General features: G+C 41.1%; 1 protein-coding gene across 1 annotated transcript; it reads left to right on the top strand.

Annotated features, from left to right (window-relative positions):
• The first annotated feature begins 51,148 nt into the window (after nucleotides 1–51,148).
• Nucleotides 51,149–143,914, top strand: itga1 (integrin, alpha 1). The gene is made up of 31 exons (XM_007892203.2): nucleotides 51,149–51,220; nucleotides 63,633–63,753; nucleotides 68,892–69,004; nucleotides 70,523–70,611; nucleotides 73,824–73,938; nucleotides 75,268–75,395; nucleotides 82,152–82,300; nucleotides 90,468–90,618; nucleotides 94,996–95,161; nucleotides 101,526–101,599; nucleotides 102,874–103,018; nucleotides 105,637–105,779; nucleotides 107,041–107,184; nucleotides 111,207–111,299; nucleotides 112,070–112,273; nucleotides 113,961–114,091; nucleotides 114,823–114,989; nucleotides 121,271–121,407; nucleotides 122,670–122,780; nucleotides 123,487–123,572; nucleotides 123,673–123,808; nucleotides 125,060–125,140; nucleotides 126,224–126,300; nucleotides 127,946–128,035; nucleotides 130,231–130,333; nucleotides 131,852–131,962; nucleotides 132,563–132,670; nucleotides 134,041–134,148; nucleotides 135,098–135,193; nucleotides 142,312–142,425; nucleotides 143,453–143,914. The coding sequence occupies exons 1-31, from the start codon at nucleotides 51,178–51,180 to the stop codon at nucleotides 143,489–143,491; spliced, it is 3,573 nt and encodes a 1,190-aa protein (XP_007890394.1). The 5' UTR covers nucleotides 51,149–51,177; the 3' UTR covers nucleotides 143,492–143,914.
• The last annotated feature ends 265 nt before the right edge of the window (nucleotides 143,915–144,179 follow it).

Genomic DNA, 144,179 nt, shown 5'->3' with positions numbered 1-144,179 from the left:
CAAAATTGTGTGCTTACAATTTAACTTTAATAAAAGTAAAAGCATTTCTGTCCTATTTAATCTATCTAACTCCACTGATATGCAACACATAAAAAGCTAAAAGTATTTAATACACTCAGAGTGCAAAGACCTCCCAAAAACATCAGAAAATGTAAATTTTTCGTTTCATACAGTGACGGTGCTGAATGTAGAATGAGGATGTATGAGGTTGTTACCAGCAACAAAGGCAAATAACTTCCTAAAAGGAAGAGGCTGTCACATATTGTACAGAATTGCACTCTTAAGGGACCAATGAACACACATCATTAGGCTAACAACGGCTGTGCTGTCCGTTAAGTGTAGTGTAAGAAATCCTCTTCAAAATGTGCAGTGACATAATTAGGTGACGCAAATGGTAGCCCTGTTAAATAACGTAATCAATCCACCATCAGCTCATTTAGACAGTTGTCAGGTTTCAGTGTATTTCGAAGTTGGTGAGATTCTCAACAACAACAACTTGCACTTATATAGTCCCTCTGAGGCAGGATAGAGTCCCGGAGCGCTTGGTGTGACAGAGCATGATGCCGAGCCAGGGGGAGAGGGGACATGACGGTAGGCACATTCTCCCTGTTTTGGAGTCATGGCTGTACAGGTCTCTGTGTCTTTGAGGCCAGAGATAGACTAGCACAATGTCGACACATTATGGAGTGGCATATGATCATTCAAAATGAGGACAACAACCCAAGAAAGGTCAGATCTCAGTTTCAAATCACACCTCTGAAGAAGTTCGCCTATAAAAATACAATGATTACACTTTACAGTGAATTCTCTGAAGTGATAGAGTCCAGCTGATTGGAAGCACTTTTACATTTTCCTTCGACAACCAATTTGCTTTGAAATTGAAGAATGGTAAAGTATATCTACTCTAACCTTATAAAATATCAAACCACATATTAATCTACCATTGCTAAACAATTGTAATTGACTGTAATAAGTAATGGCGCATGCAAAAATGATCAGATTACACCATCCACATCTCTTAACAAAAGTAAATGATGCTGTTCATGTCTTACAATCCTACATGTAATGCTGTCACAAATTGCCAACTGACAGCTAAGCATTTGTCATTATTAACTGAGAATTGACTTCTTTCTTACGTAGAAGCATGTGAATGTAATAAGACCCCCGGGATTCTACCCCACGTGAATGGGGCTATATAAATGCAAGTTGTCGTTTTTCCTGCTGTTGTTGAATGTGCCTTTACCCACATTGGCCCACAAAATATACAGTCACATTACTTTACAGTATATCATGTGAAGCATTTTGAGACATCTTGACAATATGATCAAGTGTTACATCAAATGCAAGAATTATTATTATGATTATATAACAACCTCATTTATATTTAGTTTCAGCACATTTTTAGTAAAACAAAACAGGATACCACCCAGCATGTCTACCGTGGGCGATATTCTGTGAGGTGAGGGGTGACATCTTGTTATAGTCCCTGAATGCAGTGTTAATGCGCATCAGATTTATGGGGACACTTATAATAAGAGGTCCATTTCGCTTTTCATACAAAGAGAAAGTTACTTTGTAGGAACAGATGCCCTGTAAAAAATAATTATGTTTCAGTTCTGCTTTCATAAGACATCTGTTCTAACTTCTAAATTCTAAACTTTAGTTTGGCATCTATTGTTCCTGCACCATAATTGTTAATCTCCGACATATTGTCCGCTTTTGTCCGTACCTCACAACCAAAGCAGCCCAAACCCTCGTCCACGACTTCGTCACTACCCAGCTGGACTATTCCGATGCCCCCCTCTCTGGTCAATACAGGCTAGAAGGTTGCAATTTTGAATCTTCCATAATGAGTAAACTAATCTTAACTGGGTAAGCAGTTGGGACACCATATTTGAGTGCAGCACATCTGGGCCAGGGAAGGAAAAATCAACAACCACTTTGTGTTTGGCAATGTCCCACAAACAGCCATGAAGTGAACAATTGATTTTATTTGGGAGATTGTTGACCAAGACAACAATTCCCCAAATATAATACAATTTACATGTGTGTAACACCTTTCATGTCGGGAGTATGTCTCAAAGTGTTTGAAGTGGATTAGGAGAAAGAAAGTAGCCCAACACATCTTCAGAGAAGGGAGAAAGGAGGAAGGAAAAACAAATATAAGTATCATTCACTCACAAAATATGGTGATTCACTCACAAAATATATATTCACTTCACCATACAGTATATCGTATAGTGAATGGCGCTAAATCATATGTAAGTTTATTATTGTTATTACTATTAGAAACTCTATCACTGTTCATTGAGTGAGATTAGTCAGTCCTGCTACAAACCGTTGTTTTCAAATCACAGCAAGGCTGGAATACTTTCCATCTGTACAATTTCAGAGCTTTTTCTTTTAACACAGTGCAGGCCCCACAGTCAGCCTCCTCAGAGGGTGACGTACTCTGATAACAGTAACAAGAGAAAAATGTGAATACAATGTGGAGCACTATTAATTTAAGAGATGAATAAGGCAAGCAATTCAAGAGGCTGCAGATGTAAACACTGCAATTCTCCCAGTTTCTGACCCCAGGATCCATGTATTGATTGATTAATCATTCTGCCAATGAACTAACAAATATTGACCTTACACAGTTGAGCAGCATTTATCTAAAAGTCAGTAATCCACATTGATTACTTAATGGAACATCAGACCTCTACAAATTTGACAGTTTTATGTTGCTCAGCAAAGTCGGAGTGGAATAGATACACTGACCTCATTCACTGTACACTGCTGGGGATAAAAAAAAGGTGGATCTAAATGCTGGATACCAATGCCTTGCTATTTCAAGTGCTTTTTCAAATCTTAGGATCCTAGGAAACATTTCAAATCTTTTGAGGTGCTTTGAGACATTCCTCTAATGTGAAAAGTGCCATATCAAATGTAATCATTATTATTAGATTATTTATTATAAAAATTTTAATACTTGATACATGATTTGTTGGAGACATTATAAGTAATGTACATCTCTTGTTGTGTTTGATACAAAATAAAACTATTTTTAAAAGCAATACTATCCAGCATCTTCAAGACAACTCGTATGAAGAGTTTAGATCTGTTGTAGCCCTCGGCAGTTTTAAAGAAAAACATTAAGCGATTTTTCTAGCTAGATTTAAAAGATTCACAAGATCACAAGATTGTTTGGATGAAGAAGCCCATTCAGCCACTCCTATCTCATCCCTCCAGAATCCCACCCTACCATCCTCCCATTGCAGCATCAAGCTACATTTAATGGCTTCAGCCACTTTTCCTGGCAACTTGTTCCAGTTGTTCCTTACCCTCGGAGTAAAGAAAAATTTCCTGGTGTCTGTTCTGAAATTGCCTTTGCAACTCTAAACCTGTGTCCTCCCTCAATCTCACACACTCACTCTCTCTTTCTCTCTGTTTGTCACATATACTCTATCTCAGTCTCTCTCATTTTTTTCCTCTCTTTCACTTTCTGACTCTCTTACTTTTCATTCTGACATTCAAATCCAGTTCATGTCTATTAATAGGGATGCTGGAGAGGGATGTCGCTCCATTTACCAGATCATCCCCCACTCAAAGCAAAACCCATCAGTATCCATTTGAATTTCTTAGCAATCAATAGATGGCCAAGAATGTGTCATGTGTAAAGTAATGGTCCCATTAATTATTGCAGTGGAAACCAAAATTCCTCTCGGCAGTCAGGTTAAATGTTTCAGCTGAAGGGAGGAGCTTGATGCTGCTGTACAGAGGCAAGTTGCCACTCACCACAAGAGTTTAAACTTGTCAGGTGAGCAGGGTCAGGAGTGAGCGAGCATGCATATATACCTGTTAACTTCATAAAAACAGCACCAGTTAATTCAAAGGATTGCAGGGGCTATGAATTAAGGGCAAAGTAACGTTGTGACAACCAAAAGTAGGAAGGATGACTGGTCACAATACTCACACACTTGAAACACACGTTCTTCCAGACTTCTGGTGTGTCTATTTACATTGTATTTTGCATCATTCAGTGGGGGCGATACCATTAACATCAATAGAAAATATCACATCACAGAGCAAGACAGATAACCGAAATTGATAAGTGTTTGGTGAGATTCAAGCAAACATATAGTTCAATAACCTTAAGAAAAATCACAAAATAAGCCTCGTTGTGGTGCAGTGTTTCATTCATCAATGAGAACAACAATTTGCCTACATATCTGCCTATCTACATATCTGCCTATCTACCTAATACCTAAACTTGGTCATTCAATTCATGGCTGTTTGTGGGACATTGCTGTAGGTACATTGACTGTTTTGTTCATCTATAAAATATTCTACCACTACACTTTTCAAAAATCCTGTGAAGTGCTTTGGGATGTCTCCCCAACATGAATGATTAATCTTATCTAGGCTAGTGTTGGCCAGGATACTTGGAGAATCACCCTTCTCTTTTCAAATAGTATCATGCAGTCTTTAACGTTCACCTGAACATGTAGACAGGACCTCAGTTTAACTTTTCATCTGTAAGACGGGATCTCTGACAATACAGCTCTCCCCAAGCACTATTTTGGAGTGTCAACCTAGACTCTGAATTCAAAGTCCCAACATTGGGCTTGAACTCCCAACTTTCTGACTCTTCAAGAGGCAAGACTGTTACCAATTAGATGTGGTCCTGTCCCACTTCCTCGGTGTTGAAACTATGTTGGATTCCTAGCATTGGTGTAGATGGGTAGCAAAACTATTGTCATAAAGCACAAGCCTTCAACTTGCACCATTGTAAATTACAAAAGAACGATATTCAGTCAAAACATTCATGGATATTGCGCAGTATGTTTACAAATGCTATCTTGATTTACAACTCTGAAATATAACTACAAAACAATTTATTCTCAACCCATTTTCTCTTTCAGTGTACACCGTCTCACTGCTGGAAAAGTCACTTTTCATTGCTTATCCAGGGAATTTCTTTCTGTTGCATGTTAGAAAAAAAGTCCTGCTATGACCTCCAGTAATTCAAGCTTTCAAAGGTTGCTCTCTCATTCCTTCAAACAACAAGGGCTGCCCTCAGTGCCCAGAATCACCCTGCCTCGTGCAAAAATCCCAGCTGGAGATCTCTAAAGCTCTTTCTTTAACTTAGCTTGGCTGCAGGCATCAAATATAATGGAAAAATAAAACAATGCAGGACTCCTATATTGGTTCCCTTCCCGCTACAAAGGCCGATCTTCTGTTTTTCTCAATAGACGTCATATAGATCTCAGTAAATTGAAGGAGACATATAGCATAATGCACCAACTAGATCCTGGGCAGAAAACAGTAAATGGTTCATGAATCGAAACCCCCCAGCTAAAGCTGTCAAAACTAAGAGCAGCACGAACAACTAATGTTTTCATTTATTTTCCTTCCAGCAACGGGGCAAAACTGCACAGGGAGAATATCTGCCGCCCACGTCTGACCACCCTATCGTGAAAGGCAGCCAGCCGTGCTAAAAAACGTTTGCTTTTAAATGAATCATGGCAATACAATAACGATGCAGACGCATAGATTGAGTTCAAACCAATGACACAAGCCATGGCTCACGTCAATATGTTCCAAAGTGCAAAAATTGCTCACAGTCAAGAAAGGTTCATTCAATAATGTGCAATGCGAGGGGTGACTACCAGGCACCATGCTGAGCTAGTGTGATGGCCCGGTTCAGCCATTGTTCTTGCTAGTTCAGTGGACTTCAGAATTTAGCAATACTGTCAACATTCATAACATTCTCAAAGTTAAAATGTAACTGCAGTGTCTGAATTGCAGGCTGGAGATTGCCGTCACATTATTTTTAAAGGTCCCATCTTAAAAGGTACACCCACTACCTTAAATTCAACACACCAAAAATGTGAGACTTCACAGGAATGTATTTTTCCCCCTGGTGTTAGAAAACAATTAAGGTTATTCTAACATGAACATTTAGCCTTTTATCCAAAGGACAGAAAAATTTAAACTGCAACAAATATTTTGAAACTCACAAATATTTGATACTGTGACAATATCTTGATCCAGATTCCATTTCTTCTTCCTAAGAGTGTTGCTTGTTCCTCCCTCTATCCCATCACTGACTTCCATATTTCACGCACAAAATATATCCCTTTACTGTGGAAAACAGTCCTGGTCATTTTCAATCTACGACTGTTTGTGGGACATTGCTGTGCGCAATTGGCTGCCGCGTTCGCCCACAAATATACAGTCAATTCACTTTACAGTGTGTTCTGTGAAGCGCTTTGGGACGTCCTTCGACGTGAAAAGCGCTATATCAAATGCAAGGATAAAAAAAAAACACTCTGAGATGTCTCAAAGACGTGATGAGGCGCTATATTAAATGCAAGGATTATTATTAATATTATTGGTGAATGATCATACAGCCATTCTGTTACTGCCCTCCAGAACGTTTGTTCAACAACAACAACAACTTGCATTTATAGAGCGCCTCTCACGCAAGTCCAATGTCTCTTGAACTTGCTTCCTCCCTCCCTGCCCTCAAGCTTCTCTTAAGAAGTATTTATTTGACCAGTCTTTAGGTCAGCATCCTTAATTCTCCCTTTTATTTTTCTTCTTCAGAGTTCACTACTATAATCTCTCAGATATTTTAAGATAGCTATACTACACGATTCCTTGGCAACAAATGTCGAAATTGAGTCAAACCTCTGTAATTGTCTTGGAAGTCAGGTTCATGATTCAGCTTCCAAAATCTATGCATCTTCTGACAAACTACATAGATCTGCCAAAGGATATGATGTCAGTCTTCAATACCTTTGTGTCTACATCCCATTGGGGTCTTCAGTGTAGGCTGCAACCCTCCCTCCCTGCAGTTATGGTGAAGGACCAGATGAAAGGCTTAACTGAGAAACAAGTGTCGAACAAAACACCGAGATTCCAAACTCTCTATGTAAGACTTAAAGCCCCTACTTGGGACACAAACCCACAACCTTCTGACGCAGAGGTGAGAGTGCCACTGATTGAGCCAATCTGAAGCATGCTGAACGTGCGTCAGATACACTAGAGTGAAGAAATAGCCACAGATCTGGTGATATCATAACAGGAACACTATAGACTGAAGGGAATCAGGTCCATTCATGATTTCCTTTGGCTGCCTCTTGTCACAAGGATCAACTGCTGTTTAACTGAGGGAAGCAGAGATATGATGTTAATGTGTTTGTACGCACTTAATGTGGCCTGCAATAAGTTGCAAAGCATTGTGAGTCCATGGCTGGCGTGTGTGGGAGGACATTAGAGAGATAATGCCTTTAACTGCCAGCCCCCATTAGTCCTTTTAATTACTGAGTGACTTTTGCAGCTTCCAAAATCTATGCAGCTTCAGTCAAATTACATAGATCTGCCAAAGAATATGATGTTGGATTATTTATAAAGAAACAGCAGGAAAGTGAATGGAATTGAGTGCTTGGAAATGTAAACAGTGCTCAGCAATTATTCTGTATTAGGTGCTAAACTTATTCCCAGCCCATACGTTAAAGAGGAAGCGGATACAGAGGCTGATCTGGAGGATAAGTGCACTTGCAACTTGCTCTTTGTGCTCTTGCAACTTGCTCTTTGTAGCCCAATGTGATGAAAGCCACATACGTAGGTCTTCTGACACTGTGCAGTCAGTAATCTAGACTCAGAATTCAGCTTTATTTTAATGATTTATTTTTGACTTGATTAGAATCCACCTAGCTCAGTTGATAGCACTCTTGTGACTGAGTCAGAAAGTTGTGGGTCAGGACCTCAAACTCAAACAGTCTAGACTGATACTCCAATATAGTGCTGAGGGTGTGCTGCATTGCCAAAGCTGCCATCCTTTGGATATGACTTTAAATTGAGGTCGACAAGAAATTATTATATTTCTTAAATATATTCACGGTGTTTATTAGCACATTCAATCTCTTCAGAACCTTTACGAATTTCATCCTGGGGCATGCACACTCCACCTTACCGAGGCAGTCCAGAACATTGGTTTCTTGTTTGATCCTCATAATCCTTTCTACCCCACATCCATGCCATGACCCTCTCTGCCTTCCCCCACCTCCACAACATTGCCCGGCCCCTCCACTGTCTCAACCCTTAGGCCTCCGAAACCATCATCCACGCATTCATCACATCTAGGCTCGTCTACGCCAATTCCCTGCTTTTTGACCTTCCCAACTCTTCCCTCCACAAGCTGCAGATCATCCAGAACTCTGCAGCTCATGTCCTCTTCTGCACCAGGCTCCGTGACCCCATCACCCTCGACGGCTCCACTGCCTCTCCATCACCCAGAGGATAAAGTTCAAAATCCTCGTCCTCGCCTTCAAAGCCCTCGATGGCCTTGCTGCTTCCTACCTCTGTGACCTGCTGACCCAATATCAACCTGTCTGCTTCCTCCGCTCACTAGGCTATGGCTTGATCCACGTCCCCTGCCTGGCATGCCCCACTATCGTCAGTCGGGCATTCAGCCTTTCTGCTCCCACCTCTTGGAACTCCATCTCACAATCCCTTCACCTTGGTCCCTCCCTTGGCTTCTTCAAGGCACATCTTTTACTGTGCCTTCGGCCAACCTCCCAACCTCCCTGCCCTCTACCCTCCCCGATCCCAAACCCCAACTCGAGTCCAAATCCCTGACTGCCGAGCCCCTTGGGATGTCCTCCCATGTGGAAGGTGCTATGCAAATGTAATATCGTATTTTATTTTTATTTGCCTTAGTCACTCCATTTTACAGTATATCCTGTGAAATTCTTTGAGACGGCTCAATGGCACGTTACCAAATGTAAGGATTGTTATTATACATATGTCCTGTAATTATGTACGATTGAACTGAAAACTAGGCTCATGTTTTGGTTTCCTCTGCTTTCGACTATAATTTTGGAAATGTGACAGAACAACGCAATCTACATTGATACGCATCTGATAAAGTCTTTCAGAACCTGATCTTTCTGATTCAGTACCTTATAAAACTGTCTGTGTCTGGTTGAGATTCGGACTGTTTCTCAGATTCACTGAGCAGACCGTTCATAAGTTGATGTTGAAAGCACCATGGTACATATTTATCGACCCGCTTCAGCTGGGCAGCAGCAAAACATTGATTTGGATTGCCTCTTCACTATGTTATTCGATCCTTCTGCTGCGGCCCAGGGGTCGCCTTGCACACTAATCAATGCTTTCTGTTCTTCTACAGGTGCCCTGGTAATTCAATGGACTTCCAGAGATTCAGGCCTCTGGGAGCCAGCTCAAAGGACAGCTCTAATGATCTGGAAAGCAAAGATGTTAAATATTGTTGATCAGAAAATGAGCCCAAGTACAAGAGGCACAGGTAGTGAAAGCTGTGCTACAGCTGTTTTATCAAACAAAACAGGATGATAAAACAGAAGTCAGTCATCCAAGAATTATTTAATTTATACGCTGATTTCTTTGAAAATAGTTTTGATTTTTCTTTAAGGCACTATGCCAAATGTAAGGATTATTATTCTTTAATTGTTTGAACACACAAACAATTAAAGAATAATAATCCTTACATTTGGGATAGTGCCTTAAAGAAAAAAGGGTGACATAACAATAGGTTTGAAATTAAGAGTAATATAATAACAATAATAATCCTTTGATCAATATAGCGCCTTTCACAATGAGAAAAGTTGCAAAGCGCTTCATAGTATCTATTATAAAGTGTGTTGACTATATATTTTGTAGGTGAATGTGACAGCCCATTTGTGCATAGCAATATCTCCAAACAGCAATGGAATCAATTTTATCCGGGGGTTTGTGGGCCATTACTCCACGAGAACCTCCCTTCTGTTATCAAATATTTTTAAAAATTGTTTATTATTCAAGGATTATGATTATTATTATAATAAATAGTGGGATCTTCAATGTCCACGTGAACAGGCAAACAACACTTTTGTTTAACATCCCATCTGAAGGACAGTGTCTCTACCAATGTACCTTGAGCAAATTTCTCTCTAGTCTTGGCAGGTAGGACCATTTTATCTTACAATTTAAGCTTGCACAGAATTGTCAAAAAATCTTAAATTCTTTTGTGATTTTTCAGAACTGCAGAAAATCAACTTTCAAATGAAGACTGAATTTAAGAAAGCATTATGACTTTCTGCAGTCTTAAATTTTAAAAGAAAATCATTTTACAGGGCTCGTCCAGGTGACATTTCAGGCCTTTAGCCTCCACCTGTTTGCTTCAGAAGAACTGTTTGAATATAAGCCAAGTACACCATTTTTCAATAACTGACATTGATTTCTATAAGGTATAGAAGAATGGATTGAAATTGATGATGTAAGGCTTAGGTAATGAAAGTAATCAATCCCAGAACATTTCTAAGCACTGGTTTTACATTGGCTGATCAACAACCTTTTATGTTACCTGCTTTGTTTATTAACGATGACTTAGTTCCTTACCAGATAGAAATTTAATGAACAAATAGGGAATGCAAATATCTTAAATAAATACTGGAGTTAATCTTATGTTACTTCTTATGAAAGAAATTTCAAAATACACACAAATACACACTTTCCAATATACCATGTGAAGCATCCTGACATGAAAGGCACTATATCAGTTGCAATAATAATAACAATAATAATCCTTGCATTTAATATAGGGCCTTATCACATCTTCAAGATGTCCCAAAACGTTTCACAGAATATACTCAAAATTGAATTAACTGTACATTTTGTGGGCAGTCAATTGTGCACAGCAGTGTTCCACAAACAGTCGTGTATTGAAGTGATTAATTTATTATTTTTTTAAAAAAAGGGATTATTAACCACCGGAAAGCGATCTGCCAATCGACTAACAACCAAGTTCTCATTTACTACTAGGTAAACAGAGACTTGTGGAGGAAGTAAGGATTATTCTGATTATTTGTGACTAGCTGTACCTGTTGCAGCTTCGCTTGCAAGCAAAGGATTCAATATGGAATATAGATTGACACACAGACAGACGCACAGACAAACATTTCATCTTTATCTATCTTCAGCTGGGAGGATTCTTGTGGGAGGACTCCTTATGGGAGGACTCAGTGGGAGGACTCGACGCTTTAAAATTTTGTTGTTGCCATGGCTTAGCTTCGTCTGTGTTCTTTATTTATTCCCGAAACTTGGCTACGTGCGTGTTCTGTGACACAAGGTGCCACAGCAGCATGATCAGCCGCAGTGGCCACCAGGTGTAACTGCAGTGCGTACATACATACGTAGGTGCTCTGTGACTCACGATGCCATAGTGCCACTTTGACTCGGCGGCCAACAGGTGTAACTGCAGTGAAAAACGCAAAAATGAAAGTAACTCATGAACGATAGGAGTTACCCAAAAACAAATATGCCCATGTCACTCCAAGTTGCAAGACCTTTCTGATGAGGTATAAATCATGTCTCTATGTCAATCGGTTATTGAGATCCTTCTTGAAGCGCAGACAGGCATTGTTGTTTTATTAGTATATAAAGAAGATAGAAGGGCTGATGTTTACTTTGACCAAACAAAGTTAAAGCAATTACAAATGTTCCTCCAGTGACCTAGTGTGTAAAAGACACTGAGGACACTGGGACCTAACTTGGTTTTATTTATGTTTTACTGAATTATTTGTAAGGTAATTTGATTATATTTCATGATTTCATACTGTAGATTGACTGTGGACCCACAACCCACAAGCACAAGAGAAAAAGGAGTCGAACCCTTTTAGGAGAGGAGAAAGAGCAAGAAGAGACCAAGACACAGAGAATATTGGTAGAAAATGAAACAAAACACAAGAAATTCAATGTGTTTGAATGTGGGCGGGTAGATGGCAGATGAAAATTTATACATGGAAATGTGAAATGATTCACTTTGGTAGGAAGAATAACAAAGCTGGCTATGGCCTGGATAATAGGAATCTGAGAGGAGTAGAGGAACAAAGCGATTCAGTTCATAACACTAACAGTAGCAGCATAGGTTTACAAGGCCACAAAGAATGCAAATAGAGTCATTGTCTTTATGTCTGAAGGAATAGAGTATAAAAGTAGGAAATTGATGTTAAATTTATCTAAAACTTTGTTCAGACCACATTAGAGAACTGTGTGCAGTTTTGTCATTATACTGCAGGAAGTATAATGTAACATTGGAGAGAGTGCAGTGTAAATTTACTGTGATGCTACCAAGAATGAGTGGATATAGATATCAAGAAAGATTGGACCTGCTGGAGCATTCCTCTCTGGCAATGAGATGATTTAAAGTGGACGTAATCAAAGTTTATTTAAAAATTTGCACAAAGGAGGAATATTGGGCAATGTGGCTTAATGTTGAATATTGGCTTAATGTAATTTCAATTCAAATCCATAGAAGAGGACTGTGGCCCAGCTGAAGGCTGTAGAAAATAGAATGTTGGAGACAGATCAATAGGTAAAAGCCTGCATGTGGAAGAGTTTCTTTTCTTGTTTTTAAGAGGTAAAAATAAATGTCCATTCCTTTCATACTGAAGACATGAGTCTATGAACTCCATGAAAAGAGAGAATACTTGCAGCTGCTGCATTGGTCTAACACCAGCTTTCAGCTGGGATCGGAATAACAGACCTTTTGATCTTATGCATTAGGAGAAAATCAAAGGAAGGCAGCACAGATCTGGCTGATCCATTATTCTCCTGTCCACTTCCCCTCTCCTTGCTAAATGGAGGAGAAAATACTATCTCAGTCCACATATATAATATATATATATATATATCAAGCCTGCTTGTTCTTCAGTGCTGAAGGTGAAAGAAAATAGCCAAAGAATGGCACAAAAAGCAGTTGTGCAAATGTTGAAAGCCACTTGTGAGTGAATTTTAGGAGAATAAACCATATTGTAAAAAGCAATGAGGTATTTTAAAATCCGTACAGAAAAAAATGCATTTGTGCAATTGTCGGAATCATGCTCCGAACCTAAAAGGAAAATAAATATAATAGCAAGGGTGTAAAATGTACAAAATCTGCAAAATAGCTGAGGCCCATAATTCCTCATCATCTCAGCCTTTTTGAGAACCATGTATTAAGACTGAATTTAAGAATTTTCCACAATTTTCCACATTGTATTATATATTATCATATCATTATATTATTATTTTAATTTTAAGACAACCGTGGAAATTTCAGTACTTCCCCAAATCCTATACCTTGACTCTGAAATAGGATAGGAGATAGATGTATAAAATGGACCTCTGTAACATTTTAACTTTGAGTGGAGCAAAATAACTGCTGCCACTTGAATTGGCATGAATTTATTTTTCTCCAATAAATAGTTTTTCCTTCTTGACTAACTTCCTTCATTTCTGTCAGTCATGGTAAGTCTACTGTGGTGCACTAAATGATGCAGTTAGAATTCATAAAAGTATTTCATTGTTGAGCTCCTACCACAGAATTAATGACAGACATCCTTAAATCTACCATATGCTCTGTGAAATATTGAACTGACTTACTCAGTAAGTACTCCTTACTACCATAGAGTTGCTCAGTAAGTATTCAATCCTACTACTGAATTACTTAATGAAGTACTTTATCAAACTGTAAAATGATGTTGTCGATCCTAGTATAATGTTACTTAGTAAAGTACCTTGTACAATAATTCTATGAGATTACTCAAAGTATTCAGTTCTCCCATGTAATTACTTAATAAATCCTCCATTCTATTCAATTCATTGTTGACTCCTATCATTCACCAACAAACAACTCATATTAATCTTTATTCACCTTTTGCAGAGATTGTTTTACAGTTTTCTTGCAGTTTCATTAAATATTTCATATAATTATTTTTAAAGCTATTAATAATTCTGTATTAGCATTTCCACATATTATTCTTTAATATCTTGTAGGTATGGATTTGCACAAGTCAGATACCTGACTGACCAAAAAAAAAGTTACTATTCAAAAAAGGGCATTTATCCCAGAGTCCTGGCCATTCACTTCATGGCTGTTAGGGGGACACTGCTGTTTGCAGATTGTGTGCATTGCTATGTGTACAGACATCTTGTGAAGCTTGTTATAGGCAATGTATCAAATGCAAGGATTATTATAATCCTTGCATTTGATATAGTGCTTTCATGTCGGGAGGATATCTCAAAACGCTTCATAGGATTTATTGTAAAACGTAGTGACTGTGTATTCTGCAGGCAAACGTGTGCAAAATTAGGTGCTTTAAAATTCATATTCCTTGTGTATAAAGAATATCATTGTAACTTTTGTCCTCATTCTGGATTGAAATGTAAAGAAAATAACTGGATGGGCCACTGCATAGATTTGCCAATTGGCAATTTCTGTCTTCAGTTCATAAAAAATCCTGCTTCAGGCATAATCCAGATAGGAGTGTGACATTTCTTGGCCAAGTAGTTACACATTTATTAGGATTTAACTGTATTCAATTTGGTTCAACCTCAAACAATTGAACTCAGAGCCAGAACTGAAACACTAAAACTGTTGTCAATCAACAGCGCAATGAAAACATGGCTCAGCTCCAAGCCTTTCATCAGTCTCGGCTTGAATTCCTTGTACTGTAGAGAACCCATTTTCTACCCTGTGTAACTCAGAATGGAATACAATTGAACAGGCCAGATTCAGATCATCTTGAACTTGATCACTAGTTGGACTTGTCACTAGGACTGGCCAGACTGGCTTTTTGTGAAACATAGAGATGTAGACCAGTCATTAGGGGATCAGGCTGGCTCATTTGGTAGCACGATTGCCTCTGAGTCAGAAGATTGTGGGTTCAAGTTAACAGTCCAATGCAGTGCTGGGTGTGTTCTGCAATAATAATAATAATCCTTTCATTTGATATAACCTTAGGCAAGTTTCCTTACTTCACACACCTCTGTTTACCAAGCAGTAAGCAGAAACCTGGCTGTTATACAAATGTCATTTTGTTGTTGTTGTTAGTTGATTGACAGATTACTTTCCAGGGTAATAATCCCTCCAAAAAACAATGTGGTCACTCAATCCACGGCTGTTTATGGGATATTTCTGTGCGCAATTGGCTGCTGCGTTTCACCTACAAAATATACAATCATTCCACTTTACAATATATTCTGTGTAGCACTTTAATTTATCTCAATGACGTGATAAGGCGCTATATCAAATGCAGAGCATTATTAGTATAATAATTTTCCACAATCTTTCATTTTAAAATAAAATGATCTTACAGGTTAAGACCAGGTAGAAATTCAGATTATTGAACATACATCACACATGAAGTGACAGCTCAGTGGATTAGTGACTCTTCTACCTCAAGCCCTTGCATTTGACACTACTGGCCTTGCCCACTCCTACCTCTCTGACCTGCTGACTCCCTACCAACCTGCCCGCTCCCTCTGTTCGTCAGACTCCGGCCTGGTCCATGTCTCTCGCCCGACCCGCCCTACCATCGGTGGCCGGGCTTTCGCCTCTCTGCATCCACACTCTGGAACTCCATCCCACGGTCCCTTCGCCTCTCTTCCTCCCTCGCCTCCTTCAAGGCCGGTCTCAAGACCCTTCCCTTCGACCGTGCCTTTGGTCTCCCTCCCACCTCTCTGCCTTCCCTCACTCCTGCACCACCCCCTCCCCCATGCTCGGGCCCCGACACCTGACTGTTCAGCGCTTTGGGACGTCCTCCCAACGTGAAAGGCGCTCTATAAATGTAATTTTGTTGTTGTTGTTGTCCTGTTCAAACCTGATTGGGTGAAGACACTGGGCATACAGCTGATACCCAGTGGAGATTGAGCTGTGCTTTCAGCATGGAGATTAGTGGGTACAACAACAACAACAACAACAAGATTCCATTTATAAAGCGCCTTTCACGTCAGGAGGACGTCCCAAGGCGCTGCACAGTTGGGTCATGACCCGAGCAGGGGGGGAAATGGTCAGGGTGAGGGGGGGGGAGGGTGAGGGGAGGGAAGGGAGGGAGCGAGGAGGGGGGAAAATGGTCAGGGTGAGGGGAGGGAAGGGAGGGAGCGAGGAGGGGGAAGAGTGTCGAGAGGGAAGCTGAAGGCTCGGTCAAAGAGAAAGGTTTTGAGACCGGCCTTGAAGGAGGAGAGGGAGGAAGCAAGGCGAAGGCACTGGGGGATGGAGTTCCAGAGCCTGGGGGCTGAGAGGCTGAAGGCCCGGCCACCGATGGTAGGGCGATTGGGGCGGGGGACGTGGAGCAGACCGGAGCCGGAGGAACGGGCAGGTAGGTAGGGGGATAGTAGGTCAGAGAGGTAGGAGGGTGCAAGGCCGTGAATGGCCTTGTAGGTGAGGATGAGGATCTTGAATTCGATCCTCTGGGGGATGGGGAGCCAGTGGAGGCGAGCGAGGGTGGGAGTGATGTGGTCCCGAAGCCTGGTGCGGGACAGTACACGAGCTGCAGAGTTCTGGATGACCTGCAGCTTGTGGAGGGAGGTGGCGGGAAGGCCGGCGAGGAGAGAGTTCCCATAGTCCAGCCTTGAGGTGACAAAGGCGTGGACCAGGGTTTCAGCAGCGTGAGGGGTGAGGTAGTGCCATAGTCTGGCGATGTTCCGGAGGTGATGGAAGGCGGTGCCAGTTGTGGTGCGGATGTGAGGGAGAAAGGACAGCTCAGGGTCGAACAAAACGCTGAGGTTCCTGACTGGCTTTGAGAGGTGGAGAGTGCAGCCTTGGATGCGGTATGAGTCCAAATGAGTCCAGATTAGACTGCGCTGCACCCCTGCCCCGCCCTGCCCCACCCCTCCGCACACACACTCCTTACTGTTAGTACGATATAGCAGATTTTCAAACCGTGTGTGATGAATGCTCTCAACATGGTTGTTAAATTGTAAATTTCACACCAGTATAATTAAGGATGTGAGCTTTGAAAATGTCATCTGTTGAAGGTGAATGATCACACTGTGTTTTGTTTATGCACAGTGAGTAAAATAAGTCCACTGTTGTTTTGGGTTAATCAGATATACTCGCCTCAATGGTTTTGTACTGCTAAAATAAACCTCTAATACAGCCTAACACTGCCATCTTGTGACAGGAAGATATAGTGCATCAGTAGCGACCAGCAGTTCAGCAAACAATGCCCAAGGCAGTCTGTTTGACAATTAACCAAATCCTCCAACAAACGATAAAAACAGGGAGGGAAGAAGGAAACACTGCAATGTTGTGGTGGCGGAGCACTGCATTGTCGGATATACTGTCCCTTGGATGAGATGTTAAACTGAGGTACCGTCTTCTGTCTGCTCAGGTGTTGGGAAAGATTCCATAGCACTATTCAAATAGTTAAGTGTTTTGTGGTGTCCTGGCCAACATCCCTCAAGTGAAAAATTAGTTATCCACTTCATGGCTGTTTGTGGGACATTACTATATGCAAATTTGTTTCTGCATTCACCTACAAATATAATAATAATAATCCTTGCATTTGATATCGCGCTTTTCATGTCTTCTCGACTTCTCAAAATAGACTGTAAAGTGAATTGACCGTATATTTGTGGGCGAATCAGCCCTCTTTGCAGTAAATTCTGTAAAGTGATGTGATACTTTTCAACTTGATGCAATTATTATTATTATATGGTGAAAGGGCCAAGAACATATCTTTAAGAAAAGGATGCTTCAAAATAAACAGAGGCACAAACCATTTTGTGCCACCAATGTTCTCACATGCATCCACAAGCTGAACATTCAATTGATCTGAAGGATTGCTGAAAAACGCCAGTAGGAAGGATGTTTTATTACTTTAATGACAAATCTTCAGTGTAGCTTTTATGCCTTCATTCTCTGAGTTGTGCTGCTCCCTTTCTCATGGGGATTGCCTCCATTGAATCTTTGGTGGAAAAAATTCCTCTTGCGGTTCTCCACAGTGTAACAGTTGCACACTGAATCATGATACAGAATATAAAATGGGTGGCTGATAATTCTCATTTTCACATGAATACAATGAGTTCTATTACATTTATATCCCCACCCACCCAAACAAAGAAAGATGAGAGACGGGGAACTTTGAGTGGCCTAATTGAAGTTTTGACATTTGTGAAAGAGATTGACAACGTCAATCCAGACTAATTGATCCTGATATTAATTTAAGATAGCTAGCAAATGGTGAGAATTTTTTTCACACACGGAATTGTGAAGATGTGGAATGCTCTGCTGGATTGGTGGTTGAGGCGCAATCCATATTAGCTTTCAAAAGAAACTAGATAACTATCTTAAAACAGAGTAAACTCCTTTTAGGGAAAGGGCAAGTAAATGGGACTGAAAAATTGCTCTTTAAAAGAACCATCACAGAGGCACGGGCTGAATGGCCTTCTTCTGTCCTGTAAATCTCTGTGGTTCTAATTGTTCACTATTGCCAAGGATTCACAGCACTGAAGCTAAAAGTAACAACAACATCAACAACAACAAGATTACATTTGTATAGCGCCTTTCACGTCGGGAGGACGTCCCAAGGCACTGGACAGTGTACAGCATTTCAGACCCGAGCTGGGGTCAGGGGGGAGAAGGGAGGAAGGGGAAGGGGGGTGGCCGATGGCATGGTCGAAGAGGAGGGTTTTGAGGCGGGACTTGAAGGAGGATAAGGAGAGGGCGAGGCGGAGTGACTGGGGATGGAATTCCAGAGGTTGGGGGCAGAGTGGCTGAAGGCTCTCCCGCCAATGGTTGGGACAACAAAGTTATGCTGAGGCGCAAAATTAGACAGAATTTTTTTAAATCCAAAAGTCTTGTGTAATAAATTACCAGGAAGGCCCATGGAAGCTGATTAGTAGATTCTAAAGACAATTGGATGTATTTCTGGAGAGAGGAGTTTACACAATACAGTGAAATTCTCTTAACTGTTCACTCAAATTGACAGTGAAAATTATTCAATAAATTGGACTATTCATATAACAAAACTAAACATAAGAGGAGACTCATGTTATGGAGCTCGAGCAGCATGGCCTCCAGAATAGCAAACTCTCTCCTCCACATTCAGTCACATCCTGTAGCTCAGTGGTTAGAGCACTCACCTCGCAAGCGAGAGACCTGGCTTTGATCCCCGGCAGGGCGAAATATTGGGCAAGTTTCCTTACTCCACACGTCTCTGTTTACCTAGCAGTAAGTAGGAACCCTTAAATTAGTTCATTGGTGGATCGCTTTTCCGAGGGTAATAATTCCTTAAAAAAAAATTGGTCACTCAATCCACGGTTGTTTGTGGGACAATGCTGTATAAAATTGACTGCCGCGTTTCATCCACAAAATATACAGTCAATTCACTTTACAGAATAGTCTGTGAAGTGCTTTGAGATGTCTCGAAGACGTGATATCAAATTCAAGGATTATTATCTTATTTTCCTCAAGTGCACCTGGCCAACCAATCAATTAGCGGTAATCTCTCTGGGGAGTGAGGCAAGGGGAGGGGGAAGGAGCAGAGGACACTGATGACATTCACGCTGCACTGTAGAAGGTAGTGGTTTTGGATCATAGGTTTATCCAGACTCAGATTAATTGGTTTTTCTACAAATGGTCGCGGGGGAAAATTATTCAATAAACTAAATTTGTAGTATATCCGGTGTTCGATTAAACAATTTATAGTCTTAGATTGGATCAAACGTTTGGGATTTCTGAATTTTATTCAATAAACCGAACTATTCAGTTATCTGATATTCAATTAATCGAATTTTACTGTATTCATAACAGACAATGCAAAATAACTATCAGCTTACAGGAGCTCCATTACATACGTAGATCATGTCAGAGCACAATTCCTGCAGGTCAAAATAATGCACATCTGGTTACCATCAAGAGTCATTATTTAATAAAGAAACAGAAATTTTCTGTACAGAAATCAACGTTTCAGGCCATTGTATCTGAGCCAGTACTACTTTTTTTTCTAAATCGTCCGTTTTATTATTAATCCCACTGGGTAGCTCTTCCTCCCTTATTCCTTAATGTTTTTAGTGCACCAGTGCTTACACAGTTGCTTTTTGAATGATTATAAGATTGAAATGCATCAAAGCGCTTCACAGGTAATTCCTGTCAAGTGTAGTGACTACAACAACAGGAACACAAGATTACATTTGTATAGCACCTTTCATATCGGGAGGACGTCCCAAGGAGCTGGACAGTGTATATCATTTCAGACTTTTTATCTGTAGGCAATCATGGTAACCAATTTGCACACAACAAGGTCCCATAACTTCCTGCACTGTCTCCTACTCTCCGCTCCTCCCCCTGGTACACCACCCACCTCCGCTCACTGAAGAGCCAGGTGCGGGCTGCTGAACGCACCTGTGTCAAATCTGGCCTAACGGTCCACCGACAAATCTGGCTGGACCTCCTCAAAATCTACTGCTCCACTCTAGCCTCGGCCAAGTCATCCTTCTACTCCAGGATAATCCTGGAGGCGAAGAACAACCCCAGGCTACTGTTTTCCACCACAACCCGACTCCTCCGTCCCCCCCGCCACCCCGCGCAGGTCATCTCCTCCAACCTTCACTGCGAGGAGATGCTGGATTTCCTTGAATCCAAGATCAAGGGAATTCGCTCCGCGGTCACTTCCCCTCCAACATCCACCAACCCCCCACCCCCTCACTCCCACACTCCGACTGCTACCCATCCTCCCCTACTCACTTTTGTACCCGTTTCCCCACCCTCTGTCACCAAACTCATCCTATCCCTGAAACCAACCACCTGCTCCCTTGACCCCATCCCCACTCCACTCCTTATCTCCCAGCTCCACTTTCTTGCCCCACATATCACCGACATTGTCAACCTGTCCCTCTCCTCTGGCTCTGTCCCCATTCCCTTAAAAACTGCCACCATCACGCCCACCCTGAAAAAACCCTCCCTTGATGCGTCGCAGCTATCAAGCTACCGGCCCATCTCCAACCTCCCCTTTCTCTCCAAGGTCCTGGAAAGAGTTGTCGCCTCCCAACTGCGCTCTTTCCTTTCCACCCATTCACTTTTCGAACCCCTTCAGTCAGGTTTCCGTGCTGCCCATAGCACAGAAACTGCCCTGGTCAAGGTCACCAATGATATCCTGACCATCTGTGACCAGGGCTCCCTCTGCCTCCTCGTCCTCCTCGACCTATCGGCAGCATTCGATACGGTCGACCACGCTATCCTACTCCACCGCTTGTCCTCCCACCTCAACCTTCAAGGCACTGTCCTTGAGTGGTTTAGGTCGTACCTTTCTCACCGTCTTCACTTTGTCTCGACAAATGGCTTCTCCTCCACCCCCCGCACTGTCTCATGTGGTGTCCCTCAGGGCTCTGTCCTCGGTCCCCTCCTCTTCACCCTCTATATGCTCCCCCTTGGTGACATCATCCGCAGACATGGAGTTAACTTCCACATGTATGCGGATGACACCCAACTCTACCTTTCCTCCTCTACTCTCAACTCCACGACCACCGATGTCCTGACAGCCTGCCTGTCCGACATCGAGTCCTGGACGAGAGACAACTTTCTTCAGCTCAACGTGCGAAAAACCGAGGCCCTCCTGATTGGCTCACGTCAGCGCCTCCGCACCTCAGGCGCCGACACCATCAGCATCCAAGGCTGCACTCTCCACCTCTCAAAGCCAGTCAGGAACCTCGGCGTTTTGTTCGACCCTGAGCTGTCCTTTCTCCCTCACATCCGCACCACAACTGGCACCGCCTTCCATCACCTCCGGAACATCGCCAGACTACGGCACTACCTCACCCCTCACGCTGCTGAAACCCTGGTCCACGCCTTTGTCACCTCAAGGCTGGACTATGGGAACTCTCTCCTCGCCGGCCTTCCCGCCACCTCCCTCCACAAGCTGCAGGTCATTCAGAACTCTGCAGCTCGTGTACTGTCCCGCACCAGGCTTCGCGACCACATCACTCCCACCCTCGCTCGCCTCCACTGGCTCCCCATCCCCCAGAGGATTGATTTCAAGATCCTCATCCTCACCTACAAGGCCATTCACGGCCTTGCTCCCTCCTACCTCTCTGACCTACTATCCCCCTACCTACCTGCCCGTACCCTCCGTTCCTCCGGCTCCGGTCTGCTCCACGTCCCCCGCCCCAATCGCCCTACCATCGGTGGTCGGGCCTTCAGCCTCTCAGCCCCAGGCTCTGGAACTCCATCCCCCAGTGCCTTCGCCTTGCTTCCTCCCTCTCCTCCTTCAAGGCCGGTCTCAAAACCTTTCTCTTTGACCGAGCCTTCAGCTTCCCTCTCGACTCTCTTCCCCCTCCTCGCTCCCTCCCTTCCCTCCCCTCACCCTGACCATTTCCCCCCTCCTCGCTCCCTCCCTTCCCTCCCCTCACCCTGACCATTTCCCCCCCTGCTCGGGTCCTGACCCAACTGTGCAGCGCCTTGGGACGTCCTCCTGACGTGAAAGGCGCTTTATAAATGGAATCTTGTTGTTGTTGTTGTTGTTGATAAGCAGCTATGAAGTGAAAAATTAATTTATCTGGAGGATTTTTGGCTCAGACGCAAAAAAAAACTACTTTCGCTTTTTGAATTGTAAAGCCATCTTAAATAGGCGGACGGGACCTTGTTTTAACAACTCATCCAAAGGACAGACCTTCAACACTGTTGTGCTGCACTGTTCTGGATTGCAAGCCGAGACTGTGAGCTCAAAGATCCAATGAGGATGTTAGAATTTACACTTTTTGTATAATGTTGGAATCAAATTGATGTTGCGAACGGGTTAACTTTTAAGTTAAGTGTGTTGTAGGCAGCTGGACTGAAACTCCCTGCACGTACACGAGATAACGGACTGTCTCAAGGACAGTGTGTTTGTGTGTGCTGAGACACGTACACCCCATGAGATGTTCACGTGAACTCAGCATGATTTCGACCAGGTGATCTAATGTCCGCACCATGATTGGATGAACATTGGTATAAGAGTTCCAATAACTTTGTGTACGGAGCCGTCCCGGGTCGCGGAGACAAGGATACGGGAGATGGAGCCATCCCGGGTCGCAGAGACAAGGATACGGGAGATGGGGCCATCCCGAGCTGCGGAGACAAGGATACGGAGATGGAAGACTGAGAGCTAGAAACACTAAGACTGAGGATATCAGATGGAAGATTGAAAGCTGTAAGCAAGAAGACTGAAAGCATGAAGAATCAAGCTTGTGTGCTGTAAAGACACAGTGTTGAACTCTTGAACTCGAGATATCTATAGTGGTGTTATTCTGTTATAAGATCTGTTGATTGTACCGGCTTTTGGTCTGACCCATCGGAATATTGGGGAATAACGAACGAATAATAATAAAACAGTCTGATATCTGGTTAGAGGAATTAGCGTTATTTCCTTACAGATTTGGCTGATTTTATTTTCTAACAAGGGGTTTCAGCCCACAGTCCTCTGAGCCAGAGGTGAGAGTACTACCGACTGGGCCAAACCGATACATCTGATCTGAGAGCCAGAAGTCCAATATATGGCATGGCCTGTTCCTTAGCCCAAACAGTGGGATAAATTTCAGGTTTGGAGGTGGGGTGGTTGGGGCTGTCTCCAGAACATCGCAGAACCAGTTGGCGTGTGACTTATTATATGGTCACTTGCTCAATGTTTGGATTATATCCTATTGGTGTTATTATGAATAACAATAATAATCCTTGCATTTGGTAAAGCACTTTATCATGTCGTCAAGACGTCTCAAAGCACTTCACAGGATTTACTGCAAAGTCCATTATTACACTAGGCGAATTAAGGCATTCCACAACTCAAATCTCAACCCAATGTTCTAGTTATGATCTTATCAGTGAGTTCCACAATTTTAAAATCACTTGTGACATCCTTCGTAACCCTGAAATAGTGATCTCTTGTTCTGCTGTATGGGCATATCTGAAAGTATTGTTCGGGTATACTTTATGGCCCATTTATCACTGGACATGACATTTGTTTGCTTATCAATACATAGTCACTGAACTTTGCAGAAAAACTCTTTGACGTGCTTTGAGAAATTTCAACTTGATAAGGACTACATCCAATCCAAGTAATTATTATGCCTCTATGCTATCCCTTGCTGAGATGTCTCTTTTTGAGGTCTTACATTATCTACTTATTCAATCAATAATCGTTGGATACATTATTTACTTGTTGATAAATTCTGGGATCTGGATATATCCCAGTCAATGGTTGATAATCACAGACAAATCCATTCTCTTGTCCATCTTGGTTGATGGTCATCAATTCATTGCTTCTGAAAGCCCATTAACGCTACTTGCTATGTTAATTTAGTGCTGAGCTGTTGGGCAGAGGATCAGTATCGTCACACCTCTAGCAATTCCCAAAGGGAAAAGATGTCTATTTGTTTGCTAGGTCTGATTCTGAAGAAGTAGCAGCAATGAGTGTGAAAAATACATCCAGCAGCTATCGACTTGCACTTTGGAGATCATAAGCACTGTTAAAACATTCAATACAAGTTAATACCATATATTCAATACAGGTTCACCCACAAAACATAAGGTCATTCCACTTCACAGTAATATCCTATGAAGCACGTTGCGATGTCCTCCTAACATGAAAGGAGCTATTCCAAATGCAATGATAATGATTATTATTGATTCTTAATGAAGTCCTGCAGAATTAGATTTAAACCTTGCAGCTTTAGACTTGTTTTATTTATTTTGCCTTGTATTGTCTTTATGGGATTGTTTTGGCTGAAGTTCTAAACTGGTAACAGTAGTAATAATTATTACACTTGATATAGCGTCTACACTTCTCAAAATGCTTCACAAAGATTCTGTCAAGTGTATTGACAATGCAGCCAATTTATTCCCAACCTGAAAGGCACTATATGAATGCAATTTGTAGTTGTTTTGTTCACAGCAATGTCCTTGAAACAGCCATGATGTGAATGACAAATTTTATTTGGGGGATCGTTGATCAGGGCATCGGGAGAAACTTCCTTATCTTCCCAAATAGTGCCATAACATTCACCTAAACATCTTAACATCTCATCTGAAGGATAGGACTTTTGACAATGCAGCACTCATCAAGCAGTGCATTAGAGTGTTAGATTAGACTGGAATAATCCAACATTATTTCACTTGGGAGTTATTTGCATTGTTTGCAAAAAAAATTCACCATGTGTACTGGTCTATTCTGTTCTGTTCCTTAAGGTTGACAAATTTCTCACTGTGCATTCATAAATATGTGTAATAAAATTCAATTAATCACATACATTCTTATATTGAAAATTTATTGACAAAGCTGGAATATCAAGAGCATTTATTTGCGATGTGAAATTGACCCTTCCATCATAAGGATGCGACTCTCCACAAGAGTCTGGAGAAGGCTTGTTGATGAATTTGTTTGTAATTGGTCTCAGTTGCACTCTGCGATGAACGGGCAGATATCATACAATGCAATGCATCAGCTTCAGCTCCCACTCAGATGGATCATTGAGGAATCTGGCTGTGAAGAGTTCACGGAGCCCACCCAAGTGTAGTAAATACTTGGTTTTAGAGTCAACTACACTTAGTGCTTGACCTACCAATCTACCCTCGTAAAATACTGAGTTATTCTAACAGTTTTTGCAGAGAATTGCAATTCTACTTGCTGTTCTACCTTATGTCCTGTGAGAGGCTCTGCAACAACACTCATCTGCCCAAGACTATTGCAGTAGGTGTGAATATGAAAAGCACTTAAATATAACATTGAATTTCACTTAACTTCTTTCATTTTCATTTAATATTATAGCAGTCTAGGTTGATACTCCAATGCTGTGCTGCATTGTTGTAGGTGCTATCCTTCAGATGAGACATCAAACTAAGGTCTCATCTGCTTGTTCAGGTGGATATTGAAGATCCCACGGCACTATTCGAAAAGAGAAGGGAGTTTCTCCAGTATCCTGGCCAACAATTCCCCCAAATAAAATTGGTCACTCACTTCATGGCTATTTGTGGGACAGACACTAATGTGTGCAAATTGACTGTCACTTATGGCCACACTACAGTACACTTTGCATTATATCCTGAAAAGCACATTGAGACATCCTCCTTATGTGAAAGGCACTCTATCAAATGTGAGGATTATTATTATTATTATTATTTTACAGGTATAAAGCATTATGTGGAGCAATGGAAGAAACATCGCCCATTCTAGGGAAGAGATCGCAGCCCTTATTTCAATTGCAAAGACGCGATCTTAATAAATCAAAAGAAAACATAGAAAACTGTTACACTGTACATTTTCCTGACAAATCTCATTTAATGGATCTATTGATTCACCTGGATTTTTAATTAAATTGCCATGTGTGTCTACAAATAATAATAATCCTTACATTTGGTGTAACACTTTTCCTGACGGGAGGATCATTTAAAGCGTTTAGGCGGATATACTCTGTATATTTGGTAGAGGAATTCACTATACTTTACAGTAAATCTTTTAAAGTGCCTTGAAACATTGTGATGACGTGATGAGACATTATATCAGATTCAAAGATTATTGATATCATATTTGAAATTGATAATATTATTATTTTAAGAAAGATGATTAGGCAATTCAAAGCCATCACAATGTAAAAACCCCATAATGCCAGAATCTTCAATACACATTGGAAATCAATGACAGGCAACAAAACTCTATGAAACATGTGTAAATTGTAGAATTGCTTTAACGGATGTACAATTTCCCTCCCTCCAATAGAGTTTTAATTCAAATAACAGTCCAGGAAAATTCATAGAGTTTCTGTCCAAATTTATATAGTTCCAAATCTGGATCTTGTTAAAAGGATATCACTTTCTTGAAGTGTTGCTTGGCAAACCTATCTGTTCGGGGAAAGAGATCAGCAGGAGAACAGCAAAGGTTTTGGACGGGATTTACATAAATTCTGTACTGCGGATGAGACTAGTCGATACCCATTCTGCCTGTTCAGGTGTTAAAAGATCTCACAGCATTATTTGAAAAGAGAAGGAAGTTTCTCTTAGTGTCCTAGCCAACAAGCCTACAGATAAAGTGAGTATTCACCTCATGGCTGGACCCTACTGTGTGCCAAATGTCTGCCACGTTCACCCTACAATTAAGTATGCTTTGAGACATTCTGATGTTATAGGTACTGTATCAAAAACGCAGATTGTTATTAAAATGATTGTGTTTGCCACAAAAGACACAGTCACTGCATCTTACAGTATATCCTGTGAAGCTTTTTGGGATGTCCTCCAGACATGAAAGGTGCTATACCAAATGTAAGGATTATTATTTTTATTATTATAAACATGTAAATTATTTTATTATTATTTTCACATAATTAAGGAACTCTTCTGTCATCATTCGTTTACTGTCCCAGCAATAGAGCAGTCAGGAGGGAAGCTACTATAAAGTACAAAGTAGTTAGGGTGGAAGTGAAAACCCTAAGGGACCCAAAGAGATTTGAAAATAAGTATGATCAGAAGACAGCAAACATATTAAGCAACTCCCTGTCTGAGGTTTTCAAAAATAACAACATGTTGTCTAATATCCAACAGCCACCATGCAGCACTAGAAAGGCTAAGGTCCTAGACAGACTCAAGCCAATACATCCACTGAGATGAATAAGTTGTATCTCACGTTACTCAATGGAGGAGATTTGTGAAGCACTGACAATCATTTGGAGGTTAGGGAAGTATAAAGGGGGGAGGAGGGGGTGAAAGGGGAGGTAAGCAAGGACTCTTTGGAGCCTATTGGCTCCACTCCAGATGAAGAAAGATCGGAATCGAGTCTATCCTTTATGGTAGTCTCTGTCACGGTATGTGAGCCAGACAAGGCCTCAATATCCCAGGGCACTGATGATCAGCCAGCCTTGCTCATTGGGAGGACTTGGAGCAGCAGACAATTCTCCCCGCTCAATTCCAGATAACACTGCAAGCCTAACCCGAATAGGTGGTGTGGTCCAAGCTGGGCTCACTTTCAGCTGGTTAAACTCCAGCAAAACTCCAATGAACACACTTGGGTCACCAAGCCTTGCCTCTGGCCTACTTTCACCCAAATTCTCTGGGATTTGGTAAGCAGGGCACATCTCTCTGTGGGGAGAGAGTGTACACTCCACATCAGACAAACATAAAACATGCATGTGTGGAGCTCTCAGCTAATGTGGTATGGATGCTCTTAAGCAGGGTGTTGAATTTACGTGTGTATCAGACACCCGACCAAATAAAATAAAATCAATCACAAACATTTCATAATAATAATCCTTGCGTTTGATATAGCGCCTTATCTTGTCTTCAAGAATATTTTGTACAAGATAATACTAACATGGCAGAAAATCCTTGATGAACTTATGATGTTTTGCAAAACTATAGTCAAGCTTAAGAAGCTGTACATTATGGTCTTGTTATACTTTAAAATATAGCTGATATGTGTTAAGACAGCAATTAGGAAACTGGTGTAAATGACTAATCCCACAAGATCTATGTGTGGGCAAAGATAAGGGAATTGTTCATCTCTTTTCGGTTCTTGAATACAATAGAAACCCGGTTTGCCACCTCACAATTGCGAGCACTTTTTCAGTCTCTTTCATTGTCTGTGTTAAAAAACAGGCTCTCTGTTTGAGTAAACCAGGCACCTCACTATTCAGGACATCGGTCATTGATTGCAGTTTTTTTAAAGGAATTATTACCCCCGGAAAAGTGATCCACCAATCGACTAACGATCGGGTTCCTACTTACTGCAAGATAAACAGAAGTGTGTGGAGTAAAGAAACTTGCCCAAGGTTTTGCCCTTCTCATGAATCAAACCCGGGTAGGACCTGAACCAGTCAGGTTCTGTCCTTGACTGGTTCAGGCCCTACCTTTAACACTGCCTCCACTTTGTCACAGCAAATGGCTTCTTCTCCAGCCCCCACACCGTCTCGTGAGGCGTTCCTCAGGGCTCTGTCCTCGATCCCCTCCTCTTCACCCTCTATATGCTCCCCCTTGGTGACATCATCCGCAGATATGGGGTAAATTTCCACATGTATGCGGATGACACCCAACTCTACCTCTCTGCCTCCAACCTCAACTCCAGGACTACTGGCGTCCTGACTGACTGCCTGTCCGACATCAAGTCCTGGATGAGGACCAACTTTCTCCAACTCAACGTCAGCAAGACCGAGGCTATCCTGATTGGCTTGTGCCAGCACCTCTGCAACTCAGGCGTTGGCAGCATCAGCCTCCACGGCTGCACACTCAACCTCACTAAGTCAGTCAGGAACCTGGGTGTCATGTTTGACCCTGAACTGTACTTTCTCCCCCACATCCGTGCCATGACCGCACTGCCTACCACCAGCTCTGCAACATTGCCAGACTCCGCCACTGCCTCACACCTCAGGCTGCCGAAACCCTCACCCACGCATTCATCACATCAAGGCTCGATTACAGGAACTCCCTCCTCATCGGCCTTCCCAACTCTTCCTTTCACAAGCTGCAGATCAACCAAAACTCTGAAGCTTGTGTACTCTCACGCACCAGGCTCTGTGACCCCATCACTCCCATCCTCGCCCAACTCGACTGGCTCTCCATACCCCAGAGGATCGAGTTCAAGATCCTCGTCCTCACTTTCAAGGCCATCCATGGCCTTGCCCCCTCCTACCTCTCTGACCTGCTGACTCTCTACCAACCTGCTCGCTCCCTCCGTTCATCAGGCTCCGGCCTGCTCCATGTCTCCCGCCCAACCCGCCCTACCATTGGTGGCCGGGCTTTCAGCATCTCTGCCCCCACACTCTGGAACTCCATCCCACGGTCCCTTCACCTCGCTTCCTCCCTTGCCTCCTTCAAGTTCGGTCTCAAGACCCTTCTCGACCGTGCCTTTGGTCTCCCTCCCACCTCTCTGCCTTCCCTCACCCCTACACCACCCCTCCCCCACGCTCGGACCCTGACACCTGACTGTTCAGCGCTTTGGGATGTCCTCCCGATGTGAAAGGCACTCTATAAATGTAATTTTTTGTTGTTGTTGTCCTTTCACTTGTGAAGCGTGTGTTCTAACCAATACATTACAGGATTTCACACCTGGTTTATGAATACTGACATTTTCATCTCCAATGCTGCATTTTCAAAACATACCTCGCTGACCATTATTTTGGTCATCTTTCCAACACTCCTCCTTCTCCCCCACCTCCTACTCTTCAGCTCCCACCCCTTGGCTCAGGTGCACAGACAGCTTTGTAAAGCCTTTTGAGACTTCCTCGAAAATAGAAGGAGCTATATAAATGTGAATTGTATTGCACTGTATTGTGTTCAAATTGATCATTTAACCTTTTATCAATCTTACATTGTAACACAAATTGAACATTTACCCTTGTATGTTTGTACGCAGCAAGAGCAGAAAATCCTAGTTACGCTTAAAACGCACTTTTAGGAATTAGTTTGTCCACTTGTGCTCTATTTTATGTTTCTAAATAATTATTCTAGTTTCCCAGGTCGATTCCTGGACAGCGACAGCTTTTTGTTTGATTCTTGTCAATTTTGAATTCCATTTAAATCTGTAAAACTCAGGCTGGAAATACATTTTCCACAGTGCTATGAGCTGCAGTAAACCATCGAATAGAAACAGGCTGCGGCAGCGGAGAAAGTAATGGCAGGTGGCCAGATCCATCAACTCCAAGTATCTTTATCCTTACAATCCCCTGTTTATACTAAGCAATGGTTTGTCTCGCCTACCATATTTGGTGAGTCACTGATGTGAATATCACAGTAAACCTGTGATACAAAAAGTTAGCTTTTCCACAGACTTTCATTTGATTCAGCCCAGAAGAAAAATCACACCTTAACCTGTTAAGTTTCTTTAAATGTGTTTTGTTTCAGCGAATAGTTAAGGTTTACTTTAATATATAAAAAGACGATTATGACCTGGTTTAATATTATAACACAAGCTTTTGGGACTTTACCTCACAGAATTGATCTTAACTAGGTTGTACTATGATCTGATCTTGAATGTGTCCAAGTGGGCCCCATTTTACAGTGGAATTCTGGAGTATACAATAAGTCAGACCATGAAAAAGCAGTGCTTATATAACCACAGTATTGTAATAAACATAAGTAATAAACTAATACAGGAATAAACTGGGACTTGATAAACATTTGGTTTAAGTCAGGAATTTGCTTGCAATTTGTCTAGAAGTAAGACCAGAGCATTTGAAAAGAATGGTACAGTTCTGCCTTTCCCAATGAATACAACAAAATAATACCAACATGTAGAATGCCTTCACAAATAGCGGCAGAACAACTGGGATGTCTAAAAGAGAGATAGATGGATACTTGGTAAGTAAGACTGTCCAGCGCCTTGGGATAATAGTAATAATAATAATCCTTACATTTGATATAGCACTTTATCACATCTTCGAGACATCTCAAAGCGCTTCACAGAATATATTGTAAATTGATTCGACTGTATATTTTGTGGACGAAACGCAGCAGCCAATTGCGCACAGCAGTGTCCCACAAACAGTTGTTGATTGAGTGACCAAATTATTTTAAAAATGTATTTTGAAGGAATTATTACCACCCGGAAAGCTATCCGCCAATCGACTAACAACCGGGTTCCTACTTACTGCTAGGTAAACAAAGGAATGTGGAGTAAGGAAACTTGCCCAATATTTCATCTTTTTTTGGATGTCCTCCCAAAGTGAAAGACGCTATACAAATATCATTTGTTGTTTTTGTTGTTGTTGTTGTAAGGGCTTTAATAAAAGTGGGAAAGTAGGATCAAAAGATTTGGCATAATCTAATAAATGGCAGTGGCCAACCTGTGATCCACAGGCCACTTCTGGCCCATGGGGCCATCAAGGAGCACCCCCCCAATCCACCCCCCCACTTGAATATTTCCTTGAGTCTAAGTAAGTGCATGTTCAAACAGTAATGTGTTTTCATTTCTTTCTTGATTGAATATTTTTTGATTTATGGTATCAATCAGGAAATATTCAATCAAGAAAATGTGTTTTGTTTGTAATAAACGAATGGAACAATCTCAAAGGGCTGAATAACCTCCTTCTACTCTTTACATTCCAATTTAAATCACGTCATCAATTGAGAGATAGCCATAGCATTTCACACAAAGAGTTACGTTAAGTGCAATGAGTGTTCTTATGTATGCAAACATCTTATGTATGCAAGCATCTATTTTGTACTAACATCTCTTGCGTTTATCTTTACTGAATTTGTTTGCCCATGTGTTTAACACGTCAGGCTCCTTATGAAAGATCTCGACTGCCTTCTCCACTCATTACATGCTGCTCCCAAACTTGATGTTATGTGTAAATTCCTTTAACGTTGAGTCAGATCTTCAGACTGCCACTTAAAACATTGGAAAAAATGATTACGCTCAATGTTTAGAATGTTTTCTTGGTGGCTTTCGGCATAACAATAACAGTGGTTAAGATTAGCACAACAACACCACATGCCTTATGTTTGAGCAGTAAAATAATAAATTCATATGTTAAAGCCTTGTATTGTAGCACTCTGGGTCGCAATTATTGTAGGTGTTAAGAGCAGTGACATTGACTTCCAAATTGATTTCCCCATAAAAATAGCACATTTTCACAATCGCTACCTATAACCCTGACAGAAATTTCAGCATTGAGGAGTTCACTGCAGAAATGCCAACCCCACAGATGTAACCACTGTGCTATTTTTATTTCCTGTGTCAGCCTGGATCACGGTCTCACTCTGAGTAGCAAGGCTTTGGGTACCAGCACAGCACTGGGGCTTTGAAGTCACAGTCTACATTGACACTCTAGTGAGTTTTACAGAATGGTACAAAGCTAGAGGTGTCATCCTTCAGATGAAATGTTAAACTGAGGTCCCATCTACCCGATCAAGGACATTAAAGATCCCATGGCACTGTTTGAAAAGAGAATGGAGTTTCTCCTGTTGTCCTGGTCAATAATTCCCCACATAATATTCATCATTCACTTCATGTTTGTATGTGGGATATTGCTATCCACATGTTGGCTGCGTTATTTACCCACAAATTAGACCCATTACACTTTACAGTAAATCACATGCAGCTACCCCCTGAGACCCTCACAAAGGCCCTCGCATCATCAAACATTCTATCCCTCTGGCCTTTCACCCATGGAGATCCTGAAGCAGCCATCCAGCTGCTCCATGATCGCCTCTCCTCCACCTTCAACTGCCTCGGCCCCCTGAAATCCAGGACCATTTCCAAATACACCCAATCTCCCTGGTACAACAACCATCTCCGCCGCCTAAAAACCCAAACCCGGCTGCTCGAGCGCAGATGGTGGATAACTGGCCTGACAGTCCACTGCCAACTGTGACTCAAGCATCTCCACAGCTACCGCGCAAAAACGGCCTTCTACTCCAATATCATCTTGGAGGCTAAACACAACCCTAAAATCCTTCTTTCCACCACCCACTACCTCCTCCATGGCCCCCCTCGGGCCTCCTCAATCTTCATATCAAATGCCAAGTGCGTGGAGGTCATGGACTTCTTTTCATCTAAAATTCACAAAATCCGCCAGGCAGCCTCATCCACCTGCCTCTTGTCACCCACCACTACCCCCTCTTGTCCCCCTTACCCTCCCCATCATCCGCTCCTACCACCACCCCCATTCTACATTCCTTCCTCCCCATTTCTCCCTCCTCCCTCTCACCCACCATCACTTCCATGAAACCCAGCACCTGCTGCCTCTACCCCCTTCCCACCAACTTGCTGGTCACCCAGCTCCCCCTCCTCTGCCCACTACTGGCTGATGTCATCAACCAGTCCCTCTCCTCTGGATCAGTCTCTACCCCCCTCAAAACTGCTGTCATAACCCCCCTCCTCAAAAAACCTTCCCTAGAGATCCCTCAAACTCCAGCCACTTCCATCTCGTGAAAGGCGCTCTATAAATGGAATCTTGTTGTTGTTGTCTCATTTCTAACCTGCTCTTCCTCGCAAAAGTCTTAGAACGCGTTGTTGCCAATCAACTTCACGCACACCTCTCCTCCTACTCCCTCTTCGAACTCCTCCAGTCCGGTTTCCGCCCTGCCCACAATACAGAGACTGCGCTTGTGAAAATCACAAACAACATCCTCTCTATCTGTGACCAGGGCTCCCTCTGCCTCCTTGTCCTCCTGAATCTCTCCACGGCGTTCGACAGTCGATCAAGGCATCCTCCTCCACCGCCTTTCCTCCGTCATCCACCTCAGTGGGACCGCACTCGCCTGGTTCGAGTCCTACCTCACAAACCACCAGCAGTACATCTGCACGAACGGTTTCTCCTCTCACTCTCACCCAGTCACCTGCGGGGTACCCCAAGGATCCATCCTTGGCCCCCTCCTCTTTCTGATCTACATGCTGCCTCTTGGGGATGTCATCTGCAGACATGGGGTACATTTCCACATGTATGCGGACGATACCCAACTCTATTTTTCCACCTATCTTTGCGACCACCAGTCCTCTGATGTTCTGTCAGCCTGCCTGTCAGACCTCAGGGGTTGGATGAGCGCAAATTTCCTTCAGCTGAAAGTTGACAAGATGGAAGCCATACTCTTTGGCTCTCGTCAACGTCTAAAATCTCACAGTTCTCACCATCTCCACCTACCCGACCTCCGCCTAAAACTCTCCGAACCCATACGCAACTTAGGCGTCAGGTTCGACCCCCAATTATCCTTCCTCCCCCACATCCGGTCCCTCACCAGCACCGCCTTCTTCCACCTCCAACACATTGCCCGCCTCTATCAATACCTTTCTCCGAAAGTCACTGAAACCCTGGTCCATGCCTTTGTCACCTCTCGGCTGGACTACTCTAATACCCTCCTCGCCGGTCTCCCATCTACTACCATCCATAAAATCTAGATCATTCAAAACTCTACCGCCCACATTCTCACCCGTATCAAACTCCGCTCCCTGATCACCAGTCCTTGTCAGACTGCACTGGCTGCCTGTCCCAGAGAGGGTCGACTTCAAGATCCTCACCCTTGTATTCAAATCCCTTCACTCCTCTGCACCCCCCTACCTCTCTGACCTCCTCTCTCCTCAAAACAGTGCCCGTTGCTTTCACTCCTCCGGGTCTGACCTCCTCCTTATCCCCCGAGTCCTCCGCTCCACCCTCGGTGGAATTCCCTTCCTCACTCCCTTTGCCTCGCTCTCTTTCTTCCTATTTTCAAGTCTCTGCTGAAGGGCTTTCTCTTCGACCGCGCCTTTGGTCACCTTCCTCCCCCTCCCGCTGGCTCAGCGCTGGGATCCTTTACTGTAAAGCGCTCTGAGACGCCGTCCGGCGTGGAGGGCGCTATATAAATCCAAGTTGTTGTTGTTGTATCATTTGCAAGGATTATCATTATAATATAACATAATAATAATCCTTGCATTTGATATAGTGTTTTTTCATGTCTTCTCCATGTCTGAAAGCGCTTCACAGAATATACTGTAAAGTGAATTGACCGTATATTTGTGGGCAAAACGCGGCAGCCAATTGCGCACAGCAGTGTCCCACAAACAGTCGTGGATTGAAAATGACCAATTTATTATTGTTTTGTTTTTTGGAGGGATTATTATCATTATTATTATGATGAACATGAGATGACATTTAAATGACTATGATTGTGCATTGAGACTTCAGAGAGTTTATATAACTGTTGGAAATTCAATAACCTGACAATCCTAAATGGGTGCAACAAGTTTATTCGATATAAACAGAATCAATTTCAAACAATAATTACAGAGTCAAAGAAAACAGAATCATATTACCCAGTTGTCCAACCCTGGACAGTAGAGGACATAGCTAGGCAAGTCGCGCCATTTGACTCTTAATCCCATAATACTACTGCCTCGTTTTCAGCATAAGCAATCCTAATTATAGCATGTTGGTTTCCTAATTATGCATTACAGCTCACTTGAGAACATCCTTAATCATGAACCATATTCTGCACTCCCTTTGTCTGCCCAAGGTTTTGAACAGACTGTTTTTCATCCTTGACCCAAACCAGACAGCCAGTACAGGATGGCCTGTCAGCATATTTCATACAGTAAACCCTCCAAATATAAACTCTCAAGAAAAAAAACAATAATAAATTGGTCGCTTCAATCCACGTCTGTTTGTGGGACACCGCTGTGCGCAATTGGCTGCCTTGTTTCGCTGACAAATATACAGTCAATTCACTTTACAGTATATTCTGTGAAGCACTTTGAGATGTCTAGAAGACGTGAAAAGTGCTATATCAAATGTAAGGATTATTATTATTTATTATTATTATAAATACGGTCATCCCTCATGGTCAACTTAAACAAAGGCTGTAAACAAAATCTACCATTATTTTACCTAAATGATGCAGTTAAAATTCTTAAAAGTTCCTCTAAATACTTAATTGATTATATGTAAAAACCTATAATTTATAACATAACTGATTGCACCTCTCCTTGAAGTAAAACTGTACCAAAATCATAGAATCATAGAGTCATAGAATATTACAGCATAGAAGGTGACCATAGTAAATAGTAAAACTATTTACAACTCTAGGAATCCATCTTTAGTGCAATATGATTGGGCTTTTAGTAATATTGACTTGCGTAGACCTTCTGATATTGAGTTTTCTCCTTCTAAATCTGGAGCATTTATCATACCGGGTTAATTGACTCTGGTTAAAGAAGAATGCAGTTGAAGCCTCTCCAACTGAAAGCTAAAATTAATGCTGGAGGTCAGAGCAAACCATCTCTTGTCTTAACTCAGGGAGAAGGGATTTTTTGTTCGTGTAAATAAAATAGGTCACGGCACCTGGGTTGGTACTTCTAATTGGCCAAAGACAAATGCATTTATATAGCACCCTTCAGGCGGGGCAGTGTCTCGGAACACTTAACATTCACAAAGCACACCATGGGATTGTGTACACAGCCTTCAATTGGACTTTGACAATATTCGGAAAAACGTTAAAGACAACTATACTGAAAGCCACAACAGGGTGTGGCAGTGAATTCTCCCGTTTCTGCGTGGTGGATCTTGAAAACCAGAGTCTGTGATTCTGCGGCTTCTACATCCCAGAATGGAATGTGGTACTCATTTGGGCACAAGTAACAAGAACCTTATGTGGTTAAAGCTTTTCCTGTATTGTATTTTATTTATTGTACGGGAATGGGTGGTACGTTCAATGAGCGCATTGACATTTCTCATCTAGCCTCTGGGTTTGAATCCAGTCCAGACCGATGAAACAAATATCTTTTCCGTTAACTCAGTCCAGTTCTTAGCATTCACAAGTGCATGGGATAAACCTGACCATAATTTTGGTGGTAGAGGGATGAACTATAAGAATAAATGTCTTTATATAATTGAATGAATCATAGAATGTTATAACACAGAAACATGTTGTTTATTCCCATCATGTCTGGGTTGATCAGGAAACTATGTGATAAGCTGAAGATCTTCAGAGTTTTTGAGAGGGAACATTAAAGAGATATATAAGATATTTAATGGGATAAAGAACATAAATCCAGAATATTTTCAGGTCCTAAAAAACAGTCATGAAATTAATGACCGTTTTTGGTCAGAACACCAGGAGAAACTCCCTTCTCTTTTCGAATTGTGTCATGGGATCTCTAACATCTACCTGAACAGATAAAGAGGCCTTGTTTAACCTCTCATCCAAAACATGGCACTTCTGACAACACAACACACTCCCAGCTCTGCAATGGGGTATCACAGATTGTGTGAACACAAATTCCTGATGTAGGGTAGGCACTCATAGACATCTGATACCAAGGTTTGAGTGCTACCAACTGACCCAAGCTGACATCTTTCTTTCACATCTGAAGGAAATCTCAAAGAACATTCCAGGACTTATTTTGAAGTGACTATGTATTTTGTAGGTTACCAGGAATGGTGAATAAAAGAAGGAAACAAAACTCATTTAAGAAATGGGTCTATGCTAACCCTCCCTTCCCTCCCTTCACCCTGACCATTTCCCCCGTGCTCGGGTCCTGACCCAACTGTCCAGCACCTTGGGACGTCCTCCTGACGTGAAAGGCGCTCTATAAATGAAATCTTGTTGTAAGGTGGATATTGTGGAAGGATTAGATAAAAGGCCTTTCTTCATCGGAAGCTCTCTTGTGATCTGTCGAAAGCTTATGAAATTAACTAGCTGGATTCAAAACTGGCTGAACAATATTACGTAGCAGAAGGTAATGATAAATGGAAAACAATCTGGAACAGGTTATCAAGAAGGGTGGTTAAGTAATAGTTAGCTGTTGTCGTAAAAAGATGGTAACGTGGGTGTTTTGGAAGGATGAGATCAACAGTCCAAAGCAACTTCTTCCAAACCTCTCATGATTGTGTGATCTTTGTAATCTCTCTCAGAGAGGCTATAAGGAAACAAAAGTTCACCCTATTTAGGCAACACAGGGGGAACATTATCCTGGACCATTTTATAAAGAACAGCATGACATTGTCCAATGTGCCAAACAAAGGAGAATTCTGACATTCCACTGCACTTAATAATTCTCCACAAAATAATACAAAATAAAAAAAAGTGGTTTTGTTTTGAACTCAAATAAACTCAATGTAGAAATAATTGCATAATGAACTGAAATATTTATTTGATTGTCCAGTCCTCTCTTTAAAGAGGAAACCAACAAGAACAACAACAAATTACATTTGTATAGGAGGACATCCGAAGACACTGGTCAGTCAAGGATTTGGACCCGAGCTGGTGGTTGGGATAATAATAATAATAATAATAATAATAATAGTAATAATAATAATAATAACAATAATAATAGTATTAATAATAATAATAATCCTTGCATTTGATGTAGCATTTTTCACATCTTCTAGACATCTCAAAGCGCTTCACAGAATATACTGTAAAGTGAATTGATCGTATATTTATGGGTGAAACGCGGCAGTCAATCCATGATTGTTTGTGGAACACACAGCAGTGTTCCACAAACAATCATGGATTGAAAATTACCAATTTATTTTTGTTTTGTTTTGGAGGGATTATTATTAGGCACTGTGTGGAGTAAGGAAACTTGCCCAAGCTTTCACCCTGCCTGGAATTGAACCCAGGTGTCTCGCTTGCAAGACGAGTGCTCTAATCACTGAGCTACGGGACTCCACAAGGGAGGGTAGGAGTAGAAGAGTGGCATAAGGCACGGTCAAAGAGCAGGTTCTTGAGACATGCCTTGAAGGAGGCAAGGGAGGGAGCCTTGGTTTATTGATGTTCAACTGTAGAAAGTTTGCTCTTATTCAGGACTTGATGTCTGACAGACATTCTGTTAGGACAGCAGTAGTCCTGGAGTCGAGGGTGGAGGCAGAGAGATAGAATTAGGTGTCATGCGTATACATGTGGAAGTTGACCCCATGTCTGCGGATGATGTCACCAAGAGGGAGCATGTAGATGTTGTAGAGGAGAGGAACAAAGACGGAGCCCTGAGGAACACCGTACAAGATGGTGCAGGGGTTGGAGGAGAAGCCGTTTGTGGAGACAAAGTGGAGATGGTGTGAAAGGTAGGATCTGAACCAGTCAAAGACAGGACCATGAAGGTTGAGGTGAGACAATAGGCGGTGGAGGAGAATAGAGTGGTCGACAGTGTCGAAGGCAGCAGAGAGGTAAAGGAGGACGAGTCGACAGAGGGAGCCCTGGTCATAGATGGATAAAATGTCATTTGTCAACCTGGAAAATAATAGAGAAGTTTACAGGGAGGAGAGGAAGGGAAGGGGATACAATAGAAACTGTACTAGACCTGATTCCAGTAATAATAATACTTGCATTGATATGCTGTATATTTTGTGGGTGAAATGCAGCAGCCAATTGCGCACAGCAATGTCCCACAAACAGTAGTGGATTGAATGATCAAATTATTATTATTTTTAAATTTATTTTTGTTTTGTTTACCTACGGGAAAGAGATCCGCCAATCGACTAACAAGCAGGTTCCTACTTACTGCTAGGTAAGCATAGGTGTGTGGAGTAAGGATACTTGCCCAATGTTTCGCCCTTACCGTGAATCGAGCCCAGGTCTCTCACTTGCGAGACAAGTGTTTTAACCATTGAGCTACAGGACTCCAGTAATTAAAAAGCTGGAGCATGGAAATGAAGTCACGCAGGGAGTTACTGTTTACTGAAGGATGGGAAACAAATTATTCCTAAACGTTGACTGATGTTGTTTTCCAACCTGATTGCATTTCTGAGAGACTTTCAAAATTGCAAAAATTTCAAGGAAGTGTTTTCCCGGATTTGTTTCACAGAAATGAACAAGAAATTTCCCAACTTCTGCTAAACAATTAATTTCATCTGACATGAGTAAAGTGTAGTCAAGGGTTATAAGAATAATAATCTGTGCATTTGTTATAGAGTCTTATCACATCTTCGAGACGTCCCAAAGCATCTTGCAGGATATCCTGTAAAATGTGATTGTTCTGGGCTGTCACAACAGCTGATTTGCACATAGCAATATCCGTGTCCCACAAAGAGCCGTGAAGTAAATGATTGTTGGCGAGGACACTGGGAGAAACTCTCTTTTCAGTTCAAAAAGTGCCATAAACAGGCAGATGGGATCTGCCAAAGGAAGGTAGTCATCCAAAGGAAGGCACCCCTGACAAAGCATGCTCCCCCCAGCACTTCAATGGACTGTCAGCTTGTGAGCTACGACCCAACTCGGAGATGAGAGTAACTACCAATTGAGCCAAGCAGACACACAATGGTTAACACATTACAAGTTCGCAATCCCCCTCCCACCTATTATTTCTAACTAATATTGTACATTTATTTTGCTCTATCAACTACACAAGAACATAACAATTGCTAGACAAAAGAAGACCAAGGTCCATCTAATTCGCCTTCCACCATCCTGGCAGTCGCATGCACATGTCATGTCCCAAACTATATAATCAATCCCAAGATATTATTTCTGAAAAAAAATTAATAATCAGGTATGCTTTCTGCAATTATCTTAATTTCCATTCCTCTCTTTAGATTCTCAGTAAAACAATTACTGTTTACAAAAGGAATGGGTGAAGTGAATGACCATTTTTTTCTGGGGGATTGTTTGCTAGGGCACCAGGGAAAGTTCCCTTTCTTTTTTTCAGTGGATCTTTAACATTCAACTGAACAGACAGGCATGACCTCGGTTTAATGTCTCATCCAAAGAATGGCCCAGCATTGCACTGGAATGGAGTGTCAGCCTAGTCTGTGAGTTTAAAGTCCTAATTTGGGACATGAACCCACAGCCTTCTAACTCAGAGGCATAAATGCTCTCAACTGAACCAGGCTGACAAGATTTGAAAGGTTATAGGAATCTTTTGATCCTTTAAATGAGCCAAATAGCTCAGGGGCCCGAACTGTCTCTGGAGAATTACTTTGTTTCCCCTAAGCACAGAACTCAGATCCCAAAGGACAATGGTTATTTGATCCAAATGCTGGGAATTATTTCTATGATTTTTTCAGGGGATGTCAGAGCTTTGCCTCCAGCTGGAAATGGGAAATTCTACTCCCCCACTAAAAGCCAACAGGACCTTATTGTCGTGGGGATCAGTCTTCACTACTGTTGTTATTTTGTAACTGAAACACAAAGTAGACTTCAGCTAAAACAAAAACAGAAGTCGCTGGGAACACTCAGCAAGTCAGGCAGCATCTATGGAGAAAGGAAACATCAGGCAGCATCAACGATTTGGTTCCACGACACTTTGTCAGAAGGATCATGGAAGGGTCGTGGACCCGAAAAGTTGAATCGCTTTCCTTTCTCTATAGATGCTGCTGGACCTGCTGTTTGCCTTTCAGATTTCCAGCATCTGCAGTATATTGCATTTTTTGTAGACTTCACCTAACTTGCTAAAACCAACCAAAAAAAAATAATACACATTTTTTTATCTGTCTGTGCAGATTGGTCCACACTTCCTAATTACAGCATAGCACCATTAAGTTCTGAAAGCATTTAGTATTGGGATAGATAGCATATGACATGCCTGATGGTTTATATTGGTATTTGGTTGCAGCAGCTTCAGAGTCTCATAACAATCCTCCTCGTGGGAAGAGTTATGTGAAATCTCCTTGGGGTTGAGCTGGCTTCAGGGTGATGTGCTCAGCTATGGAATTTTAGGATCAAGTCAAACCTTTGGGTGCTGTCAGTAGTCTGCTTTCTGAACCAGGTGGCTCCGTAGTATTCCATAGTCCTAGCCTTTTGGCAGGGCTTGTCAGGCCAGACCAGGCACTGGGGCAGGGACTCTTTCCATCAGTCTTGTTAACCATGCAAGCCAAAGCCCCAATGTTCCTCACTGGGCAAGCGATGTGAAGTTTGCCAGACAGTGTTATCAATGTCAATCTATAAAGCTGTATGTTTTTAGCTACTGAAACTTCACAGTACCTCAAGGCACACTGTGGGATCTCCAAGTTTTGGATCTCACCAACCTATATTTTATGCTCTCCAGAATTACAACAACAATAACTTGCATTTATGCAGCACTCTTCAAGGGGCTAACATCTCGGAGCGCTTGTTTAGCAGGGAGAGAGTGTGCATTCCATTCCAGACACAGGGACATTGCCATGCTTAAGTGACCTACATATGCAGAACTCTTGGTGTGGTTTGGATACTCTTACGCATGGTGATGGGTTCTTGCTTATGTCAGAGCTCAGCTAACCAAAAGGAAACAGTCTAGGGTGTAACATCTGTGGTCCAAATATTTCTGTGGTCAGTTCTTTTACTGACAATTTTGCAATGTCTTCAATAATTATTTCATCAAATATACCAAGACAAGCTGTATGTGGACCTCCTCACTTGATGTCATTTTCAATGGAGATTTCTGAAGCCAGACCCTGTTATTGGACTTCCAGCTTTCAATTGCCAATCGGTGCAATTATCAATCAAGACCCTGCTAACCAGCAGGTGAAATCTAGAAGTGAAATGACAGTACCTGGCTTCATGAAATTTCCATCACCAAATTAAGCCCATTGTGGATGCATGTAGGAAGATAGGAAGTTCAATTCAATGAACTTCTTTCACGTTTTAGCAGTATTCCGGGCATTCAGATGCAGAAACTTATCACCATGCTTAAGAGTGTCCAACTCCATTCTGAAATGGGAATGTATACTCTTGCTCTGGAGGAAACCATCCTGCTTACTTAATTCTGGAGCATATTAGGTGCAAGTTAGCAAGAGGCAAGGCTTGGGGACCTCAGAATGTACTTTGGGTTACTGCTGGAGTTTCTAAAACTGCATAGTTTGCCATTGAACTTCCCACAGAATGTCCTACTAGGACCACCCTACCCATTAGGTTTTAACTTGTAGGGTTAAGGGTTGATAGAAGATGAGTGGGAAGAATCCCTGCGCCAGTGATCAATCTGCCCTCCAAGCCAGGTTAGCTGGGATGCTATCAACAGTACCTTGGAGTACTGTGGACCTGCCTGGATCAGGAACTGAGACTGCCACAGAGGATTGACTCAACTCAGACATATGAATGTTAAGCATGTCACTTTGGAGCCAAACTCCAAGGAGACCTGCTTATCTCCCCTAAAGGAAGATAGTACAGCAATTTAACCTATTTGATTAGGTCACATGGTTTAATATACACTGAGCCATTTTATGGCTTTGGCAGCCTGCCAGTTCTGTCTGATAAAGGCCAGCATGTTCATTTGTCAGAAAAGTTCACAGTCACAATTAAGTCTTGAACCAGTGTAGAAATGTGATAATTGGCGAGGTGAGGTCTTTGGGACTTCAATTACATGAACTAAAATCTTTGCATAAAAGATGAAAGTGATAATCCCTACAAACTCATGATCAATTGCAAGCAGTCCTCACAAGTCCAAATAGTTGTATTCCCGGAAGAGTATATTAGCTTTTCTATCTTTTCTAGACCCATAATTTGACTGAACTGGAATGATTTTTCTGCAATTATCAACTTGTCTCATCCATGAATTGTTGGAATTCAGTTATTGCTGTAATCTAGTTTGTTAATGCTTTAGCTCTGACTGCTAGTAAGTATTATCTGCCAACAATTCTTTATACAGTACGACAATGTCAATCAAATGACAACAACCTCAGTTGTCTCACCCTGAAGCCACACAGCTTAATCTAACCCGAGTGCAAATTCCCCAGAAATACAGCTATTTTTTTCCTAGTGCTTACATTCCAACTGAAGCATGTAATGAAGCCCCTTCCTTTTCTACAAATTTGATGTACAAAAACTGGGGATCAACTTTCTTTGTCCCCATAACCCCAGTTGTGATGTCATAGCAGTGCACTTGCTAAGATCGTACTTTACAAATCACTCATCAAAGTTCAGTTTCCAAACTGCCCGCAGATTCAAATGGAACTGGAAGTGTCTCAACTCATTTTCAGAATGCTGCCTAAGGTATTTTATTATTTCCAAAGATCGCAGACTGATTTGCATTCAAAGATCACAGACTGCTTCGGACCATAGTGGCTGAAAGCACGGCTGCTGAAGGTGGAGCTGTATAATCAGTATAATGTGAAGAAAGGAGAAAATAGTGTATTATATTCAAAATCTGTATCCACAAAGAATTACTTGTGAATTAATCCTCCTTGTATTTAACATGGACAAAGTACATGCTTCAAATTCATTATTAATAAGGTGTGTAGCTGGCTCAGCTCATAGCACTCTCATCTCCGAGTCACTGAGTTCAAGGTTGTAATTTCAAGCCTCATAAGGACTTCATAATCTAAAGAGGCACTCTAATCCGCTGATCTAATCTCATTGCTGGGGAAGTGCTGCATTGTCAAAAATGCTGTCTTTCGAATAAGACATTAAAAACAACAGCAGCAACAACAAATTACACTTGTATAGCACCCTTCACGTCGGAAAGATGTCCCAGGGTGCTGGACAGTCAGGGGTTTTTGGACCCGAGCTGGGAGTTGGAGTCAGGAGAGTTGGAGGGCAGCGGGGATGCGGTTGGGAGGGAGGCCAAAGGCACTGTTGAAGAGGAAGGGCTTGAGGGGGACCTGCAACAGGCCAGAGTCCGATGAGGGGAGGGAGCGGATAGGCTCGTATGGGGTTAGGAGGTCGGAGAGGTAGTGGGGAGCAAGACTGTGGAGGGCTTTGAAGGTGAAAACAAGGGTTTTGTACTCGATTCTCTGAGGGATGGGGAGCCAGTGAAGCTGGACAAGAACGGGGATGATTAGTTCCTGGAGCCTGGTGTGGGAGAGGACACGAGCTGCAGAGTTCTGAATAATCTGCATCTTGTGGAGAGAACAGTTGGTAAGTACAGGGAGCAGGCAGTTGGCGTAGTCAAGCTGGGACATGATGAAAATATGGATCAGGGTCTCAGTGGCCTGAGGTGAAAGGCAGTGGTGGAGGCGGGCAATGTTGCTGAGATTGAAAAAGGTGGAATGGCTCATGGCATAAATGTGGGATCTAAAGCATAGCTGAGGGTCGAAAAGTACACCGAGGTTTCATATTGGCTCATGAGGTGAAAAGTGCAGCCATGAATAGTGATAGTGTCAGCGGCTGAGGTGAGGAAACACTGCCGGGAGCCAAGCAGGAGGGCCTCTGTCTTGCCAATATTGAGTTGGAAGAAGTTGGCCCGAGGTGAGCCGAGACTATGAACTCCTGATGAACCTATAACCTTGTGAGTTGTTTCCTACAAATAATAGCCCACCTGCCTATTTCTGATGGACTCTTGACTTAAACATATGATCTGTTGACAACTGGCAATGCTGTATCTGCCCGAACCCTGATAGTTAATAGTAAGAATGTAATCCTGGATCGTCCCTCAACAAGCGATCGGGATCCTAAACAATGTGAGGGTAGAAATACGGTAGCACAACTGTGAATAATTTATGACTTTATGATACTTAATGCACTGACTGGTTCCAAATGTATTAGAGGAAAAAAAATCTTGACACCTTCTTAATGGTCATATCCAAGAGGTTGGCAACACCATGTGACTTCTGGTTCACAGATGATGGTATTGCCAGTTACTGGGATAGCAACTTCATTCTAATTTTACACTGACTTAAGCCACTATCCCATTAAATCTAATGTGAGCCAGATACCCAATGCATAATTGATTTCTTGGATGCAACCATTGAACAGGGTATAGAGAGGATGGGGAGAGGGGGTTCACCTCTAGCACACCTGGGGATGAGTCAATGTGTTAAACATCACAGCACAGAGTTGCTAAAGTGATCACAAGTGTTGACTAGACTATAATCTATAATTAACGCATCGTAACATGGCAATATCATAAAATGTAGTCCATTAACTTCTTCCTTAAGCTTTTCCTCAAGGATATTAATAAAACTGACTGTGACCCTGGTGGACTGTGAAGCAATTGCTGGTAAGTTCTTTGGCTCTTGACATTTCTGTTCCTTTAACAGATTCAGATACAGAAAAAACATTACATCTCTGACCTGAAATAATCTTATAAAATAAGGACCACCAATCCTTACAATGTTTACTCCAAGTAATAATCCTTACTTTTGATACACCAGCTATGACATGGAAAACGTCTCAGAGTGACTGTGTATTTGCAGGCAAATGCGGCAGCACACCAATGTCCCACAAATGGCCATGAAGTGATTGATCAATTTATCTGGAGAATTGCTGGAAGATTTCAATATAAATCCAATGCAATTTTATTTGAAAATCTCAGAAAGCAATCTGCTTCAGTTAAGTGCTCATTCCCTTTCCAGGTACTGAGTCCCAGAAAACTCTGATATCAGCTCAAGAGGATTTTTCAACAGGAAATGATGCATATAAAAAAATTGTCAATGAAGCAGAGATAAACATAATGAAATCACTAAAATGTTTTGATATTTTTTTCCAGAGAAAGTACAAAGGATGAAAAGCAACCTTCATCTAAGCTGTAACTCTAGACAGTTTTGTTTTCTTTGTAGTGACTTATTGCCTACAGTAAATCCTGAAAATCACTTTAAATGATTTTCAGGGCTTATTTCAGTGTTAAGACCACTGGTACTTAGGCTCTGGACATTTCTGATAATCTTTGCATTTGACATAGCACCTCTAACATTGAAATGTCTCAAAAAATGTTTCAAGAGCTTTTGTAAAGTGCAAGAACTCCAATGCATTCCTGTGACTCAAAATATACTTCATTGTGAAACATTCAGTGTACAATATAAAGAGTTTTGTTACATACATAACATACTTCAATATCTACTCATTCCATTTGTAAAGTGAATCTGAATTGTTGTGGCATGAAAGACTTCGGAACAATTGAACCAAACTTATGTATTAGCCTGACCACTCTCTTGAAAGCAATGGAGAGCTTCTGCCACCTTTATGGTTTTCATAATAATCTTGATCTTATGACCTCTTGTTGCAGAATCACTTACACTATAGGTGATTAATGACAGGAAGAGCATTTGGCATTTGTAGAGTGTAGCTGCACATAGCACCACTTTTGCTTGAATCCACCTGCACATTTGGCAGAAAATTCATAGTGCCAAACAGCATAAGAGGCAGCAACAGGGAATAATCTGAACATTGTGCCTGAGCAATGTGCCAGATCTAACAACTTTATTTAGGGGCTTTGGAGACTCCATTGTTTTGCTGTTTTTGAAACAGGAAAACATACAATAAAGAAAAAGCAAGTGGAGAATCCAGAAGGAACAGTTATGATCTCAAGGAAAAGTATGATCATAACATGGGATTTGGAAGCAATTTCTGAATTCTGTTAGGGCACCCCACACAGAAATGTTAATTTTTCCCATGGAAATAGCAAAAGCAAAGAACTAAAATTGTAAACCAATGCTAAAACAGAGGAAATAATCCACTCATATTCTGACTTGAATACATGAAGCCACAACATATATTTAGCTCTACCACAAAATTTGCAGTATTGTGCTCTTTGTTTCCAAATACAGCTCACTATTCATGAATCCTGAATTAGTTAGCTTGTTCTATATCCAGCGCTATGACCAATGACACATAAATAAAACAAATCCAGAATTTACATTGTACATAGCAATGTATAGGGTTGGAAAAGACCATCACAGTCCATCTGGTCCACCCCAAAGGTTTAAGAGCTTGAAATTTAAGATCCTCTGGACTAAAGGATTGTTCAGTGAGTTTTTCTGAGAGCTCATTATTCTCTTTCAGCACTTGCAAAGGATTGCAAGATCTGGACACCAATTCTGTGGCAAAGACATGTTATATTCATATGCATGCAGCATATGTGGCATGTAGGCTGGTGGTTTTTGCTGGCTCCACCACAGCAGCAGCAGAAAGCTTTTTATAGATTCATGGAATCATAGAATCATACAGTGCAGAAGGAGGCCATTCAGCCAATCATTCCTGTGCTAGCTCTTTGAAAGAGCTAACAGCTGGTCCCACTCCCCCTCTCTTACTCAATTGACTGGCAAATTTTTTCATAGAATTTTTGTTCCAAAAAATAGAATATTTTAATACTTTAAGAATACTGAATCAAGATATACTTCCCTTTTTTTCCCCAATATGTATACAACAAAATTAGACTTTAAATAATTGTGTGTAACTGAATTGAGTTATACATAAAAGAAAGGTTCCAGATCTGAACCTTGGTTTGTGCTGAGTCAGCTGTTCTTGGCCAGGGATAAAGTAGTGATCCTATCGACAAAGTATACAGTCAATTCACTTTACAGTATATTCTGTGAAGCGCCTTGAGACGTCTTGAAGCTATGATAAGTCGCTAAATCAAATGCAACGATTATTATTATTGGTTTTAACACCCTGGATTAGGACATAATTAGCAGGGTTCCTGTTTATGATAATAATCCTTGTTATAATAATCCTTGCATTTGATATAGTGCCTTATCACATTGTTGAGACATCTCAAAGCACTTCACAGAATAAATTGTAAAGTGTAGTGACTGTGTACTTTGTGGGCAAAACACGGCAGCCAATTGCCCAGTGTCCCACAAACAGTCATGGATTAAGTGTCCAAATTATTATTTTGTTGGAGGGATTATTACCCCCAGAAAGCAATCTGCCAGTCGACTAACAATCAGGTTACCTAGCAGTCTACTTATTGCTAGATAAACCGAGGTGTGTGAGTAAGGAAACTTGCCTAACCAATCAAATATAAAAATAGAGAGTTTATTCAGATCACCATTTCTCCATATCAACTCTTGTAGCAGTTTTGTAGACAGTGGCCTTTACACTAAGGTGACCACATTTTGTAAAAAATGGGGACACAAATAAAAAAAATTTAAATCACCACAGTTTCTGATACTGGCAGTCCTGGAGGAGCTTGTAGGATGAATGGCTGTGTTTCTCTGATGAATGTATCTGTTTTAAAATATTATTGTTCTTGCTGAGTCTGTTACTGAACTCAAGACACAGCAAATTTGGCCAGGGATATAATACTTCATTTGGGGACTGTCTCCTACTTTTCATGTCTCAAACAGCACTGTACCACCTCTCCTGGCACTTGTTCCAGTCATTGAATAATCTCTGCCTAAAAAAAAACTTCCTAGTATCTGTCCTGAAACCGCCATTTACAGCTCTAATCTCATGTCCTCTTGTTCAACTGTCTTGATACATCCTAAAGTATTGTGATTTCAATTTTTCAATCCCATTCGAAAGTTTATACATCTCTGTAAGATCCCATCTGAGTCATCTTCCTCAAGAATAAAGAGCCCTAGCTTGTTTAATCATTGCTCATTTTGTGGCTACTCAAGTTGCTGAGCTGAATTTCGGCCCGCTGATGTCTCCTCACCATTAAGTTGGTGGTCCTCCTTCCCACATTGATGTTCTCATGTCACTCAAAGACAGCTTTCACTCTTGTCATGTTTGTTTGGTAAAACGTGTTTTTCTACTGAGGTGCTCTTTTGCTACAGTGTAAATTTAACATCAGCAACTGGATTGCCACCATTGGTCAATAGGCTTGTTAATAGGCTTGTACTTGTTGGTGGGAGTAAACTTCAGCCAGTGTGAAGTTTACCAATCTTGGCAACTGGCCCAAACAGCAGAAGAATAATTCTTGGCCCTAATACGAGATCCTAAGTGTTCTAACACCTAGTTGTGTAAAATGTGAGGTAGTTATTTTGATGCCGAGCACAGATTAACCCTTGGAATCCTGCTTGACTTCTGATTTTAAAATAATATAATAATCCTTGCACTTGATACTATTCCTCCCACCGTCCCCCAGCCCCCCAACTCAGGTCTCAGAAAGAAAAATAATGTATTGCTTTATTACATAGTTATATAATAATAATAATCCTTCCATTTTGATATAGTACCTTATCACGTCATTGAGACACCTCAAAGCATTTCACAGAATACAGTGTAAAGTAGATTGACTGTATGTTTTTGTGGCAAAATGCAGCAGCCAATTGTCCATAGCAGTGTCCCAGTTGTGTATTGAGTGACCAAATTATTATTATCTGGGGGTATTATTCACTCCGGAAAGTGATTTGCCAATTGACTGACAACCAGGTTTCCACTTACTGCTAAGCAAACAGAGGCGTGTGGAGTAAGGAAACTTGCCTAAGATTTCTTCCCTTAGGCACCCTGGTCCTTTCCCTTGCAAGGTGAACGCACTAACCGCTATAATACAGGACTCCACAATCAGTCTTGTTTCTGAGAATTTCACATTGGAGAAAAAATTCATTCCTTTTATTTCCTCTGAAAGAAGCAATTTCTCATTAATATATAGATGTAAATCAAGTCTAAAAGGCAGAACTGGCATAGTTTCTGGTCCTTCTTCAAAAGCTTTTTCTATTAATCTCTGTCATCTGGAATGATTCTTTTGAGGGGGAAAAAAATCTTGTTTCTGGAAACCTGAAAAAACGAAGAAACTAGACTGGATTTTTCTCCAAATAAGGTTAGCAACATTCATTGCTCCAGCGTTGTCTAAATAAATCCAGTTTGTTTTCCAAGATACACTATTAAAATAGAAAAGAGCTTTGGATCGAAACAGAGCATCCATATATGCAGAGAGAGAGAAACTTTGAGAAATATTGACTTGATTTATTTATGCAGCTTTCCCCACGTTCTCTGCTCTTCTTGTTGCTTTCACGATGAACAGCTCTTTCATAATGACCCCTTATGATCCTCATATGATGTTTCTTTCACTGGCAAGTTAAAGTAAACATTAATATCCTCCTGTTCTGACCTCGACCGAGCTCTCGCCTGCAGTGCGTTTGGATGTTTAAATGTTGCTTTCAGTGCAGCCATGTGGCATCTGAAATAGATGTAAGCATCTGGCCATCAATCTTAATACAGAATGTGTGTACAGTAGTAAACTTTTTTATCCTCTGTCATCTCGGGCAAACAGGAAATGCCTTGAAATTTCCTCATACTTCCTGCACTCTCGGAGCACTGCGAAACTTCAGGAGTTGTCACTTGTTCAAGTTCAGTTCACACACACACAGACAGGAGCAGAATAGCCTTTCTCTCTCTCTACTGAGCAAAATCTGTTCGCATTTGTTGTGGGGGGGGGGGGGGAAGAGGAAAATACAAGACCTATCATGTTCTGGAAGCTGGAATGCATAGCTCTGATCCTGATGAAAGGTAAGAAGCTTTTTTTTGGATTGATCAGCAGTGATAAATTATTCATCTTGCATTCGGTTGCCCATGTAAATGTTACAGCCCAGTCTGCTGGCATGTTGACAGTCTAGGCTTTACTTACTAAACAGTGCTGACTAACTGCATCTGCAGTTTCATGGGCTATCAATGATCGGTGGCTCCTCTGTATGTTTGATTCTACTTCAGTGCTGAAAGAAAACAGATTTTGTCAGTTAATTTGCTTCCTTTGTGTCTCAGTGAGCTCGATGTTCATGTAAACATTGCGAACCTAATGCAAAGAAAACGTGCTGAGAAATGAATGAGGTGCTTGCAGTGTTATCGAGTGCCTTTGGTTCATCCAAAATCGGGAGCTCAGCTCAAAGCAGATTATTTGAATGTTTGCTTTCACTTGCAATTGATAAAGCGAAAACCACATACAGGTAAATTTTCTCACTCTTTTTTAATAAATGAGCTTTTCAAAGTGGACCTTACAAGGGTAGCAAAATTCCTGGGGGAATATATACAAATAAATCAAACCTTCACTTGTTTTGCATATTATAGATAGCTTAAGCCCACAAAATGTACAGTAAATTCACTTTACGGTATATTCTGTGAAGCGCTTTGAGACGTCTCAATGACATGATAAGGCGCTATATCAAATGCAAGACTTATAATTATTATTGTTAGCTTTGCTTTACATCTGTGATTTTGCTAGTTGTCCAGCATTGTGGTTCAGCGTCTTTGAACTGAGTTTTAATGGTAATGTAATGAGCCTTGGTATTACGGTTGATTCATAATAGTACACAGTGTCTTAGAAGAAACACTACTAATGTTTCCATGGAAAAGGTTTGGTCACTCACACAGAGTTCAACTGAAATCTTGGTCTTTTTTTGTTTTACACTTTGGGAAAAAAAACACAGGAATTAGCTCAAATGCTTCACTATAGTTATTTTCCTTTGTTTCTATCTAGAGATATAAATAGTCTTTGGCGCCTCTCCTTTCCTTGTGCAAAGCAATGCATGTTTTGTTTAAAAGTTCCCTGTTCAGAAAAAAAATGCTGAATGTTCTCCAAACCAGCTTCCAGTGGTCAGGGTGTTCCCATATAAACAGTGATCAAAGCAGACCAACAATATTGCTAAGTATGAATAGGCATTTAAACGGAATATACAGGACTTGATAAAGAAGGAAGCTCCCTCAAAGGTTCAATGAGTTGATTTCTGAGTAGCGGAACCATGTAGATCAAACGGTTTCTTGAGTCCATGTTGAGTTAGCTGATGTCAGCAAGGGAGGTATCAGGAATGACACAAAGATCTCATGTTTCCAGAATGCCCTCTCTAGCATCCTCCATCACAGCACCAAGATGCTTTTTAACTGAAACCAGCGTCCAGGCCTCAATGATGATTCCTGGATTCCTGTTCCAGTCGTTAATTACCCTCAGGGGAAAATTTCCTGGAATCTGCCCCAAAATTGCCCTTTGCAACCCTAAACCTCTTATATTGCTATTTTAAAATAGTGCAGTACTGGTGTCCCTTCACCAGTGAATGTCCCATATGCTGAAGCCCCTGACCCTGTTAGTGCCTGTGGTAAAGAATGAAAGGAATTCCAAGTGGACATTAAAGATTTCATAGCAGCATTCGAAAGAGAAGGAAGTTTCTCCTGGTGTCCTGGCCAACAATTCTGGCCAACAAACCTCATGCAGGGTAAAGTCCCAGAACATTTTAAGCTATTCATCACGCCATTTGATATCGCATGATAAGGTGCTGAATTAAATGCAAGGATTATTATTTTTATTATAAAGTGCCTCACAGGATTTACTACAGTGCGATAACTGTATTTCTAGGCAGATGTGGCAGCTAATTTTGGTAGGCCAATGTCCCATAAAAAAATTAAGAAATGACCAATTTTATCTTTAGAATTGTTGTTCAGGATACCTCTTCTCTTTATAAATAGGGTCGTGGAATCTTTAACATCCCCTGAACAGGTAGATATAACATTTCATCGAAAGAAGGCACGTCTTTTTGATAATTTAGCCCAACCCAAGCATTTCAATGGAATGTCAGCCCAGAATATGAGCTCAAAGAAGTTAGTACAGTCAAAATTATCAGTTATAAGTGACTAGAGAGCAAGTCAGTGATTAGAGAGCATTAATTTAAAATAGCAAGGATGCAAATGGGGAAATTAGGAGGATTTTTTATTCAGAATTTTATTCAGTAATAATAATCCTTGATATAGTGCCTTATCATGTCTTCAATATGCTTCCAAGGCCGCAATGCAAAGCTTGATTCCAGGGCCCCGACCAGTGTTGCCAGTGGGTCCCTGAGCAGCCGAACTTCGTGAGTGGATGTCCCACCCCAACAGTGTGACTAATGGCTGGAAAGCGGCCATTGTGGGCCCGGAGCAACTTCGGATTTGCTGCGGTGAGGTGTCCATCACACCGTGCACCCCACTTCGGTTGGTGGGAGGCGATTTCAGTGGGTTTTCAGAGCGGAGTGGGGCCTGGCCCAGAGCTTGTGAGTTCACAAGTAAATAAGTCACGATGACCAGGGTCCTCCTCGCTGCCCTATGCAATTGCTTGGGTTGCATTGCCTAGCACCGCCAGTGTGTGTTGGTCAGAATAGGATTCATATCGGCTTTCAAGAGGGGATATTTTAATAGGATTAATTTGCAGGGATATATAGAAAAAGCAGGTATATGGGACTGAATCCTTGGATTTGATATAGCACCTTATTATGTCTTTGAGACGTCTCAAAGCACTTCACAGAATATATTGTAAAGTGAGTTGAATGGATTGCTCTTTCCACAATCATTGTTGTCAATGAGTGACTTGCACGGTTTTTGCCAGTGCCAGCAAAGACAAAATGAGCTGAATTTATTATTTATCTTCTAACCTGTGAAGCCTCGATGATGTGATTGACTATATCACATGCAGGGATTATCATTATTGTTATATGATGACAAAATGTGAACATTTTTTCAAATTGAAATGCTTGAAAACGTCCACTCTTGTTTATTCAGGTGTTTCTGTAGTTAGAAAAGTGACCTTCAAAGCAGGTGAACTCACTACTGCTTGTCTTTTCAGCAACCATGACTCCCTGAATGTGTTAAATTTTCTTCTTTCCAAATAAAGCAGCATTGGAGTCCCATCACCAGTGAACGTCCTATTGTCAAAGTCCCTAACCCTGTTATTATACTCTGTGACAAAGGCTGAAAGGTATTTTGCCAGGGCATGAAGAATTAACAAATTGGAGTATATGTCTCTTGATGTCCCCTACCCCGGTGTCATTTATTTACATCTTGCCCTCTGGTATTTCACTTAATTTGTCATAGCTCTATGCTGTAAGATGACAAAGGTTCAATGCTAAGTTGGAGGAGGAAGAAATCCAATAGGATTCTGAGACTGCGCACACCTCCCCCTCTCCCCGGCTCAGGGTCATGCTCCACCACTGTCAAACACTCTGGGATTCTGCCATGCAATAGGGTCGCTATTATAAATGGAAGTTGTTGTTGTTAATACATCAATGATGTGTTTTCAAAGATCTTCACAAGATTTTTACTGTGAAGTGCAATGACTGTATTTTGTAGGTGAATGCCAGAACCTATTTGTACACAGCAATGTTCCAGAAACAGTCATCAAATCATGACTTTTTTTTATTATGTGGAGGGGATTGTTGACAAGACACTGGGAGAAACACCCTTCTCTTTTCAAATAGAGTAAATTGACATTCACCTCATCTCATTCAAAGGATGCCATATCTGGCAATGAGGCACTTTCCCCAGCATTGTTTTGTAATATCAGCCTAGAGCAGAGTGGTCCTCACTTTACACCTCACAGAGCCAATACGGAACCTCATCGTCCTGTTCGACCTTCAACTGTCCTTCATCCCCTACATCCGTGCCATGATCTGCTCCGCTTTTCCCCACTGGCAACATTGGCCAGCTCCCCCACTGCCTCTCATCCATGCATTCATCACATCCAGGCTGAATTGCTTGTTGACTTCCCCAACTCCTCCCTCCACAGGCAGCAGATCATCCAGAAGTCAGCAGCCAATGACTTCTCCCTCACCAGGCTCTGCAACCCTATCACCCCATCCTCACCCAGCTCCACTGGCTCCCCATCACTCAGAGGATACAGTTCAAGATCCTGGTTCTCAGCTTCAAAGCCCTCCATGATCTTGCTCCCCCCTACCACTGTGACCTCCTAACCCCCTACAACAACAATAACAACAGCAACAAAATTACATTTATAGAGTGCCTTTCACATCGGGAGAAAGTCCCAAAGTGCTGAACAACAGGTGTCGGGGCCCTAGCATGGGGGAGGGGTGGTGTAGGGGAGAGGGAAGGCAGAGAGGTGGAAGGGTGACCAAAGGCACGATCGAAGAGGGTCTTGAGACCGGCCTTCAAAGACATAAGGGAGGAAACGAGACAAAGGGACCATGGGATGGAGTTCCACAGTGTGGGAGCAGAGAGGCTGAAAGCCCAGCCACCGATGGTAGGGCAAGTTGGGCGGGAGACATGGAGCAGGCTGGAGCCCGATGAACGGAGGGAGCGGGCAGGTTGGTAGGGAGTCAGCAGGTCAGAGAGGTACGAGGGGGCAAGTCCATGGATGGCCTTAAAGGTGAGGATGAAGATCTTGAATTCGATCCTCTGGGGGATGGGAAGCCAGTGGAGTCGGGCGAGGGTGAGAGTGATGGAGTCACGGAGCCTGGTGCGCGAGAATACATGAGCTGCAGAGTTTTGGATTATCTTCAGCTTGTGAAGGGAAGAGTTGGTAAGGCCGATGAGGAGGAAGTTCCCGTAATCGAGCCTTGATGTGATGAATGCGTGGGTGAGGGTTTCGGCAGCCTGAGGTGTGAAGCAGTGGCGGAGTCTGGCAATGTTGCAGAGGTGGTGGTAGGCAGTGCAGGTCATGGTGCGGATGTGGGGGAGAAAGAACAGTTCAGGGTCAAACAAGGTACCCAGGTTTCCCTACCGGACTGTCCGCTCCCTCTGTTCAGCAGCTCTGGCCTGCTTCACGTTCCCCGCCTTGCCCGCCCCACCATTGGCAGGCAAGCCTTCAGCCCCTCTGTCCCCACCCTCTGGAATTTCATCCTACAGTCCCTCCACCTCGCCCTCTTCATTGCCTCCTTCAAGACCCATCTCAAGACCCTCCTGCAATTTGTTGTTTTTGTTGGTCCAACCTTTTGGTTGCTGAAGGCCGTGTACCCTATTTGAGAAACCTCCGCGGGCGGCATAAGCAATATATTTGCGTTTTGCGTCCAGAAACATAACATTTACGGGTTATGGAGGGAGCGGGTGGCCCAGGTGAAATTGAGGGAGTGGGGGCCAGATGAAGTCAGACCGGGGGATGCCAGTCGGACTACTCTGGCCTGGAGTGTTAGCTCAAAGACCCACCATGAGTTTCTTCAATGGGAGCAGATCAGATGTGTTAATATCGTATATTCGATGAGGAGAGAATGGAAATAAGATTGGTGTCTAATTTGCCGTATTTCTTAAAGCAATTCCTTAATGAGCAGTATTCTCACAAGAGGTGTGATATACTTTGTCCATTTGAATGACTGTGATTCCTTAATAAAGAATCCATTAAGAAATACTAGAACTCCCTTCATCATAGGAACTAGCTCATACCAGAACAGAGTTCCGATGGGAAACATGTACTTTGGAGACCTGTAGCTCAGTGGTTAGAGCACTCGCCTTGCAAGCGAGACACCTGGGTTCAATTCTAGGCAGAGCGAAACCTTGAGCAAGTTTCCTTACTCCACACGACTAGTAATAATCACTCCAAAACAAAAAACAATAATAAATCAGTCATTTTCAATCCACGACTGTTTGTGGGACACTGCTGTGCTTTACAGAATATTCTGTGAAACGCTTTGAGACGTCTAGAAGACGTGAAAAGCGCTATATCAAATGCAAGAATTATTATTATTATACTTCTGTTACTGAAAGGAGTTCCAATTTCCATGTCTTAGATTCATTATCAAAAAATCCCATCAAGAAATTTAGACCTAAAAACTGAGAGCTGTGGTTCTTCCTACTTGGATCCTAATAATCCTGCAAACTAAAGCCCTAACAGGTAGGATGATCCTTACTGGACAAGCAGCAAGAGGCTCTGTAATACAGTAGTAAAATGCAGCTTTAACTGGTTAAACTCCAGCAGATCATCCACTCACGCTCTGGGGACCCCAAGCTTTGAACCTTACCACCCTACACCTAAATTCTCAGAGATTAGGTGAGCAGGGTGCATCTCTCTGGGGAAAGAGAGTGCATTCCATTCCAGATGATCAGACACCGTACATACATACAATATGCAGATCTCTCAGTAGTTTGGTCTGGAGGCTCTTAAGAATAGTAAAGGGTTTCCATGAGTATCAGACACCCGAATTACCAAAAAAGGCCGTAAAGGTTGTATGTTGTGCTTTATGACTTCACTGATTTTTTTAACTGCAGTGCATAGACTGTGGTTCAGAACCACAATGCAATCTTAGTAATACACTTCTTTGATGTTTGTTTGAACACTGCTGATCAAGTTAAAATCTCAACACATGACTTCTTCGGGTGACCCTGGAAAGAATCAATGTAAATGGTGTCACTGTCTGTCTGAGTGATTGTTTATGACTGACTGCTGAAGTGTCAAGAATAATCACATGAGCTGGAAGAAATAATATATTTAGTCTAGGGCTTCAAATTCATTCAGCTTTTGAGGTTAACTTGTTCATGATGTGGCCTCTCCCCTTACTGTAGCCTGTACAGCATTAAATATTGACGGAAGCAGGGTATTACTTCTTTTTAGTATTGGAAAAATCACTAGAGGATAGATGTACCTAGGTTCAGATCTACCATTCCTTCTTCCTAACTTTTCAGTTTCATTAAAGTTAGGCATTAAGCAGAATCAAAGCACTTTGCAGTCCTGGCAAGAAATTGCTTAGTTTGTAAAGTGTATGTTCAACTACCTCAGAATTATCAATTACAGAGTGGTACTGCCTGATAAAGTTAGATAAAAAAGAGTGATAAGATAACACAAAATAATTACCCAGTCTTATTTAGATTGTGCCCCTAATATACACTAGTACATTATGGTATTTACAATGGGATATTTGCAAACTGGAAGTGTTTTGCTGCTTGTGGCTTTAGATTAGTGAAGTCTGGTTTGAGAATATTGGATTGGCTGAAGAATCACAATTCCAAGACTGTGAAAAGTTGTGCCAGCAAAACACCCAGCAAAAACAACCAGCCTTGTGTCAAACACTGCCAACTTGGAATCTCAATTCATCCATTCTCAATTTCGCACTCCATATATATCTCTTTGACCGCCTTTGGTGTCTTTCCCCTCTCAATCCCTCAGCTACCACCTGCAACTCAGGTGCCTGACCACTGTGAAGCACTTTGTGACTTCCACCCAACTTGAAAAGAGCTATATAAATGTATATTGTATTGCAACACAACAAAATCACCTGTCAATTTCTTTCAGACCCTTGTGTTTCAATGTTTACAATTTCTTAGCAGTTGAAACTAACCAGAAAGGGTGGGACTGGATGCTTACTGTTTATAGAAATGAGTTTAAACATGTTGGCAGTGATGTGAAGCTTCACTGAGCTCAAAGAGTATTTGGAAATTCAAGACTCTGTATTGGAAAATTACTGGGAGTTGAGGGTGTATCTGAAATATTTAATTACAAGGAAACTTAGGATCATTCTGACAGCATGTCTTGTTTTAAATTTATTTTGCTGAACTCAAATATATTGAATGTTCAAAAGTCTTGTGTTAATATCTTCTGCTGCCTCCCCCGACACAGATTCTCCAACTGAGAGGCTGAAATTTCTTTGGAGGGAGGGGAGGGGAAAGGGAGATTGAATGGCCCCAGGAAACATTTTCCTTTTCCCCCTTCTAAGGAAAAAATTACCCGTTTGCTCTTTGTATTTGCCGTTGACCTGTGATCTCTCCATTTGAGCAGACATACTCAGGAACCTGCACTCTGTTCCATTGTGTACTGTGTTGGAATTGTAATGAAATGCATGTGTTCATCATACTCATAAGTGGCAGGTAAGGGCTAGAGGGAGCTCAGCTTCATCCTATATCTATCCACATACATGAGGGAGAGGGGAATAAGGGTTACAGGAGAGGAGAATGAGAGGGGTGAGAACTCATGTATAATTCCTTCAAAAAAATAATAATAATATACTGGTCATTTCAATCCACAACTGTTTGTGGGACACTGCTGTGCACACTTTGCCCACAAAATATAGTTAATTCACTTTACAGTATATTCTGTCCAGCGCCTTGGGACTTCCTCCCGATGTGAAAGTCGCTATACAAATGTAATTTTGTTGTAGTTGTTGCAGTGAAGTATGGACTAAATGGGCCGAATAGTCTGTTTCCTTCTGTATCATTCTTTGTATGATGTGTCGGCCAATTTCAGTTTTACTCTCATCTCTAAGTCACAAGGTCCTGAATTTAAGTCCCATGTTGGGACCTGGACCTCATATATTCCAGTTGAGACTCCATTGTGCTCCAGGGGATGTGCTCCATTGTCAGAGGTGCGTTTTTCAGATAAGACATTAAACTAAAGCCACGTTTGTCCGTTCACGTGGACTTTAAAGATCCCATGGCACGATTCGAAAACAAAAGGGAGTTTTGGGGAGTCCTGTAGCTCAGTGGTTAGAGCACTCGTTTTGCAAGTGAGAGACCTGAGTTCAATTCCAGGCAGGGCGAAACCTTGGGCAAGTTTGCTTACTCCACATGCCTAATAATAATCCCTCCAAAACCAAAACCAATAATAAATTGGTCATTTTCAATCTACGACTTTGTGGGACATTGCTTTGCGCAATTGGCTGCCGCATTCGCCCACAAATATAGTCAATTCACTTTACAGTGTGTTCTGTGAAGCACTTTGGGACGTCCTCCCGACGTGAAAAGCGCTATATCAAATGCAAGGATTATTATTATTATTATTCTCCCAGTGTCCTGGCCAACAATCCCCAAATAAAATTGGTCATTCACTCCTTGGCTGTTTGTGGGAGATTGTTGTGCACAACTGTTTCATCCACAAAATACACAGTCTATCCACTTTACAGTATATACTGTGAGGAGCTTTGAGATGTCTCGACGACCTGATAAGGCGCTATATCAAATGCAAGAATTATTATTGTAAACAGTATCTAGTGCTACTTACTAATCAGCAATGCTATTCCTTCATCCCTTTTGATAAAGTATTAAGAACAACAATACATGGATAATCAACAACAGAGCCTTGTGTTTCCATGGCAACTATCAGTCAGTTTAAATGCTTGAGGAAAAGTTAACCTTTCTTTAAGTTAACTACTGGCATATGGCTGGGTCTGTCTCCATTTGCAATTCACTCAGAGCTGTTTAGCCTTAACACTCTGACACGTATCTATAATGAATTACTTCATTTGATTTATACAGAATCCATAGTGGCACTTGGAGGTACATACCAAGTACTGTCAGTGCTTCTGAGACTTTTTCCTATAAAGCGGAATTGTATAAAGTTTTAGAGTACAGAAGTTTACACGAGACACTTTTAGCACAGAGTTAAGTACCTCCAAAGTGCTGTCATAAAATATTAGATTGTTGTGCAGTTTGAATGTCGATAAACCGGTATCTAAATCAAGCATCTTTCACTTGTTCATTTTAATTATAAAAATCTTTGCATTTGATTTAGCGCCTTGTCCGGTAGTCAAACACTTCACAGGACTTCCTGCAAAGTATTGCAAAGACTGTATTTGTAGGTGAACCCAGCAGCAAATTTGCCCACAGTATGTCCCACCAACAGCCATGCAGTGAATGATTGATTTTATCTGGGCAATTTCTAGGCTTGCCAGGTTTCAATAAAATTGGTTAACATCAGTATTTATCGGTTATGCCATCCAACACCAATAAATATTCACTGACAGAAATTGAATTTTCACAATGCTGAAAGGTGAGGAATCAAGATTAAAATTAAAGTATGTCTGGAGCCTTGGGAACGGCTTATAATGAGGTCAAATGTGAGCAAAGAGGAGAAAGAAAAAAACAAAAACACATCCTTTGATGAGAGCCACTCAACAGCATGTGTTGAAATGTGTACTTTTACTGAGGCAGCAGAGAAGGCCTGGGACTCTGTGACTCTGGTTAATGCAGCACTGCTGGGTAATGACTAAACATGGGTGGGTATGGATCACTGATTCTGAGAAGGATCGATGGGTGAAAGAAATTTGAGCCTAGGTGTCAGCCTGGCTCAGTTGGTAGCATTCTGACTCAGAAGGTTGTGGGTTCAAGCTCCACATCAAGATTTGAGCATTCAGCCGAGGCTGACACTCTGGTGCAGTGCCAGAGATGCACTGCATTGTTTGAGATGCCATCTTTTGGATGAGAGTTAAACCAAGGCTCTGTTCAGATTTTCTCCTGGTGTCTTAGGCAACTATCCCCAAGTTAAAATTGGTCATTTACTTCATGGCTGTGTGTAGGACATTAATATGTGCAAATTGGCTGCCACGTTTGCCTACAGAATATACCGCTTCACAGTAAAATCTTAGGAAGCACTTTGAGTCCTCCCCATGGCATGTAAGGCACTATATCAAAAGCAACGATTATTATGATAGACCCTTGGATGTGAGCTTGGAGCGATTCGAAGAATGAGGAATGGGTTTGCAAGTGATAAACTGGCTCTTTATCTGTCTGCATAACATGAAATAGCTTGTTTACTTGCAGTACCTGCATAAATTAGATGACTCCTTAATGACTTTCTAAGATAAATTGCCTGCTTATTTTTCTGCATAGCACCAGTAAATATCTTTTGCCAAGCGGACCGATATCAATGATTGTTGTAATCACTACTTTATGAAAGCAATAAATGTGGATAAATCATCATTACAATTGTCCATTTGTCCCTGTTTTGTGTCCTTCAAATGCAAAAATGGACATTGAAAAAATTGATAAAAAATATTACAAATAAAAAAAATTGCCTACAGCAATGCCCCACAAACAGCAATGAAGTCAATGATCAATTTTATATGGGGGATCGTTGGCCAGGACACCAGAAGAAACTCGCTTCTCTTTTCGAATCATGCCCAGGGATCTTTAACGTCCACCTAAACAAGCAGACGAGACCTTGGTTGAATGTCTCATTTGATAAATGGTTGGAATGAGCGATTTTTGGATAATACAATATAACATATATATATACATACATATATAATACATATAGCACTTTTCATGTCAGGCATATGCCTCAAAATTCTTTACACAGCTGGCTGGGACCGAAGCTGGGTAATAGGAACTAAAGGAGTAAGGTGGGCATAGATGACTGAAAGCACGGGCCAAAAGGTAAAGAATATAGACACCAGGGAGCATCTATTTAACCCATAGGATAATTAACACCTGGAGAACATTACCAAGAAGGATGGTTGAGGCCAGGACACTGGAATCATTCAGTGATTTAACACAATTCTGTGTCATCTTAAATGTTAATACAAAATGGTTAAGTTTTCACCCCCAAAATATACTGTCAATCCACTTTAAGTATATGGTGTGAAGTGCTTGAGATGTCTCAATGACATGATAAGGTGCTATATCAATTACAAGGATTATTATTTAATGAAAAGCGCACTTCAGTACAAACAAATTGTGGAGTCCTGTAGCTCAGTGGTTAGAGCACTCGCTTCGCAAGTGAGAGACCTGAGTTCAATTCCAGGCAGGGCGAAACCTTGGGCAAGTTTCCTTACTCCACACGCCTAATAATAATAATCCCTCCAAAACCAAAAACAATAATAAATTGGTCATTTTCAATCTACGACTCTTTGTGGGACATTGCTGTGCGCAATTGGCTGCCGCGTTCGCCCACAAATATACAGTCAATTCACTTTACAGTGTGTTCTGTGAAGCGCTTTGGGACGTCCTCCCGACGTGGAAAGCACTATATCAAATGCAAGGATTATTATTATTAAACCGGATAAAAACATATCACCTGTACATGAGACGTCTCAATGACATGATAGGGCGCGATATCAAATGCAAGGATTACTATTTATTATTAGAATTAAGTTAAGACTAAAGTGGAATTTCAGGACTCATACTTGTATGATCCAACAATGCATTAGAGGTTGTTTTTACTTATTTCAGCCACTGAGGAAAGCTCAATATGTTTAACAATTCAGTATTGCTGTGGGACTGTGCATTTACTGAAAGTAAAAATGTCTCAGCTTTAGTATTATTATTATACAATACAATCTTACATTTATAAAGCACCTTTCACATCAGGAGGACATCCCAAAGCACTTAACAATATTGGCTTGGCATCTGAGCTGGGGATGGCAGCCAAGCAGGTGGGGAGTGGAATGATGACTGAAAATGCAAACTATTATATTATTATTAATTATTATTATGATTATGTTTACTACACCTTACCTTGATTCTCCTGCAGGATTACTGCAGCTGGCCAGTTCATTCAACCTTGATGTGAAAAACCCTATGATTTTCAATGGCTCACAGGCTGATATGTTTGGATATACTGTTAAGCAGTTTGAAAATGAAGAAGGAAAGTGGTGAGTGCCTTTTCTTAATTTAAAAGTGCTTAGAAAGGAGTGCTGAATTTGAAATTCATGATTTGAAACTGTTTCAAAGGGCAAACTATCTTTCAGATGAGATGTTAATTCGAGGTCCTGTCTGCCTGTTCAGGTGGACAACAACAACAACTTGAATTTATATAGCGCCCCTCCCGCAGAGCGCTTCACAATGGCGGAGCATGACACCGAGCAGGGGGGAGCCAGGAGGATATTAAACATCCCATAGGACCTTTCTAAAAAGAGAAGGGTTTTTCCAGTGTCATAGCCAACAAACCCCCCAAATAAAAATTGATCACTCACTCTGTGGCTGTGGGATATTGTATTAACATACAAAGGGTAGAGAGTAAGTAATGACTGAAACAGATTACCAGGAAGGGTGGTTGAGACCAGGATGCTGGACACATTTAAAAACAAGCTCTATGTTGTGATGAGATGACAGTAGTGTGGTTATTCTAGAGGGATGGGATCAAATAGGCCAAAGAGTCTTCTTCATCCGAATCTCTCTTGTGACCCTGTGATTGTATATCACAAGACGGTTCTTCTGCATGTTATTAAACAATCTTCATTTTTACAGAAAGGGGAATGGTTAATCAATCTTTCCTCTATTCTTGCTAAAGTCTTTCTTTATTTTCACTAATAAAAGAATGATTAAACTCACGTTACTCATTTGTATGCTTCTTTCACTTCGTTAAGATCTAATTTTATGTTTTGGAATTTTGTTAACGCATTCTTCAGCATGTGCAATGTTATCAGAAATCCGATTATTGAACATTTCGTACTGAGAAACAGCACAGATCTTAATTCTCCTATACAAGTATTGAATGTTTAAGTCCTAATAGTATAATTAAGGTGCCCTTAAGTTTGTCATTAACAACCAATTCATTGGTAAAGACATGATTAAGGCCACCAGTAATTCCCTCTATTTACATGCATTCAGGAGTCCTGTAGCTCAGTGGTTACAGCACTCGCCTCGCAAGCAAGAGCCCTGGTTCGATTCCCGGCAGGTCGAAACCTTGGGCAAGTTTCCTTACTCTAAACGCCTGATAATAATCCCTCAAGAAAAAAAATTATAAATTGGTCACTTCAATCCACGACTGTTTGTGGGACACTGAGTGCGCAATTGGCTGCTGCATTTCACCCACAAATATAATCAATTCACTTTACAGTATATTCTAGAATATGTGAAAAGTGCTATATCAAATGCAAGAATTATTATTATTTGTTATTATTATGCATCCACACATGGTTTGCACATAACACATAATAAACCTCAAATAGTCAGTCATTGGAGTCCAGCCCTTTGTTGAGTAGAACTCTCAAACTGGCTTTCAGACAATCAATAGCATTTCTTGAAAATAAAAGCCAATAAAAACTAAAATGAATGTGTTAATAATTTCAACTATAACCAGTGAAAAATCATGCCTAAAATATGACTCATTGCTATTGGTCGACCTGTCTCAAAACCTTCCTCTTTGACCTTGCTGTCGGTCATCTCAACCCTCCCAGTCCCTTCCAGCTCCCACTCCTAGCTCGGGTGCCCAGCCAGTAGGGTGTTAGATGTTTTGGGATGTCCTGCTGGCATGAAAGATACTGTATACATGTAATTATTTATTGTATTGTTCAATTCCAGCATTTCTGTTTTGCTTCATGATTTGCAGCACCTGCAGTTGTTTTTATTTTGCTTTCTTAAAATTATCCACTTTCTCTTTCAAATATTACATTATATGTCAACCTGGCTTAGTTAGTAGCACTGTGTTAGAAGTTTGGGTGTTCACAAACAACAACAACTTGCATTTATGTTGCACCTTTCACTTGGGTAGCATCTTGGACTTAACAGTGGTGTGGTTTGACACTGAGCTAAATTGGGAGGGAGCTGACCGAAGCTGTCGAAGAGGAAAGTCTTTGGGTGTGAACTGAAGATGGGCAAAGAGGGAGCAAGATGGAGGATTGAGACAAGGGATTCCAGAGATTTGGGGCACAGTGGCTGAAGGCACAGCTGCCATTTGTGGAGCAAATGGGGAAGACTGGGTCCCACTTCAGGTCTTTGAACTCATATATTCTACGGTCACCCTAGTGCTGGGGGGAACGTTGCATTGCTGGACATACCATCCTTCGGAAGAGTCGTTAAACCCAAGTGCCATCTGCCTACTCCGGTGGATGTTGAAGATCCCATGGCATTATTCAGCAATCAAAACTGATTCTTAATTAGGACACTGAGAAGCCAGTTTCTTAGTGTCCTAATTAGGAATCTCCCAAATAAAAAAATCATTAATGGCTTCATGGCTGCTTGTTCAACTTTGCTGTGCAAAAATTGTCTGCCACGTTTGCCTACAAACTACACTTTTCAGCAAGTCCCGCAAAGCACTTTGAGATGGTCCACTGGACATGAAAGACAACATATCAAATGCAAGGATAATTATTAATATGCACTTCATAATCCAAAATCTGTGACTCTTGTCCTGCCTCCTCATTGTATTTGAAAGTATTGTTCTGGGTTTAATTTCTCTATCCCATTTAGTTTTTTTAATATATCTCTATAAGCTTACTTTGGAGACATTTTTTTTCCTTGTAGCTCATCCCTATTAACAATTTAGATGAATCAAAGCAACTAATACTGCATACAGTACTCATGTTGTACAGCTTGAGGATGACTTCTGAGGATATGAACTCAACTGATTAGCAATTTAACCCAGAACCCTGTTTGCTCAGTTTATTGCGACGTCACACAATTTGGAAATGACCCGAAAAGTCAACTAAGTATCTTTCAACTTTGCCTTTGGCAAGTTATATCGCAAATTACATTCATTCCATAATGGATTATTCCTATATGGATGTAATGAAAAGCAACACAGCAACCTAATCACTGTATATTTATGTTCTTTATTCATGATACAATTGCAGTTCTATTTATGGTGGACTGCTGTGGTCTTGTCCTGCAGTTTCTTGCTTACAGTTCCTGCTGTAATTGTAGAGATAGGGATCAGAGTGTGGCTGGAAAGTATGTCATTTATTAGGCCAGTTTCCATTTTTTGTAAAGAGATGCCAAGATTTTTCTAAGTGCCTGTGTCCTAAGACACTAAGAAGACTGTATGAAAAGCCCGTCAGTTGGAGGGGTCTGATTTTCCAAGCTGCCATTTCAGAAATCAACAACAATGTAATTTTAAAACTTATAGATATAATCGTCTAAAATTAAGCCACACATGTAACAATAGGGATAGTCCTCAGACATTCTTTTCTCATCTTATTACAAGTAGAAAGAGAAATATTAATAATAATAATAATGTATTCTATTTCACAATAAGCATTCCCCTTTGCACTGGGAAACCCATCTGCAATGCTCTCTTCCTCAATTGCTAACTCAGCTGAGATCCGTTTAATGGGTCAAACCAGGAATTGGATCCAAGACTTTCCATGGATCCAACAGAATCATGGAACTGTATGACAGAATGAAACATCATTCAGCCCATATTATCATGTCAGTGCTTGCTCCTTCAAGAAGCTATCCATCTCAAAACCAATTCCCCTGTAATATAATTTCTCAATCTACCTAAGTATCTCAGTATCACACTGGCTCACTGATTTCACAGAGGAACCACCAGAATAACTATTAAAAACAATAGATTTATTATTATTTATATTTTTAGATGTCTGTATGTGAAGACTAGCATAAAAGAGAACAATTTGAAATCAAAGATGTGATATTCACAATGTGGAAGCCAATTTTGCATTCAGCTGCTTCTCAACCAAGAAAAAGCCCTGAAACACCCAACATAAAAAGGGTAGAAACATGAACAGTGGCCAAAAAAAGACTTTACAAGTCTTCAAGAACGGATTTTTTTTCAACCAATTCTTTACCTTTTTTCCTGAAATCAAATTTCATTTTAAATCGTCTGATACACAACAACAAAATTACATAATTACATTTGTATAGTGCCTTGCACATCGAGATGATGTCCCCAGGCACTGGACAGTCAGGGATTTGGACCCGAACAGGGTTGTTGGATCAGGGAGTGGTCAAAGAGGAGTGTCTTGAGACTCCTAAGACACTAAGAAGACTGTATGAAAAGCCCGTCAGTTGGAGGGGTCTGATTTTCCTAGCTACCATTAGCAGGAGGCAAGGGAGGGAGTGAAGTGAAGGGAATGTGGGATGGCGTTCCAAAAAGAGGCTGAAGGCCTGACCACGGGACATGCAGCAGGCCACAGCCTGCTGAGCGGATGAAGCCTGCTGAACCCACATCCTTTCAATTCACAGATCTTGCTACCAACTAAGCCAAACTGACGCTTACATATAAAAATCCTCATTGGTTACTGAAAAAGAAACCCTGCTCAGGTTGTGTCCTGTACTAATGAAGCATTAAAAGGGTTAGTAACAAGGGTGGTTGTCCGAACAATGGTAAACTTCCCAAAGTTTGGTACATAATTGCAGATGATTTTCTGAGAGAAATCTACAGACCAGCATATTATTAGGGGCCTGAAATTCCATATAACCATTATCTGAAAGACCATCTCATTCAAAAATGTAAGAATACCACAGTGTTGCTGAAAATCCTACAATTCAGCCCAAATTTCGAAGTCATTTTCTGCATCTTTTGAAAAGAAACAGCTTTCAAAATTCAGACTGAATTTAAGAATTTCCTGCAAATCTGCACAATCTTTAATATAATACAGAACGGTATCGCAGGCTAAGGCTGAGCAGAATTTCGGGCCTCAGTTGTATTTGCCCGCCAGCGTCAGTGATTCAAAAGATGATTAGAAAACTGCCCCCTAGGGTATTTTCAAAGAAAATAATTAACATGCATGGCAGTAACACTGTAGTGTAAAAATAGAATGCCACGCTAGTACGCATTGCAACCCTGCAAAGAACACAGTCCAAGTACGGCTAGACAAAACCACAAGATTTTCTCTGAAAAAGTTTGAGAGCCATTGAAAGCCACATTGAAAAAAAGGTTTTTCTTTGGACAAAGAAGGGGTAGGCTTTTATTTAGTGCCACTGACAGTTTTATGATTAGCGATGTGCTTTCGAATGCAAGGTAGAATTTTGATTTTGAACAGAGTGAAATGTTGTCAAGAACTGTGTAATGTGAAGACAAATCATATTACCTTTTGTTTTAATACAGGCTTCTTATTGGAGCGCCCTGGGAAGGACAGCCTATTAATCGAATGGGTGATGTTTACAAATGCCCAACATTCAACTCCATCAGACCAGCGTGTGTGAAGCTGAACTTAGCTGGTAAAATTATAATTTACTGCTTCCTATGAATTTCATTGGAAATAATAGAATTTTACATCGATACATAGATATGAAGGAAAGGCCCAGAGATAGCTGGGAAGAAGTGAAGGAAAGGCCCAGAGACCTACCAACTTTATCCCTTGGGGAATGCCTCATAGCAGACAGTATACACCTGCAAATCTCTCTCCACTTGGTCTCCTCTTAAGGGAGGTGAGGAAAACAGAGGAAACCAAAACATTCAGAGGAAAAGAGTTTACAAAGCACTGTATTGTTTCTTGTACTGCATTTGCTTATGTTCTCATTGCATTCTTTTTTATGTTCTCATTTGGTCTTCAGCACAATTGGCTGCTGGGTTTCGTCCACAAAATACATGGTCAATTCGCTTTACAGTATATTCGTTGAAGTGCTTTGAGGTGTCTCAATGATGTGATGAGGCGCTATATCAAATACAAGGATTATTATTATTATTTTACCTGAGAATTTCTGTGCAAACTTTCATCTTTGCTTTGCCATTCATAAATGTAGTTTGTAAAGTCACGTGGTTACAGTAATGGATTCTGTTGCAGCGTGGCACAATATTAATAGTAATCCCAAATACCCTGATAGGCTCGTGCAGCAAACCAGATTTAATGCTGCTTTAATGATGTGCCCCAGAGACTCAAAGACAAAGAGTATTCCCGCAGTCTGAGCTTCTGACACTTTTACATCACCTCTGTACTTCCGAAGGGAGCTTGTATCAAATAACATTCCAAGCAATTAGACTACCCAACACTTGTGCATAACCAAGCACCAGCTTAAATGCATAGCTGGGAAAAAGTGGGGGAAAAGGGCCCAGAGGAACATTAAGTCTGCTCCTAAGAGAATTCCCCCACACCTGCACAATGTACACAATGTGCATCTACACCTCTCTCCTGGTTCAGGCCACTCACTCATTCGCTTCCTAGCAGGGGCAAAATAAATTTTTGAAAAATAAAAATGACTGATTCAGCAGAGAAGGGGAAACAAATGTCTCTCCAACCATCTCTTTTAAGAGGAGACCAAATGGAGATGTGTAGGTGTATACTGTGCTTGACACTGGGCATGATCTGGAAAATGCCTCCCCAACTAGTGGAGATGGTCACATGAGCTCCAGGAAAAAGCCGAGCCAACACTAACAAAGGTCTCCTTCTGCACTGCTATTTTTGTGATTCAATGGACTCTAGATCCCTAGAGAAGGTAAGGAGTCTTTATAAAACAATTGTAATCCAACCAGAGTAAAAGTCTCTGACTGAGTAAAATAACAGTGGTCACCACCTTCATGTCTGTTTATGGATGATTGTTGTCTGCAAATGGCTGTCACGTTCACATACACAGTCACAACAGTTTACAGTATAAACTGTGAAGTGGTTTGAGATGTTCTCCTGACTTGAAAGGCGCTGTATCAAATGCAAGGATTGTTATTATAATAATAAGCTTATAAAAACGAGTATCTACAGTTCACATTCACAGACATGGATCCTATCATTTTTCTGTTCACAGAGTCTATATCTGTTCCCAATATCACTCAAGTGAAGGAGAATATGACGCTGGGCACGACACTGGCACCCAATCCTAAAGGAGGTTTTCTGGTAAGAATGATCAGCAGTTAAAATGTTGCTGTCTCTGTTAGTTTTATTAGGAATGAAGCAATAATTCATAAGGTGATTTAAGGGGAGGATGCAGAGAATGGCATAGAATGTTTATACTCCACACAACCCACCATCCTTCCTAATCCCCTCTCCTGTATCCATCTGTTCCCTTCTCCCTCATGTATTCGTCACACACATTCTATGTGAACAGGTGGTGCCTACAAAGGTGGAGTTCTTATCTGGACAAAATATAACCGTGTGGTTTTATTTAAATTGGTGCCAGCCTCATTCAGGTGATAGCACTCTTGCCTTTGTGCTAGAAGGCTGCATGCAGTGTGTTAAGATAATTATCACACAATTGGTTGCTACATTCGCATACAAAATACACAGATTACATATTTATCACACCACATTCTGCATTTCCTCCTTCAATCAATTCTGCAAGTGGATTGTTTCTTAACTTAACTGGTAATGAATTTCCTTTGTTGAGAGTTACAGCACACTGCAACTTCCGCATAATAATCTTGTTTCCAAAGAACAAGCAGGAACAGAATGTTATTTATGCAAAACATGTGTTTTACCATTTATTCATCTGAAAGATGTGTGGTTGTCTTAAGCAGAGATCACGTTGGAATGTGAAGTTCAACCAAGTTTATGATCTTCCATCTTAAACTTGGCTCTGGTGATGGGACGCGAGATGATTATCAAACACACACCATGTAGTCCTAAAATTAATTTCTGCTGTGAAAATGTGAAACACCTACTCAATTTAGATCAGTGTAAAGAAAGTATTGCAAGATCTAGTCCTATGTCAAACCACTTTCTAAAGGAGAAAGGGGAAGTTTCTCCTGGTATCATGGCCAATCCACCAAATAAAATTTATCATTCACTTCATAGCTTTTTGTGAGGCATTGCTGAGAGCAAATTGACTGCCACATTCATCTGCAAATTACTATATCCTGTGAAGTGGTTTGAGATATCCCCCTGCCATGGAAAGTGCTATACCAAATGCAAGGATTATTACTATTATTTGCAGCTAATGACAAATATATATATCAAAAACAGCGTTGGATGGGATTCAGTGAAGGGTGACTGGATTAAATCCAGAACATAAAAGACAAAATTATAAGGAAAGGTTAGCAACCTGGGGTTTTTGATCAGAGAATTCTGTGGTTTACTTCATCATGGTATTTAAGATTAAGAAGGGCCTGGAAAGCAAGAATTCATTTAACTTTTTCTGCCAAGTGCAAAATTCCAGAGCAGGGGATCATAGCTTCAAAATAAAGATAACAAAAGAGAATAGGAAATCCAGAACATATGTTTTTGGGTAAATATTTACCTAAATGTTTGTTTTCCAGAATTGATATGTGGTCCGTAGTGTCAAAACACCTCAAAACACTCCAGGGAGTTTCTGCAATGTCTCAAGACTGTATGTTTGTCGGCAAACACAACAGTCAACTTCTGCACAGCGATGTCCTAAAAACAGCCATGAAATGAATTTCTATCTGGAGAATTGTTGGCCAGGACACCAAGAGATAATCCCTTCTTTTTTTCAATAGTTCCATGGGATCTTTAGCATCCAACTGAACAGGCAGGTGGAACATTTAATACATAGAAGTGCACCTCTATCAATGCAGTATCAGAGAGTGAAATCCATGTTCTCTCCAGCCATGAATCATTTCATTTCATGGCTTGAAGAGAGCATGTATTTTGCTCCTTCTTAGCACATCAAACCTGCAAAATAAATATTCAACACATAAAGTAGGTTATAAATCACACTAGGAGTTAGAATTCATTATAATACTCCCCTTGACTCACAAGAGAATCAAAGATGGTAGCAATCTGGGTCTTAAAGGCAATTCCTCTTCCCTGGAGAGGTGCACTGTCACTTAACGGTCATTTACACAAGCATTAGGTAACAAACCGAGGCTTAAAACATTGGAAATCTTACCCTAGTGTTACCGTGACACTTCCTTTCATCTGTACAAAATATTAACCCATTCGCCTAAGGTTTGTTGGTTCCCATCCACTTCTCAAGAGAGTGCACATTCCATTCCAAGATTTCCTCTTCCCAGACCCTAAGCTCTGGAGCACTGAGGCTAAGTCAGCAGTCCAACTGCTGCCCAAACTGAAATCAACTGCAGTGGATCACTGAGCATCCATACCCTGACTATTCACATATCAGACTATCTGGTGCAGAACTAAAAGTGTAGTTGCACACATGTGAAAGGTAGACGATTTATTGCAGTTAGTGTTTATATATTCATAGGGTTGATTGCTGTAGAGTAGTCCACCAGTACGGAACTGTTGTTACACAGGAGATATTTGCAAGCAGTCAGAACATAAGACTCCAGAATCTCCAGCACTGTAACAAATCCTCAGGAGGAAACCACCATTATTCTAGAATTACAGGTTTTAATCTGCAATTGGTTGACAGGACGAATGTATCAATATGCTTCAGTGTTTTATTCAGACACCTGGGCTTGAAGTTGTCCTTCATACTGTATTGTTATGAATCATTATATGACCTACTATTGTTTTATACCTTTACTGTGTAATATTTCACATAAGAAAAGTACAATAAATTATTTTTGCAGATGTTAGGAAACAGAAAGCAGGTGTACATTTGAAAAGCAGCAAAATAGATTTTAAAAGGTACAGCCATTTAACAGTATAAAATGTAGTTTTATATACATTTTATATTTATTTTAGATAATAAATTACAGATCATTTCTCAGACTTGCAGCTATTGACGTCCCGGGACACCATATCACTGTATAATATGACCATGGAGAATGTCTAGAAAAAAACTGATTCAAAACCCTCAGATAAAACTCAAGCAATATAAACTCTATGAAATAGGAGTGAAACCAGGGAAGCATTTTATGATTGTTTCTTAAGATTTCAGTTGACAATTAGGACCATTTGAACTTTGCCTTAGCAGTTTATGAGGTATCTTAAAAGTTTTACTAAAATTCTACTTTGTCATTTCTGCTTAGTTGAAATAGGAGTCACTGTTATTCTCTGTGTACTTCTATGAAGTTAATGTACTCCTTATTTTGTGTGTCAGCCTGGCTCCGTTAGTAACACGTGGAGACGTGGAACTCATATAGTGACACTCCAGTGCAGTGCTGCATTGTTCAAGGTGGCGTTCATTGTTTGTAGGACATTGCTGTGTCTGAAATCTATTCAATGCACATTCTTTATTTCAGGCATGTGGACCACTTTATTCTTACAAGTGTGGGAGTCTCTATTACTCAACTGGAGCCTGTGCGAATGTAAGCTCCAATTTCCAAGTTGTAAACACCATAGCGCCTACAGTGAAAGGTATGCAGTCAAGCAGGATGTGTCTGTACTCTTTGGAGAGTGATGAAGTGCATGCACTAACACTTACTGAAGTAGAGTGAGCATATATGGCAGAGAGATGTGTCTAAACTTCCAATTCAGGCAAACAGTGTCCCTGCATTAAAAAAACAAAAGCCCCTCCTCCCCCCTCACAAGAGTGGATTTTATCATTCTTTCCCAAACATAAATTTTAGTGTGAAAACAAACAGTAACATGAAAAGTATTTGCTTTGAAAACAAAACAACTGATACTGCATTGCCAGTATTTGCCTGTGGGTCTATATATGTATATGAAGTTCTGCAAAATTATTAACCCTTTATCGTCTCTTAAATGGAGAGATTGTGACCCAACAGGCCAAATATGTAAAGACAGATTGAAAATGTACCAAGTTGTTACACAGTATAGTAAATTAAATCTTGCCATTTGCATTACACGGAGATGGCTGCTGTTCAGGAGAATAGTATATTTGACAATATTTGGAAAATGATTTAACTGGCTCAGTTCCTCAGTGACATGCAAGTGAGCTCAGGCTAGCACTTCTTTAGCACTACAATGTTGCATTTAATTTATTCATTAAAAAAACGACTTCTTCACCTGCGCTTTTAGTCACTTTATTCCTCACCACCCCTTTCAGCTCCCACAACCAGCTCGGATGGCAAACCAGTATTGTTTAGCATCTTGGGATGTCCTCCTGACATAAAAGATGCTATATAAATATAAATTAGTGTTCTATATGTAATGTATTGTTAAAAAAAATCAGTTATGACTTCCTGTGAAAAGTTCATAGGTTTAGGTTGCAGCAAACCACAGTAGTTTAAAATGGGACCATCACCGTCAATAGTTTTAGTGATGCTGATTGTTTTCTCAATAAAATATATTATAGGTCATAACATCCTAAGTATTTTGATTGTTTAAAGTGAAAATAATCCAGAGTAGATTTGTCCTTAATTGAGTGGGGGGGGGGAGAAATCCATTCTGAAAACTGATTAGTTAGAAGCACAAGGCAGTATTGGTTCATTTGGTACCTTATTTTGCAGTAGTTTTACCTGATCTCAAGTGACAGTATGGAAAAGTATCAAAAGCAATAACACAACACAGGGAGACCTAAAAAGAAGAGATATGAGGGTTAATGTTCTTAAAGTTTTTTTAAAAAATGTTGTATTAGCTATTCTATTATTTCCTCCTCCGTTTATAGCATTTACATTTGAAACTTCCAAAATCACTTCAAATATTGACTTTGTTTTGCATGGAGTCAAATATTATCAAATATTGCCTCCTAACTCTCCTTTCTAAAATATGTTACAATTGCAGCCTGCAAGTCTCGCCTGGACATTATGATTGTTCTTGATGGTTCAAACAGCATATATCCTTGGCCCAGTGTGAATAAGTTTCTGATAAAACTATTGGAAAAAATCAAAATTGGTCCCCAAGAAACCCAGGTTAGTGGCATACTTGTTATTTTTTGTCTGGATCATCATTTTGCTTTGATTACCTGTTTGTTTGATCGAGGGCTGTGGAAAACTATTGTTCGCAAGATGGTTTAGATGAAGAAGACCCTTTGGCTCATCTGATCTCATTCTTCCAGAACATCCACGCTACCTTTCCCTTCATCACAGCATCAAGCTACTTTTTAAATGAGTTGAGGGTCCTGGCCTCTGCTACTTTTCCTGGCAACCTGTTCCAGTCATTGATTACCCTGAGTGAAGAAAAACTTCCTGATGTACTGAAGTCGCTTTTTACAACTTTAAATCTATGTCCTCTTGTTCTACTCTTGTGTTGCGTCTTAATGTACTCATCTGAGTTTACTTTGTCAATCCCATTTAAAATTGTAGTCCCCTCTATGCAGTTCCATCTGAGTTATCTTATCTCAAGGCTGAAGACCCCTGGCTTGCTTAATCATTGTTGCGAGAACTACCATTATCCTTCTTAAACTAAACATCCATGGAGATGGATTGGTTCAGCATAATGACTTTGATTCAGTCTGAAACAGACACACTCATTCAAAGAAATGAAGACAATCTTGTGCTCAGAGAGGATTCCAGCATTTCTTTATATGTGCAGTGGGCAAAAAGTGATGTTGGCAGTGACCTGTTAACACTGAAATTGACCACTTTGACCAATCAACTTAGGGTGTAGGAAGCTGGCCATTGGTCTAAAACACACCTGTTTTATAAATAAACTCACGTTAAACTGAAGCAAATTATAACCGGGTACTACTGTAGAATGAAGAAACCAGGACATTCTGCCCCCTCTACCCCCTCCTCTCCCTTCCCTCTCCCCACACATATAGACACAACCCATGGCAATAATTCAAGACTAAATTTGGTATACATGTCTTAAAATTAGCTGAGCCTGAAGTACAGCAATTTACCAAGAAAGATGAGGCCCCCAAAAATCTGAAAGGTTAGTCATAGCCTTAAGCCTATGATTTCAAAATATAAGAGTGTTACAAGACTGAATTTTGGAAAACAATCTTCAATTCAGTCTTCATTTGGAAGCTTTCAAGTTAAGTATTGTTAACACCCAAAAAAAAACTATGGAAAAATGCTAAATTAAGACTGGCATTGAGAATGTTTTCCAAAATTCCATATGATGTTACATTTTAAGAAAATTATGTTAGACTAAGTCCTTGTAGGATTTTAGGCCTCTGATCTAACTGTCTGACACAGACCGTACAATACGGCCTTATTCCTTTTGCACTTTTCACAACCCAGACAAGACTGAAAAGAGTCCTGCAATCAACATGTTTCAGGCATGCATGAATTAGGCAGCAGTTGGTTCTAATAAATGGAAAACATTCATCTTATTTCAGAACATCTATGCTCGGCAGCTGCAGTGGTTATTTCTAGCCCTCTTCCTGTTGAGGGTGCCACTGTGCCTTGTTCGGGATGTACAATAGGCACAGAACTAAGATCCTCTCTCTGCCCCGCTTCTTGCCCTCCACGCTCTTATTCAGGGCATTTTAGTTACACCCAGAAGTGCCGTACAGCCTGTAACTGTAATATACAGCATCTGAAATGCCTGAAATTGGAAAAGCTGTATGTGTGTTTGGATAATGATACATCCTCTGAATTGGAAGGTTATGGGTTCAAGCTTCATGTCGGGATTTTGAACTCAATCTTTAGGCTGACTCCAATGCAGTGCTGGGAGTGTGCTGCATTGTCGGAGATGACAGCCTTCAGATGAGATGTTAAACTTAGGTCCTGCCTGCCTGTTCAGGTGGATGATAAAAATACCATGACACTATTTGAAAGCAACAGCAGCAAATTGCATTTTAATTGCATTATAAAGCACTTTTCATGGTGGGAGGATGTCCCAATGTTTTGGACAGTTGAGGGTTTGCACCTGAGCTAGGAGTTGGATTTGGTAGAGGTGGGAGGGAGGGACGATGACCGAAGGTGCAGTCAAAGAGGAAGGTCTTGAGAGGGACTTTGAAGGATACAAGGGAAGGGGTGAGGTGAGACTCTGTCTTGTCGACATTGAACTGGAGAAAGTTAGCTCTCATTCAGTACTTGATACGCAACAGGCAATCAGTAAAACACCAGTGGTCCTGGAATCAAGGATGGAGAGTGTAAATATTATAGAGGATAGAGCAGACCAAGGAAAAGAGAAGAGTTTTTCTTGGTATTCCGGCAAACAATCCTCGAGAAACAATTGGTATTCACTTCAAGGCTGAGTTTGCCTACAAAATACACAGTCACTCCACTCTACAGTAAATCTTGTGAAGCGCTTTGAGACATCCTCCTGGTTATGAAAGGCTCCAGCTATAACAAATGCAAGGATTATTATTATTATATAGTAGTTCCTTTGAAGAAGAATAGTCATTTGTTGGGAAGTATTACTTGGATTGCTAAATGCAATCACATTCCTTTATTTTAGTATAATTTCTGTAGCCAATGTAAGTTAATGTTAGCACTGTCATGGATAAGTACAGAACATCCTGTGCTTTAATCAGTCGGTGTTTGCTGCTGTCTAGTAATTCCTGCTCATTAAAGCAAAATTAAATGGTGAATCAAAAGACACCCACTCTTAATTTATTTTCTATAACCATTCTCCCAGACAGACATAACAGCATTCCTGTAGTCCCAGTCAGACTTCGACATGCCTTTTTCTGGAGTTACAAGCTAATCCTGCTATTCTTAAGGATACTTTCACACCATGTACTGTCACGAGGTTCCCACCACCAGCTCAGGTACACCCTCAGTTCTGTAAAGCACTTTGAGATGTCCTCCCGACGTGAAAGGCACTATATAAATGTAAAATTGTTGTTCATGATTTCAACAGATAATATTGAGAACAGAGAGTTTGTAGACCTGTTCCAGGCAATAAACAACCTTGCTTTCTCAAAGGTCAATTCAGGGATATCTGGTTTTGAAGGCAGAAAAAAAAAGTTCCATGTTCTTATTGCGGCCACTAACATTTTAATAATATAAAGCAGAATGGTCCAATCGCCCTACCACACCCCCACCCCACCATTTCATTTTCCCACGTGCTCCCTCCATAACCTATAAACGTTATGGTTTTGTAAGGGAAACACAAAAATATTGCTTATGCGGCCCACAGACGTTTCTGCTCTCAGCAGCAATAAGTTGGACCACCCTGATTAAAGGGAGTCAAGCATGTGAGGTGGATTGTTCTGACAGCAGCAACTTGGATTGATTTTACACCATAGGTGATACGCAATCTGGCAACAATGGTCGAAAAAAGTTTTTATTTATTTCTCCACCACACCTCATGCTAAATTGAGAATCATAGAAACTTTTCAGCACAGAAATTCGGCCATCATGCTTGTACCAGCTCTCTGTATAGCTGTCTGGTTGGTCTCATAACCCCAGACTTGTCCCAATAAACTTTAGATTCTTTCTTTCAGATGTTCATCTTTTGAAATTATTATGAATTCAGCCTCAGCCACTATTTTGTTTGTACGAATTATCCCTCTCTGAAAAATGCAATTCTCCTAACTGCTCCCTTTGACAAATTGTCATTCACTACAACATCATTTTCGCAAGCTTTAAGAGGAAGTGGGGTTTCTTGTTTTTGTAAGTTATATGTATGAAAAGATTTTAATATTTTAATGCAAGAAAAGACCAGAGTATTCTGACATTCGTAATGATGTTTAAATGATGTCAAAAAAGCACAGTGGACTCTGTCTGCTGTCATTATTAATATTAATAAACTGAGTAGAACAAACCAGGCAGCAGTTTTGGTTAAATTATAGATACCTTGCACTAATATTACGTAAATGCAGCTTTCCAGCAGCTGCACTTGATTAGCTCCATTTCCCTGTTTAGGAAACTAAACAAGACAATGATTCCCAAAGGAGGAAGCTGTTGCAATGACCTCCTAGACTAGTTCTTGCAATGACAGCTGGGTGATGACTCCCCAGCTTTCCACTGTAATTTCATTTTATTCCTCTCTATCTTGCTGGAAAATGATCACTCTGTAGAGGGCCATATGTCAAGCTTCCATGATGTAGCACTTGACAGGAATGCAGGATTTCTAACAACAACACAGGGGGTCGTCTTCCAAGACAAAGACTCCCAGAACCACATGTGAGGCTTGCACTTGTGTTAAACTGACAGGTCAACATTTTTAAAAGGGTTCTACCATCACCTAGAATCTATTTTAGTGTGTCAGCCTAGTGCAGCAGTAGCACAATTGTCTCCGAGTCAGAAGGTTGTGGGTTTAAGCTCCACACCGGACTTGAAATGGCATAATCTAGGCTGCCACTCCATTGCAGTGCTGGGTGGGGTGGGGGGGTTGCCTTGTCAGAGGTGCTGTCCTTCAAGTGAGAGGTTAACCTGAAGTCCCATCTGCCTGTACAGGTGGACATTAAAGATCCCATGGCACTACTTGAAAACAGAAAGGAGTTTCTCTTGTTGTCCTGGCCAAAAATCCCTCGAATTGGTCAACCACTCCATGGCTGTTTGTGGGACATTGCTGTGCGCAACTGGTCGCTGTGTTTCAGCCCATGAAATCCACAGTCCCTACACCTTACAGAATGTCCTGTGAAGCTCTCTGAGTCACCTCGATGATGTGATATGGCACTACATCAAATGCAAGGATTATTATTATTACTTAGCTCCAAACACACACTTCAGCACAAACCAGATAAAAATACATCACCTATACATGATAATAATAATAATCCTTGCATTTGACAGCCTTATCAAGACACGGCTCAAACCGTTTCACAGAATATACTGTACAGTGAATTGATTGTATATTTTGTGAGCGAAACACATTGCACACAGCAGTGTCCCACAAACAGTCGTGAATTGAGTGACCAATTTTTTTTTGAAGGAATTATTACCCCCAGAAAAGCGATCTGCCAATCGACTAACGACTGCGTTCCTACTTACTGCTAGGTAAACAGAGGCATATGGAGTAAGTAAACTTGCTCAACATTTCGCCCTGCCGGGAATCCAGATCTCTTGCTTGTGAGGCAAGTGCTCTAACCACTGAGCTACAGAACTCCACATAATATCTCTATGATAAAGATGATATGCTGTATTTCCCTTTCCAGCTCAAGAAAACTCACCTATCCCCTTTTTCAGAAAGATGATTCTCCTTTAAAATTTTACAACCTTTTAGAGTATGCATTCTCTTTTACTAAGACTTCTAAATAGCTTGCTTGGGGCATTTTATTGTCGCTTGTGACCTGGGGATGAGTGAACAAGGAAGGATCAAGGTTAATTTTGTGCTCATTTTAGAAAACACAGATTGAAAATTTAGTATTTCCTGTCAGGTTTGATTGGATTTATCACATCAAATCCATCTCTTGTAAATCGCATCAGATACATTGTGTTACAGTGCGTTTTCATCCCTGCATTTGGAAACTAACTTAATTGTATGGGTTACTTTGTATGCCATTTTTTGTCTGAACAAGGGTAGAAAGCCTTTTAAGAAAGGAAAAATAATGATAATAATCCTTGCTTTTTATACAATGTCTTATCACGTTCTTGAGATGTCTCAAACAGCTTTACTGGTTTTACTGTATTTGTAGGCAAATGCAGCAGCCACAGTAATGTCCCACAAACATCCATAATAATAATAATAATAATAATCCTTGCATTTGATATAGCGCTTTTCATGTCAGGAGGACATCCCAAAGCGCTTCACAGAACACACTGTAAAGTGAATAGACTGTATATTTGTGGGCGAACGCGGCAGCCAATTACGCACAGCAATGTCCCACAAACAGTCGTAGAATGAAAATGACCAATTTATTATCGTTTTTGGTTTTGGAGGGATTATTATTAGGCTCTGTGTGGAGTAAGGAAACTTGCCCAAGGTTTTGCCCTGACCTGCCTGGAATTGAACTCGGGTCTCTCACTTGCAAAGCGTGTGCTCTAACCACTGAGCTACAGGACTCCACGTAATGTGAATAACCAATAAAATGTTATCACAAGATTGATATGGATGAAGAAGACCCTTTGGCCGATCTGATCTCATCTCCAGAACAAACATGTTACCATTCCCCCATCACAGCTTCAACATCATAGCATCACAGCAGTTTTTTTTAAAAAATGTGTCTAGTGGCCTGACGTCAATCACCTTTCTTAGAGACCGGTTTCTGCTGTTAATTACCATCTGTACGGAAAAAAAACTTCCCTGTATCCATCCTATATTGCTATATAAATATAGAATACTGGATTACTATAAAGAAGCAAATTGGGCAAAGGACAAAAAAAAGTGTTTTTCTAACTCTGAACCTATGGCATCTGTTTTACAATGTTGATGCATCCTAAAGTATTGATCTTGGTTTACTTTTATAATCCCATTTAAAATTCATACATCTCTATGAGGTCCTCTCAAAGTTGTTTTCCCTCGAGACTGAAGAGCCTTAGCTTGAACATAATTAATTCCTCTAACACTGGAGTTCATTCTCATTGTTCTCTCTTCATTGCCTCTTGGGTCTGGGAAGCATCTTTATCTCGCTAATAATATACATTAGAGCATCTCCACAGATGTCTGCCACAGGTTATATTTTTGATTGTAAATTGCACATCAAAGAGTCAAATGACATCAAAGCAAAACTAGGACCAGAAACCATCATCAATTCATTTGATGCCGACATCGCAAAAATGTCATTTGACCCCCTGCTCACAAAAGTCTATCTAGATTCATGATGAATAATGTCAAAGGAATGTTTGCGATTTCAGTGCCCTTTTCTTTCCTTGCTGATGCTTCAGGTGGGAATTATGCAATATGGACATAGCGTCACACATATCATCAGTCTGAATCAATACAACACAACAGAAGATCTCCTGGAGGCTGCCAAAAAGATCAAACAGTATGGCGGAAATCAGACGAAGACAGCTCTTGGGATCGAATCCGCTAGGTGAGTAAATTTGAGATGTATGCCTCACTTTTTATCAGTTATTGTCCATCTTTGCATGATCGCCAACCACCATCTGCAGGCAGGGGCCACTTCCAGACCATCCATAGAATCCTAGAGCCAGAGAAATTTACAGCTCAGAAGGAGTTCATTGAATATGCACCAGCTCTCAGAGCAGGGTTTGGGCTGTAGGTCCATACCCACTTAGTCTGTTAAGAATCACTTTAGGTTAAAACCATTGAAAAGAACAGGTCTTAGATACAAAAATGTAATGGGAAAGTGTGAACCCAGACAGCTATAGATACAGTCACAATTGGGAATTTTAAAAGTTAGATCCTTGTGAGGTAAGGATATTATGGGAAAAGTCAGGAAAATGGGATTAAAACGTTTGTTATGACCACATTAGGTTAAAATACATTGAGTTGGTGATGTTCTTTTCAGTATCCTTCCATAGTTTATGTTAAAATGGATTGCCTGACTTGCAAGAACCATCTGTATTTCACACTGAACAGGCCTAAAAGAGCCATAAGATATAGAGTAGCCTTCAGTTTTGTTTTAGTTATTGTGTTCCATTCCATGAGTTGTTTAAAACTGGATGAGAGTTTTGAAGCAAGTGGTTTTCCAATTATGGAGAAGTACATTTGGGGCAACTTTATGCTCGTCATCAGGAAGTATATATTTAGACAGAAGTAAAGAACAGCTGGATTTAGTTAACAGCAAGGGCTCGGCTGAGACAAGACCACTGAACTCATTTAAAAAACAACTTTTCCATCATTCAAATTTATCTTTAAGCAGCTTACTCCCTTTCCCTCCCGTTCTGAAAGTGTTGTTATGATGAACAATTACACTGGCTTTCCAATTATTAACCCCAAAATGAGCATTATTTGTTCATGAGTCTTGATCATGAGGGACAGTAGGCTGGTTAATAATTTAATCAGTATGCACTGTTGCTAGGGCCAATCCTGTGTTACTCACCTGATGTGCATAAAGGAGCATAACTAACACAAGTCACTGGATAATGAACAGGAGTGGGAAACTGACTGATTTCCATCCTCCTGAATTATTACTATATAAAAGCGTATTGGGAAAAGGCAGGAGAATGGGACTAAACTGACAGATCTTTCAGCGTGGCAATACAAGTTGCTGGGTCAAATGGCCTCCTTCTGCGCTGAATATTTCTATGTTTCAGTGGTGCTGAAACCAATTATACTGACCATTAACTAACCAATCCACCTGAAATCAATTTACTCAAGCATAGATTGGGAATTCAATCTGAGATCTTTCCAGCCCAACGTGGAGACTTTGAGCTCAGTCTAGGCTGATGGCCCAGTGCTCGCAGTTCACTGCATTGTCGGAGATGACATCCTTTGGATGAGGCATTAAACCGAGATCCAATTTGCCTGTTCAGGTGGACATTAAAAATCTCATGGCATTATTCGAAAAGAGATGGGAGCTTCTCCCAGTGTTGTGGCCAACAATCCCTCAGATCATTCACTTCATGGCTGCTTGTGGGATGTTGCTATGTGCATTTTGGCTACCATACTCACCTGCAAAGTACACTATCACTCTGTTTTGCTGGAAAATCTGTGAAGCACTTTGAGATGTTTCGATATGATAAGATCCGATATCTAATGGAAAGATTATTATTTTGCCTTTGATTTAACTTCGAAGTCCAGAAGAGTTGCGTCAAGCTCCACGTTGCCAACAAAAATACAACTTTACTGTCCTCATAAGGCACAAAACAGAGATAATTGCCAAATCAAGTTTAATTAATGTTCTCCAATGACTCTCATAATGAGGGCCTCAATGTCTTCTACACCTCAATAATCCAGCGCTTGGCCTGATCTGACCCACTTTTCGTCTTGTGTTTAACCACATTGAATAAGCATAAAAAAGTTTATTGAAATATAAGAGAAGAAGCATCACTCACTTCTGTCCAGTGACCGTAGATTTAATACAGAGTGCTGCAATAATCTCAGCAATACACACTGCAGCCAATTTGAGCACAGCAATCTCCCCAAAACAGCCATGAAGCAAATGACCAATTTTAATTTGGGGGATTGTTGGCCAGGATATCAGGAGAAAATCGCTTCTTTTTCAAGTAGTGCCATGGGATATTTAACATGTGTCTTAACAGGCAGACAGGACCTCGCTTTAACATTTGATCTGAAGCATCTCCAACAATGTGACACTTCCCCAGCATTGTACTGGAGTGGCATGATTTCATGACGTTGGGTTTAAGGCCACAAACTTTTTGACTCAGAGTGCTACCAGCATAGGTAATTAAGAAAAAGCTTGGTGCTACAAAAGTGGCAGCGTGGTGGGTATTCTGGAAGGATGAGATCGAAAGATACAAAGTGTCTTCTTCATCCAGATTTACATTTTCTCATGTAATCTTGTGAAAACACACACTCAGTCTCAACAGGCTCCACAATGTGTTATAATTTTTATAAAAGACAGACAGGCCATTTGTCCATCATCATCATCATCATCAACAACAATAAATTACATTTATATAGCGCCTTTCACGTTGGGAGGACGTCCCAAGGCGCTGGTGCAGTTGCTTTTCTTCACGTAAACCACTAATCTCACACTCTTGCTCACTCCCCGAACCCTGTATGATTCAATATGATTTTTTCATGAGCATCTTTCTATTTCCCTCTTAAAATAATTTATGGATTTTGTATTAGGTAATTGAATAAAATAATTACCATGCTAACTTATTCTCTCATAAAATATACAGTCAACTCACTTTACATGATATTCAATGAAGCACTTTTAGACATCTCAACGATGTAATAAGGCTCTATATCAAATGAAAGGATTGTTATTATTGTAGTGTTCGCCAACAAAGTAGTCACTACACTCTACAGTAAATCCCATGAAGCACTTTGAGATGCCCTCTGACATAAAAGACTCTATATCTAATGTGTGGAATACAGAGGAAACAAAAATTCATGATTAGAGTAATTAATTTTTCATAAAATCCATATTTGAAGGGCTTGACCTAGTCTACCGATCGCTAGGCTGAAGTAACAAACCCTGGGTTGTGCTGGCTGCACTAAAAAGGGTAGAGACTCGATCTAAAAGTTAATCCCCAAATTGTACACAGGTTTCTCCCAGCTGCAAGTTGTCAATCAAACATTAAGGCCACCCTTCCCACGATGTCTATTTTTCGAACATTCATTGCTAAAGTTTTGTAGAGCTCAAAAATCAAAGTTCCCAGTCATTCTTTCACTCTCTATCTACGTGCTGTAAACAGTTCAAATTCTTTGGCTTTGCACACTTCCTTATAAGTGGGGCTGTTAAACTCATTATACAACAGGCTCTAAAGGGAAAACATTTAGTAGATTTGAAACACATTGACCTTTGCTATTTAAAATATCAATTTCTTAAAATACATATCTTCAGAGTAATATCACTGCATTTTAGTAGGAAAATAATGGTCATAATACAAATCTATATTAAACTGTTCAAATGCTTATAGACATTTATTTATATAAAGACATTGAGTAGAAATACAGTGGAAAGATATGTACCATATTACAGAACTTGTAAATTGTGTTTAGTTCCCAGCCTTAAGCACTAAAAGCCTCCAGCTTGTTTTGTAGGTCTGGAATATCAGTAAAGGATATCTGAGCACATAGAAAACATGTGAGGAGTAAATGATCATATTTAATCACAAACACATGAATGCATTCCCTCTGTGCTTACCTACAGGATGTTTAGTTTACCATACAATCATCAGATTTTTCACCCGTGATATACATGTAATAAAGAAGGAAAAATAATTTTACTACCATACAACATACAAACATTGAGAATCAAAAGCTGCCAAAGAACATTTTATGTATTGTGCAGCCCAACAACATTTAATTTCAAAAATGTGGTGTTGGTGGTCATGGTTTATCATTGATTGCCTCCACCGCTACACAGTATTATTTATGGAGATAGAGTTTCTTTGATAGAATCTACTGTGTGTGAACATTTTCTGATTTTTGTGTTACAGAACACATTGTTCCACAGCTGTTACTATTAATTAAGGGACTGAAAATAATGTGAAATACTAGACATGATGGGTCAAATAGCATTCTTTTGTGCTGTAAATTTTTACACTAAGAACAACCCTTTAACTGACTAAGATTTTACAATAATGTTTAATTTTCAGCATCTTGGTACATCCTCCCGATGTGAAAGGTGCTATACAAATATAATCTTGTTGTTGTTAATTGCACAGGAAATCTGTACAATGTCTTCCAAAGTTTTCTAAAATGCTTTAATGATTTCATTATTCTTTGTACAAGTGTAACGATCATTGGTGTACTAAACAATGAGTGGTGTTGCTTTGCCATCCGTGTGCTACTCCTATATCAGCAGTGCCAATAGCTCTGAATCAATTCATTAAATAATACACTGTGGGCTGCTACTAGAAATGAAACCAAGCCCATTCACTACATCAAAGACTGCTGCAACATATGCCAATTATTAGCACAATTGCCAGCCCAACTGTTTTCATTTAAAAGCTGCAGTGTATGTCATAAACCATTTTGTTTTCCTGTCAGATTTGAAGCATGCTACTTTTACTGATATTTTTGAGCAAAAGCATATGAACAATATCCCACTAACCAGCAGTCTAGTCCACAAGTAGAAATCCAATGGGTGGCATGACAATGCAGCAGTTAAAAAGGATATCAGGGGGTTCTGCCTCCAGCACACCTGTAGACTAGTCGATGTGTTGAATATCATAAGGGCACTCTACTTAATGTGTTTGTTAATTAGCACCATCATTGTGTTAATTTGTTAATTAACACTATTACAATATCAGCTCCCACCCTGGATCTGTTTGTGGCATTAGCAGTTCTAGGTTAGAAGATTATGGGTTCAAACCCTTACACCAGGATTTCAGTTCATTATCTAGGATGATACCCCAGTGTTCATGAGAAAGTGCTGCAATGTTGGAGATAACATTCTTTTCATGAAACATCCTCAGATATTGTTTTTTTTCTTTTGTCTATTGTTTTCCATTAAATCATTACCTCATAGCTGATAAACTGTAATGGGCTTATTGGCTCCAGTATGTCGCCTGTGACAGTATAGTTAATATTCTGGGTGTTTGAAGGAATAAGCACCATTAACTTTTAGGTTTTCAAAAAAAAATGTTTGCTTAATCAAGGATTTGAAGTACAGTATGCTTGACTTAGGAATTGAATCTTAGTCTCTTAATATTTCTTGCAAGAACAGTTTTCCCAAAATAAATCCACATAAATCTGTCCAGAAAAGTAAGAAAAAAAAACTCCAATTCTAATAATGAATGTAACATTACATCCAGATGCATCCTGAAACCTAACTTTACTTTGAGACTGCAGCAAGCTGATGTTTCAAGTACATTAACCCAACAAATGTTTTAAAATGTTTTGCTTACCCTCTTCCCCAAAGAGACATGAATGTACAGTAGTTTCAGGTTTCAAGTGTTTAAAACATCTGGAATAAATGTGTATACGGAGGAAAGAATTCCTTGATCCTTTGAGTGTTGTGTTTCTCCGTTGCTGGTTTCAGCAAAATTCACTCAGACAGCTCAGACAAGGGTTAGATGCAGAAGTTGGCAGACATCATTGCAGGTTAAAACAGGTGGCTTCGTTAAGTTACAAGTTCACACACACAAGCACTCACACACAGAAAAGTAGATAAATGCAACTACCCTTCCTGGTTATCTGTTCCAGTTGTTAATTATTACTTTCAGTCTGTTAAGAAACATCCCGATTTTCACCTGATAGATTTTAATCGATCTATGTATTAGTAATCAGAACCAACAACAAGAACAGCTTTCTTGAATTTAGGAAAGCCAATTAATAATAGTAATGGTAATGGTTGCCTTTGATACAGCACCTTATCACGTCTTCTAGACATCTCAAAGTACTTCACAGAATATATTGTAAAGTAAATTGACTGTGTATTTTGTGGGCGAAACGTGCACAGCAATGTCCCACAAACAGTTGTAGATTGAGTGACCACATTTTTTTTTTTAAGGGATTATTACCCTCTTATTATTATTATGTAGTGCCCTTCATATGGAGTAACATCTTGCAGAACTTAACAGTGAAGGAGCTTGACTCTGAGCCGGGGTGGGGAGGTGTCTGTAGGCAGTGTCGAATAGGAAGGCCTTTAGGTGAGATCTGGAGACGGGCAAAGAGGGGCCAAGGTGGAGGGATTGAGGCAGAGAGTTCCATAGTTTCAGGGCATAGTGACTGAGGCACGACTGCCAATGATGGAGCTGAGGGGACAAGGGACAGACAAGCAGGAGGCCGGAACCAGCTGAGCGAAGAAAGCAGTTAGTGGAGTCAGGTGTAAACAAAACAGAGAGATAGGGAGGTGCCAGGATATGAAATGATTTGTACATGAGTGTGTGGATCTTGAAATCAACCCATTCTGCAATTGGGAGCCAGAGAGGTCTGGCAGGGACTTGAATGATGACTGTGCAGAGTTTAACGCAGGTGAGGATATGGGTAGCAGAGTATTGAATTCATTGTATTTTATGAATGGTGTAGCTGGGGAGACGGGCAAGGAGAGAATATTGGAAAAATCGAGGGAACAGAATCAATGAAAACTGCATGCATTTTGGACCTGCTCTATAGTATTCACTTAATTATTCATCACCTGTTTTGATATAACTATTAACACCTGTAATTAGTTTACAGTGCAAATTGTAAAGGGGTAGTAAATTCACTCATAGTTAAATTACTGCTCAAAATCCATATGGTATCACTAAATCCACTGCTATGCTTCACAAGTCCAATCCAACAGTTTTACGGGCAGATTAATGCTGTATGGATGTGGATGTACCTAATTTTTCAGTTTGCTCAGCCTTTAATAAAGAGTATTTGAAGAGGAAACATCAAAATATTTAAGAGGAAATTTGATTTATACATAGAATTACAACATAGAATATTACAGCAAGGTAGCAGGCCACTCGCTCCAACTAGTCTAGGCTAGCATTGATACTCACATGAGGGAGAAGGGAATAGATGGATATAGAAGAGTGATTCAGGAGAGGTGGAGTCTCAAGTGGAGTATAAATACCAGCACAGATTAATTGGGCTGAATGTAAAATTCCCTCCTATGTCATCCAAAACAGCTGGTTAGTAATGTATGTAAGGCTTATACAATACAGAGTCTGCACTGTAATCAAGTAATAAAATCATGAACGTATCAGGAAATATTGAAGTGGTTACAGTTTCCTGTGAAGAGGTAATCAGGCACAGTTCACAGGAAATGATCTGACATTGGGGAGAATACTTTATTTTGATTACTGTATGATGTGGTGCTGAAGGAAATGTGACATAATTTTTCAGCATAAAAATAAACTCAATGGGATTAATGTCATTCCCATGAAATTAAACTCATATGGATGTGCATGGTCCACTTGTAATTTTATTGTGACAATATTGCTTGAGCATTACGTGAGAACATTTCACCCACAAAATACACAGTCCATTCACTTTACAGTATATTCTATAAAGAGCTTTGAGATGGCTCGAAGACATGATGAGGCGCTATATCAAAATGCAAGGATTATTATTATAATTATTATTATAACATAATAAACATGAAATGAGAAAAGGCCATTCAGTCCATCACACCAGTAAATTCCATAGACCAGATAAACCTATTCTATTGTGTATTACACCCCACCATAACATTTTGTAGGTAAAGTCATGCCTATATATTCCCTGATCCTAAATGCTATTGCTGGTCATCTTTTTGGAGACATATACTGGCTAAATGGATTTCTATGCCACAAGTCTCAAAGTTTGGATGATTTTCAGACACAACAATACCACTTTGCATTTATATAGCGTCCTTCACGTGGGAGTAGCGTCCTGAACCACTTGTTATCTTGTCAAAACATTTGGATGTGAGACACTCGCGATCCACATAATATGGTGTGTTCCCTCATTCATATGAACAGCATGAGTAAGCATGTCAATCCATATCTGAGAAAGAAAGGATGATTATCAGATATGACACTTAATCATTTGAAGTTTCTTATGAGGTTACACTGGAAAAGTTTTCTCTATGATTTTGTATGATTACTATGATATTGTGACTTTTTTTCCAGTATCAGTCACATTTTTTCCCATTTATCAGTAAGATTTAACTCTTTCCAAACCAGGACTGAGGAATTCACAACGCAGAGGGGGATGCGAAAAGGAGTTTCTAAAGTCATGGTGGTGGTAACAGACGGTGAATCTCATGACAGTCACAACCTAGAAAGTGTGATCAACAACTGTAAAAAGGACAACATTACAATGTTTGCTATTGCAGTAAGTAGTTTATATTTCAGGATTTTCCAAGATATTATTCATCTTATGTATACAGAACATAAAAAAATGAAATCAGAAAAAAGACATTCAGCCCATCAGAGGTCCTCCTAACGTGGAAGCACTATACAAATGTATATTGTATTGTATCTTATAGAATCTTAAGAAACTATTTATTCACATAATAACAACAATAACTTGCATTTATTTAGCGCCCTTCACGTGGGGTAGCATCGTAGTTGAAGGCACGGCCGCCGATGGTGGAGCAGAGAGCGCGAGGGGCAAGCAGGAGGGCAAGCAGAGGTGGTGGAGTGGGGGAGGGGGGTCAACAACAACAACTTGCGTTTATATAGCACCCCTTATACAAGGTAGAATCCCAGAATGCTTGAGGGAGATAAGCACATCGGATAGGTCGGGAGGTGCGAGGGCATGAAGAGATTTGAAAACGAGTGAGAAGATCTTGAAATCGATCCATTCAGTAATTGGGAGCCAGTGGAGGCTGGCAAGGCCTGGTGTGATGGGGGTAGAGAGTTTTGTGCGGGTGAGTAACCGGTGGCAGAGTTTCTAATTCATTGAATTCTGTGTATGGTGGATTTGGGGAGTCCAGCGAGGAAGGCATCAGAATAGTCCAGCCCGGAAGTGACGCATGGGAAGGGGAACACCAACTCAGGCCCGAAGGGTCTGGAGATTCTGCCAAAACACAGACACTGAGGACCAATGTCCTGACTGCGGGGCTACAGGAGCTCACCACCTCCTGCCTCTCAGCATCACACACAGAAACAGAGACACAGAGAGAGACACAAACACACAGACAGAGAGAGAGACACACACTCACAGACACAGAGAGGCAGACATTCTCAGAGAGAAAGGCACACACACGCACACACTCCCACACACACACAAAGGTAAGAGAGAAACATCTACAAACTCACACAGAGACATTCATAATCACAACCACATAGAGAAAAGATACACACGGACACACTCACGAACACATACATACAGAGGAGAGAGATACAGACATACTCACACAACGACACTCACACAGCGACACTACCAAACAGACATACACACACAGAGAGAACACAACCTTCTAATTTAGAGGTGAGAGTGCTACCAATTGTGCCAGGCTGTCTTTTGATTCAAAGCACGAGTTTTGGGGTAGCTCAGTTGACTGCACGAATGGGTAAGGTTCAAATCCTGGTGGGTCCACTCAGACCTTAATCTTTTCAAGGCAATAAAAATAAGTACTATTTGCATTTGGTTGGGAATCCTGTTCATCAATGAGATCTGGAAACAGGGACATGTCCTTAACCCTGTGAATGCAAGCCCTAATCGGTAATAGATGGGCACCCGATAGTACACAAAGCAGTATTCAGTATTGTTGAACTGCACTGTTCCTGTTATTTACTTCAGAGAAAAAGATTTCCTTAATAGTTTGCAATAATTGACGTAAAATCATAAACGGAATACTAGCACATGTTGCCATTTTTTCTAAGAGAAGATACTCACAGCCATATAATAATAAAATGTTCTTTGAAGATCACGTAGGTTACTGCTTAAATTGAGGCTTCACCCTGACCCATGGCTGTGAACTCTCCTACATAAATGGGGTTGAAATAGTGAGAGACTATCTAGAGAGAGGGTCTGGCCTCCTCCTCGTCCCCCGAGTCCTCCGCTCCACTCTCGGCAGCCGTGCCTTCAGTCACTATGCCCCAAGGCTCTGGAACTGCCTTCCTCACTCCCTTCGTCTCGCCCCCTCTCTTCCTATTTTCAGGTCTCTGCTGACGACCTTTCTTTTCGACCGCACCTTTGTTCACCTTCCTCCCCCTCCACCTCCCCCTGGCTCGGCCCCGGGATCCGTTACTGTGAAGCGCTCTGAGACGCCGTCTGGCGTGGAGGGCGCTATATAAATCCAAGTTGTTGTTGTTGTTGACTGTCCTTCTCAGAGAGCAGACAGGTAGTGAGGGACCATGTATATACATTGTTGCTATAAGTTACTGGCTAGAAAGATGCAGAGAATGATGAGACAGAGATGGGCATGATTCACTGAATACCTTTGTTTCTCATGGACACATGCTGTAGATAAAATACCGACATTTAGTTCTAACTCAGGTGTTGGAGTGCAAGGTTTTGTGCTTGCATTTGAGTTCACGTGCTAATCTTAAATCATAAAACGCTCACTTCATACTCTGATTTGGGCCAAATACCGGATTGACAAAGGAAACACATTAAATTCAGAAATTTGAGAAATCACAGCTGCTCAAGCAATTTAGGTCCTATCTAGGCAACAGGCTTCCTGCCCCATTAGCAGCAGAGAGTGAATGCCTGTCACACACATGTTAGTTCACAAAATAAATAGCTTTTTGCTGTATTCACTAGCTTGCATACCTTTGGGCTATTACGTACAATGTGGTCAATACAATGCCAACAGTGATCCCTGGTAAGAACTGTAGAAAAATGTCTTTCGTGTTAAAATTGAATTGAGAAATTCTCCCCAATTTTATGAAACCTTAAATTTTAAGGCAAAATGATCTTACAGGCTAAACCTAGGTGCAATTTCAGGCTGCTGAAGGTGTTTTGCTCTGCCACTGTCAAGTGTTCTGGGACTCTACCCTTCGTAAGGGGTGCTATGTAAATGCAAGTTGTTATTGTTCTGGTGCATACCTTTATTTAAATTTCGATGCATACAAGTTAAATGTGCCAGGGATTATTATATGTAACTTAGTGGTTGGTAATTGATTTGCCATTGTAAGTTCAGGAGCACGTGGCTCAATTACGTTTCAAGTTTTTTTTCCATGTAGCACTCTCGAAATCCTATTTAAAAATAACTGAGAATGTTTCTTCAGTGAATCAGGGCATTAGCCAAGGTTGTTTGTTTACAAAGCGCACATTGATTCAGCAGGAAGAACAATTTCAGTTGCAAAATGTCTAATTGCCACCAGCAGTATATTTAAGTACAAGGTATGTATCTAATGACTGACAGGAAATGCCATTGATAGAGGCCATAAGTAATTCCTCCTGGTACTTAATACCTTCAGTCAGTGGTAGATAGTCACTTTATGATTAATAAACATCTCCTGTAATGTATTAATACATAGTACGCCATAATTTGCCTAAAAAATCCTAAATACCTTTACAGTATGTACTGTGATGTGCTTTGAGACATCCTTCCTCTGTATCAAATGTAAGGATTCTTATTATTAATTATCATTTGGGTCACAAAATTACTGTAAATTAAGTTAAAACATATTACCCAGTCTGGTGTAAAACTATTCAAATAGTACATTTCATCCCATTCCCTTTTAAATGACACTGTAGCCTTGGCTACAGCAGCCAGTTATGTTAAGTCATTTCAATCTTCGAACAGCCCTCTGTAAAATATATTCTACCCTCCCATTTCTCTAGCTAATCCAAAACTCCACTGTCCACTTTTTTTTTGGTCAGCCGAGGGTCTGACTCATGCGAAAACCCATCACTTTACTTGAGTGTCTAAACAGACTGAGAGTTTCACGTATGTATGAAACCCACACATGGTTATTTTCCTGTGCCTGGAATGGAATGCACACTCTGTTTATCAAGACGCAACCTACTTCCAGAGAGTATTAGGCGCAGGTTAGCAAGAGCCAATGGTTTGGGGATCCCAGAATATGCATTGGGATTCTCCGGAGTTTAACAGCTAAAACCACATAGCTCACCATTCAGAGCACTATCTGGCAAGCTACTTGTCTAGCTAGGACCACCCTAACTAAAGGAGCTCCGGCTTGCAGGAGTACCAGGGGCTGAGTGAGAAAATCCAGGTTTGCAGTACCTAACCCACACAGCACTCCGCATGCCTACATCCCCAATTCTCATCAGACTCCACTGGCTCCCTGGCTCCCAACAGATCGACTTCTGTTGATTCCCCAAATCCTTCTAGGGATTTGAAACTTATCTATATATCCCTTAATTTCCAGTATTCCCTGCCTTTGTAATCTTCTCCTACCTGACTCCATTGGTTAAGTCGGGCTTGCTTTGCATCCCTTGATTCCTACGCATCCGCAGTGCCTGCCGAAGTGTGGTTCAAAAGAAAAGGTCTTAAGGCAGGCTTTAAAGGTGGGGGCAAGGCGGACGGATTCCGGGATGGAATTCCAGAGAATGGGGGCAGAAGAGGTGAAAGCTTGACCACAGATATTGGAACAGATCAACTGGAGGTCAAGAAGCACACTGTTATTAGCTGAGCAGAATGATCAGTCAGGTCAGTAGGGATACAAGAAGTTCCAGAGATAGAATGAGGCAAGGCCACGCAGGGATTTGAATTTAGAGCAGCAATTAAGGTTCTTTCACAAGTGGCTATACTAAATTCAATTTCTTTTAATCAAATGTATTTGTGACGTTTAGGTGCTCGGCAGCTACAACAGAGGGAATCAGAGTACCGTGAAATTTCTAAAAGAAATCGAGTCCATCGCAAGCTCACCGAAAGACAAACACTTTTTCAATGTATCTGATGAAAAGGCATTGGTGACTATAGCAGAAACACTTGGTGAAGAAATCTTTGCTCTTGAAGGTAGGTGATGAGATTTTCTTCCACTAAACAAATAATGTTATCAAGAGAAAGGTTTAAATAACAATAACCTTTACATTTGGTGTAGTGCCTTTCATGTCAGAAGGATGTCCCAAAACATTCTATACTGTAAAGTGGAGTTACTTTGTGTTTTGTGCGTCAATCAGCAACCAATTTATACACAGTAACATCCCACGAACAGCCATGAAGCGAATGACCAACAACTACAAATGCAACAACAAATTGCACTATATCACGCCTATCACATCGGGAGGATGTCCTGGACAGTTGAAATCCTCGTCCTCACTTTCAAGGCCATCCATGTCCTGCTCCATGTCTCCTGCCCGACCACCCTACCATCGCTGGCCGAGCTTTCAGCCTCTCTGCCCCCACACTCTGGAACTCCATCCCACAGTCCCTTTGCTTCGCTTCCTCCCTTGCCTCCTTCAAGGCCGGACTCAAGACCTCCTCTTCGATCATGCCTTCAGTCGCCCTCCCACCTCTCTGCCTTCCCTCACCCCTACCCCACCCCTCCCCCATGCTTGGGTCCTGACCCCTGACTGTCCAGCGTCTTGGGACGTCCTCCCGACGTGAAAGGCGCTCTATAAATGTAATTTTGTTGTTTTATTGTTGTTGTTAATACCTGAGCAATATTATTTGGGGGATTTGTTGGCCAGGCAGACGGGGCCTCGGTTTAACATCTCATCTAAAGTTCGTTACTTTTTTTCCAGACATAAAATAATGGCCGGAAATTGTTCCACGAAATATTGCTAACAGAATTTTTCAATATCACATGGGTTTGTCATTTCATTCGTGTTAAAAGAAGTGTTGCAACCAGTGAGAATTTCATATAGCTAAAGTAACTTGCACTTGTATAGCACCTTTCACAAAGTAAAACATCTCAAAAGCACTTTACAGGGATGAAGTGGGAGTCCAAGTAGGGTGGACTATAGAGGAGGTGAGATGACTGAAGGTACAATCAAAGTGGTAGGTTATTGGAAGAGTTTAGAAAACCTAGAGGGAAGATGGAAAGGAGAGGGATTTAGGGAGACAGTTCCAGAGAGTGTGGCACAGCTAAAATAAAAACTCAATGATCCAGCTAAGGTCTATAAATTCAAAACCACGATTAATCCAGCTGTTGAGAGCAGTATTACAAATAAAATATAACATTTTAAAAAGAAGGATTTTCAGACATGGTCCTGATGGATAACCTAATGCGCTGATGCCAAAGCATTTCTGATAGGCTGTTCTCAACGTGGAAACATGGAGAGAAGAAAGTCAGGGTGTCCAAATTGGTGAGTTTCGCTGAAAGATTTTTAAATAGGAAATATATACAGTAGGCGCTGAGAATCTGATATTAACAAAAATATTCAAGCCATCAGAAAAGGGATTAAATTGTTTCATTTTTCACCTGGTGTCACCCTCCCCACTCTCTGACCAGTGTACACTGATTTGAAGGAGTCCCAAGTTCATAAACATAGTTGCCATTCTGACTCAGTTGGAAGTACTCTCGCCTCTGAGTCAGAAATTATGCGATCAAGTCCCATATCTGTACTTTAAACTCACATAGTCTAGGCTGACGCTCCAATGCAATGCTGGGTGAGTGCTGCATTAATGAAGGTGGCATATTTTGGATGAGATGTTAAACCAAGCTCCTGTCTGCCTATTCAGATGGTTGTTCAAAAAATCCGGCTCATTCAGAACTCTGCTGCCCATATACTTACCCGGACCAAACTCTGTACCCACATCTCACCAGTTCTGGCCAGGGTCCTCTGGCTCCCCATAACTAAACAGATCGACTTCAAGATCCTCATACTTGTGTTCAAATCCCTTGACTCTGGCACCTCCGTACCTCGCTAACCTCCTCACTCCCCAATCCACCACCCAGCACCTCCACTCGACTGGCACTGACCTCCTGCTCATCCCTCGCACCCTCCGCCCTACCATCAGCCCTACTACCCGAAACTCTGGAACACTGTCCCTCAATTTCTCCGTCTTGCCCCCGCTCTCTCCTTTTCAAGTCTCGCCTAAAACCCATTCTCTTCGACTGTGCTTATGGCCACCTACTGGCCCCCCACCCACCCCGCTTGGATTCAGGCTCCGTTACTGTTAAGCACTCTGAGACGCTACCCTGCCTGGAGGGTGCTATATAAGTGCAAGCTGTTGTTGTTGTTGATGTAAAAAATCCCATGGCACTATTTGAAAAGTGAAGGGATTTTCTGGTGCCCAAGCCAAAAATTCCTCAAATAAAATTAGTCTTTCACTTCATGTGGAGCATTGCTGTGTGCAAATTGGCAGCTGTGTTCACCTAAAAAATACATTCATTCACTTTTTTAGCAAAATCCTGTGAAATGCTTTGAGACAGGTATCAAATGTCCCATCTATCTGTCCAGGTGGAGGTTAAAGGTTAACAATGCCCCAAATAAAATTGCTAATTCACTTCATGGTTGCTTGTGGGACATTGCATTGCGCATGTTGGCTGCCGTGTTCACCCAAAATACACAAGTCACTTCAGTTTATAGTATATCCTGTGACGCACTTTCAGACGTTCTTCCAACATGAAAGGCGCTTTACCAAATGTAAGGATTATTATTATTGTAAATAACGTACTCTGAGCAAACATGCAGTACATTATAACAACATACTTGTGAGCTCCTCTTTTGTTCTTCTGATGTATATTTGTAACAGCTCTGACAGTGATCAATAAATAACAGTCAGTACATTTGCAACAGCTCTGACAGAGATTAATAAATAAGTCAGTACATTCTTGTTATGCATTGCCTTATACGGTATGAATAACAGCAACCTCTGTTATATATTACTTCATTGAGAACAGATTACATTGGACCTACTCAGGCTAAACACAAGTCCAGCTAGATAGCCCCTGCATGGCCTGAGAAACAGGTTCTTTGCTAATATCTTGAATTTGCCCTGGATAATAATGATAACAATCTTTGCATATGATATAGCCACCTATCACGTCATTGAGATGTCTCAAAGCGTTTCACAGAATGTACTGTAAGTGAATTTGACTGTACATTTTGTGGGCGAAACTCTTTGAGCAAACAGCAGCACATTATACCAATAACGTGGATAAGAAAGATATTTGAAGAAAACTGATCCTGTATCAGAAACAAGTATAATTATAACCATTCATTTTGATAATATATAATGTCTTATTTTAATGTTCCAATTTTAATAGTAATGTTATCAATATTGAGTTGTACAAAGTTTATATATATTTTTTTAAAAATTTAAAATCTATTTGCCCAGTTACCTCTACTAACAAACGTATCTCCCACTTCCCCACCTTTATCAAGCTTCCCTTTTTAGGAAGTTATAATGCTGATTAATTATAAATCTGAAGAGCATGAGCAAACTTATTCAAAAAATGTTTTTATCATCGGCTGCAAACTGTGATGTGCACTAATTAACAAATGTGTTAATTAAAAATGATCAGTCAGTGATTAACACCCTGTCAATGATTAACACTGGAGGTGAACCCGCTTTGCCCACATAATACTGTTCACAATGGTTGTACGTTTATATAGTGTTTTGAGCAGCAGAATGCCTCAAAGCGCTCAACACTGCTGGCTGGGCACCTGAGCGGGGGTTGGGAGTTCAAAGGGATGGGGAGGGGAAAGATGCCTGAAAGTGCGTTAAAAGAGTTATGTTTTGAGACTTATTTTGAAAAAAGGGAGGGAGCAAGTTGGAGGGACTCCAGGGATAGAATTCCAGAGATTGGAGACTCAGTGGCTGAAAGCTCGCCTGTCGATGGGAGGTTTAGGCAGGAAGGACAGTGCGTTCTTGACTGGTTTGATTGGAATTTTTGGTGGGTACAGTAATTACCAGTGATAATCATCATATCACCATTCATCATCACATTATTAGTTTGTTTTTAAATATTTCTACACTTTCTCATTCCATTATCTTGCCAAAAATACTGATTGAATATTTCTTTCTACTAATATATGATTTCTAATTCCAATGCTGAGTGTTTTAGGCGTAATTTTACCAGCATCCTTTGGAACTTCCTTCATTTCATGTGCGGAGGAAAAGTTTTGATTGTATCTGTGATAACTAATTCAGTTTCCGGAACAAGATAATTCCTTAAATACAGAAAGCAAATACATGAACATAAAGATAAGTTTAATCTTACATCAGAAAAAATTGCATTTGATGACAATTCTATTGTTCCTTTTTGGACTAAAAAAAATAACAGAGCCATGCCAACCATTCCCTCAATCTACTATTCAATGGAATGAACTTTTCTGAGAAGGATTTTGGAATTCATAGAGTTCAGGAACACCTTCAGTAAACAGTCTTATTGCTCTGTGCGCTGTACGTTTATCTGGTTTCTACATTGCTTGAACTCTACAGAAATTGAGTTCCTTAGGGATTGAACAGGAAACTACTAGTCTTATCAAGAATGTTCAATGTATTCCAGTTGCAGGCCAAAACTGTACGATATTATCTTACACTGATGTCATTTTCTACATTTCAAGATGATTACATGTATATTTTAGATGCCTCCGCAACCCTAACTCTGCGTTGTCCTACAGCCCCATTCACTGCCCATTCCCTTCACTTTGTCAATTCAGGCCTGCTTCACATTCCCTGACTTCTTTCAGGCCCTTTACCTATGCTGTCTGGAGCTTCCTCTTTAAATCCCAATACCTTGCATCTTCTCTCTATGCAACAATAAAATTTCATTTGTATAGCGCTTTTCACGTTGAGAGGACATCCCAAGGTGCTGGACAGTCAGTGTTTTGGACCCAAGGGTCGGAATCAGAGAGAGTGGAGGGCACGGAGGGAAGGGTGATCGAAGGCATGGTCGAAGAGGAGGATCTTGAGATGAGTCGTGAAGAAGGCAAGGGAGAGGACAAGGCAGAGGGCCTGCGGGATGGAATTCCAGAGGGTGGGGGCAGAGGAAAAGCATTATATAAATGCAAGTTATTGTGTATATAACAAGAATAATCCTTACAATTGGTGTAGGGCCTTTCACGACACCAGGACGTAAAAGCGCTAAATAGTTCTGGCTGGGGATGGGAGTTGAGGGGGATTGGGAGGGAAAGATGACCGAAAGTGTGGACAAAGAGGTAGATCTTGAGTTACAAGTGAAAACAGAACGTTCTGCTGAAGGGTCGTAGACCTGAAACGTTGACTCACTTTCCTTTCTCCATAGATGCTGCCTGACCTGCTGAGTTTTCCCAGCTCGCTCTGTTTTTGCTTCAGATTTTCAGCATCTGCAGTATTTTGTGTTTTGTTTAGATCTTGAGTCAGGTCTATCAACCTATAACAACGGGTTTACTACAGCTAACTTGATATTTGGGATATGATTTTTCACTCAAGTATTTGTTCACTGGTGTTAGTTGACCTTTCTTAATGCATTCATTTTGTCACTGATAGCTTTTACTTTCAGTAAATTCTTTTGAAAGCCAGTTTGAGAGTTCTAGCCAGTCAAAAATCCAGACTCCGATGACTGACTACTTGAGGTATATTATGTGCTGTGAGCAAACCAGGTGTGAATGTATGTGTACAGAAGGAATTACTGGTGGCCTTAATCATGTCATTGCCAATGAATTGGTTGTTAATAACATGCTTAAGGGCACATTAATTCCACTATTGGGACAGAAACATTCAATACCATGGCTGTGTGTTTTGTGGAAAACAATTTGCACCTAGAAATGACCCACAAACATCTTTGAAGTGAATGACCAATTTTATTTAGGGAATTCATTGTTCTATGGGAACATGGGATCTATTATGTCCACTTGAACAAACTGGTTTTATGTCTCATTGAAACAACAGGACCTCCACTCCCCTAGCACACACTGGTTGATAAGGTGATAATATCAAAATGCAAGGGTTAGTATTATTGTAGAAACTTATGTACTTTTTTACATACCATCACATGGATCTCAGCATTTCATTGACAATTCAGCAAAACCAACTTTAACTGAGGACAGTACAGTTAAGGGGACAGTTCAAAGTTAACCGTTATGAATAATTGGATCTGATATATTTATAAATCAGTAGTCCAGAGATAGTTAGATTAGTTTCCACTCCAAGGATAATTTGTAGATTATAATAAAACAAAACTAACTATAATATAACTATAATATAACTATAATAAAACAAAGCAGTTCACTCAATTAGATGGGTAATCTGTCAGGTAGATCTGTAAGTGTTAATAATGTATGTTGATATAGATGGTAATTGGTGCAGATTATTCATCATAATATTATTTTACCATTCATATTAATAAAACATGGATGGGAGAACAGCTTGGATTTATATGTAGTAGAATTACTTACAGTCTGAGTCATGTCTTGGCTTTCGCTAACAACAGCTTCTAATTTATTAGCAACTCCTGACAAAGAAGCAACCTCCTTCAAGATGGAAATGTCACAGGTTGGATTCAGTGCACATTATACCAAGGTAAGATACTGCAAGTCTCTTTGGAAACTTTGTGAAGTTTAATTTCAATAAACATTCTCTCTCTTACCTCTCGCTCTCTTGGTCATTGTTTATTGTGACTTTTCTTTCTTCCTTTCCTTCATGTGTTCTCACTCTCATTCTGCTCCGCAAGATTAGATTCAGTCTCTGTCAAAGTAATTAACCCCAAGATAAAGTGCTACAGACTCACTACATCAGCTCTGTTGCTGAGATTTTGAGGTCTAATACGTAACGAATTCCAATGGAATTCCTCATTAAGGAATCTGGAATATGTCATAATAACTTGTGAGAGCTTCAATCCTGTGTGATCTACTGTTATGAAGTTCATATAGGTTAGAATGTTTTGTGGTGCACTTCCAGCTGTTGGAAGTAATTGAGAGTTCCCACTCGAATGCCTTAATTAAGGAATATTAGGGGAAACTTTGTGGTGTTTTAGTATTCCCTATGTTCTTTGAGGAACATTGATACTTTGGTAGGGTAGTCAGTGACTAGAGGACATAGATAATAATATTTATAATAATAATAGTTACATTTGATATGACGCCTTTCAAGTCAGGAAGACATCTAAAATCACTTCACGGGATTCACTGTATAGTGATGTATATATTTTTGTGGGTGAGCCTTGTGATTGTCAAAAGTAGAGCAAAAGGAGAACTTGGAAGAAATGTTTTCACACAAAGAGTTGTTATGATGTGGAATGCCATGCCAAGTAAAGTGGTAGACACACAGTCTGTTTTCTCTTTCAAGAGGGAAGTAGAGAGATACATGTACAGAAAAAAATGCTTGAAGGGAGACTGGCAAGTGGGATTGAATGAATAGCTTGCTCTAAGAGCCGATGCAGACTCAGTGGGCCAAATGGTCTCCTGCATAGTAAATTTCTATGATTCTACATTGAATAACTATCATTAGATGGAGCACCCTTTTTTTCAATGCAGAAGAAAGGTCACAAGATCATAGGAGAGTCAGATGAGAAAACCCCTTCTCCTGTACAAACTTACCAACTTCACATGACATCAAGCATCTAGCTGTTTCTTATCAAAGATCCTAGAAAGGATTAATGCATAGATGAGATAAAGGCAATAGAAGGGTGCAGGAAGGATAGAGAATAGGATGGGTGAAGGCTCATGTGGAGCATAAAAACTGGAACGTACCAGATGGGCCAAATGGCCTGTTTCAGTACTGCTGATTCTGTGTCATTCTGTGAAGTGTTCTGTGTCATATAACTTTCTCATATGATTTCCTCATCTAACCACCAGGACAGCATCATGCTTGGAGCAGTTGGAGCTGACGAATGGAATGGAACAGTCCTTATGCTGAACAACAATGATGTGGTTATTCCTGACAGCGAGGAATTTCTCAATAAGTCAGACAAACATAATGAATCTTTGGCTGGATATTTGGGTAAGAAAAGCATTGAACTGAGTTCTTTAAGAATGATAAAAGGCATCAACGAGGGAAATGTACTCAACCTATTTTAGGCTGATCACAAGAGCAAAAGTGAAGGACAGAAGCTGATAATGAAGAGGAGGGTAGCACAGATGATCCAGTGGATAGAGCTGCAGTTTACAAACCAGGAACTCCCTGGTTCTAATCCTGGTCCATGCTGAGTTTGCTGCTCTCAGCTGGGAAGCTAAATTGGCCCTGGCCTTCCTAGGGTTAGGGAGGGGAAAACCAGCCAGGATTCCTGCTCCTGGTCCTTGTGCATCTATTACATGTGGGTAGCAGCAAGTCAAGAATTCAAGCTCAGATTCCAGTTGCCCTCTGGTGAAAGGTGATTGTGTTCGCCTCATCAAACCTATTTCACAGAGAAGGGAAAACCTCCCCTCTTGTTTTCTCTATCCCACCCACTCCTGGAAAAAGTTCTGCATCGATATTTTTGACTTCCAACAATAATAAAGCAAAACCACCCGATTACTAGAGTCAAATGTCCAGTCAGCACTCACTGCCAGGGCTTACACATGAACAGTAGTCACTTAGGTGGGGTAGCAGAGGGTAACCAGAGGGCTTTAGCCTCTGGTTAAGTGCTCTGAGATGCCGTCTGGCATGAAGGGTGCTATATGAAGGGTACTGGCATGAAGGCGTGTGGAGTCCTGTAGCTCAGTGGTTAGAGCACTCGCTTTGCAAGCGAGAGACCTGAGTTCAATTCCAGGCAGGGCGAAACCTTGGGCAAGTTTCCTTACTCCACACGCCTCATAATAATCCCTCCAAAACCAAAAGCAATAATAAAATTGGTCATTTTCAATCTATGACTGTTTGTGGGACATTGCTGTGCGCAATTGGCTGCCGCGTTCGCCCACAAATATACAGTCAATTCACTTTGCAGTGTGTTCTGTGAAACGCTTTGGGACGTCCTCCCGACGTGAAAAGCGCTATATCAAATGCAAGGATTATTATTATTATTATATATAAATGCAAGTTGTTGCTGTTGTTGTTTGGTATTGGACGATACAGTGCTAACTGCAAACTGAGATGAAATGCCTAGCGTTTGGAGGGAGGGGAAAGGGAATGGTCTGTGGTGAGGGAAACAATAATTTGTTTCATTATTATTCTATGTCAAAAGTATGAATGCAGAACTTTCACCCAGGAGTTGTTGGGACGGAAAACACAAGAGGGGAAGTTTTGCCTTCTCTGTGAAATAGTTTTAGTAATCTAAACAGAATAGCCTTTTTTCTATTCAATGTGCAATTCTTGTGGGTTTTCTAAAACATAAAGATATATTGAAAAGCCCATATTTTTGTAAATTAGACATTTCGAGCAGTAAAAAAAAACTTTGTATCAGAGTGAAAGTCAAGCTCATTCACTTACCTAAGTGCTTTTATTGGAAACTTAGGTTGAAAAAAATTACGATGGATCATGTGACAACCCATTTGTTTAAAATGAGCCTGATTTTGGATGATGAAATTAAGATTGGAGACTGGGAATATTCCAATGGGATTTATTTGGCTTGGAAACTTGTTTGGCTGGGAAACTTATTGCCAGTTATTATTCAATTGAACCTTGTTATAACAAATTGAATTATTCCAAGCCTCTCATTTTTAAATATTTTCCTGGTTCCAGCTGATTTTTTTCATTGCAAGGAATAATTGAAATGAAATCTCAATGAAACATCTGATTAAAGAAACTATTTTGCTTGTACGCTTGCCAGATTATAGTAAACCGGCTTAATAGCAATTCAAAGTGATATCAAACCCATCCAGAACTCTGCAGCCCATTTTCTCTCCCTCACCAGACTCCACAAATCCATCACCAGGCTCCACGAACCCATCACACACCCGTCCTAACTCAACGGAATCATCAGCCTGCTTCACATGCCCCATCTATTCTGCAAGCTTTCAGACATTGTACCCCAACTCTCTGGAAGTTCATCCCTCCGTCTTGCTCCCTCCCTGTCTTCAAAACCTGCCTCAAGGCCTATTTTTTCAACTGATTTTCAGCTCCCAACCCCATAGCTCAGATATTTGAAATGCTTGAGCCATCTTCCCGTCTTGAAAGGTGCTATATAAATGCAAATCGTAAAAAAAACAATATGAGTTAATTTTACCATAACAGTTTAGATTATTTTCCAACTTTTCTAATGCCATGATGAAAAACAGATTCACATAATGCAACAGAGTAACCTTGCAGATGTACGATTAATACTACAAATCCGCAGAACAGGCGATCTGCTTTCAGAGTGGTGTTCCCGTAAACCCACATGAACCATCTCCAGTTACAAGAAAGAATTCCCACTTGTGACTAGGAGTCTTGATTTAGAAATCCCTTTTGAAATTGTTACATTTTACACCCCACTGTCTCTCTGCAAATACAACTCTTCAACTCTAATTATGTAATCCACGACTATTTGTGGGACACTGCTGTGTGCAATTGGCTGCTGCGTTTCGCCCACAAAAAATGCAATCAATTCACTTTACAGTATATTCTGTGAAGCGCTTTGAGATGTGATAAGATGCTATATCAAATGCAAGGATTATTATTTTTATTATTATTCATTTAATTTTTTTTTAATCGACAACCTTCAGGTTACTCTGTAAGCTCTGTCGCAGTGGCTGGAGTTATGTGGTATGTTGCTGGACAGCCTCGATACAATCACACTGGACAAGTTGTTATTTATACCTCAAAAGGAAAGCGCACAAGCATTATACAGACCCTGAAAGGAGAGCAGGTAAATCTGACTTATTTCACTAATAGAATTGTGATTTTTTTGGTTGTCATTTTCCGTTCAAAGTTGTGGTGACATTTTCCACATGAGTCGAAGATCTTTATAAGAATTGATGATTAGCAAATTCCGGAAGTGCAGAGGCTGTCCCTAATGACTGATCACAGTTTCTATATCAATGAAGTCTGTTTCTGAGCAGGGTTCTGGACTACAACACCAACAAATTACATTTGTATACCGCCATTCACATCGGGAGGACATCGCAAGGCATTGGACAGTCAGGGATTTGGACCCGAGCTGGAGGTTGAAACCAGGAGCAGTGGAGAGCAGGGAGCGTGGGGGTAGTGCGGTCAAAGAAGAGGGTCTTGAGATGTGCCTTGAAGGTGGCAAGGGAGAATTTTTAATTTTTAGTTTTAACAACACATTCAGGATTTGTTATTTACTAATTCTTTTGCAAATCTTACATGATAAGCATCAAAATTGAAAGAGTAAATAAATAAGCCTCATTATAATTCATTATGTGGGCACTGTAATGCACTTCCTACACCATTAATGTAAGTTTTAGCCACAATGCTATCATGCTACAAGGAGTTATAAGAGGACATAGGTTTAGAGATGTAAAGGGCAATTTCAGGACAGATACGAGAACATTTTTCTTTACTCGGAAAGTCATTAAATTAGCAACTGGTATAGGTTGCCAGGAAAGGTGGTTGAAGCCAGACACGAGACTCATTTTAAAAGCAGTTTAATGCCGTGATGAGGAACTGTATGGTGGGTGTTCTGGAAGAAAGGACCTTCTTCATCCAATCTTGTGATCCATTAGTATTCTCGTTTACATCACAGATTCATCCCAAAATATAGTCACACCATTGTACAGTACATCCAGCGAAGTCCTCTGAGACATCTCATAGCTCTGATAAGATGCTACTATCAATTGCAAGGATCATTATTATAGATTCTATTATAGCTTCTATTAGTATTGCTTAAAAAGGCCAGGGTATGGTAATACCCTCTACAATGGTTCCCAGTCATGGCCTGGGTCCCAAGCTTCTATCTGCAACAAACCTTATTTGCGAAGCAGAAGCAGTGCACAGCACAGTGAATAAAATGCATTCACTAAATTCACTTAAATGTTTACATTTCCTTTCGTTGCCAGTATTGCTAATAAATTTTGCATGTCTTTCCTTGGGCCAATTTAGCACAGCACCGCAAATACTAGCTGAAATGGAGTTATTGAACCAACTAAGCACCGTTTCTCTGTTCACAGATTGGCTCATACTTTGGAAGCTCCGTGTGTTCTGTTGACATCAATCAAGATTCAATAACTGATGTTCTTCTGGTTGGAGCCCCTATGTATATGGGAACAGATAAAGAAGAGCAAGGAAGAGTTTACGTGTACATTCTAAAAAAGGTGATAAATATATATGATGGTTATTGAGTGTTCTTAGGAACTCCATCCCTATATGTCCTTATATACATAGGAACATAGGAATTAGGACCAGGAGTGGGCCATTCGGCCCCTCGAGCCTGCCCCGCTATTCAATAAGATCATGGCTGATCTTCTAACGTAACTCAATCTGCCCCTTTATCCCTATATCCCTTAATCCCTCTATTCTTTCGAAATCTATCAGTTTCAGTCTTGAATATGTTCAAGGACTGAGCATCTACAGCCTTCTGGGTTAGAGAATTCCATAAATTCACTACCCTCTGAGTGAAGAAGTGTTTCCTCAACTCTATTCGAAAAGGCTGACCCTTAACCTTAAGACTGTGACCCCTAGCTATAGATTCTCCTACCAGGGGAAACAGTCTCACACTGTCTACTCTGTCAAGCCCCATAAGAATCTTATATGTTTCTAATACGACCACCCCTAATTCTTCTATATTCTAGAGAATATAGGCCTAGTTTATTCAACCTATCCTCATAGGTCAACCCCCTCATCCTAGGAACTAACCTAGTGAATCTACACTGCAGACCTGTAAGGCGAGTATGTCATTTCTTAAATAAGGAGACCAAAACTGCACACAATATTCTAGGTTTGGTTTCACCAAGGCCCTATACAATTGCAGCAAGACTTCCCTACTCTTATATTCTAATTCTTTTGCAATAAACGCCAACATGCCATTAGCCTTCCTTGTTGCTTGCTGTACCTGCATACTAACCTTTTGTGACTGGTGTACAAGGACATCCAAATCCCTCTGAACACTAACACTATCTAGTCTCTCCCCCTCCCGAAAATAATCTGTTTTTACTACCTAGGTGAATAACTTCACACTTCCCCATATTATATTCCATCTGCCACCTTCTTGCCCACTCACCTAGCCTATCTAAATCCCTTTGCAATCATTTTGTGTCATCCTCAGAGCTTACTTTCCCACCTAGCTTAGCATCATCCGCAAATTTAGATATTTTAAGTTCTATGTCCTTGTCTAGATCATTGATATAGATCATAAATAGTTGAGGCCCAAGCACTGATCCTTGTGGCACTCCACTAGTCACATCTTGCCAATCTGAGAAGGATCCGTTTATCCCTACTCTCTGTTTTCTTCCAGTTAGTCACTCTTCGATCCATGCTAATATATTGCCTTTAATTCCATGGGCCCTAATCTTGTGTAGCAGCTTTTTACGTAGCACCTTCTCGAATGCCTTCTGAAAATCTAAATATACTACATCTACTGGTTACCCCCTATCTAACCTGCTAGTTACATCCTCAAAAAACTAATCATGTTATGGCCTTCTAAGTACCCCACTATGCCGTCCCTAATTAAGGATTCTAGAATTTTCCCAACCGTCAATGTCAGACTGACTGGTCTATAGTTCCCCATCTTCTCTCTCCCACCCCTTCTTAAATAGTGGTACGTTTGCGATCTTCCAATCAATGGGAACCATTCCAGCATCCAAAGAATTTTGGAAGATCAAAAACAAGGCATCCACTATCTCAGCAGCCACCTCTTTTAAAACCCTAGGATGCAGGCCATGAGGTCCAGGGGATTTGTAATTTTTCAATCCCAATAGTTTCCCTAGTACTAATTCTTTACTGTTGTTAATTTCCCTAAGTTGCTCACTAACATTAGCTTCTTGGTTCCCCTCTATTTTTGGTAAGTTTTGAGTGTCTTCTAACGTGAAGACAGAAGTAAACTATTTGTTTAATGACCCTGCCATATCTTTGTCCCCCATTATAATTCTTCCTGTCTCTGCCTGTAATGAATCCACATTCATCTTTGGTAGACTTTTCCTCTTTACATATTTGTAAAAACTCTTGCAATCTGTCTTTATGTTCCTAGCTAGTTTGCCCTCGTAATCTATTTTCTCCCTCCTAATCAGTTTCTTAGTTTTTCTTTGTTGGTCTCTGAAGCCCTCCCAATCCTTGGGTTTACTGCTCTTTTTGGCAGTATTATAGGTCTCTTCTTTTAATTTTATACTTTCACTAACTGCTCTAGTTAGCCATGGTTGAACCACTTTACCTGTGGTATTTTTATTCCTCAAGGGAATATGTGATCTCTGGGAATTATGTACTGTATCTTTAATGGTTTTCTATTGCTGATCTACCATCATATCCTTTAATTTCCCAGTCCATTTTAGCTAAATCCTCTCTCATACCTGCAAAGTTGGCTCTATTTAAATTTAGGAACTTTGGTTCGGACTTAACTACATCACTCTCTAACTTAATGCTAAATTCCATCATGTTATGGTCACTCTGCCCAAGAGGAGCTTTAACTTCCAGATTACTGATTAGTCCTATTTCATTACACAAAACAAGATCTAGGATAGCCTGTTCCCTGGTTGGTTCCTCAGCATATTGTTCTAGAAAACTATCTCTAATGTATTCTATAAACTCCTCCTCTAACTTACTTTTGCTAATTGGTTTTCCCAATCTATATGAAGATTAAAATCACCCACTATTAGTGTATTTCTTTGCTACATGCTCCTCTCATTTTCTGGTTAATACTCTGCGCAACACTGTGACTGCTGTTCGGGGGTCTATAACTTACTTCGACTAGTGTTTTCTGCCCTTGTTATTTCGTAATGCCACCCATACTGACTCTACATCTTGATTTTCTGATTTAAAATCTTTCCTCTCTACTGTTTTTAACCCATCCATTATTAGCAGGGCTACCCCCACCTTGTTTTCCACATTGCCTATCTTTCCTATATGCCAAATACCCCAGAATATTTAGCTCCCACCCTTGATCTCCCTGTAATCACATCTCAATAACGGCTACTAGATCATACCCATTTGTTTTTATTTGTGCCATTAATTTGTCTATCTTATTACGAATGCTTTGTGCATTCAAATATAGCGCCTTTAGTTTTGACTTCTTGCTATTTTCTCTACTTGCTAATGCCCTCTGAGCTTCTTGTCCCTCCTTGACATACTCTGTTTATCTCCCTCGATAATCTGCTCTGCCACTTTCATCGTTCTTAGTTTTGCTTTTTTACTTCTAACTGTAACTGTAACCTTCCCTCCCCCCCAACCCCCTTAGTTTAAAGCTCTGCCTACCTCCCTATTTATTTGTTTTGCCAGGACATTGGTCCCAGCCCATTTAGGTGGAGCCCATCTCTATGGAATAGCTCCCTTTTCACCCAATATTGGTGCCAGTGGCCCATAAAATTAACCCCCTGCCCTCCGCACCACTCTACAGTAAGAACATCTAGGGATGTTGGAAAATAATTGTCTTATTCTTGTTTGACAGAATTATTCTGAATAATGACAAACTCAATGTGACTCCAACATTACGTCTGTCTGCAGCAATGTTTCATTTTATTAAGGTTACCTATCACGATAAAATAAATGTCTCAAAGCCCTTTACAAAACATAATTGATCAGAAATGGAAATCAACAACAACAACTCTATTCATCTTACACAACCTTCCCCAGCCGCAAAACCTACCTTACAATCTTTTCAACCCACTTTCAGTCACCTTTCTCCCCCATTCCCCAGGATCCCAATCCCCAGCTCAGGCACACTATGTTGTGCACTTTGAGACTTCTTCCCGACATGAAAGTCATTATATAAATGTAAGTGTTTTGGGCCGTTATCCTGACGTGAAAGACACTATACAAGTGCAATAATTTGTTGTTGTAAAGATTATTATTTATAGCTTCCTTTAATTTTAAGTCATAATAACCTATTTAATGTGTTAACAATGACACATCCTCTTTGGTTAACGTTATTGCTGTACGTTTGAAGGCAATGGGGAATATAAGAAGGCTAGACAACCAGGAAATAATCATGAAAGCGGTAAACTGAGAGATAAAGCTTTCAGAATCTGATCAAATATATCAGGAATAGCTTTCCCTTACCATCCATTTCCTTAACAACCACACATGGTGACAAGATAACAAAAATTGATGAAATCTTAAAATAAATTGAATCTAAAATAAGTGACTATCATACTCCTGCTTCTTAATGCATATGAATTTTTTTACTTAGGATAAGTTTCAATACGAGATGGTCCTTGAGCCAATTAAGCAGCAATGCAGTTGCCAGTCTGCATTTGACCTCAGTACAGACAAGTTCAGTAAGGTAAGGAAAGATGTAAGAATTACTCGACTTTGATTCTAAAATAGCCTTGAAATACACATTCAATTTTCCATCTTTAAACTCCTTTATGCTTCCAAAGTTGAGCATCAATGCCCTGTGTTGCTGTGATATATAATAATACATATTTTATGTTGATGAATAAACACATTTAGCAGTAATACCAATAACCACACACAACCCAAATCACATCACCCACATTTAAAATCATGTACTTTAGAAATGATCTAAAAAAAATGTTAAAAACTGCTTTCTGAAACCAAAAACTGATCAGAAGGATTTCTGTTTTACTGAGAGATGGGTGATACGTACCCTAAACCTAATCCTAGCCACTTCTTGAATATGCTGCCATATGTTCAGGCTGAATCCCCCTTATTTGTGCAGGAGGAATCAGTATCATTTTGGGCTAGGGTTCGGGTTAGGGTACGGATCATCTGATTTACTGATTGAGTTTCCATTGAGCAAGTTTTTTCTTGCACCTTTATAAATTTTAGTAAGAAGTAAGATTCCATTGCATTTCTTCTATTGGCCTCTTCACCACTTAGGCTCCCACCCCCAGCATGGGCACCCAGCCAATAATGTTAAGCACTTTGAGACATCCTTCCAAATGCTATATAAATGTCAATTGTATTGTATTATTGTACGGGGGCAAAAAGAACTGAAAAAGTAACGAAAGCGTATAACATTTTAGGTGCTTAGTCACAGAAGGAAGAGGTATTGATGCATGCCTGTGTTTTCAATTTTTTTTCTAATAGGAGAAAGTCAAAAAGCAGGAATGCTCTAATTCGATCAGGGAACCCTGCGGCTCCAGGTTCGGCATGGCCATAGCCTGGGTCTCTGACCTAAACCTTGACGGTTATAATGACATAGTGATCGGAGCACCACTGGAGAACAACCACCAAGGGGCTGCCTATGTCTTCCACGGAAAGGGCACAATCATAAACAAACAGTACTCACAGGTTTGTCTCCGCATAGGAATAAGAGACGCTGTATATGTTGGAAGCTGCCTTAAAATCCCAAACAATGGAAACTCACAACTATGTCAGTCAGCATCTTCTAATCAGGAAAAAAAACAGAAGTTGCTGGGAACACACACTCAGCGTGTAGGCAGCATCTATGGAGAGAGGAAAGTGAGCTAACGTTTCAGGTCGATGACCTTTCGTCAGAATTGGGGGATGTTGGAAGGGAGCAGATTATAAGGACAAGTAGAGAAGTGGGTGCGGAAAGAAAGACAAAGGAAAAGCTTAGGTGGAGGACAGGAGGTGATGAGATCAGAGGTGTTGGTGGTGCAAGATAAAAGAAGGCAAATGATCTTCTAATCAGGACTAGGTAAAGCAGAGTATGGTCCTCTAGAGACAGAGTGGGACTCCATGCTAGACAAATGGAAACCATATATAATTGAGGAACTTTTAGCACAGCAGAGCCTCAATATAATGCAGTGTTTGGGATCCATAAAATCCTGATCTATGTTTCACTGTGCTTCCTGTGTGCTGGCTAGATCCTGAGTTAAAACAAAAAAGGTTATCAGGTCACCATCAACAGCACTTCAGGTTTGCTGCACATGTGCAAATAATGGAAGTGACATTGGCAATGACCTAATGATCCAAAAGTCGGCCATTTTAGTACAGACAGCATCTGGCAAGCAGAAGTGAGTGGGCTGGCTGCACATATGAGCTTTGAATGTGGCAGAATTTTTTGTGATGTGATATTTATCAGCGGTAATAATCATCTTTAATCGTAATTTTCATCCCAAAGAGAACACTGAAGAAAAAGTCCAACCAGCCCAAGCTCCCAACGGTGGTTAGCAGTGGGCTTAAGAGATGGATGGCCAGAGGCCATGCAATACATTTAGCAGTAATACTGATGACCACGTACAGCCCAAATTGACATTTCCTGGTCAGGGAATGGTGTGTGATGCTGGGGACCTAAAACAACAACAACAAGATTACATTTGTATAGCGCCTTTCACGTCGGGAGAACGTCCCAAGGCGCTGGGAAGCAGAGAAAGGACCAATTATTAAGGAAAGATCTAAGATGCCGTGTCTCATTAAAGATCTGGAAACCAACCCATATTTAATTACAAGAGAATTCCACCAGAAATAGCCAGCGGCTGAAGTAGAGCCATCGTCAGTGCTGGGAATGTGAAGAAGATTCTCCATCTGCAGAGCAGATTCTGGACACAGTTAATTCCTACTGGAAATTTTATAGCCATATAACTCCAGGGCTTTGCATGTGATTGTGCAAACAGATGACTGCGAGTGACCCGGTTTTGACAATGTGTGTGGTATGTGACCCAGTGATATATACAGCCAATGCTTGCTTCATGAACATTTTTTCGAAGCTCTGAATTTAGCCACCAGGTGCTATTGTGTAGCCTGGGCTCCTGCAGAACACACAAACTTAGAGTCTCTGTCCCAGCATTGAATGAGAATGCGAGGTTTGTGCATTTATCACATTCATTCTGTTATGAAACTCTGCCCCCACTATAGGCACATAGCAACAGTACATAGGTTACTTCTTAATCGTACAGATAACCAAAAAATGGGATATTGCGATCACAAAACGAAGAAAGCAAAGTAAAAAATCTTTGGATCTTTTGTACATTGCCTTGACAGATTCAGTTAATCAAATGCCTTTTCTTAATAGTACATCTCCACGTCAGCGCCAGAGGTTGACCTCAAGTATTTTGGCCAATCTATTGACGGACAGATGGATTTGAACAATGACGGTCTGGTGGATGTTACTGTGGGAGCGCTGGGTGGTGCTGCCCTCTTCTGGTTGGTATCATGTGTACATTGTAACTACAGTACTGTATATCCTGTACTCTATTGATCCCACTGTTGCAGTCTGGCTTTTTTTTTAACTCCGTGCAGCACTGATGAATTACCAAAGCAATGGAATTTCATTATTGTAAGATCTTGTGCTCTAGTTTTTTTTGTAATCAATAATGTAATAATAATATTCCTTGCATTTGATGTCACGCCTTTCCCATCAGGAGGATGTCTCAAAGTAAGCTTCACTTTACTGTAAAAAAAGCTTCAAAGGATTTACTCTAAAATGTAGGGACTGGGAATTCTGTGGGTAGAAATTGGCGCTTCATTCAAAAACTCAATTTCACTCCCTTATTGGAAAGAAATTTCACCTGGAGCCACAGGATGTTCACAAAGTCCTGTTACCCCATGTGTTTTTTTACACAGAGCTCTGACCAACAACTGATACATGTGGAAGAATGATGATCATTTTATTTAGACGTACTTAATTGTAACAGAATCATTTTTTGAGAGGAGCCACTTTTTGAAACCGTTCCTTAAATTCACTGAAATCAGCACATTTTCCATTGCCTTTCCGGTCCTCGGATATTCATGGAACCAACTCATCTGCAATAGAAAATAAAAAATCATAGAATAGAATTAAATGTTTTTAAGAATATATTAAATACTGATGTATAAAAGGACTGTTGGAAGTAACCGTATGCTTTTAGTGAATTATATTTTAAATCTTCTGACAGGTCCCGTGACATAGCTCAAGTGACAGTTGAGTTGCGATTTAGCCCAAACAAGATTAATATCCAGAATAAGAATTGTGAGATATCTGGCAGGCAGACTGTTTGTGTCACAATGGAGATTTGCTTCAGAGTTCGTCTAAAGCCTGACAAGGAGCCAAAACAGTCGATTGGTAAGTTCACAGAAATAGTGTCATTCCCTTTCATAAAGCCAATTAGTTATTAAGCCTATTCTGCAGAGGTATAGTGCCTCTGAGCTTTTGCATGTACAAAATTCCCATTTTTTCTTTTAAGCACTCCTGAGATATTACCGGCATTAAGGGTGCTATATAAATGCAAATTGTTGTTCTTTGGGTGGGAGCTAAGTGGATTCTCCTCCTGGCTCCATGTTGCTGTGCTTAGCAATAAATGTGGAATCGAGCCAACTCTTTGTGACGAACTCAATCATCTGGTTCCTGGCCCAGGCTGATGATGATAGACCAGCTGGCCTAGCTCATCTTCAGGACTTGGATGGGCTTGCCACTTGACTCCTGTTAACTCTAAAAATCAAAGTCCTGATGATCCTAGCTGGCGGGAAGTTTTCCTAATAGTACTCTCAATGGCAAATTATATGGTTTTAGCTGGTTAAACTCCAGCAGTACTCCATCACACAGAGATCTCCAAGGATTAGCTCTTACTGATATGTGCCTAATACTCTCTGGAATTAAATAAGCAGGGTGCGTTCCTCCAGGGCACAGATGATTACAGCACAGTCAGCCTGGCTCATCCGCAGCTCTTGGAAGGACTGACCAATTCTTGGATGCAGGGAATCCTCCCACTCAGCTGTTGTTAAGTCTGCAAGCCAAAGCTCCAATTGGTAGGGTGGGTTTAGCTGGACAAGCAGCAGAAAAGCTTGCCAGACAGAGCTATCAATAGCAAGTAATGCAGTTTTAGCTAGTTAGACTCCAGCAACATCAACGCATACTCTGGGGTCCTCAAGCCTTGGCTCCTGCCAACCTGTGCCTAATACTTTTCAGAATTAGGTAAGCAGGATGGGTCCCTCCAGGGAGAGGGCGGACATTCCATTCCAACAATCTATCTTTGAAATTTCCATGTGTGGGTGGGATGCATGGAACCTCAGTCAGATTTGGATACTCTTAAGCATAGTCATGGGTTTCCACATGAGTCATAACTGGACTAGCCAATAAACATCCCAGAATATTATCAGGCACAAAAATAGATCATCACATCCATCCCTTGCTTACAAAGCTATACTAAACAGATAAACATTGGTTTCTCTGACTCCTGAGATCTTATGAGCTTATGAAATTACTGCTGTGGTTTTGTTTGGCTTTTTATGAGAAACATTCTGATCAGAATTGGCTTTGAGTATTGACTGTGGTTTTATGGAATTGTCAAACCACAACTACAACGTACTAAAAAGACATCATTAATTACTCAGTATTATCATTCATTACTCCTCTTCTCCACCACCAACTGGCTCTTCCGCCCATCCTCTCATGCCTCGCCCATCCTCACCTCCATGCCAACTGCAAGGCGATGGTGGACTTCCTCGAATCCAAAGTTGAGGGGATCCGCTTAGCTGCATCTGCCCTTCCACCTACTACCATCTCCCCATCTCCCCCTCTTACTCTGGGCCCTACCCATCCCTCCTTCCACACCTTCAAACCTGGCTCCCACTCCTCTCTCATCAACACTATAACCTGCATGAAACCGACCACCTGCTCCCTCAACCCCATCCCTACCTCTCTCCTTACCTCCCAGCTCCACCTCCTTGACCCTCTACTCACAGACATCATAAATCTCTCCATGTCCACTGGAACCATTCCCACCCCATTTAACACAGCCGTCATCACTCCTATCCTTAAAAAACCCTCCCTGGACCCATTCCTGCTCGCAAACTACTGCCCCATCTCCAACCTCCCTTTCCTCTCCGAGGTCCTGGAATGAGTTGTTGCTTCCCAGCTTTGCTCCTTCCTCTCCCACCACTCCCTTCACGAACCCCTCCAATCGGGTTTCCATGCCGCCCGTAGCACAGAAACATCCCTGGTCAAAGTGACAAATGACATTCTGTACATCTGTAACCAGGGCTCCCTCTGCCTCTTCATCCTCCTTGACCTCTCTGCTGGCTTTGACACCATTGACTACTCTATCCTCATCCACTGCCTATCCTCTCACCTCAACCTTCACGGTTCTGGCCTTGAATGGTTCAGATCATACCTCTCAAACTGCCTCCACTTCATCTCCACAAATGTTTTCTCTTCCAGCCCCTGCAAGTGCGGTGTTCCTTTGGGCTCTGTACTTGGTTCCCTCCTCTTTAACATCTATATACTCCCTCTTGGTGACATTATCCGCAGACAGGGCAACTTCCACATATATGTGGATGACATCCAACTCTACCTCTCTGCCTCCACCCTCGACTCCAGGACCACTACTGTCCTGATAGAATGTCTGTCAGACATCAATAATAATAATAATAATAATAATCCTTGCATTTGATATAGCGCTTTTCACGTCGGGAGGACGTCCCAAAGCGCTTCACAGAGCACACTGTAACGTGAATTGACTGTATATTTGTGGGCAAACGCGGCAGCCAATTGTGCACAGCAATGTCCCACAAACAGTTGTAGATTGAAAATGACCAATTTTTATTATTGTTTTGGGTTTTGGAGGGATTATTATTAGGCGTGTGGAGTAAGGAAACTTGCCCAAGGTTTCGCCCTGCCTGGAAAGTGCTGGATGAGATCTTTCATCACCATCATCATCCATGGTTGCATAATCCACCTTAATAAGCCAGTCCGGAACCTTAGCATCTTGTTTGACCCTCAACTATCCTTTCTACCCCACATCCATGACATGACCCGCTTGTCTTCTCCCACCTCCGCAACATTGCCCAGCTCCGCCATTGACTCACACTGCAGACCGCTGAAACCCTCATACATGTCGAGGTTGACTATGCAAACTCCTTGGTTGTCGGCCTCCCCAACTCCTCCCTCCATAGCCTGCAGATCATCCAGAACTCTGCAGCCTGTGTCCCTCCCGCACCAGACGCCATGACCCTATCACCCTCAGAGAGGTTTGTGGAGTCCTGTAGCTCAGTGGTTAGAGCACTTGCTTTGCAAGTGAGACACCTGGGTTCGATTCCAGGCAGAGGGCAAAACCTTGGGCAAGTTTCCTTACTCCACACGCATAATAATAATCCCTCCAAAAAATAAAACAATAATAAATTGGTCATTTTCAATCCATGACTGTTTGTGGGACACTGCTGTGCACAATTGGCTGCCGCGTTCGCCTACAAACATGCAGTCAATTCACTTTAAAGTATATTCTGTGAAGCGCTTTGGGACGTCTAGAAAACGTGAAAAGCGCCATATCAAATGCAAGGATTATTATTATTATTATTTTCCTCGCCCGACTCCACTGACTTCCCATCACACAGAGGATACAGTTCAAGATCCTAGTCCTCACCTTTAAAGCCCAATATGGCCTTGCTCCCACCTACCTCTGCGACCTCCTAACCCCTTACCATCCTGAACCCTCCCTCTGCTCAGCAGGCTCCGGCCTGCTTCACCTTCCCCCGCATTGCCCGCCCCATCATTGGCGGGCGGGCCTTCTGCCACTCTACTCCTACCCTCTGGAACTCCATCCTGCAGTCCCTCTGCCTCGTCTCCTCGCTTTCCTCATTCAAGACAGTCCACCCTCCCCAATCCCGACCCCCAGCTCGGATCCGAAACACTGTCCAGCACCTTGGGACAACCTCCCGACATGAAAGGCGCTTTACAAATGTAATTTGTTGTTGTTGTTATCTAGTCCACTGCTCTCTCTTTACTCACTCTATCCCGACCATTGGTGTCAAAGTTACCGTGGTCTGCTCTCTGGCAACCTTACAGTCAGAATACTGTAGGGGAGCTACATGGTATCAATGCTCTGGTCACTATCCAGTGACTTGTTGGAAGGTTTAAATACTTTCACATCTGATGTAAGTAAAGGATTTGGCTCAGCTGTAATGCCATCCATCAAATAACCTGTCAAGACTCATTATTCAGGCTAATCCAGAAGGAACAGTCACTTGGACAAGAACTAGAGAGTTGCCAGCACCTAGAGAACAGTAATAATAATAATAATCCTTGCATTTGATATAACATCTTATCATGTGATTGAGATGTCTCAAAGCGCTTCGCAGAATCTATTGTAAACTGGATTGACTGTGCATCTTGTGGGCAAAACGTGGCAGCCAATTGCGAACAGCAGTGTCCCATAACCAGTCGTGGATTGAGTGATCAAATTATTATTATTATTATTAAATTACTATTATTATTTAGTATCCCCAGTATGCATGGTGCCTTAAGGAGAGAGAAGGAAGAAAATGGGTGAGAGAAAATATCTTTTAACAAAACGGTCTCCATTTGCTCAGATAATAATGAATCATAGAAATGAGTCTTTCAACGAGTTGTCTTGAATGACCTGTGGTCAACCCATGTGTCTACACAAGGCACTGTGAAATTCCAGAATGTCAACTTGATAAGCCAAGGTTTTTGGACTTACATTGACAAATCTATTGAATATCTGTAAACAGTCTGCATTTTTCTGGGCAAATAAAATTATGTCACCGACTGCCTATGAATAGACCAATTTACGTGTGAACTAACCACAGAACGAATACTTATTCCAGCTCACAGCTGGCAGAAGGCTACTGCGTTGATTAACCCTTCAACTTTGTCTCATTATTTTATTCTGTAGCATGTAGTTTGTTTGAGAATGATACCTCATGCTAAATGTTTTCCATATAGAAAAGATACATTCACTGTGGCACTGCATAGACTATACATTATATTTAAGGAGCTGATCATAAGGAGATAGGAATTGCAGTACAAGATGACCCCATTAAAATGTGCCCCAGTTGAGCACGGGTTCGCTTGTAGTGTGGATCCACTGTAAATTAGGAAGTGCTGTATACCTGGCTTCCGGCACTGACTACCAATTACTAAATTGCCAGCTTTTGGGTTGAAAGGCAGGTATCGTCAGTATTGACGTCACTTCCTACATGTTCGCTATACGCAGGAAACATTGTTGATGTCACTTCCTGTGCATGCACACTATGTGTAGGAAGTGACGATAGTGGCGACTCGTTACAATACAATCCAAAATTACATTTGGGAAGCGCCTCTCACATCAGGAGGATGTCCCAAGATGTTGAACAGTCAGGGAGTAGGACCCGAGCGTGGGAGTGGGGGGGTTGGGATCAGGGAGGGTGGAGGACGGGGAGGGTGGGGGTTAGATGGTGGCCAAAGAGGAGGGTCGAGGCATGCCTCGAAGGAGGCAAGGGAGGGAGCGAGGTGAAGGGAATGTGGAATGGAGTTACAGAGGATGGGGGCAGAGAGGCTGAAGGCCCGACCGCCGATGGTGGGTCAGTCCAGCCAGAGGTCATGGAGCAGGCCAGAGCCTGCTGAGCGGAGGGAGCGGACAGGTTGATAAGAGGTTAGCATGTCGGAGAGGTAGGAAGGGGCAAGACCATGAGGGCCTTGAAGGTGAGGATGAGAATTTTGAACTCATTCTCTGAGGAATGGGGAGCCAGTGGAGCCGAGCAAGAGTGGGTGTGATGAGGTCACAGAGTCCGGTGCGGGAGAGGACATGAGCTGCAAAGTTCTAGATGATCTGCAGTTTGTGGAGGGAAGAGTTGGGAAGGCCGACAAGCAGGGCATTGGCATAATTGAGCCTGGATGTAATGAAGACATGTATGAGGATTTTGGTGGTCTGAGTAGTGAGGCAGTGGTGGAGTTGGGCAATGTTGCGGAGGTGAGGAAGGCAGAGCGGGTCATGGCACAGATGTGAGGGAAAAAGGACAGTGGAGAGTTGAACAAGACACCTAGGTTCCTGACTGGCTTGGTGAGGTGGAGTATTGCTGATGCTGCCAGTGCATGAGGTGCAGAGGCGCTGGCTTGAGCCAATCAGGAAACCCATAGACTTGCTGACGTTCAACTGTAGAAAGTTGGCCCTCATCCAGGACTTGATGTCTGACAGGCGGTCTGTCAGGACAGCAGTGGTTCTGGGATCGAGGGTGGAGGCAGAGAGATAGAGTTGGGTGCCATCCACACACATGTGGAAGTTGACCCCATGTCTGCGGATGATGTCACCAAGAGGGAGCATATACAGGTTGAAGAAGAAAGCCCCAAGGAGCACCGCACAAAATGGTGCGGGGGGCTGGAGGAGAAGTCAGAGGAGAAGCGGCTTCGATGATCCCCGGAAGGGAGACTGGTGGCCATTTGTTTTCATGGACCATTATAACCCTGTGTCTAACTTTTTGGATCAGAGACACTACGTTATAACAAAGTTGCCCTGTGTTCCTAAACCTATTCATTCTTTATTTCTCACCAGGGAAATCAAACAACGCGTTTAGGAATTCCAGAATTTTGATGCCAAATTAATTCAATACATATTATCTGTTTTATTGCAGCTCTTGAATATAACACAACAATAGACTCTGCAAGGCGTGTGTCCAGGGGACTATTTAATGAAACTCATGAAAGGAAGATCCAAAGAAATGTCACTGTGTTTTCTTCTCACTGTACAAAACATCTCTTCTACATGTTGGCAAGTAAATCAGGAAAATGAGTCTAAAGGATCAGACCTACCACTACGAGGGCCTAGAAGTTGCATGTTTTGTTTTAAAAGTGTAACCTAGGCCTAAAGCAGTGTTGTCCAATAGAAATCGCTGAATAGCCACAGGTGGGATGTAATGGGACGTGTGACATCCCTCAGGGTTCTGTCCTCTCCTTTTCAACATACTCCCTCTTGGTGAAATCACCCGTACACATGGGGTCAAGTTCCACATGTATACGGATGACAACCAATTCTCCGCCTATACCATTGACTCCAGGACCACTGCTGTCCTCACAGACTGCCTCTCGGACATCCTGGATGAAAGCTAAAGTCCTGGATGAAAGCTAACTTTCTCTAATTGAATGTCAACAAGAACAAGGTCCTCCTCCTTAGCTCCCATCAGCACCTCCATATCTCGAGCACTGACAGCATCGCCCTTCATGGATGCACTCTACACTTCACGCAGCCAACACAGAACCTTGGCGTCCTGTTCAATCCTCAATTGTCCTTCATCCCCCACATCTGGGCATGACCCTCACCACCTTTTCCCACCTCCGCAACATTGCCCGTCTCCGTCACTGTTTCTCAATGCAGGCTGCCTAGACCCTCATTCACATGTTCATCACATCGAGGCTTGACTGCACAAACTCCCTCCTTGTCGGCCTCCCCAACTCCTCCCTCCACAGGCTGCAGATCATCCAGAACTCTACAGCCCATGTTCTCTTCCGCACCAGGCTCTGTGACTCTATCCTCACCCGACTCCACTAGCTCACTCATCACTCAGAGTATACAGTTTAAGATCCTGGTCCTTACCTTCAAGGCCCTCCATGGCCTTGCTCCTCACTACCTCTGTGACCCGCTACCAACCTATCCGCTCAGCGGGCTCCAGCCTGCTTTACATCCCCCGCCTTGCCCATCCCACCAAAGGTGGATGGACCTTCAGCCTCTGTGCCCCATCCTCTGGAATTCCATCCCACAATCCCTTGGCCTCGCCCCCTCCCTCGCTTCTATGAAGAGCCGTCTCAATACCCTCCTCTTTGACCGTGCCTTCGGTCACTTTCCTACCCCTACCCTCCCGGCTCTCCACCCCTTTTGATCCCAACCACCAGCTCGGATGCAGATCCCTGACTGTCCAGCACCTTAGAACGTCCAACTCACGTGAAAGGCGCTATACAAATGTAATTTGTTGCTGTTGTTGTTAATGCACATGGGTCTATTAAATGTTAATGTCTTGTTACATGTCTGCTCTTCAGGAAACGCCAGATTTTCTAAATCCAGTGGAGATTCTGGTGGAGTTTGTAATGGTAGATCCAGATAAAGGACCTGTCCTAGATGCTTCCCTACCAAGCAACGCAAGGGATCTGGTAATTAAATATTCCACAAAGCTTTAAACTCACAGAATATTGTTAAAGACAAAACATTAAAGACATTAATAGTTATTTCCAAGGCATTCTATCAAAACATTGTTCTGACATTACTTCAAATGTAATTCGTAGTTGTTATCCCAACCCTCTCCTCGGGTCCAAATCCTGAAAGGCGCTATACAAATACAATTTATTGCTGTTGTTGATTTTGAAAAGAAGCCACTAAAAGTGAAGCTTTAATGGAAAACAGCACTGCGGGGGAGGGAGAAGTACTTTATATATAACTTCTATCCCTTTTAAATGTTATAATAATAACCTTTGAATTTGATACAGTGCCTGATCATGCCATTGAAACATAAAATGTTTCACAGGACTAACTGAATAGTGCAGTGACTGTGTTTGTAGGTAAACGTGCCAGTCAATTTTGCACATAGACAACAGGAGAAACGCCCTTTCTTTTGAATCATACAGAAGAATCTTTAACCTTTACTTAAATAAGTAGACGAGACCTTGGTTTAATTTTTTGTGCTTTAATTTTTTTTCTGAAAATTTTTTTCAGCCATTTTTTGTGCTCAACTCATAGGTGAAACGTTGAACGCAGCTGAATGCTGACTATAATGAAGTTCCCCCATGCTTATGTCTTCAATGGTTGTGGGCTTAATTCTCTACAGCATTTTTAAATTGCATTACCAATGTCTTCCCCCAGGTCTTTTTTAGAAAGAATTGTGGAGAAGATGAGAAATGTATCAATGACTTGATACTTAAGGCTGAGACGGACTTAATGTTTAACGGGTAATATGCTTTTATCGCTTAAAATTCTGAGACAAATAGTTAACACTTGTTATTTTCACTCTGCAAGGGTAAAACGTTGACCTGAAATTAATGTTTGCAGCTTAAATCCTTACATCGTGCATCAAGATCAGAGAAAATTCAGTCTGGCCATTACATTAAAAAATGAAAAGGAAAATGCTTATAACCCAAGGATAGTGGTGACATACTCAAAAAACATCAATTTCACTGGAGTTGGGGTAAGGACATACCAGTGAGTCATTTCGTATCTACAGAATGTCTAAACGTAATTGGACAAACAACATAAAATAATAATCATATTAACAATAATAATTGTTGCATTTGATACGGCATCTTATCGCTTTGTTGAAATGTATCAAAGTTCTTCATAAGATTTAGTGTAAATTGTACTGACTTTGTATTTGTCAGTGAAGATGAAAATGCCAAAGCTTTTCTAACTACTTTGATATACGCCAAAGTAGCAACACAATAGATTACAGGTTCAGCGTTATTAAAGGCCCTTCACACAAAGGTTAGCACGTGGAATAGTTACTAGGCAGTTGAGGCCTTGACCCTGGATTTATCTAAGAATGAGTTTGATTTTCTTAAGGAAAGGCAGTAGAACTGATATTCTCCACACATGACAGCTGAGCAACTTAGATCTGAATTAGCCTGCTCCATGTTACCTGCCCTGTCTGCCCCATTATCGGTGGTTGGGCCTTCAACCTCTCTGCCCCCACCCTTTGGAATTTCAGCCCACAGTCCCTTTGCCTCACCCTCTCCCTTTCCTTCTTCAAGACCTGTCCCAAGACCCTCATCTTTGACTGCGCCTTCGGTCACCCTCCTACCCCAATCCTCCCTGCTCTCCACTCCTCCTGATTCCAACCTCCAGCTTGGACCCAAATCCCTGACTATCCAGTGCCCTGAGATGTCCTTCTGAAGTCAAAGGCTCTATTCAAATGTAATTTGTTGTTGTTGTTGTATTACCCAAAAGTTAGCAGTGTTTCTGTCAGCGTGATGCCAATGCATTGGAATGCAGGAAAGAGTATGTATGTTTAATTACAACAACAACTTGTAATTTATGCAGTGCATTTCACATAGGATAACGTGACAGTGAGCTTCACAGAAATTGTATGAAGGGGGGAGTGGAGGTGACGGTAGGTGTGGTTGAACAGGTAGGTTTATAGGTGGGATTTAAAGGTAGACAGAGAGAGGTTGAGATGGAAGGGAGGAAGGAGTGATTTCTAGGAGGGGTAATTGCTGAAGGCTCAGCCATCAATGGTGCAGAGGGATAGGATCCTGCAGCAGGCTCAAGTTTACTGAGTGGGGAGGGTGAGAGAGAGTGGGGTAAGAGATCACAGAGAAAGGGATTTTAACAACAAGGAAGATGGGATGTCGGTTTAACATCTCATCCAAAGGAATGATGAATGTAACTATCGTGTTAACAAATCTGCGAAGTTTTCAACAACGCTTTTATATTCTTTTCAAAGCCCAACGGTGATTGCAAGCTGTCTAGATCAAACAACGTCACCTGTAGAGTGGGATATCCCTTTCTCACCCCAGGAGATGAGGTAGGTTTCATTCCATTTTGAGGTCTTTAGAACCATAGTAATTTACTGCACTGAAGAAGGCCACTCAGCCAATAGTGTCTGTTCTACCCCTTTTACGGCGCAATCTTTTCAGTCTAATTTATTTGTGTTTTTCCCATTCCCCTGGAGTTTACTTCCTTTTTTAGATATCTAATATTTAGTTATCAGACACACCGGCTTGCAACAATATGGCTGCAATAACATATTGATAAGTCATTGAACATTTGTCCTCCGGCCTGCATTCAATATTAATAGATCCATTACTAAATTCCGACTCTAACTCTCCTGATTTTTCAAGCATAAACACCAGTAGGTTGCAGGGAGAAATGTAACTGAAACCCCATGTACTAAAATGTAACTAAAAAAAATTTCTAAATCCACATTGTAACACTACAAAAACTGTATTCAATCTTTTCAACTACAAACTAAGTAAGTATACAGACTGAAGACATCAGCACAAAACGTTGGCTTAGTTACCATTCTACTGTAATTTATTTAATTATGTCATTTTGTGAATGACATACACTCACACAGTTCCGAACATAATGACTGCTTAGGCTTAGCTGTAGTACATATTTCTCATTAAACAACGACTATAACATGATAGTATATGACAGATTTATAAATAGCAGCTACATAGTTCAGTGGTGCATTTGTTCACATGTAGGTTTGCTGGTTTTCAATTTTGATTATTTAAAATTTTTGCCAGATAATATCAATGTTTATTTAGCTTTTTTTTCATATTTTAGCGAACATTTTGACTGCAAAATGGCCACCTTCCAGGTCACAGGCAACCACCAACATCATTTCCTATTGTTATTATAACCTTGAAGTGCAAAACGTTTAATGAAGCAAATTTGTTTTCTTTGGTTTGGAGAAAGTTGGAAAAAAACAATTATTTTTACTGATTAAAATCGGAAACCGGCGAGCATATTTATATCTTCCCTAGACCCAAGTTTCTGTATAGTTTTAACATTTAGGTTCATTTTGTCTTAAAATTTAAGGTTATGCAGAATTCCTAGCCTATCCATGCTATTCATCTTGTGCCTTGTGTCATGTTGTCAGGGTTCCTTTAAGATGAAGTTTGAATTTGTTACCTCTCATCTCCACGGCAAGGTCAATTTATACCTGGAGGCAACAAGGTACGTTTAGGAATTTTTAAGAGACTTGCTGTTTTGTTAATGATTTGCTTTTCATTGGGAGACATGACAGCAATGGCAAATGGAACATTTTTTCTTTTGAGTACACAGTGTCAGCATCAAGCACTCCAAGGTTAGGCACAGCACAGTTAAATGCAGAGTAACACTGCCTCTTCTCCAAACCCTCTCCTCACGGCCAAATAAAAATTGAGTATTATTTCCAACCCGAGAAGAGCGTCCTCTAATGCACCAATAGAACATTTCCAAGGTTGAGATTCCAGTAGCTGTACGTTGCTGCTGTATTTACTTCCTCCCCCACCCACTCTCCCCACCCACCTCGAAAAAAAAGTTTTTGCTTTGTATTGTATGGGATCATTTGTGTCCCCACATCCTATGAGCAAGGTATTTTTCAGATTGCACTGACCAGTAAATGGACCATGGTTCAGTCAGTCAGCTCATGGCAAGCAAACAGAACATGGCAACTAAGGATCCCACCACCAGGGAGCAGTTCAACCAGGCTCTTAGCCATAGCTACTGTATGAAGGAGGAGTGTACTGTATCCCTGAGAGGCTTCTCTTTTTATGCTTAATATTTATTTTCTAGGATTCTAGGACTCAAAATCTGTGTTCTCCCTGGCCAGAAATGCAATAGAATACCTCGGCCCCTCCCTTCCCTCCTTCAAGAGCTGTCTCAAGATCCTCCTCTTCAACCATGCCTTCGGTCACTCTCCTACCCCTACCCTCTCTGCCCTCCATCCCTCCTGATCGCAAACACCAGCTCGGGTGTGGATTCCTGGCTGTCCAGCGCCTTAGGACTCCTCCTGATGTTTAAAGTGCTATACAAATGTAATTTGTTGTTGTTGTTTTATAGCACCTTTCACGTCAGGAAACCATCTCAAAGTGCCTTGCACATCTGACTAGGCATCCAGGCCAGGGAGGGATGTGAGGGGAGTTAACATTTAACTGATGGAATCTCTGAAGTCTCCGGCCTGTTTGATTATAAGGGAAATTCTTTTAACCTGGTGGTCTCTCACCCTGTGGTAAACTAACCCAGGGAATGGTTCCAAACAATCGCAAGCTTTAACCCAGAATTTAATGAAACGTAATAACCATCTTAGAATGGCAGACCAAAGCTGCAATTTAAAACACAAGTTCAAACACGTTGATCCAATACTGAAGAATAACCATGAATAAAGCCCATAAGCTGTGTAATTTACAGTGAACTAACTCTGAAGTTATACTCGATAAATCTGCGAAAATAACATTACACCCCACAATGAACTGCCTGTCAGGCTGTAATCTAACCTAAGAACTGGAGAAACATCTTAGATCTAAAAAAAGGACTGTCTTGAACGGTTATCCGAATCTGGAAATGGATCCAAATACCTTACAATTTTACCGTCCTTTCATGAATTGAACTTTGCTGAGGTAACAGATAGGATCAAACTCCAGACTGTTCAAATCAGCAGAGCTGTTCTGTAATGACACTCCACATAAGACAATACTAATAACAACCTGTGCATTCAGTATAGCACCTTTCACGTCAGGAGCATATCTCAAAACACTTTGTACAAGTTACTGTAAAGTGTAGTGACTGAGTATTTTGTAGACAACTTTGCTTAATATAAATTATGCGTTTAACATTCCAGTGACAGTGAAGAGCGGAGTGAAACCTTGGGCGATAATAAAGTTACCATCTCCATTCCAGTACAGTATGAAGCTGGACTGCTGTTTTCAAGGTAATGCTCACAACTACAACGACAAATTACATTTATATAGCACCTTCCACAAAGGGAGGACGTCCCAAGGCGCCAGTCAATCGAGTGTTTGTACCCGAGCTGAGGGTTGAATGACCAAGCTCATGGTCAAAGATAAAGGTCTTGAGATGGACCTTAAAGACCCCTCCTTAAAGATCTGTCTCAAGAGCGTGGGGGCAAAAAGCCTTACCCCCACTGGTGGAGTGGGCACAGGGGGTCGTGAAGTAGGCCAATTGCTTGCCGAAAGGAGGGAGTGATCAGGTTGGTAGAGTTTTAGAAGGTCACACAAATAGGTCGGGGCAAGACCGTGGAGGGATTTAAAAGTGAGGACTAGGATCTTGAACTCAATTCTCTGGGGGATGGGGAGCCAGTGGATTGGGTGTTAGGGAGAGGAATGGAAGAGTTGAGCAAATTGAAGTAAAGGTCCGAGAAAGCTTTATCGGTGATGGTGCTGTCCAAGATGGTGAGGCCCCATGGTATGGTAAAGGGTGAGTTGTTCAGAGGAGGAGATGGTTCTGGAGGAGTAGGAGTAGGAGTCACTCGACTGGAGACCTGGAGTTGAGAGCCATGTCAACATAATCATGGTTGGTTCATCGGGTATGATATGATGGAAGGTGTAACTGGGTGGATTAGTCTCAGTGAGGGGAGAAGATGTTACGGGGGGTGATACAGGTTTCAATGAGAACAAAGATGTCAATGTTTTTGTCAAGGATGAGGCAGTGGACGGTGAGAGTTTGTTGGAGAAAGAGCAGATATTCTGCATGGCGATGTGGAGGAGATATACAGTAGAGAGGTTTGCAGGACAAGGGGAATGTGGGAGGAGGAGGATTGACAGGAAGGGTGGGGATGTGAATGAGCGAAAAAAGATTTGTTTCTGAGTGTTGGGACCAGTAGGCCTTGTGGAACTGGGGGGGGGTGTATTTATAATATTAAAAGATCATCCGCAGTTACGTTTCATCATCTGCCGAGGCTATGTTATTGACCAGGAAAGCAAGCAAGGAAGATCCATCACAGGCTATGTGGACTTTTATTTGTTACAAATCAAGAGGCAGCACAGACATGATGGAATGGCTTTCTTCTGCATTGTAAACTTTTATGGTTCTATGGTAAAGTGTAAGACTAGCCACAACTCAGAATAGTGTCAGCTACTGTTTGATTCCGTGGATGAGAGTGTAACTCGCATGTCAAACATTAATTAATAGGCACTTTAAGATTGCTGGCATTTCTCAGCAATGTCATTATACATTGCTGAGAAGTCCTGTAGCTCAGTAGTTAGAGCACTCGCCTTGCAAGCGAAACACCTGGGTTCAATTTCAGGCACGGCGAAACGGCAAGTTTCCTTACTCCACACGACTAATAATAATCCCTCCAAAACAAAACAATAATAAATTGGTCACTTTCAATCCATGACTGTTTGTGGGACACTGCTGTGCGCAATTGGCTGCCGCTTTTCGCCCACACATATACAGTCAATTCACTTTACAGCATATTCTGTGAAACGCTTTGAGACATCTAGAAGACGTGAAAAGCGCTATATCAAATGCAAGGATTATTATTATTATTATCCATCTTAACAGTTGTGGATTCTGATGTTTCTCAGCAATTTTACAATCATTGAACTTTCTCATGAATTTGAAGCCAATCTGACCACTGAGTATGAAACCAAGCAAACTTAATCTAATAGCTTCTCCATCCTCCCCCCACATAATCACCTGCGGTACTTCTTGGAACTTTATTTTTGATCATAAACTACTGTGGCATTCCGCAGCTCAGTGGTTAGACTACTCATCTTGCAAGCGAGAGGACCTGAGTTCGATTCCCAGCAGTGTGAAACGTTGAGCAAGTTTCTTTACTCCACATTCCTCTGTTTACCTAGCAGTAGGTAGGAACCCGGTTGTTGGTCAATTGGCAGATCACTTTTCTGGGGAGAATAATTCCTTCAAAAAAATTACTTTGGTCACTAAATCCACGACTGTTTGTGGGACACTGCTGTGTGCAATTGGCTGACACACTTTGACCACAAAATATACAATCAATTCACTTTAAAGTGTACTCTATGAAGTGCTTTGAGACAGCTCAAAGACGTGATAAAGCGTTATATCAAATGCAAGGTTTATTATTATATTCTGCCACTTATTATACTTAGCCTAACACTTGCTTCAAATTTCCACCTGCAGGACAATAAAAGATGATCACTTTAAGATAGCAGCCAATGACACAATTTCCAATGTTATCAGTAGTATTCAGGAAATCGGCGATGCAGTGGAAATCAGCTACATGGTAAGTAACAAAACAAACCTCTTGATTAGTATTTTATTTCAACGAAGAAAATAAATAATCAAAGATGCGAGCATTTGGGGCATTCTCCTCCCAATTACAGCTGTCACATGAGCCGTTAAGAACTGTTTGATCATTCATTTAACAAACTGGCTGGCTCAGACCAATTTGAACAGCAGACAAGTAGCAAGAGGATGTGGGCAAATTGTCTCACTCTGCAATTATTTATGGACAGCTCACATATGAAAGGTACGATACAAATGCAATTTTGTTGTTGTTGTATATTTGATATTATATCCAGTGGATGTCTCAAAAATGTTTTACAGGAAACATTGGATGTGACTGTGTATTTTTGGGTGAATGTGCACGCAGCAATGTCCCGTAGACAGCTTTGAAATGAATCAGCAGTTTTATCTGGGGGATTGTTGCCAGATCACCAGGAGAATCTTCCTTCCCTTTTCAAATAGTGCCATGGGATTTTTATTGCCCACCTGAATAGGCAGACAACACTGCACTAGAGTGTCAGCCTACACTATATGAGTTGAAAGCACCAATGTGGGACTTGAACCACAACCTTCTCAGAGCCAAGGTGCTACCAATTGTACCAGGCCATACAAGTTGCTATAAATCGTTAAACCTCTCTGCCTTCCTCCAGGGCAATGTGCCAGCATGCATACCAAACATTGTTTTATTTTTTCTCAGAGAATATTTGTCCACTCTCCCTCCTACAACAGTAATTGTTTCAAATTTATATTGCACCTTTCACATTGGGAGGGCAGCAACACTTGCATATAATAATATCTGGGAGCACTTTACCATGAGGGGATAGGCATCAAGCGGAGGCGAAGGGCGAGGTGATGATAGGCGAAGTCTAAAAAAGAGTTAGGTTTTACTGCACGACCTGAAGGCAGATAGATAGACACAGACAGAATGTCTCAAGGTTGCTTTACGAAAATGAAATTAAGGCCAAATTTGAGAACCTTCTTCAATTCTGCATCATCTTGGAGTCCTGTAGCGTAGTGGTTAGAGCACTCGCCTTGCAAGCCAGAGGAGCCGGGTTCGATTCCCGGGTAGAGTGAAAACTTAGGCAAGTTTTCCTTACTCCACACACCTCTGTTTACCTAATAGTAAGTAGGAACATGTTTGTTTGTCGATTGGTGAATTGCTTTTCCAGGGGTAATAATCCCTTCAAAAAATAAATGAATAATACTAATAATTTGGTCACTCAATCCATGGTTGTCTGTGAGTCACTGCTTGCGCAAATGGCTACCGCATTTGGCCCACAAAATATACAGTCAATTCACTTTACAATATGTTCTGTAAAGCGCTTTGAGATGTCTCAAAGATGTGATAAGGCGCTATATCAAATGGAAGGAATATTATTATCTTGCATTTTAAGACAAAAAGGTGGAATTAATTGGGGTCTGTGTCTGTAATCAAGTTTGAGGAACATCCCTGTCTAAAACTATATCTGATAAGACTGAATTGTAATAATCCTTTCTCTTTTTGTTTTACGAGTAGGTCCACAATGATGGTCCTTTCAAAATCCAGCTTCTTCGAATGACCTTAACATTCCCGAATTTGTCTCCTGCAAACAATACCCTTCTATACTTGACGGGCATAACTCACTCAGTAAGTTAGCCTTTTATTGCCTACAGTACATTTGTTGAAAAGTGCACAGTACATAATTCACATTGCAAGTCTTTCGGTTATAAGACTAGTCCTTTTATAAACTTATTGATATGCCTCAACCCTAATCTCACCCTGTTTGACCAGTGTATCATTTCCATTTTTCATAGCATCTCTCCTTGTGAATTATGAGACGTTCGGTGTGAACTAGACTAAGGTTGTTGAAGGTCATTTTATTTATGATCTGTTACACATCTGTGATGTTTAAGTGTCCAAGAAAGAAGATTTCATCCCATTTGACTAGGCCAGTCTTAAAACAAATCCTAGAGTTCAAGAAGCATTGTTATGACTTAATAAGATGCAGATACAGTCGTGCAGATGCCCACTTACACAATATATTAATCAGTAATTCAGTAATTCTGAGTTCATTGTAATAGAGAACAAATTTGGATACTGGACATTTTGTATTTACAGAGGCAAAGTTGTCATGGTTTCACATGGGATTTTTCAGTGCTGAGTATTCCAAAGAGATCCAGTCTCTGCATATGAAATTGATCTATAGCTGACTGAAAAATATATTTGTATCTGCTTCCCATCTGACAGAATAATGTGACGTGTGAAGCTGGACATTTTGTAGATCCTCTGAAGATAAGTCCCACAAACCCTCACAGACCTCTGCCAGTACAGGAGGATCTCATCAGGACCAATGAGGTAATTTTATTTGTCAGCTGAGTATCTGACACATATGGACGCTAGCACCATGCTTAAGACTATCCAAACTCGACTGGGAGTTGTATATACGTCTGCCATATGCATGCCATATGCATAGAAATGTGCATTCTCTTCCTGGAGGAACACACCCTACTTACCTAATTCCAGAGAACATTAGGTGCAGGTTGGCAAGAGTCAACCATCAGCAATCGGGCCTTCAGCCTTTCTGCCCTCACTCTCTGGAACTCCNTTGTCTTGCCCCTTCACTTGTCTCCTTCAAGGTCCATCTCAAGAACTTCCTTTTCACCCACACCTTTGGTCATCTTCCCATGTCCACTCTTCTTGGTCCTCACTACTCTTGAATCCAACCCCCAGCTCAGGTACTAACCCTCGACTATCCAGTACTTTGTGACTTCCTCTTGATGTGAAACACACTATATAAATGCAGTTTGTTATTGTTGAAAACTGAGTTACTTGTCATTATGAGCACTATCTTGCAAGCTTCCCTGTTTGTCCAGCTAGGACCCTTATAGATTAACGGGAGCTGAGTGGGAAGAATCCCTGCTCCCAGCGATTGGCTTGTCCTTCCAAATCCTGTTGATGAGCCAGACCAACTGCTCTGTAAGCAGTGGCCCCTTGGAGTACTGTAAAATCAATTGGTTCAGGAACTGGACTACTGAGGCCACCATAGAAGATCAACTCGATTCCAATACTTCATTGCCATTGCCCCCCTCACCCACCCCTCCATGATTCCGGAGGGTAAACGGGGTAATTATAGTCTATCTTTTTTAGTAATGTATATGCAATAAAGGAACAGCAGAACAGCATTTGTTGAGTTAAAAGTACCAGAGGCTTGAAATACTACACACTCTTACCCTTACCCCATACTCTGAATTTCAGGACCATAGTATTAAAATTTAAGATTAAATTTAAGATTGAATAAGACCTTTTAGAAATGCCCTGAAATTCAGTCCTAAATTAATGTTAGAAGCTCTTTTCTAAGAGTTGTAAATGAACTTGTCTCAAAGTCATTGACAGAAATCTGTCTTGGTTTGCATCGTATAACAACAACTTGCATTTATATAGCACCCTTCGAGCAAGGCAGCATCCAGAGTGCTCGACAATGGTGTAGAACGACGGCGAGCCTGCTGGAAGTGGGAGGTGACTGTGAGCACGGTCGAAGAGGAAGCTCTTCAGGTGTAACCTGAAGATGGGGAAGGAGGGGGTAGGCGGAGGGATTGAGAGAGAGTATTCCTAAATTTCGGAGTGTAGTGGCTGAAAGCGTGGCTACATTTTGCTACATCGTTCTACATTTTGCTGACAATTTTTTTTGCACAATTTACAATAATCTTGTCTTTATTTTCTAATAGCAATGTGAACATCCTGCAGGATGTGCATCCTTCTTTTGTACTTTGGATCCCTCAAGTATGGTCCAGGTTAATATTTCATTTAGACTATGGAAACCTTCTTTCATTAAAGTAAGTAAAGTGGATTACAATACTGATCACCAGCTCTGTGTAAATAAACTGATGAAATTTATGCTTCTGCAAGCAGTTTTGTCGGTCTTTCTATTTTATATTTTTCATTAGATTCTCTCTTCAACATCTTCCCACATGTAAACTCCCTTCCTGTGCAATGCTCTGTCCCGTATTGATTCAGAGTTAAGTCAAAGACATGGATTTGAAATTGGCTGAAGAGAAATAAGCAGAGGACTCTTAGAGAAACTAGGACAAAATGTGAGAAAGTATTAAAGCAGGGTGCCTCTGGGGACTGTACTATGATCCCTCCTGTTCCTTGTAACATTAATAACTTAGATTAACAGACCCAGTGTAAGGTAGTAATGTGATGACTGGCAAATGAAGCTCAATACAGATATGCGCAAAATGCTACGTATGGAAAGTAAGAATAGAAGATTTATGCACTCTATGGATGGGACAGAACATGCTAATGAGAAGCTGAAAGAGATCAGGCGTAATAGTTGACTTGTCGCTCACCATGTCAAAACAGTGTGAGTCAACAATAAACAAACAGGATGTTGGACTACATTGCTAAATCAGTTAAATTCCTTTGGATGCACCGAGACAGGAGAACAAAGCTTTTTAGTTGCAAAGGGAAATTTCAAGACAAACATCAGGAAATATCTCTTAACACAGATGATAATTTACAGCTAGCATAGTTTATCGGAGTGGTTGAAGACAATACACTGGACTTCTTTAAAAACAGTTTGATGCTGTGATGGAAGGATGACTTTTCTAAATTAACTGAGACCAAATGGACCTAATTACCCTTTTCATGCAAACTTCTCTCATGATCTTGTGAAATGCTAAGCTGTGTAATGTTTCTCATACTGGTTTTTGCCCAACCAGACAAAACTGCATTACAATTTACTTGGTTATTTTAATAAGCATTTCTTTTCTCCCATTACAGGCACACTTTTATTCAATAGGTTTAAATGTAACTTCCACGTTAATGATTGAAGATTCACAGTTAATCGTACTCAACAAAGCAATGGAAAAAAGCACTGTGAGTCATTATCTTCTGTCTTTATTGATTATCAATTTCCTTTGAAGTTCAAGGTTTGGCTACTGAACACTAATCAGGAATATGTTAAAGTTCTTACATCCATCCAAGTGTATAACATTTAACAAAGTTACAACCAAGGTTATCCTAATAATAATCCTTGCATTTGCTATAGCACCTTAACACGTCTTCGAGACGTCTCAAAGCACTTAACAGAATATACTGTAAAGTGAATTGACTGTATATTTTGTAGACTTAAATTCTTGCATTTGATATAACATCTTTTCAAGTCGGGAGAACCTCTCAAAACGTTTCACATGATTTACTGTAAAGTGCAGTGACTGTTTATTTTGTAGACTAATGTGACAGCCAATTTGTGCAGTGCAATGACCAACAAATAGTCATGACGTGAATGACCAATTTTATCTGACGGATTGTTTGCCGTAGAGACAATCCCATTTCTTTTCAAATAAAGTCCACTTGAATAAGCAGATGAAATCTCACTTTTAACATCCCAGAATCTCTCTGCCTCGTCCCATCCCTTGCCTCCTTCAAGGCCCATATCAAGCTCTCCCTCCGATCCCACACCCCCTACCCTTCACCTCTCTTGATTCCAACCCCCAGCTTGAGTGTAAACCCTTAACTGTCTAACACCTTGGGACGTACTTCCGACATGAAAGATGCTATACAAATGTGGTTATTATTGTCTCATCGTTGCACTGCAACAGTGGCAGAATCCACAACCTTCTCATGTAAGGCAAGCAACAACAACAACAAAATTACATTTATAGAGCGCCTTTCATGTCGGGAGGACGTCCCAAAGCACTGGACAGTCAGGGATCAGGATCTGAGCATGGAGGAGGGGTCAAGTAGGGATGAGGGAAGGCAGAGAGGTGGGATGGCGACCGAAGGCACGATCGAAGAGGAGGGTCTTGAAACCGGCCTTGAAGAAGGCACGAGAGGAAGCGAGGTGAAGGGACTGTGGGATGGAGTTCCAGAGTGTGGGGGCAGAGAGGCTGAAAGCCCGGCTACCGATGGAAGGGTGGGTCGGGCGGGAGACATGGAGTAGACTATGTTTTTTTTTAAATCTCCTCATCAGTTGTATAATTGATAACGTGATATTATTCAGTATGTCCACATACAATAACACATCAGCCTTACCTTGTTTTCAGCAATGGTTACTGTCTGACATACTGACATTCCTTAAAATGTTAGAATTCATTATCTCAGCATCGTTGTGCAGTGTTGAAATAACTAACAGCTAGATATTGAGAAGCAGCATCGTCTGCCTATCATGCCTCCAGTCCTAAAGGATTATCATTTGAGTTTATATGTCTGGGCTAAAACAGTTGTACTCTGTTATCCCGTTTGGCTCCAATTACTTCTCGGTATTTAAGAACCATTAGAGTCAGTATGAGAGCAGTACTGCTGTCTACACAGTGACATCACTCTGAGGACAGTGGTCTTTTGTTCTTCTCTTCCTTCTGTCCTCCGCTGAAACTACTCTTTAACCAACAAGTCAGGAAATACAAATCTCATGAGATTAAGTGAATATGTTTGAGCTCTACTTTTAGATGGTACTTTCTGAATAGTGTACAGAGAAATAATTTTGTGGATCTCTCATTTTTTGAGCATCAGAAATTGAAGATTTAGCAAAGTTGGTCTTTATCTGTATTCAGTTTCAAGGTAATACTAAAGAATCATTTCTATTTCGCTGGAGGATGAATTTTAGGAATGTGTCAAATGTACTTAATCATTTGTTCCAGGTTAAATAAACTCTTGTATCATGTTACCTCGCTAGAAATCAGTCATGTCAATTTTTTGTTATGCACACACACGTCATTTATAATAACTCAATTTAATTGAACAGGTTGGTTAGATAGTCAGGCAGGACAGGTAATCCTGCGTGAAATTAATTGTTAGATTGTACAAAGATCTGAATCTGTTGAGACAATTTTCTATAGGGTTGTCCTTCTCATATTTAGGTATCAATTTCAAGTTGGATTATATCTCCACAGACATTTGTGTCAGCCTGGTTCAGTTGGCAGAAACAACAACAATTTACATTTTATATAACACCTTCCATGTCACAAGGACATCTCAAATCACTTCATACAATTGACCCAAACTGAAGGGGGTAACGGGATAAGCTAAATAGTATTGGGGGAGGGGAAGCATGTTGAATTTCACCACTCATCTCTGAATCAGGAGGTTGGCGGTTTCCATATCAGCTTACACTCTAGACTGACATTCCGGTGCAGTGCTGGGAATTATCCAGTCATTAAATCAATGGCTGGTGAGTTGTCAAGACATTTTTTTAAAAAATCTAATCTTATTCTTAATATTTAAGAACTTGTAGAATTTGGGAAAATTAATAAACTCAGGACTGCAATAAATTACGATGGAGTAAATGGAAGAATCTTATAATATTCGGCATCATTATAAATTTTAAGGTATTTGTCTTCAAATCTAAAATCATAAGGATTTCAGTAAAGAATCTCAAATGCCTATACATACAAGGGGTTGCAATAAGCAACAGACACTGACTGAAATCGAGATCTAACTAGAGACCACTAATAGATTTTTTTCAAATCTTGTCCTGTGAAGTTATAACTTCCTACCTGTACCTTCCTTCACACTCCCTCCACCCGATCCCAACTCCAAGCTAGAGTGCAAAGCCTTGACTGTGCAGCCGCCCCTTGGGATGTTCTCAACATCTGAAAGGCGCTATACAAATATAATTTGTTGGTGTTATGTGTAAAAGATTCTGCTGAATTAACTCCTTCAAAAAAGAACAATATAAATATCTGTCTGTGAACAATGGTGGACGGTATAGAGGGAAATAATACAGACGGAAGTGATCAAATACTCAATGGGACACAATTACTTTAGTCTTCCTGGGGTGTGGGGCTCGGGGGTGGGGAGAATGTTGTTTGCGGAAATGGCAGGTTGGAACAGGAGAGTTATAGGAATATATGAACCTTCTGGAGTTTTTGCTCCATCACCTTTGTGATCCAGAGGTTTCTCCCAGGAGTTTAAGTGGGTGGAAGAGCTAGAGTTACAATTTGTGTGGTCTGTGGAAAGAAGGGAGTTAATGGACCAAATGGCCTATTCTAGTTCCATTCCTTTCTTAAGCTGTTGTAACCAGTCCAAACAAATAGTTACAATCATTCTCCATAAATGATTTCAGTAATGATTTCTGTTAACTCACTCTTACATTGTACTATTCTATCATTTATACAGTGTCACTTTGTAGCTAACGGATTGGGTAAACAGCCAGCTCGCAGCTTCCTCTCATTTTGCTCTGTGACCATTCACTAAGAGGTGTTTGAAAGTTTCGATAATGATTGGTTTGCTAGTTTTCTTTTGCAAAGTACTGTACTTGCTTCTTAGGATCCAGCAGAGATGAGGGCCTCGATAGTGTAACAGCTGCTGTCTTATTCACATGATACTCTTCGAAAAGATAGGTCTCCTGACAAACAGTCCTCCAGAAAAATTGTTCATTCATTTCATGGCTGTTTCCGGGAAACTTAAGCATGCAAAATAATAATAACAATTTGGTCACTCAATCCACGACTTTTGTGTGACATTGCTGTGCCTAATTGGCTGCTATGTTTCGCCCACAAAATATACAGTCAATTCACTTTAGACTATACTGTACTCTGCGAAGCGTTTTGAGTCGTCTCAATGACATGATATGGTGTTATTTAATAATAATAATCCTTGCATTTGATATACTGCCTCATCATTTCTTCGAGATGTCTCAAAGCGTTTCACAGAATATACTTTAACGTGAATTGACTGTATAGTTTGTAGGCTTAAATCCTTGCATTCGATATAACATCTTTTCAAGTTGATAGGACCTCTCAAAACATCTCACATGATTTACTGTGAAGTGTAGTGACTGTTTATTTTGCAGACTAATGACTTTTGTAATAATCTCAAATGCATGGATTATTATTATTAAAATGGTTGCTGCATTTGCTTACAGATGCCTAGTCACTTGACTGCAATTACACGTGAAGCACTTTAGGATGTTTTGATGTTATATGTGCTATATTTAATGCCAGGATTATTATTAGCATTATGATAATAGCATGGTAGGTAAATGAAGGCAGACTGCAATTGTATTTCAGTGAATTTAAGCTATAGTAAACAACAACAACAATAAAATTATATTTGTATAGCGCTTTTCACATCGGGAGAACGTCCCAAGGCACTGGACAGACAGAGTTATGGACCCGAGCCGAGGGTCGGGGTGGGGGAGGGGGGGAAGCAGGGGGATCGAAAGCATGGTCGAAGACGAAGGTCTTGAAGGTGGCGAGGGAGGGGGTGAGACGGAGGGACTGCAGGATGGAGTTTCAGAGGGTAGGTGCAGAGTAGTGGAAGGCCTGCCCGCCGATAGGGGGGGACGTGAAGCAGGCTGGAGCCCGCTGAGCGGAGGTAGCAAACAGGGTGGTAGGGGGTTAGGAGGTCGGAGAGGTAGGAGAGAGCAAGACTGTGGAGAGCTTTGAAGGTGAGGTTCAGGATCTTGAACTGTATCCTCTGTGCGATGGGAAGCCAGTGGAGTTGGGCGAGGATGGAGTTGATAGAGTCGCAGAGCCTGGTGCGGGAGAGGGCACGGGCTGCAGAGTTCTGGATGATCCGCAGCCTATGGAGGGAGGAGTTGGGGAGGCCGACAAGCAATGAGTTTGCACAGTTGAGCCTCGATGTAATGAAAGCATGCGTGAGGGTTTCGGTGGCCTGCGGAGTGAGACAGTGTCGGAGCCGGGCAATGTTGCGGAGGTAGGGGAAAGCAGAGCGGGTCATGGCGCAGATGTGGGGTAGAAAGGATAGTTGAGGGTCAAACAAGAACCCAAGTTTCTGGACTGGCTTAGCAAGTGGAGTGTGCAACCATGGATGGTGATGGGGTCAGCGCCTGAGGTGAGGAGGCACTGATAGCAGCCAATCAGGAGAGCCTCGGTCTTGTTGACGTTCAACAGAAGAAAGTTAGCTCTTATTCAGTAAAGCTTTTATAAGAGGACTGTACTAGATCCAGAATAGAACCCGAAGATATTTACATAGTCCATAGAAATTTTATAGTTTAAGGAAAATTATCCTCTGTCCAAATCTTCAGAAACAGAAGGTGAATTTCTGGCCCAGAATCGTTAGCATGTAGTTAGTTAGACCAGAAGTAAGCGATTACACAGTCAAAGAATGACTGTGTGTGGGAAACTCTGTACGCTGCACGATACCAGAGCCTGCCAGCAGTAACTATGAAGTTGCTCATTGTAGAATATTTTATGGGGAATACAGAAGCATTTTCTGTTCAAACAAATATCAGAGCCTGTGCAGAACAATACCGCAGAACTCAGAAATGTCAGTGTGCAAACAACTGCAGTGAAAACTGGGATGTTTTATTTACTTAATGTGTTAATTATCAGTCGATGAGTTGCTGTGTTGGTGTTGGTCACTCTGCGCACCCCCACCCCCACCCCACCAAAACAGTTCACAAAGTCCCATATCAGCATGTTGACCTCACAGTCTAGGCTGGCACTTTAGTCAGTACTGGTGTGTGTTGTATATTAGGGTGTCCTGTCCTTCGGATGTTAAACCCAGGCCCTATCTTCCTGTGCAGATGGACATTAAAGATCCCATGTCCTGGCCAACAATCCCCCAAATAAAAAATTGCTCACTTACTTCATGGTTGTTTGTGGGACATTACTATGTGTAAATTAGTTGTCGAGTTTGCTTACCAAAAATACAAAGTCACTGTGTATTTTTGGTAGGCAAATGAAACAACCAATACCCCGTGAAGTACATTGAGACAGTCCAGCAATGACAAGGTGTTATATCTAATGCAAGGATTAATAATCTTTATTGATGACACACAAATCTACTTTGCCTCCTCCAGTACCAACTCCAGGTCTGCTGATGTTCTATCAGCTTGTCTGGCAGGGCCTGGACAAATTTCCTGCAGCTGAATGTGGACAAGACAGAAGCCATACTTCTTGGCTCATGTCAACGTCTTCACTCTTGTGCATCTGAACTCCTCAACTTCCCTGGGCTCTCCCTCAGACTCACTGAACCAGTGTGCAATCTAGGCATCTGGTTTGACCCTGAGCTGTCCTTCCTCCCCCACATCTAGTACCTGACTAGGACCTCCTTCTTCCATCTCCTCCACATTGCCCATCTCAGACCGTACCAAATGCAGCGAAAACTCTTGTGCATGCGTTTGTCACCTCCTGCTTGGAGTACTCCTTACCTCTCCGACCTCCTCACTCCCCTATCCACCACCCAGCACCTCCGCTCAACAGGCACCAGCCTCCAGCCCATCCCTCGCACCCTCTGCCCCACCATCAGAGGTCACGCTTTCAGTCACTACGCTCCGAAACTCTGGAACACTCTCCCTCAGTCCCTCCACCTTGCCCACTCTCTTTTTCAAATCCCGCCTGAAAATCTTCCTCTTCGACCTGCTTACGCCATCTTCCCCCACCCCGGCTCGGAGTCAAACTCCGCCACTGTTAAGCGCTCTGGGACGCTACCCTGCATGGAGGGCACTATATAAGTGCAAATTGTTGTTATTGTCATTAGAACCATTGCCCCAAGACATCAGCCAGGCTGCACATTGGGCATCCGATCAGTAGAATACTGTTGAAAAACAATAGAAAGATTGGAGCTGACCCATTATCCCACTAAATGGAAGTCTAATGCATGATGGAGTCGCACATGGAAGCAGCCCAACTAATCCAGTCAATGGTACATATAGTGCCTTTGGTAATGTTGTCCACTAACGTCAAAGGCACTACATGTACTAACACCAAAGACATTATAAGTACCCCTTTATAATAATATAAAATAATAATCCTTGCATTTGATATAGCACTTTTCATGTCTTCTAGATGTCTTGAAGCGCTTCACAGAATACACTGGGAAGTGAATTGACTATATTTTGTGGGCGAAATATGGCAGTCAATTGTGCACAGCAGTGTCCCACAAACAGTCGTGGATAATGGTGCCTCGCCAAAAGTACTTCATATAACTGGAATTTCAGATTGTTATAAAGTGTTTCTGATTTTTTTAAAACTCTTCTCATATTAGCAAATCCAAATGCTTACGGTTTGCTTTCTTTCAACTTACAGGTGACTTTAACTGTGACAAAAGAATTACGTGGGGGAATCCCTATATGGGTTATCGTGCTGAGTGTACTTGCTGGCCTGTTACTTCTTGCACTTTTAATATTTGGGCTGTGGAAGGTAAGTGTCACATTGCCTTAGAACCAATTGCAAAGCAAAAATTCTTTATTCCCCTTCATATTTAATAGGCAGTACAGGGATTGGTAAAACGTAGCCATTTTTAAAGATTCAGCATTTTAATGCTTCGAAGTAAAGCAATTTCCACTTTAAGTCAAGATTATCGCAGCTGCAAAGAAGCAAGATGAACAGAATATCTATTCAATAATATTTCTGAATCCAAATTCTTGCTGTATTGTGCATTTTTGAAGTGTAGTAAGAAAATCTACTGTGTTTCAAAGCAGTGTTTTTTTTCATAGAGGAATGCCTGGACAGAATTATAATTGAAGTGCCTAATTTTAAAAAAGCATGAATACGTTTTTGACTTCATGCTTTTTTTTAATCTGTGTGAGCCAGGCTGGCTCAATTATTAGCAATCTCACCTCTGACCTTCTTGGCTGTTTGTGGAACTTTGCTGTGTGTAAATTGGCTACAGCATTCGCCTACAAAATACATAAAATACAGTACCTTAGGTAAAACGCTTTGAGACGCAATTTTATTGCCCCAAAATTGTGGAACACTCTCCCTCAATCCCTCCACCTTGCCCCCTCTCCCCTTTTTCATATCCCGACTGAAAACCTTCCTTTTCAATTGTGCTTACGGTGACCTCCCCCCCCCCCCAGTTTGGAGTCAGGCTGCACCACTGCTTAGCACTCTGAGACACTAGCTACCCTGTGTGGAGGGCACTATATAAGTACAGGTTGTTGTTGTAAGATTTCTGCAGTTCTTAAAATTACCGGTCTTCCAAATTAAGATTGAATTTACCACTTTTAAATATTCTGCATGTTCTTAAGCCAAGACAGTAAACTATTTTTGACCTCTTCAGACTTGTCCACAGTAATACCAATAACATCAATCCCCAAAGTTTACAACCTAACGATCTCACAGTCTGAAAATCTGCCTGTTAGATTCTGAACAGTATAAGCATGTGATTCTTTGTTTGTAAAAGGAATATAATTTTAAGTCGATACGATTCTGTTTTTATTCACAGGCTGGCTTTTTCAAACGCCCTTTAAAAGAAAAGATGTGAATGTTCCCAAGAAGCTCTTAGAAACACAGAAGAATGGAAGGTTGTGCATGTTGCTAGCCTTTCATTGGATCATTAAAGAAAGCTGTAAAGTTAGAATGAGAAAGAGATGAAAATAATTTGCATAGAATAAAGTACACTGTACAGCACAGAAACAAGCCATTCAGACCAACTAATCTGTTGCGGTGTTTATACTCCATGCAAGCTTCCACCTCTCCTAATACCCCCCTATGCCCCTCTATTCCCTTCTTTCCCCATGTCTGCACTCACTTTGCCCTACCTCCCCCAACCCCCCACCCCCCCCAATCCCATCATCATAAAGCTGCACAGTAGATTTTAATACTCCCAGGCAATCGTTTGCGTATACTGTACATGTAATATGTGCAGAACAGTTTTATTGTCAGCTTCTGGTAAATTACATTGCCAAGGATGGAAAAAAGGTTAACCAAAGTCTCTTTTCATTTGTTAATACAGTGTACATATTTGATGTTTTTATTGTATATTATTCATAGCATATTTGTACATTTGAAGTCATTTTATTTCTTACACTGTTCTAATCAGTAGGGTGTCAAACCTCTTGCCCTTTGAATCAGTTACTTTGATTGTGATAAATGGCCATGATAGGCTCAGAATTCCACCTGGGCTTAATCTTTAAGACACTTTTGTCTTAAATGTATGTAGGCTGACTGTG

Source organism: Callorhinchus milii, unplaced genomic scaffold (assembly GCF_018977255.1).
Source record: "Callorhinchus milii isolate IMCB2004 unplaced genomic scaffold, IMCB_Cmil_1.0 Scaffold1, whole genome shotgun sequence".
Lineage (NCBI taxonomy): Eukaryota > Metazoa > Chordata > Chondrichthyes > Chimaeriformes > Callorhinchidae > Callorhinchus > Callorhinchus milii.
This window is presented reverse-complemented; position numbering and strand designations above follow the sequence as displayed.

Bases quoted from the DNA above. Each gene is read 5' to 3' on its own strand.
- itga1 (XM_007892203.2), top strand. From the start codon at position 51,178: ATGTTCTGGAAGCTGGAATGCATAGCTCTGATCCTGATGAAAG. The intron at 101,600-102,873 runs GTAAGATACTGC...TCTAACCACCAG, and splicing joins TCAGTGCACATTATACCAAG to GACAGCATCATGCTTGGAGC. The intron at 112,274-113,960 runs GTTTGTCTCCGC...TTTTCTTAATAG, and splicing joins TAAACAAACAGTACTCACAG to TACATCTCCACGTCAGCGCC.